The sequence below is a fragment of the Geotrypetes seraphini genome, chromosome 2, assembly GCF_902459505.1.
Source record: "Geotrypetes seraphini chromosome 2, aGeoSer1.1, whole genome shotgun sequence".
NCBI classification, from domain to species: Eukaryota; Metazoa; Chordata; class Amphibia; order Gymnophiona; family Dermophiidae; genus Geotrypetes; species Geotrypetes seraphini.
The window spans coordinates 503,714,446-503,858,624 of NC_047085.1; the positions used below are offsets into that span (position 1 = coordinate 503,714,446).

At 44.9% G+C, this 144,179-nt stretch overlaps 2 protein-coding genes and 1 long non-coding RNA gene across 10 annotated transcripts; 2 read left to right on the plus strand and 1 right to left on the minus strand.

Annotated features, from left to right (window-relative positions):
* Positions 1-8,318: 8,318 nt before the first annotated feature.
* Positions 8,319-26,522, minus strand: LOC117354530 (gastrula zinc finger protein XlCGF57.1-like). Of its 4 annotated transcripts, none has more exons than XM_033932229.1 (4): positions 26,297-26,522; positions 21,831-21,957; positions 19,267-19,377; positions 8,319-10,996 (listed from the first exon to the last, which is right to left on the minus strand). In XM_033932229.1, exons 1-4 carry the CDS (start codon positions 26,318-26,320, stop codon positions 9,399-9,401), a joined length of 1,860 nt encoding a protein of 619 aa, XP_033788120.1. In that variant the 5' UTR covers positions 26,321-26,522; the 3' UTR covers positions 8,319-9,398. The 4 variants fall into 4 exon arrangements, with proteins under 4 accessions (XP_033788120.1, XP_033788119.1, XP_033788122.1 ...); XM_033932228.1 differs by having other exon boundaries at positions 8,319-10,999; XM_033932231.1 differs by lacking the exon at positions 21,831-21,957.
* Positions 26,477-61,093, plus strand: LOC117354529 (gastrula zinc finger protein XlCGF26.1-like). Of its 3 annotated transcripts, none has more exons than XM_033932226.1 (4): positions 26,477-26,504; positions 44,892-45,018; positions 53,497-53,598; positions 58,617-61,093. In XM_033932226.1, the coding sequence occupies exons 2-4, from the start codon at positions 44,892-44,894 to the stop codon at positions 60,371-60,373; spliced, it is 1,986 nt and encodes a 661-aa protein (XP_033788117.1). In that variant the 5' UTR covers positions 26,477-26,504; the 3' UTR covers positions 60,374-61,093. The 3 variants fall into 3 exon arrangements, with proteins under 3 accessions (XP_033788117.1, XP_033788116.1, XP_033788118.1); XM_033932225.1 differs by lacking the exon at positions 26,477-26,504 and adding an exon at positions 26,699-26,811 and having other exon boundaries at positions 58,617-61,092; XM_033932227.1 differs by lacking the exon at positions 26,477-26,504 and adding an exon at positions 27,833-27,941.
* Positions 61,094-78,826: 17,733 nt separating this feature from the next.
* Positions 78,827-116,049, plus strand: LOC117354542. Of its 3 annotated transcripts, none has more exons than XR_004538215.1 (5): positions 78,827-79,168; positions 101,318-101,498; positions 101,919-102,040; positions 106,321-106,438; positions 115,740-116,049. It is a non-coding gene; the product is annotated as an uncharacterized LOC117354542 (long non-coding RNA). The 3 variants fall into 3 exon arrangements; XR_004538214.1 differs by lacking the exon at positions 78,827-79,168 and adding an exon at positions 89,781-91,310; XR_004538216.1 differs by lacking the exon at positions 78,827-79,168 and adding an exon at positions 89,781-91,310 and having other exon boundaries at positions 115,743-116,049.
* Positions 116,050-144,179: the final 28,130 nt, after the last annotated feature.

Below are 144,179 nucleotides of genomic sequence, written 5' to 3' on the forward strand. Positions count from 1 at the left end.
CGGCACCCGGACGTGACATCAGCGGGAGAGAGGACACAGTCGCGAGGAGCGCATTGAAGCTATTGCTCGCGGCGGGGAACAGCTAGAGGTAGAGGGAAGGGGGCCGTGTGCACGGTGGGGGGAAGAGTGGGTGCCCAATGCCCACACCATGATGGAGCCTGGGGCAGCCCGCCCCTCCCCCCTCCACTGACCTGTTCTTCCTTTTGCAGGATTGGAATATCCTGATGGGGCTAAGCAGAGACTGCTAGCTTTTTGGCCAGCTCTGAGCTACTTACCTTTTTGGTTCAAATTACTTGAGGGAGCAGGTTCTGGGTTTGTTTGGTTTTTTAATTCCTTCTCTGCATATTTGGTTTCTGATCCTTTTTCTTTTTTTGTGATCTGCCTTAATGTCTTTTTCTGTCTCTGGCCCTTTAAGAATTGAACTCAACCACTATATTAGGCAAACAAGTCCTCATGTGGAAACAAAATCCAACCAACGCAAAGGAGGACTAAAACAGAGGTCAATCCTTGCTGGTTATGATACCTCTCTCAGAAACCTGTGCTGTCCTCACACTACAGTGTTCGGAACCATATTCACAGATAAAGGATATCTTTCATTGAGTCAGTATTTTTTATGCAAAAACCATAATCATGCAAGCTCGTATAAAGTACTAGGTGCAATAAATAAATGACTTTAAAAATAGACATCAAAAAACTTTTTGCACTTATCTTATAAAGAGCTGGCTTGTAATTCTTAGTTGTTCATTATATGGCTGAACGCCCTACGGGACCCGTTTCACCGCAAATAAAGGGCTTCTTCAGGGGTCTTATATTATAATTAGAAATGTGCTACAGTATTAGTATTAACACAAAATGGCGCCCTTTAAGAATTGACACAGCCAGCAGTTATTATTAAGGTGACCATATGTCCCGTTTTCAGACCGACCGTCCCGTTGTCCCGACCCACTGCTTTGGGACACTGAAATGTCCCGTTTTCAGGGACAGCGTCCCGAAGCTGTGCGTGGGGACACCAGGATGGGTGATCGCTTTCCCTCCCTTCTGCGCCGATTCAAACCCCGGTCTGCCGCCGCTGCTTCTTGCCGATGTCAATTCTGATGTTGGAGAGGAAGTTCCAGGCCAGCCAGGCAGCGATTGGCTAGCCTGGAACTTCCTCTCCGATGTCAGAATTGACGTTGGGAAGAAGCAGAGGTGGTGGACCGGGGTTTGAAATCAGCGCAGCAAGGAGGGAAGAAGGGAGGCTGGCTTCGGGGGAGGGGGGTGGGACAAAGGGTGGAAGGCAAGACATAGGAAGGGCATATAATGTAGTGTTTTTCAACCTTTTTTGGGCAAAGGCACACTTGTTTCATGAAAAAAATCACGAGGCACACCACCATTAGAAAATGTTAAAAAATTTAACTCTGTGCCTATATTGACTATATATAAAGTAATTCTCTTGAATAGGAATCAAATAAACACAAAGAAAGTATTTTATAATTACTTTATTATGAAATATTAAGTAAACAGAATAGTGAAAAATTATAAAATACTTTATTCAGTGCGAAACCTGGGCCTGTTTGGCTGAACACAAAGCTGATATTCTGGCTGGAATCGAAGAAAGACACACACGTAGTAGCTCTTCGTCAACAGCTCTCAGTCTCTCTCTGTATTTGGTTTTTATAGCATACAAAAATAGACAAATATACCCTCCATCCTTTTTATTAAACCACAATAGCAGTTTTTAGCGCAGGGAGCTGCGTTGAATGCCCAGCGCTGCTCTTGACGCTCATAGGCTCCCTGCGCTAAAAACCACTATTGCGGTTTAGTAAAAGGTGACCATATTGTAAAATATAGACAGCAGATATAAATTCAGAACTGTGCATAGTAAGGGAAGGGAAGTTTTTATCTCTGGGAATTTACCCAGTTAACTATTAAGTTATTTGGGCAAATTCCTTTGAAAATTGTGGTAATACTGCCTCCACTTTGCTAAATTTAAAATAAAATCATTTTTCCTACCTTGTCTGGTGATTTCTGGTTGCACTTTCTTCTTCTGACTGTGCATCCAATCTTTCTTCCCTTCTATCAGCCTGTATGCTTTCTCTCCTCCACACCTCATTCCCTCCCCCAACTTTTTCTTCCTCTCTCCCTGACCTTTCTTTCTTTTTTTCTGTTTCTCTTCTTTCCTTCTGTTTCCCTGCCTGCCCCCTTTCTTCCTTTCTCCCTGCCGTTCCCCAAGCCACTGCCACTGCCGCTGCCATCGGGGAACAGGACCCACCAATGGATAACAGGCCCCAAAGCCAACGCATGCTCTCCCTGACGTCAATTCTGCAATCGGAGGAAGTTCCGCCCAGCCAGGCAGCGATTGGCTGGCCCGAACTTCCTCTCCGACTGCAGAATTGACGTCGGGGAGAAGAAGACTTATCGGCTCGATAGATTAGATCGCCAAGACAAAGTGAGTCCTGGGTGATCGACTCACTTTGCCTTGGCGAGCTACTGGCGCCCCTGCCTCGGGCCCCCTGTCAGCTCCGGGCCCCTGAATGCAGGACTGGTAGTACTGCCCTGATGGCGGCCCTGCGGCACACCAGGCAACATCTCGCGGCACACTAGTGTGCCGCGGAACAGCGGTTGAAAAACACTGATGTAGAGCACTCAAAACTATGTATAATGCATAATTTATCTGAAAACAGGAAAAAGACCTCAAAATACCCCAGGAATCCAATCAATAGATTGAAACCAATTTGGGGTTAAGGTATCATCACTGGTCAAAACCTCCATTAAATTTTAAGTGATTTATTTCATTTAAATATTACTAAATTTAAACACGTGTATAATTCTGTGATTAAATATCTATTTCTCTCATACTTGAATGAGCAATTAAGAGCTGGCAACCATGGATTTAAAACCACATCAATATTCCATCTGGCTTCATAAAAACTATCATCTAGCACTTATCTTTTGTGACCTGACCGAGGCCCAATTCGTTTCGCACCAACGGGCTTCTTTAAGAGAAGTGATAATATTTGGATTTTATCATATAGCCTCGCCCAAACCCAGGGGAATGTCAGCATTTATCTCCAGAGCCCTTTTGATGGGGAAAAAAGCCATCCTCAACAACTGGCTCTCCCGTGATCCCCCGTCATATGCACAATGGAGATCCCTAATGATAGTGCACGCAACACTGGAGAGACGCATGGTGAGAGACTTGACTCTTGGCCCGGGTCGCAAATTTTGTCAGGTGTGGGAGCACTTCTGGCAGGACCTCAAACCGTGTGCTCGCAGTAGACTTTTGAATCTTTAAGATTTTATTCCCACTCTCAGCTGTTGGACTGGCCATGGATTCTTGGGGAGGGGGAGGTTGGGAGGGGAACTGATTATATTGTTGAAAATGTTATTTCCTGAATGGTACTACTGTTTGTATTTGCTTCTTACTGCTGGAATAATAAAAATAATTTAAACATAAGGGAAGTGATAAAGCTTGTTAGTTTGCCAGTATGAATTAAGTGTTGCCCAAAAATCTGTTTTAAAGCTGTTTTAAAGTGAGAGCGTGGGAAGGGGTACTAACGACATGGGAAGGAAGGAGGGAGGGAATAGAAAGGGACAATTGTTGGGCCTGAGTGCAGAAAGAAAGGATGCACAGTCAGAAGGAAACGCAACCAGAGACTCATGAAATCACCAGACAGCAAAGGTAGGATAAATGATTTTATTTTCAATTTAGTGATCAAAATGTGTCAGTTTTGAGAATTTATATCTGCTGTCTATATTTTGCACTATTTTTGGCTATTTTTCTAGTTACGGAGGTGACATTGCATATTTTAAAGTCATCTGCTTTGACATCTTTGAAACCCCTCCAAATATAAATAATTAACATTTTCTCTGCATATAGTGTGCTTACATAGTAACATACATAGTAGATGACGGCAGATAAAGACCTGAATGGTCCATGCAGTCTGCCCCACCTGGTTCAATTTAAAATTTTTTTATTTTATTTTTTTTTTATTTTTCTTCTTTGCTATTTCTGGGCAAGAATCCAAAGCTTTACCCGGTTCTGTGCTTGGGTTCCAACCGCCAAAATCTCCATCAAGACCTACTCCAGCCCATCTACACCCTCCCAGCCACCGAAGCCCTCCCCTGCCCATCCTTCACCAAACGGCCATACACGACACAGACCGTGCAAGTCTGCCCAGTAACTGGCCTAGTTCAATATTTAATATTATTTTCTGATTCTAAATCCTCTGTGTCCATCCCACGCTTCTTTGAACTCAGTCACAGTTTTATTCTCCACCACCTCTCTCGGGAGCCCAGGATCGATGGAACTTGGACCATGTAAAACATGGTCTAAGTCACAAAAACCCACCTAAACTCACCAGATAAGCACTGAAAACATATAATACAGACCCCCCACACACTACCCCAGTGATCACCGACCACCCCACCGCATAAAAATTTTAATCACAACTTTAAAATTTAGCCTCCAGACCATCATCACCTGGCCGCCTGGCATAGGAAAGCCTAGTTGTCCAGCACAGAGGCAGCTTAAGTCGTCTTGGGGTGGTGTTAGGGACCCATAGAGAGGAGGACCCATGCCCATAAGCCCCTGTAATCACTGCATTGATACTTAAAAACCCTTTTTTACTGGCATATAAGCGGCTCCTGCAGCCCTAAGGGCTATTGGGGTGGTAGATAAGTGGGTCTAGGGCAGGGATCTCATAGTCCCTCCTTGAGGGCCACAATCCAGTCGGGTTTTCAGGATTTCCCCAATGAATATGCATTGAAAGCAGTGCATGCACATAGATCTCATGCATATTCATTGGGGAAATCCTGAAAACCCAACTGGATTGCGGCCCTCAAGGAGGGACTTTGAGACCCTTGGTCTAGGGGATTCTGGAGGTGGTTTGGGGGGCTCATCATGACCTATAAGGGAGCTGTAGGGTGGAGAAGACATGGCACTCTTTTTGTGAAGTTCACAGCAGCGTCCTGTAAGGTACCCCACTATTTAGGTGGCTTGTCTGGGTGTGCTTTGCAGACCCTTCCCATGTCCAACAGGGCTTGTTCTAGGCGTTTTCAACTTGGACGGAAAGTTGGACGAAAATGTGGTATAAAGATGGACGATTTAGTGGCTTGGACGATCAGATCGGCAGGACATACAATTAGACAATTTTCGAAACTAAAAAAAAGTTGGACGTATCTTTCGAAAATGTGTCTTAAGCTGTTTTTTATTTTGGACGACTTGTGAGATGGACGTAAACGGACTTAGACATCCCTTTTGATTATGCCCCTCCACGGCTCTTAACACTTGCATTGTGAGGTCATAGAGCATTATGGCTATAGAAACATGATAGCAGATAAAGTCCAAATGGCCCATCCAGTCTGCCCATCCGCAGTATCCACTATCTCTTCGTCTCCCTATTGGCTTAGGCTCTTTACACCTGCATTGTGAGGTCATAGACCTTTATGGTTATAGAAATATAGTGTACAACCTAAAACTAGTCACCCCAGCAGTATATAACGTTATCATAAAAATAATATAGGATACTGCTAATACTGGACAATACACATCAGTATTGTTAGCCCAACAAACTTGAAAGGCTATGGCCTCAGAATCGGAGCCTACGCACAGCAGTGAATCACAAACTGAGATGATCCGCGTAGTTATACAGCTCCTGCTCCAATCATTGGCCGGTATTTAATTTTTTAAAACTTTTTCTAAAGCAATTCAATAAAGCTAAAACCCTTACAACTTTTAAGTGATATTGTGTATATGTGATAGCCAGGATTTGAATAAAAGTAGACCAAAAAGACTTATCTTATTGCTGACTTGTCTTTAAAACATATTTGGTCACTAGTGTCTGTTTGCCGACGTGGCCAGCGTTTCGCGGGAATTTTAAACATCCGCTGCGTCAGGGCCACCAGGACATTCAAAATCACAGGCTCAATCAGTTCACTCGGTCACAAATTTTCAAACTTCAAATTTTGAAAATTTGTGACCGAGTGAACTGATTGAGCCTGTGATTTTGAATGTCCTGGTGGCCCTGACGCAGCGGATGTTTAAAATTCCCGTGAAACGCTGGCCGCGTCGGCAAGCAGACACTAGTGACCGAATATGTTTTAAAGACAAGTCAGCAATAAGATAAGTCTTTTTGGTCTACTTTTTTTCAAATCCACAATTGTAATCCACATTCGACAAGTTTGTCCAGTTAAGTAGTATATTCTGAATGGCTAGTGTAGCCATAATGTGGAACAACTTAGGGCTCCTTTTACTAAGCTGCGTTAGGGCTTTAACTAAACTAAACTAAACCTTAAGTTTATATACCGCATCCTCTCCACGGAAGTGGAGCTCGGCACGGTTTACAAGAACTTAAAATATAAGAAGAGAAAGGAAAAGGTTTACATGAGCTTATATATAGAATGGAAGAGTAAGGGGGAAAATAGAATTACATGTTAGAGAAGAGCCAAGTTTTCAGTTGCTTGCGGAATAGTTGGAGAGAGCCCAGGTTCCGCAACGGGATAGTAAGGTCGTTCCAGAGACCTGTGATTTTGAAGAGAAGAGATTTTCCCAGTTTACCTGCATAGAGAATACCGCGTAGAGAGGGGAAGGATAGTTTATATCTTTGGGCCGGGACTGGTGGAGTCAGGACTCGAGGAGTTAAAGGATAGTGGGCTTAACGCGTGGAATAGCGCATGCTACATTGAGCTGGCGTTAGTTTTTCCACATAGTGCGCTAAAAACGCTAGCCTCATGGTAGTTCAGTAACTGTATACCCTCGTGATTTCCAAATACTACGAGAGAGAAGTCAATTTTTGTGTTAACGGAGAAAACAGCCGATATGGGGTTCCAAACTTTACCCCAGTAATTCTGGAGAAGAGGGCAGTGCACTAGCATATGTTCCAAGGTGCCAGGGTGGCTCTTACAGGACCAACAGAGGGAAGGAAGAGAGGCATTAATCCTATGCAGAACAAAGGACATCGACTGGAGCATGGAGGCTGATTTAAGAGATTTGAAGAGATGTGCCGAAACCTTCGACCAGGACTCAGCATCAGGGGTGGTTTGAAAGGCTACCCAGACACAAACGGGAAGAATAATAATTACCACGTGGCGTAATACAAAATCCAAAAACACCCACTCTCTCTGTATATATAAATCAATAGTTTAACGAAGTTCAAAGTGCTCAGAACCAATCAAATGGTAATAGAAAGATCACGCCGGGATATTACCCCTAGAGAAAATCTTCACTTGTTCAATCATCGCACTTTAAAAGTTATATTGATTGTGATTTCAACTGCTCAAAATATATAAACAATTATTATGGACTCATCTTAGGTGTCTATTTCTTCCAGGTTCTGACATGTTTCGCCAGACCAGGCTTCCTCAGAGAACCCACACATAAGATGTCTCAAAGTGATTGTGACTGAGATTTTTTAGCTGTAGTTTGCTTGTTCAGTTGACAGCAGGAGGATCCTAAGTGTTTGAGTCTTTGGTTTTTTTTTCTTCTTGGCAAGCATGGGAGGGTTTCCTAGACCAGTGATTCCCAACCCTGTCCTGGAGGAACACCAGGCCAATCGGGTTTTCAGGCTAGCCCTAATGAATATGCATGAGAGAGATTTGCATATGATGGAAGTGATAGGCATGCAAATTTGCTTCATGCATATTCATTAGGGCTAGCCTGAAAACCCAATTGGCCTGGTGTTCCTCCAGGACAGGGTTGGGAACCACTGTCCTAGACGGTTGGGTTGCTTCCCCTGAGCTAACATAAACACCATCCTTTTTTCTCTCTCTCTTTCTCTTCTCTCTTTTTCTCTTTTCTTCGTTTTTTTTTCTCTCTCTCTCTCTCCTCTTCTCTGTTCTTTTCTTCTTCTCTCTCTCTCCTCTTCTTCTTTCTCCTCTTCTCTCTTTTCTTTCTTCTCTGTTCTTTCTTCTTCTTTCTCTCTCCTTTCTTCTGTTCTTTCTCTCTCCTCTTTCTTCTTTTTTCTCTCTCTTTCTTCTCTGTTCTTTTCTTCTTTTTTCTCTCTCTCTTCTCTGTTCTTTTCTTTCATCTCTCTCTCTTCTCTTCTTTCTTCTGTTCTATTCTTCTTTTTCTCTTTTCTCTTTTCTTTTGTTCTTTTTTCTCTTCTCTGTTATTTTCTTCTTCTTTTTCTCTCTTTCTCTCTTCTCTTCTTCTTTTTCTCTCTCTATTCTTCTGTTCTTTTCTCTCTTCTCTTCTTTCTCTCTTCTCTTTCCTTCTTTTTTTCTCTCTCTTCTCTGTTCTTTTCTTCTTTATCTCTCTCTTTCTCTTTTCTTCTGTTCTTTTCTCTGTCTTCTCTTCTTTCTTTCTTCTCTGTTCTTTTCTTTCTCTCTTCTCTCTTGTTCTTCTTTTTTCTCTCTTCTCCTTTTTTTCTCTCTCTTCTCTCTTCTCTTTTCTCTTTTTTTTCTTCTTTTTTTCTCTCTCTTCTCTCTTTTTCTCTGTTCTTTCTTCTTCTTCCCAGTCTTCTAGGGTTTGGAGCTGGGTGGCCAGATGGGTTTATTTTATTTTTTTAGCTGCAGTTTGCTTGTTCGGTTGCCAGCAGGAGGATCCTAAGTGGTTGAGCCTTTGTTTCTTTTTCTTTCCAGGCCTATCAGACACAGAGGCCTTGGGATACTGGTTGGTTCCTTACCACTGATACTATTTGGGGTACTGGGGGAAAGGGGGGGGTTCATATACTTTTGACGATGATACCGATTTTTAGTGTTCACAGTCTTGTGCAATTTCTTTGTTCACTTGTTGCTTGTTATTTCTGGTTGTATTCATTTTCATCAATAAAAAAAAGATTTACACTACATACCATACCATCTCTTGGATCCCGCAAATGTCAGCAAGGAATCAGTGCAGCTTATGCAACATTAGAATTACTACAGAGACATAGATATTACAAAGAAACTGCATGGAGGATATCATGCAGGGGACTGCATGGGGAAGGGTCAATGCACTGAGGAAGAAAAAGGTGAGTTTTCAGTGCCTTCCTGAATTGGAAGTATGTAGGTGTTTGTAAGAGGCTGCCCGGGAGGTTGTTCTGGATTCTGGGCCCCTGAAACTCGAAGGTGGTCTAAAAGAGAGCCTTTCTTCGAACACGGTGTGCAGAAGGGGGTGGTAGTTTCCAACATTGGATTGTCCTCGACTTTGTAGAAGGATTGTGTGATTTGAATGGCAGATGGATTAGGTCCATAAATAGTCATCATAGCCTGTCCTATAGCTGTAGCAGTATAATTATCTTTACTTGAAGTAGCTGCGGAATCTGCCATCATCTTTAGCCCTAGTACTTAAGCTAAGCTAAGAGTGGGTACCATGAATTTTTACTTTTCCTTCCTGCCACACTAAAATTGTAGCAGTCATGTTACTCAGATTCACATAGGTGTTACTTAGCAAGACTTGGGATGAGAACTTGATCTCCCTTTAGGGAATGCACAGGTATTCACCAGCTCCGCTGATAAAAACTCAACCCATCATCGCCGACCCCTCTTTCTCCCATGTGGTTACTTTGATGCCTCCTTAGAGATGATAAAGAAGTGAAGCTTTTACCACACTCGGAGCAGGTAAATGGTCTGTCACCAGTGTGGATCCTTTGATGAATTTTCAAATGTGAAAGGCGAATGAACCCTTTGTTACACTCAGAACACGTAAAAGGTTTCTGTACCATGTGGCCCCTTTGATGCATTTTCAGATTTGATAGGTGATTGAAGCATTTATTATACTCGGAACACGCAAACGGTTTCTGACCCGTGTGGATCCTTTGATGAATTTTCAGATTTGATAAATTAATGAAGCCTTTGTTACACTCAGAACATGTAAAAGGTTTCTCTCCTGTGTGGATCCTTTGATGAATTTTCAGATTTGAAAGACGTATGAAGCCTTTATTGCACTCAACGCAAGTGAAAGGTTTCATTCCCGTGTGTATCATTTGATGTCTTCTTAGAGACGATAAAGAAATGAAAGTTTTATCACACTGAGTACACGTAAATAGATTCCCTCCGGCGTGGAACCTTTGGTGAATTGTCAGTTCTGACAGATTATTGAAGCTTTTATCACACTGGGTACATTTAATAGCTTTCTTTTTCAAGTGACTCATTTGGTGTCTCTTCAGATACGACAGATAAATAAAACCTTTATTACACTCGGCGCACGTAAATGGTTTCTCACCCGTTTTGATCATTTGATGTCTTCTTAGAGATGATAAATAAATGAAGCTTTTGTCGCATTCACTACATGTGAAAGGTTTCTGTCCAGTGTGAATCATTTCATGCCTTCTCAGAGATGAAAAAAAAACAAAGCTTTTATCACACTCAGCACATGTATACAGAGTTTCTTCTGCACGTGTTAATCGATGTATTATTGTATTTTTCTTCTGAATACTTTTCTCAAATTGACAACTTGACAATTTCTTCTCATCTTTGACTATTTTTTGGTTCTTTGCTACGAAATTCTTGTATTTATGAAACTTTCCACATTTGATACTTCCAAGAGATCTTTTCCCCGTGTGTGTTCTTTGTTGTGTAATTAATGTTTCGTTTAGACAGAAATTTTTGCTGTAACGAGTCCTTGGAAATGTTTTCACTCCAGCGTGAATTTTCTGGTGCAATTTCAAATTTGATTTGTAAGGTTTTCCGCACCGAGTACATCCCTCGTTGTGGGATCTCTGGTGCAATAATAAATCATCTTTCTTAAAGCCTTTTGCACAGGGCTCATACAGAAAGGATTTATTTCTTTTCTCCTCTCTCTGGTGGGGAATAAAAGAAATGCGATTACTGTTATTTTGGAAGGGTTTCTCCGATGTCCTGTTTCCCTGGGTCTCGGGGATGTTTGAGAGTTCTCCGTCACTTTTCCCACACTCAGTGACTCTATCCGGCGAGCTTCCTGCAAGGTCTCTCCGCTTCTTTCCATTCCTTCCGATTCTCTTCTCATTCTTCTGGAAAATATTTTCACACATATTTAATTGCCTTGGGATTTGTTCCATTTCTACAGAAGGTTCTTCTTGATTTTCTTCCCTCTTCTGTTCCTCTATGGCTTCATTATCTGCTGGGTATAAACAGAAAACATTAATCATGTTTTCGGAAAAGCATTTTCCCCCTAATTCTATATATGGTGCTTTGACCTACAAATGCAAATTTGGACACACGTTCACTTTGCACGCACAAATTAATTGAAGAAGCCAATTAAGACCGATAACTGGCTTCTTAACAAGCAATTAGCATTAATTGGATTTAATTTAAATTTATACACCTAAAATTGATGCGCTGTGCCATAAAGGGGATATAAATATGAGAAGACCGTGGGCAGATTGGAGGCATTCCCCAAATTTACGCACAGAATTAGTCATGTCTAACTTTAGGCATGGTTTATAGAATACCACTGATTTGATTTTTTTTTTTTTTCATTTTTAGACATCATATACAGAATTTACCCTTTGGGGGTCACAGTGACAACATAGGATCTGTGATGTTTACAAAACTCTAGCTGTCAGCAGAAATCTCAAGAGAAAAAGCAGAACTCAGAGGCTCTACATTAGAGAATGGCACGATGACAAAATTCATCACCGTCCTTGCGGATATCCGTGGGAAACCATCTCCGTGTCATTCTTTAGGGAGAGAGGGAAGAATCAGAGTTTAAATGGGCCCAGTCACTGACCCTCAAGCCTTGCATTGAAGAATTCTGGTGTGGAAGGACAAGTTGAGAGAGACAGAAAAGAATGACAGTCTCTGGTATCCAGAGCTGAGATTGTGATGTCATAAAGCCTCATTCCACCAATGCCTAAGAGCCAGCCTCATCAGTGATGTCACAATGGCTTCATTATCCTATACTTGGCTCACATAAGAATCAGCGTATGACTGGGCTCAGCCACTGACCCTCAAGCCTTGCAATGAAGAATGCTGGTGTAGAAGGACTGAGGTTGACAGAGACACGAAAGAAGGGCACCAGATGAGACCATAAACATTGCCATATTGGGTCAGTCTGAAGGTCCATCAAGCCCAGTATCCTGTTTCCAGTAGTGGCCAATCCAGGTCCCAAGTACCTGTCAGAAACCCAAAGAGTAGCAAACATTCCAAAGCTGAGATTGTGATGTCATAAAGCCTCATTCCACTAATGCCTAAGAGCCAGCCTCATCAGTGATGTCACAATGGTTTCATTATCCTATACAGTACTTGGCTCACATAAGAACATACGAGTTGCCATACTGGGACAGACTGAAGGTCCATCAAGCCCAGGATCCTGTTTCCAACAGTGGCCAACCCAGGTCCCAAGCACCTGTCAGAAACCCAAAGAGTAGCAACATTCCAGAGCTCAGATTATGATGTCATAAAGCCTCATTCCACCAATGCCTAAGAACCAACCTCATCAGTGATGTCACAATGGCTTGATTATCCTTTACTTGGCTCACATAAGAATCAGAACATGAATAGGCCCAGCCACTGACCCTCAAGCCTTGCATTGACGAATGCTGGTGTAGAAGGACTGAGGTTGAGAGAGACACTAACAAATGACATGAGATGGTTTCCCGTGATTATCTGCGGGGGCGGGAGCGATGATGAATTTTGTCACTGTGTCATTCTCTACTCTACATATCTCAGTGAACTCTGTGCATTTCCTTTAAATGGATTTTTGATAACCCAGTGCAAAGTCTCATTAAACCGTAGCGCGGTTTTTAATGCTGGCTGCAACGGTAACAGCTCCGACGCTCGTAGAATTACTATGAGCGTCGGAGCTGTTCCTGCCGCGGCTGGCACTAAAAAAATCGCGCTACGATTTAATACAAGGGGGAGGGGTTGGTGTGCACTGCAGAGTCAATTTATGGATGCTTTCGGCATTGAGAAGGGCTTCCTAAGATGCAATCAGCACGCTGCTTCATACAGAGCTAAAAGTAAAATCACACTGGATGAGGTCTGACAATCTAAGTTTGCGAACTCGTCCTAGAAAAAGTGCTCCATACCTCATTGCTGAATATCATTTCGGTCAGTTGGCTAGTTTCAAAGGTGTAAATTCCGCTCCTCTCCAGACTAGTCCAAATCTATATCGTCTCTGTTCTCCTTTCTAATTTCTTGTAAACTGTGCCGAGCTCTACTACTATAGAGAAGATGCGGTATATAAGCCTAAGGTTTAACCCTTTCAGGACCAAGGGACATATTTGTCCCATAACTTTAAAATCCTATAAATTTTGATTGGGATAGTCTACAGTTCTAAATTTGATATGTACGGATTCCATATGATACTGCCTTTATGTAAACAAACTGGTTCCGACATTCATTCATTAGCGTCGTTGCCAGATTGACGAGAAGATTCACTTGCCACACTGTCCATAAGCCAGAAGTTTGATTTTTTTTTAAAAAAAATAATGATATTTCACAAAAAAAATCAATTTTTTGGCATCTGCAAGCCCTTTTTACCATAAAAATGTCGTCAAAACCACAAAAATTGGCCTACGATCCTTATGGTCCTGAAAGGGTTAAGTTTAGTTCAGAGGGTCTTGGCCTCCCTCCTCACCTTCATGATGAATTCTAGCTGGAAAGAAACCCAGCGAGATGGGGTGACCCCCTAAACTTTGTTTGTTTTAAGTAAAATTTTGTGTGTCTCTCATTAGGACCTTTTTTTTCACTCGGAGAATAGTTAAGCTCTGGAACGTGTTGCCAGAGGACGTGGTAAGAGCGGAGAGCGTAGCTGGTTTTAAGAAAGGTTTGGACAGGTTCCTGGAGGAAAAGTCCATGGTCTGTTATTGAGAAGGACATGGGGGAGGCCACTGCTTGCATGGAATGTTGCTACTCCTTGGGTTTTGGCCAAGTACTAGTGACCTGGATTGGCCACCGTGAGAACGGGCTACTGGGCTTAATGGACCATTGGTCTGACCCAGTAAGGCTAGTCTTACGTTCTTAAGAATAAAATTAGCCTTGTGGACAAACGAAATGTGTTCATTTTGTTTTGGACCACCCTAATGTACAGTTTTATTAAAACTTTTTGTCCCCTGTCTGTCTTTATTTTTGTCTCTCTCCTTGTTCTCCTTTATCTGTCTGTATTTCTTTCTGTCTCTCCTCCCCCCCCCCACTTTCCTTTGCAGAAGCAGCAGCGGTATTTCCCTTCCCCTCCAGGTCCCTGTGAAGTAGTAGCAGCATTTCCCCTCCCACTCCCTTCTCCCCCCCCCACTTTCCTTTGCAGTAGCAGCAGCAGTATTTCCCTTCCCCTCCAGGTCCCTGTGAAGCAATTCCCTTCTCTTACCGTGAGCTGTCCTGCTCCGTTCGGCCCCTCCCTTCTCTTAATGCGATCTGGCCTGCTCCGTTCGGCCCCTCCCCCTTCCCTTCCCACAGGCTGGCCTGCTGCGGTCGAAGGTTTTTGTTTCAAGTTTTAAAAGTGCCGGCGGCAGCTCCTCTCACGCTGCTGATCCTCCTGTAAAGAGCAGCCTGCGATGGTGGCCGGCTTTAGCGAACCTCGCAGGCCGCTCTCCAGCCTCGATAGCACGTTCCCTCTGATGCACGGGATCGCGTCAGAGGGAACGTGCTACCGAGTTGGAGAGCGGCCTGTGAGGTTCGCTAAAGCCGGACACCATCGCAGGCTGCTCTTTACAGGAGGATCAGCAGCAGCAGCAGCGGTGGCAGCAGCGGCGAGCGAGGGCCGAGGTGTGTTCCCTGCCGAGGACGCAGGCAGGGAGAGAGCTTGTCTGGCTTCCAGGATGAGTGAGGGCGGGAGGAGGGGAATGGCCAGAATGTTCCCTGCCGCTGGGTTGGCTGCCAAGGATCACACACCACAGCGGCAGGGAACACGAAATCCTAAGTGCGCATGTGCGCTTAGGGTTTTATTATATAGGATATATATATATATTTTTTTTTTTACAAAAATGACAGAAGTTTAGGTTAAAACTACAAAAATAGACTTCATGGGGAGTTAGTAAGACAAATAATACACAAACTTTAGACAAACAGGAACAAGAGAGAAAAATGGGACAACTACAATAATCAGAGGAAAGTGAAGATGAAAGGAAAGATAGGTTAGGAGGGGATCTGAATAAATATTATCAGATAAAGTTTAGCCCTAATAAGGGCAGTTAGGTATCAAAAAGCATCTTGAAATAAGAATGTTTTTAACTTGGTTTTAAACTGAGAAAGGGATACTTCGAAACGAAGAGGGTTAGGGATGGCGTTCCAAAGAGAAGGGGCGGTTGCAGCAATATTGTTAGATCCGAGGGCTCCTTTTACTATGCGGCTAGAACTAACGCCAGCTCTTAATGCTGGCGTTAGCTTCTAGCGTGCGGGGCAATTTAACGCACGCTATTCCGTGCGTTAATGCCCTAACGCGACTTAGTAAAAGCAGCCCTAATAGTATTGATGTGCTTTAAAGAGGGAATACAATCTTTATTTGTAAACTACCAGTACCTCACAGAAGTTCACAGCGGTTCACATAATACAATCAAAAAATGAAAATGAAAAAAAAAACAAAAACAAAACTTTACATTAAAATTAAAACTTTTTAAGGACATAGATCTTTCCTATAACTCTTGTAATTACTGAATTTTTCGCTCCATAAGACGCACTCGTTTTCCCCCCCAAAAAAGTGGGTGGAAATAAGCGTGCGTCTTATGAAGCAAATATACCACCCCCCCCCCCGGGCGGTACCTTTAAACTGTGGAGGTTGGTGCACGGCTACCTGCTGATTGTCGGGGCCCGCGGCGCACATGCGCGCTAATGCCTGGGCCCACAACACTTCCTAATTGTGCCGGTTGCTGGTGCTTCGCTGGACAGCTGCCTGCTGATTACCAGCATGTCGGAGCCACTGCTGCGTGGGCGCGTGCCACTTCTGAATGGCTGCCTCAGTTCTCACTAGCTCCTCACGAGAACTGAGACAGCCATTCAGAAGTGGCGCGTGCCCACACAGCAGTGCGCTTTTGTGCTGCGGGCCCCAACAATCAGCAGGCAACCGTCCACCAACCTCCACAATATAAAAGGTACCTCCAGGGGGATGGGACGGAATTTAAAGGTGCTGGGGGTATGTAAAAGTGATGATTGATTGATTTGGGAGGGCTGGGACGGAATTTAAAGGTGCTGGGGGGCTGGGACGGAATTGGTTCGGAATAGTTTTTTTTCTTGTTTTCCTTCTCTAAATCTGGGGTGAGTCTTATGGTGAGGTGCATCTTATGGAGCGAAAAATACGGTACCTTGATGACTTATTTGACCTGGTAGAAATTTCCATCATTTAGCCCATGTTGAATTAAACATTCTAGTGTATCTTATCACCTTTACAGAAGTTCATATAAACCGCGTGAGCGAACTGCTGGGCACGATGGACCACTAGTCTGACCCAGCAGAGGCATTGCTTATGTTCTTATCCAGTTTGCCCAACAGTCACATAAGAACATAAGAATTGCCACTGCTAGGTCAGACCAGTGGTCCATCACGCCTAGCAGTCCATTCACACGGCGGCCTCCAGGTCAAAGACCTGTGCCCTAACCGAGACCAGCCCTACCTGCATTTGTTCTGGCTCAGCAGAAACTTGTCCAACCTTGTCTTGAACCCCTGGAGGGTGTTTTCCCTTATAACAGACTCCCGGAAGAGCATTCCAGTTCTATACCACTCTCTGTTTATTGAGAGCATCTATACCACTACTAATAACTGGGGCATCAATTCACAGCGGTTTATATGAACTTCTGTAAAGGTGTTACAATACAGAGTTACACCTACATTACAAAGAGCTTCTGTGAGGTGTTACAATACATGGGCTCTGTAGACTTACAAGGGGCTTAACCCATTCCTCTCCTAGCTCCGGCATAACAAACTTTCACTGAACGTCTCTAAAACTACCGGTGTCCTTTTCTCAATCTCTACCGCTGAACATCTATGTTTACCCATTTGTATCAATTCCTCCCCAATTCAAATTGACAGCAAAGTTAAACTCCTCGGGTTATCCTTGATAAGGACCTTACCTTCCATCAACAAATTAGTGCCATTACACATAAATGTTTTCATAAGCTAAGGCTCATCCACTCCATCTCTTCTTGATCTCCCTTTCATTAAAGTCATTCTCTCGTAATCTCGAATATAGATTACTGTAATGCCCTATATCAGGGCATAACCCAGAAATCTGTCGTTTACATCTACTGCAAAATACTGCTGATAAATTAATTTACCATGCAAAAAATATGACCATGTTACTCCCCTCCTTGGTAAAGCACATTGGTTACCCATCACTCACCGTCTCACCTATAAAATACTCCTTCTTACCTTCAAAACAAAAAACTCCAACCAAGCAGCATTCATTGACAAACTTCCGATCCCATATTCAGCTTCCAGGACTCTCCGATCTAACAACCAAAACCTACTTTCCATTCCTTCAATCCCTGAACTTTTCTATGACACCACTCGCAAATCTAATTTTTTCAGTCACTGCTCCTCTCTATGGAATGGCCCTTCCATTGGATCTCTGATTAGAAAATTCTCTAGAAAATTTTAAAACTAAACTTAAAACTTTTCTTTTCAAAGACACCTATACTCTTTAATCTCCACTTTTGCATATAATTCACTTTTACTTCTTTAAGTCCCATGAAAAATCAAAATGCTTCTCTTGAAGCGAGCCCTATCCTAATGTAATTCCATTCTCCATTTACCTCCCTTTATTTTTAATTTATCACGGTGTACTTACAAAAACTTACCTTCCCCCACTTTCCACTTGTTTCATAGACTTAGTAGAGAAAGACAGACTGTTCACCCTCTCCAAGGTAGGGAAGAACGAGAGGGCACTCTCTAAAGTTGAAAGGGCCTAGATTCCGTACAAACGTAGGGAAGTTCTTCACCCAAAGAGTGGTAGAAAACTGGAACGCTCTTCCGAAGTCTGTTATAGGGGAAAACACCCTCCAGGGATTCAAGACAAAGCTAAATAGATTCCGTACAAACGTAGGGAAGTTCTTCCCCCAAAGAGTGGTAGAAAACTGGAACGCTCTTCCGAAGTCTGTTATAGGGGAAAACACCCTCCAGGGATTCAAGACAAAGCTAAATAGATTCCATTCAAACGTAGGGAAGTTCTTCACCCAAAGAGTGGTAGAAAACTGGAACGCTCTTCCGAAGTCTGTTATAGGGGAAAACACCCTCCAGGGATTCAAGACAAAGCTAAATAGATACCGTACAAAAGTAGGGAAGTTCTTCACTCAAAGAGTGGTAGAAAACTGGAACGCTCTTCCGAAGTCTGTTATAGGGGAAAACACCCTCCAGGGATTCAAGACAAAGCTAAATAGATTCCGTACAAACGTAGGGAAGTTCTTCACCCAAAGAGTGGTAGAAATCTGGAACGCTCTTCCGAAGTCTGTTATAGGGGAAAACACCCTCCAGGGATTCAAGACAAAGCTAAATAGATTCCATTCAAACGTAGGGAAGTTCTTCACCCAAAGAGTGGTAGAAAACTGGAACGCTCTTCCGAAGTCTGTTATAGGGGAAAACACCCTCCAGGGATTCAAGACAAAGCTAAATAGATACCGTACAAAAGTAGGGAAGTTCTTCACTCAAAGAGTGGTAGAAAACTGGAACGCTCTTCCGAAGTCTGTTATAGGGGAAAACACCCTCCAGGGATTCAAGACAAAGCTAAATAGATTCCGTACAAACGTAGGGAAGTTCTTCACCCAAAGAGTGGTAGAAATCTGGAACGCTCTTCCGAAGTCTGTTATAGGGGAAAACACCCTCCAGGGATTCAAGACAAAGCTAAATAGATTCCATTCAAACGTAGGGAAGTTCTTCACCCAAAGAGTGGTAGAAAACTGGAACGCTCTTCCGAAGTCTGTTATAGGGGAAAACACCCTCCAGGGATTCAAGACAAAGCTAAATAGATACCGTACAAACGTAGGGAAGTTCTTCACCCAAAGAGTGGTAGAAATCTGGAACACTCTTCCGAAGTCTGTTATAGGGGAAAACACCCTCCAGGGATTCAAGACAAAGCTAAATAGATTCCATACAAACGTAGGGAAGTTCTTCACCCAAAGAGTGGTAGAAATCTGGAACGCTCTTCCGAAGTCTGTTATAGGGGAAAACACCCTCCAGGGATTCAAGACAAAGTTGGGCAAGTTCCTGCTAAACTGGCGAGACTGGACTCATTGGTCTGACTCAGCAGCGGCAATTCTTATGTACGTCAGTGTGAATATGTCACCGCACTTTTAGCCTTTGTTACAAAATTTCATTTAAATTTGACATTTTTATTTTGAATCTTATTTTATTGTACATGGCATATCAAAAATGAAGAAACTTGAAACTTGTTCCGTTCTCCTACCCAAAGGTACCGTCTAATAACATTTCATATCACTCTGTACAGTACGTGTTATTATTTACCTGGGTATAAGTGAGTAACTTCTTTCTCCCCCGACTCCTGGGGATCCTGGACATACGACTTCTCCTCTGATTTGATACCCGATAGCATTTCAGGATTGATCTTTTCATAACCTGTTCCCAGGAAAAAAAAAATGCAAAAGCACATACAGTAACAGAAGAAGGAAAGAGACAGAGATCTTCCTATGACACTGTTTTATTTGGAATGGTTATGAGAAAAAAAGAGTCAAATATCATCACACAACAAGAAACTTTTATTAATTATGACCAGGGCTGTGGAGTCGGAGTCGAGGAGTCGGAGTCAGAAGTACAAAAAACTGAGGAGTCGGAGTCGGAACATTTATCTACCGACTCCATTTTTGAACTTGGCAAACCAATCACGAGCGATTCTTTCAGCTATAGCACCCACTATATACACAGCACAAATGTTGCGAGCAGCTTCTGCGGCCTTAGAACCTTGATTAAAAGCAAAAAGAAGGTGGGGTCGAAAATGCTCATTTCTCTCAACTTGACATTCCATTTTAACGATCTGAAAATTAACCAGTGCTGTGGAGTCGGAGTCAGAGTCGGAGGAAATTTCGGGTACCTGGAGTCGGAGTCGGAGTCTGAAGTACAAAAAACTGAGGAGTCGGAGTCAGAGTCGGAATATTTATCTACCAACTCCACAGCCCTAATTATGACAGGGGTTGCCATTCAAATATTACCAATAACTGGAAAAATTACAATAATCTTAATTACACATTCTGGTGGAATTCGTTATGTCATATTTTTAAGATGGAAAGAGCAATAGCGTTGCAAAAAGGGAAGTATAATAACTTCGTAAAGATTTGGGGGCCATTGGAAAAGTATTGTAATGAATAGGCCTCATTTTTCTTCCTTTTTTAGATTTATTATATGCACACTCAGGGGGGAGGGAGGATTTAGGGAGGAAATTTTTATAACTATGTTTATAATAATAGTATAATATATTTTATATAGAATAACTGATGAAGGGTGGGTGGGTAGGGTTTCATCATTAATGGTCTATTAGATTTTATGTGTTAGATTTTAAAGTGCTATATTGGAATCAGTTTATGATATATTTATGTGCACTTGTTTGATTTAAAAATGAATAAAGAATTTATTTAAAAAAAAAAAAAAAAAGTAATAAGGGGCCCTTCTAATGGTCAATACAAAAAAAAAAATAACGCAGCTCACCACTAACCAGCAGGTGTGATGCATAATTTATTAATCTAAATATCGTTTGCAAAATCTCCCCAAAAGAGAATTGAACGTCCAGCAGTAAACACTGAACTCCGAGACCATATGAAAGCCAACAAAAGAAAAAGCCCCAGTTATACAGGAAGGGGGGAATAAAAACCACCCAGTCATCCATCCATCATAGGCAGAAAAAAACTTTTGTGGCTTCTACGCATATTAAGAGTTGCCCGGGGACAGAAATGACGCCCGTCCCCACCAGTATTCCACCTGTTCCCGCCAGAATCCCCTCCATCCCCACGATGAATCCCCTCCTTCCCCACCCGACCCTGCAAGGAATCTCCTCTGTCCCCGCCCGTCCCCCCCATAAACGTTACCTGTCCCCCTAAAAAGCAGCAATTAGTTCTGACAGTTTTGATTTTTTTAAGTCTTAGCTTATTTAAACCAACAATAAAATACAATATAAACAAATAACAGTGAACAGGAATAAGAGATGCATACATCACCGGAAAGAATTAGAATAGACAATAGGTCATGTGACTGTAGGGTTGACCATTTCTTGTTAAAAGAAATAAAAGAGTTGGATTTTTTGGCAATATAAAGCTCATATCTGTAGAGCAAACAAATCTGGTTCCACCATCTGGCACAGGTAACTTGTGAGAGGTCCTTCCAAGATCCACAAATGGTTTTTAATGTAGCAATGAGTAAAGAATCAAACAATACAGCGTCAAAATCATTTAAAGCAGAATTGAGAGAGGCACTTTCAGGACAATAGTTGCATAAGAAAAATGGTGGCATAACCATGAGAGGGTGCTGGGCCTCCCTCTTTGAGCTTAGCTCCCCTAAAAATGAACATCTCCCTTGCTGTAGCTGGAGGGACATTTTAGTTTTCCATCATCTTGGTCCCAGTTTCTGCTTTTGTCTATATTCTACTAATTCTCTTTCCAGGCCTCGGGAACCCCAGTTCCATCCCCGCAGGAGTCCCATAGACCTGGGAGGGATCCCCACGGGAGTCCCGTAGACAAACTCCAGACCTCACAGCATACCCTGAAGAAAGCCTTAGCATGATGGCTGAAATGTCAGTTTCTACCTGGCAAGATGCAACGAGACCCGGGAACGTGCAACAACCATGAAGCCAGCTATGGAAACCCTGAGAGAACATAGGAATCTGTCTCCAATTTAAAGGGGAGGAAACACATAGGACAACAGAATGGTCTTATGGTTTTTCAGTCCTGACCCTCAGTGTGTCATCTTAAGACAGAGAAATGGAAGTTTCTGGATGGTGATGGTGGTACAGAAAAAAATCTCAGATTACTTTTAATAAATCAGATGCTTTGGTCTGTTAAAAATGCAGATAAAGCAATCCGTACCTAGGGAGATCAGGGTCTGATAATTCTCCTTCATCACCTCCCTGTAAAGCTCCTTCTGTTCTTCATCTAAATATTCCCACTCCTCCTGGGAGAAAGAGACAGCGATGTCCTCAAATGTCACTTGCCCCTGAAACACAAAACAGAAACACACTCAGGGACACATGGAAGTGCTCAGAATCCATTAAGACAATAAAGCCAGCTGAAATCTAACAGGGCAGAGGAGTACCCTAGAGCAGTGGGCTGGGAAGAGAAAGGCCTAAATTCAAATTTGATGGCTCCTTGTGTCTTTAGGCAGGCCACTTAACCCTCCACTGCCTCGAGATGGTCAAGGGTGACTTTGACAAACTCAACCCACATAGGGGCCTCTTCTGGAAACTTGTCACATTTGTGGCAATCCTCACAAGCCATCCACAGCTTGGGGGAATGTGCATAGGGGAAAAAGGGAGAGAATTTTCCTAACATTAAGGAAGAGGAGACACCAAGGCTCCTTCCTCTTAGATACTGCCAGACTCTTCTTTCCCACCATCAACCTCCTCCAACCTATATTTATAAAGTCGATATCCCTTAAGGACTCCTAGGTTTGCAAGGAATCTCTAATGCCAGAAAGACAGAATATTGCATGTTACTGTCCAAATAAAGGAGTTTATCATCAAACCAGGGCATGAATTTTCAAGTCCAAGTGAAGTAGCCAAAATCCATTTTCACTTGGCCCACTAGATCAATCTAAATGTAGTGAAGCAGGTGGGAATTCAGGTAGCATTTCCTGGTGCATCTCGTCGTGCAAAAATTCACCTCATGTCAAAAATTAACAGGGGAAGGGGAAAGAAGGTACCAGGCCTCGAGGCAAAGCATAATCAACAAAGAGAGGCGCTGAAGATGTCACATCCAACCTGTTGACACTAAGGGGCTCATAATCGAAAGAGAAAAATGTCCAAAAACCGGCCTAAGTTGGCACTTGGATGAACATTTCTCAAAAACGTCTTAGCGCCGATAATAAAACCGGGTTTTGGACATATTTCTAAACAACCTAGGCTTTCATAGTGCTGCTCAACGTCCAAAGCTAAACGGGTCGTTTCGGGAGGCATGTCGAGGGCGGAGTTGGATGGGACGTGGGCCGGCTTAGACTTAGTCGTACAGCATTTATAAAGTTTTACAACAGAGCCTAGACGGAACTTAGACGTTGTGACTTAGACCATGTAAAACATGGTCTAAGTCACAAAAATCCACCTAAACTCACCAGATAAGCACTGCAAACACATAACACAGACCCCCACAAACTACCCCAGTGATCACCAACCCACCCCACCCCCATAAAAATTTTATTCACAACTTTAAATTTCAGCCTCCAGACCATCATCACCTGGCCGCCTGGCATAGGAAAGCCTAGTCGTCCAGCCCAGAGGCAGCTTAAGTTGTCTTGGGGGTGGGTTAGGGACCGATAGAGAGGAGGACCCAAACGCATAAGCCTCTGTAATCGCTGCATTGATACTGAAACATGTGCACTGCCCTATACACCACCAAAACTCTTTTTTACTGGCATATAAGTGGCTTCTGCAGTCATAAGAGCTATTGGGGTGGTAGATAAGTGAGTCTAGGGGATTCTGGAGGTGGTTTGGGGGGGGGGCTCACCATGACCTATAAGGGAGCTATAGTGAGGAGAAGACATGGCACCCTTTTTGTGAAGTTCACAGCAGTGCCCTGTAAGGTACCCCACTATTTAGGTGGCATGTCTGGGTGTTCAGTCCATCACTTTGCAGACCCTTCCCACGTCCAACAGAGCTTGTTCTAGGCGTTTTGGACTTGGACAGAAGGTTAGATGGAAATGTGGTATAAAGATAGACGATCAGATCAGCAGGACGTATAATTAGACAATTTTCGAAAGTAAAAAAAAGTTAGACATATTTTTCAAAAATGTGTCTTAGGCTCTTTTTAACTTTGGATGACTTGCGAGATGGACGTAAACGGACTTAGACGTCCCTTTCGATTATGCCCCTCCACGCCTTTATTTCCAGTTTGTATCAAAGTTTCACAACAAGTAAAGTTCCAAAAACAAACAACAAGGTCCTGACTAGGATTCGAGTTTCGGCGATACCATCGCCTTCCTCAGGGGACAATTTTGTACGCGTCGGCGTCTCTCCATACAAAAAGAAGCACCAACCAATTCCTGATCCATCTGTGTACGTCTCCTTCCACTCCATGGTTCTTTAGTTTCCGAAGTAGGCGTTCATGGGCTACCTTGTCAAAGGCTTTTTAGAAGTCTAAGTATACAGTGTCTATGGGGTCCCCTTTTTACATCTGTTTGTTAATTCCTTCGAAGAAGTGCAATAAGTTCGTCAGGCATGATCTTCCCTTGCAGAAGCCATATTGACTTGTTATCATAAGTTTATGCCTCTCTAGATGCTCCTCGATGCTATCTTTTATCAGCGCTTCCGCCATTTTCCCCGGAACCGAGGTCAGACTTACTGGTCTGTAATTCCCCAGGTCACCTCTCGATCCCTTTTTAAAGATGGGCATAACATTGGCTATCTTCCAATCCTCCAAGATCACGCCTGTTTTCAGGGATAGATTACAAACCTGCTGTAGTAGTTCCGCTATTTCCTCCTTTAGTTCCTTCAATACTCTAGGGTGGATTCCGTCCGGGCCCGGCGATTTGTCAGTTTTAATTTTTCTATCTGCCTGTGTACGTCCTCAAGGCTTACTTCCATGGATGTTAATTTTTCTGCTTGGTCTCCTTTGAAGATTTTTTCAGGTTCCGGTATGTTGGATGTGTCTTCTTTTGTAAATACTGACGAAAAGAACATGTTTAGTCTTTCCGCCACTTCTTTCTCCTCCTTCACCACCCCTTTCCTATCTCTGTCTTCCAGTGATCCCACCTCCTCCCTATCTGGCTGCTTCCCTTTAACATATCTGGCATCCGAAAAGTATCATTGTTTCTTAGGTTCAAAGATGGATTATGAGAAACTTTAATGAGATATGGCATATAATCAGGAGTTTCTACAAATCGTATTTTAAATAGAATACAGTAGAATTTATAAAGTCTTCTCCCTTCTATAGGTAGCCAGTGTAATTCAAGTAAATAAGGTGATTTTATCACCTTTTTTCAATCTGAAGATTAATCTAACGGCTATATTCTGCAGCATACATGTGTCATCGAAGGAAGAAGTGGCACTGTTTATGCTGGCGATTGCTGCTACCTGCTCAGTATGTTGCAGTGATCCCAAGCTCTTTGGAGAGAAACGGCCTTACCCCAGCACAAAAGAGCAATTGCCAGTTTAAAAAAGATGCTGGGAGAATGCTTAGAATGTTTAGATTGTAAGCTCTTTCCAGCAGGGACTGTTTTCTTACTTTTTGAGACTCTGTCCAGCGCTGTGTGTGTCTGGTAGTGCTACAGAAATAATTAATAGTAGTAGTAGAATGCGAGAACACACCTGGATAGGGGAGAGTTATGAGACCCTACAAGGAGAGGTGAGGATACTGGGGCAGAGAACAAGGGACAGGGAAAACGTAAAGGAGCATGGGAGGGGAAAGAAAAGAAAGAATTCAATGAACTCCACCCCAATTCTCTAAACAACCTGGTACACTGTATCCCAGTGGTCTCAAACATGCGGCCCGCCAGGAACTATTTTGAAGCCCTCGGTATGTTTATCATAATCACAAAAGTAAAATAAAACAATTTCTTGATCATACGTCTCTTTAGCTATAAATGACAATATTATTATTAAGACTTAGCCAAAAGGAAAGATTTATAAACTATAAAGAGTTTTACCTCATGCAAAGTTGTCATTTCTTTAATAAGACATTAAATATTTTTTTCTGAGGCCCTCCAAGAACCTACGAATCCAAAATGTGGCCCTGCAAAGGATTTGGGTTTGAGACCACTGCTGTATCCCCATGACACGTCACACATATTTTCTCTTTCCCTTTAGGGGGATCCCAAAGTGCCATTTCTTTTTTTTTTTTAATTCTTTATTCATTTTCAAAACTTCAGTTGTGCACAAAAGATGATGCATTTATATAAAATATTATCATTACAGCACAATATACTTAATAGAATAAAGGCAAGACTTATTTTCCCCCACCCACTTTCCAATTAACCCAACACCTCATAAAAATATCTGTAAACAACCCATCTATACCTCTTAACCAATGCCAAAACATACCCCGGATGTGCATGTTTTCCTTAGTTATATAAATAAACCAATCTTTACAATATTTAGTTAATGGTTCCCAAACTTCCATAAATTTTTTTTATAATATCCCTTCTGAATGGCCATAAACTTTCCCATTTTGAAGACATAACATAGGGATTCCCAGCAGAATGAATCATTTAATCTATCCCAATTTTTCCAATTCTTAGGTCTGCTGGGAATCCCAATCCTAATTCTTCTACAATATCCCATGTTAGAAAGCTGCTGCAGCATTTGCAGAGAGAGAGAACAAGAAGTTGGGGACCAACTATGTCCTACCTGAGCAGAAGCTCCTTCAGGCATTTCCCTCTGTGTTTTTGCCCTTTGCAGGATCAGAAACGAATTAGGGACTCTTACTCTGGCTGGGGGTAGTGAAAGAAGAGCAGAAGCTGAGATTTGTGGTTAATCTACAAATAAGAGGATGGGAAGGGGGGGGAAATTCCACCTCCTCCTGGGCACCGGCTGATGACGTCATAGAGGAGCGCCCGTAGGTGTAAGCCACGTCAACCGAGCTTGCTGAGAGACACAGGAGCTTCTAGCTGGGTTAGAAGGGTCCTTGAGGCGGGAAGAGGAACCACCCCTTTAGTACCGATTGGTTAGCATTTTCCCTGGGGAGGAGGAGTTTTGGCATCCGTGCCACTGATTGGACAGAATGCTCCTAGGGGTGGGGAAAGGAGGCATTTGGACTCCATCTTCTTCCTCTCTAGGGGCCCACAGGGAAGGAGGAAGCTGGGGCTAGAGCTGGTTCCGTGGACAAGGGCAGGAGCATGGCCGCAGGGCTTTCTGCTGAGCAGGTAGGAGAGTGGCAGGAGGTGATGCAGTGCCAGGCAAAGCCAAGGGGCGAGCAGAAGAGGAAAGGAGCCTGGCACTGCTCAATCCCTCCCTTCTGCTCTTTCTTCCCTGCAGCCCCTCAGGCTCTTCTTCCTGGATCTCCTTTGCCTTTATGATTACAGTAGCTCAGTTTCTGCTTCCTGATCTCTTTAGATTATATTTCTATGTTCCTCCCTCTTTCTCGCTTCTCTTCTCTTCCCTCTGAAGCCTTTAGGAGAGCAGCTGAGTTAGGGCTGGAGAAGGGCAGGAGGATGGCTGCAGGTAGGAGAGTGGCAGGAGGTGGGCAGCAAGGGAGGCAGTGCCTGGAAGAAGAAGAAAGGAGCCTGGCACTGCTCAATCCCTTCCTGGGGCTCCAGAAAAGACACTTCTGCTCTTTCTTCCTTGCAGCCCTTCGGGCTCTTCTTCTTAGTTCTCCTTTGGCTTCATGATTAGCTCAGTTTCTGCTTCCTGATCTCTCTAGATTATATTTCCATGTTCCTCCCTCTCTCCTGCTTCCCTTTTCTCTTCTTTCTTTGAACTAAGCCATTAAGAGAGAAGCTGAGTCCTGCACTGAGCCAGGGCTGGAGAAAGGCAGGAGAACGGATGCAGGGCTTTCTGCTGAGCAGGTAGGAGAGTGGCAGGAGGCGATGCAGGGCCAGGCAATGCCATGGGGCAAGAAGAAAGGAGCCTGGCACTACTCAATCCCTCCCTGGGGCTCCAGAAAAGACACTTCTGCTCTTTCTTCCTTGCAGCCCTTTGGGCTCTTCTTTCTGATTCTCCTCTGCCTTTATGAGGTTGTCTACTTCCTGTGATCACTTTCCTTTCTCCTCCCTCTCTGCTGCTTCTCTCTCCCCCTTTCCTCTCTCTTTCTGAAGCCCTGCACTGAGTCAGGGGTGGAGAAGGGCAGGAGGATGGCTGCAGGGCTTTGTGCTCAGCAGGTAGGAGACTGGCAAGAGGTGGGCAGCAGGGGAGACAGTGCCAGGCAAAAGAAGAAAGGAGCCTTGCACTGCTCAATCCATTCCTGAGGCTCTGGGAAAGATACGTTCTTCTTCCTGGTTCCCTTCCTTTGTGTCAGATGCTGTGAGACAAATTTAGCAGTGAGACTAGAATCCAGGTCTGTTCCGCTGCAGAACTGAAGTTGCTCCCTGTTCTCTCTTTTCTGTCTGCTGTTGTGCAAGAATGCAGTGGAAAATCTGTCCTGGCCTGCAGTGGAAAATCTGTCCTGGCCTCCAGTGGAGTCGGACTCTATAATTAAGTCCACCTCCAGCCTCAGAATAGACATTTACTGCATTATAATATAGGGCAGGGGTTTCAAACCCTGACCTGGAGGACCCCCAGGCCAGTTGGGTTTTCAGGATAGCCCTAATGAATATGCATGAGAGATATCTGCGTATAATGGAGGTGCCAGGCATGCAAATTTGCTCCATGCATATTCATTAGGGCTATCCTGAAAACCCGACTGGCTTGGGGGTCCTCCAGAACAGGGTTGAGAACCACTAATATAGGGTAAAGTTATCAATTTATATATAACTTATATTGCTAGTACTTTAGATCCAGAACAAAAAAAACTTTAAAGCTTAATATCAGTAGGAGTTGGAATCAGACGATGGAAAAATATGGGAGTCAACGATATGGTGTATTGACTCCACAGCCCCTTCTCTCCTCTGTAATCTTCCATCCTTATTGGTTGTTGTCATTAAGCAGAGTGCAGGAGTTCCCAAGAAGAGGCTGACTAATGGGGGCATTTCAGAGGAATATCAGCAGTTTGGGAGTAGATTGGTGAGAGTAAGGATTTTTTTGTATAACCTTTTATTTAAAGTGACAGATAATGTATGATACAGAGATATGGAAATATTTTCCATTCTAGTGCAACAGGCACATCATTCCTGATTCTTTGGGTAGCCAATCTATTCCCAAGAGAATTCATGTAGAGAGGGTTATTATTTTCTGGGCTGTCCTCCAACTCCCCAGGTAGATGGTAGGAGCCAGTCTTTTCTGCTTGTGTTTATTTATTTTTTTTCTTTCTTTTCAGATTTTTTTTTTCTTCTAGCTGAGAAGCTTTCTGTGCATCAAAGTCTCCCAGTTCTGGGATATCTCTGGCTGTGGGAGAGTTCAGACTCTGAGACCAGAAGCCTGTAGCTAAGGGGCAGACTGCTTTGTAGTGCATCCACTTGTCCGGCCTGCACTAACTGTTAAGGAGCTCAGGGACTGTTCCCTTGAGAGCAGGGCTTGCCCCAGGTTCTCTCAGCAGCGGGCTTGAATTCAGGCTGAGTGGCTTCCTGGCGGTTTTATCCAGGCTGACTGCATTTCCTCTCTTCAGCTCTGCTTGCAAGGTCCAGTAATGGCTGAAGTCTGAGAGGCAGTCCGGTTTCCAGGCTTGTTTGAGGCAGACATTCTCGCAGTAAGCTAACTGCAGCTTTATTTCAGGCAGCTCCCAGGACCCTCATAGCTGACGGCCTTAAAACTAAAATTGTGTGTGTGTGCATGAGTGTGTGTGTATGTGGGGGGGAGTTCTGGGGGCAAAAGCCAGGGTCTGCTATCCCTGAAATTGCTAAAATTTGAACCTTGGCGTAGCTCCCATGAGCCCTTTTTGGCGTTAAAATGCTGCCGCTAGGGCCGTCTTGAATTTCCTGATTTGGAGATAAAAGCTTCTATCTGCCTCAAAACAGCTCACTTTAGCTCAAAATCAGGTGGAATGGGCAGGATACTTTGGATTCATGCCAGATTTGCGCTGGATGGCAGCCCAAGGATTGTCCATGTTCCACGTGCCAGAGGGGGAGCCATTGGCTTAGCATCCTCTAGTTCCCTCGGGTGTATACGTTCACAGATGGCTTGAGTTCCAGGGCAAAAGGCCAGGCTGGAGCAATGAAAAGATGTTAAATGCGTCCTCAGTGAAGTGCAGCCGCACACCTGCCATAAGACTTTAAAAAGGGACACGGGAACAACCACAGGGGTTCTCTGGGCGTCCTGGACAAGGTTTTCTCCAAGAATTTATTAATATGATATATGAAGCCTATTTAATCAACAGCAATGGCATGGAACCCTCGAGAGTCATGGTGATACTGGCACCGGGGGTCACTTCCCTCAAGAACACAAGACCACCCCAACAGAGCCATGTGCATGAGATGGGGATCCAGTCGGATGAGGAAGATTCAGTAACTATGTCTTTACTCTCCCAGTCTGGGTTCTCTGTTGCAGGAGATTTTGAATCATGGCTAGGAGGACCAAATCCAGAGCAGATGGAGGCTCTAGATCTTGGAGAGGAACCAACAGGGCACAGGCTATTTAAGCCCTTGGCGCTTTTGGAGATAATTATGGAGTCTCTCCAAGAATTAAAGACAGACTCCAAACCTCAGCTATCCAGTGCTTGCTCATGAGCAGCACTGAGGCTTGGACCGCATGCTTTCCCTCTTGCCAGGATATTATGAAAATGTTAACGGACCACTGGGAAGTCCTGGAAGGGCCCCTTTGGGTGTCCAAGACCATGACTAAATTTTATCCAACGGATACAGCCTTTAACCAGCTATTTACTCCAACAACGGTGGATTCCCTGGTGCTGCAGGTGACCAAGTATATCTCTCTCCCCAGTGAAGGCAGAGTAGTATTGTATACACAGGACCGCAGGCCAGATTTTATTCTCAAGAGACAATTCAAAGCCATGGCCTTGGGTTTAAAGGCAGCGGCAGTGGTATCTTATGTCGTATGTGCTTGCCTCTCCAAGTTGCACCACGATCCGGAGGCAGCTGCTGGATGGGATCACCAATTTCTAATGTATGGTGTGGACTATGTAGTGGATGCTCTTTATGATCTGTTCAGGGTATTGAGCAAGGTTTCCACATACTCTTATTTCTGCCTGCAGAATGCTGTAGATCAGGCAGTTGGTCGGAGACTCAATCTCTAAGGTGATGCTGAAGAAGCTGCCATTTAAAGGGCAATTGCTTTTTGGGAAAGGTCTGGATGATCTAATGGCCATTGTGCAAGATCGTAAACCAAAGTCTTTGCTTGACAGCAGGCCGAGAAACCCCAGAGGGTTGAGTTGAGGTAATTTTCATAGCTTCAGGCATTTTAGGCAGTGCTTGGGGGAAAACCATCAGTCTAGAGATCATTTCAAGGCTCTAGACAGATTTGAGGGAGGGGGGGGGGCTAGGCTTTCCCTCAATCTTCAAGTTCCCACTCTGCAACTGCCTCCATGAAGCAGTTAAACACAAGGACAGAAGCTGGACCTTAAAGAATTGGAGGGAATTAATGGCTTATTGGGACATATTGCTATTTAACTTTCAAGCAGTCAACCACACTTCAAGCATCTTTAATGCCTTATCATTCCCTCAGGTATGTCATCTGTATTGCAGATCTTTGCATACTCTATAGCAGTGTTTTTCAACCTTTTTACACCTATGGACCGGCAGAAATAAAATAATTATTCTGTGGACCGGCATTGGTCCGTGGACCGGCAGTTGAAGAACACTGGGCTAAGTCGTGGGCCAGACCCCGCCCATCTCTACCCAATCTCCACCCCAGACCCCGCCCCCATAATAGTACTAATTGCACCTTGCACGTCCTGTGCCTCATCTGGAAGCCTTCCCTCTGACGTTGCAATGTCAACGAAGGCTTACGGTTCAGGCGCAGGATGCCCGTAGGAGCCACTGCCCTTGGCTTTGTGCACTGAATCAGTTAGGAAGAGTGAGCTGGCTCGAAGATAATGCTGCATTGATCGCACCGGCGGACCGGCGGTTGAAGAACACTGTTTTGGGCCTGATGCACGTGCTGGCCCTGTGGACCGGCACTGGTCCGTGGACCGGCACTGGTCCATGGACCGGTGGTTGAAGAACACTGCTCTATAGGACAAATTTATCTTCCTAACTCATTCAAAATATTGAAGTCACTTCATCTGATGTATTTGAGTGAAAGCCATTTACCACCAGGCTTGGTTTTCTCTTCCTCAACCAGTTTCTAATCCAGTGCCCCATTTTGGGCCTCGTCCCTAGACTACTTTTGATCTTGCTTTTTTTTTTTTATAACTCAGCTTCTTTATAATGTAGATTAAAGATAGCTTCCTTTTCATTCTGCTAGATCAGTCCAGACTGACAGGTTATGTTGCCATGGAGGCAGATAATCTAAATTCTTTCAGTGACGTCGCTCCTATAAGGAGTGGTGGTGCTGTCTGGAACTTGTCATTATTTTTTTCTCTTAATCAGATGATGCAGGTTGGACCGGTTCAGCAGGCTTTTGTCCTTATTACATTACATTACATTACATTAGGGATTTCTATTCCGCCTGTGCCTTGCGGTTCTAGGCGGATTACAATATAGAAGATATCTCGGCAATTCCACTAGAATTACATTTCAGGATAAGAGTAAGTTACAGGAACAGTAAAGAATTATGATACTTCAATTTCACAGAAGATAATACATATCACAGAAGATAATACATATAACAGAAGATAATACATATCACAGAAGGTAATACATGTCAACTGAATCAAGTTAAATCGGGTGTAGTATAAAAGAGTTACAGTACATTCTGGATCACAGACAAAGAGATACTATAGGTGGGTGTCTTAGGCTTATCTCTCCAGGGCGCTGTTCATGGCCTGTAGCCTGTGAAGTTGAGCCTTGGCATAAGCTCAGAGAGGTCTGACCATCTGTGGAAGCTCCAGTCCAAGGGCTCAGCTTGTGAGGCTAACTGGACGGGATTCTACAGGACCTCAACTGGTGGGGGTGAGCCATCCCTGCCTTTGTGTGCCCCCCTCTCTCTGGGGTCCTCTCCTACAGACAAAATGTAAAAAAAAAAACCTGAGTCTTGTTTTTAGCTAGCTGCCTGTTATAAAGGTTTTACTGGAAAAAAAAGAGAGGGGAACCCTATTAGCTAATTTAGCCTTAGTTAGCCGTTGTAAGCAAGCAGCAACAGAGGCGGACCTGGGCTGAAGCTGGATGAGAGGTCCACATTCCTGTTGGCAGATGGGAGTTTGTAGGCATGCCAGGCAGTAGGCCCTGGGGTATGCGGAAGCCAGTGCATTGGTAGCACGATCGGTTTCCTCCACCCCCTATTAGAATGGGAAAGCTAGAATAGTGGTGTAGTGGTTAGAGCTACAGCCTCAGCACCCTGAGGTTGTGGGTTCAAATCCCGCACTGCTCCTTGTGACCCTGGGCAAGTCACTCAAACCTCCATTGCCCCAGGTACGTTAGATTGTGAGCCCGCCGGGCCAGATAGGGAAAAATGCTTGAGTACCTGTTTGTAAACCACTTGGATAACTTTGATAGTTGGTATATAAATACCTAAGTTAAATGAATAAATAAAAATCATCAGTAGGGCCAGACCAAAGGTATCTAGCATCATAAGCAAACGCGCCATGTGACCCCCCCCCACCAAGAGACAGGATCTCTCCCCCATATTAAGCATCTTCCCACCCCTTCTCTAACGCTCTATAGTCCAACATGTCTCCTTTCCCACCTCCCCCCTAAAAAGGTATCTAGAATCTCCCTTTCCTTACCTCCCTACCCCCAAGGTGTCCAGCATCTCTCTGCTTTCCTACATCCCTCCCACAAACGTTTCCAGCATCTCCTCTTATCTACCTCCCCTCTATTCACTGGTTTCCTTTTCCTACCTTCGGTGGGGTGGCACCAATGTCACATTCAACTTGTTTCGAGAAGCCTCATCACAGTTGGCACGAGGCCTTGAGCATCCATGCATGCTTAAGGCCTGCCAGATTCTGTTCCCTCCAAAACAAGAAGTTGGGAGGAGGCTGGACTTTGGTAGATCTTGATTATGTGTGTCTGGTGGTCAGACTGACCCTTGTCAGGTACTCTGGTGGTGCTGCCAGAGCAGGGAGGCAGCAATTCAGGCTCCTGCTCCTTGGCTGAGGTAAACCCAATTTTGGTGGGACAAGCAAGCATTTTGCCATCAAACTGTCAAAATCTCACGTGGCCAGGGAGCCTCGGAGATCGGATGGTTTGAGGACTTTGGTGGCCCCCCCTTCTCTGTTAGAGAGAAGAAGCCTGAGGGAAACTGAGTAAGGTCCCTCAGAGCACTTAGGGCTGCAGGTCTGTCTGAGTTAGATTGTAAGCTCTTCTGAGCAGAGACTGTCAAATTGTACAGCACTTTGTATGCCTTTCAGTGCTCTAGTAATAGTTGTAGGAGAGCTTTGGATTTAAGGCAAGCCCCTAGTGGGTAGGAATGCTGAAAGATCTGGAGACTCGGGGCCCAGCCCCTTGGTGGGTGGGTTGGGTGCACGAGTGCCACAGTGAGGGCTTGGAATACACGCAGGCCCTAATTCAACATCTGTCTTCAACAGAAGATGTCTGAGGAGAGGAAGAGGAGATTAAAGTGGGTTCTCTCTCCCCCTCCTCCCCCAGGGAAATGTGACAAAGATGAGAAGTCACCAGCTCTCTGTGTACTCTCAATGAGGCAGCAAGAGAAGCCTGAAGTCAGGATCCTGCCTGTCGGACAGCCTGGAGTGATGGGATACTCCATCCCACCTTCTCAAGGGGGGTTCTTTTGGATCCCCAGGACTGAATAGTCTTTACCACTGATGCAAGCCTAGGAGGCCCGAGAGCCCACTGTTTGCCTTGGTCCCCCTAGGAAGCATCCTAGAGTATTGTTCGTCTTGAGGTGAGACCATTCCGTTACCTCTCCAGCATTTCTGCCTGCTCCCACGAGGGAATGCAATGCGAGTGGTCTTCAACAGTGCATATATGAGCAAGCAGGCCAGGACCAGAAGTGCAGGTGTGGTGCTGGAAGTCGACAATCCTCAACAGCCCATGTTGCAGGAGTAGACAAAGCGCACAGAAAGCAAATAGGCAAACGGTCCAGAAGGGGAGCAGACCAGAAAGAAGACTCGATTGTCCCTAGAAAACCATTTCATTGAACAGCAGCAGTGGAGAGGTGAAAACTGTGCCTGACTTAGCTAAGTTTTTTTGTCCTGGACTACGTCGGGGCCTAAAATATTGTATAACAGAATATAAACAAATATCACACACAAGGGGTCAAAGCATAAACGGAAAAGACCAAACTTTTCTTGGCTAGTCCCAACAACAAAATAACAAACTCATTGCTTCATCTTAACGGTCATGATGACTACCCGATTATTAAATCTATCAAAATTCTGGGAGTCACACTAGACCGACATTTAACACTAGTAGAACACACGAACTTACTGGTACAAAAGTGCTTTTTTTACATTGTGGAAATTAAGAACCATAAAAAAATATTTTGATCCTTTATCGTTTAGAGTAGACTATTGGTGCAGGCATTATTTTAGACTATTGTAACATCATCTATTTAGGAGCACCCAAAAAAATTCTAAGGCAATTAAGGATAATTCAGAATACAGCTGTTCGATTGATTTTTGGTTTAAAAAAGAACGACCATATTAGTCCATATTATCATTTACTTCATTGGATGCCTTTGGAGGCAAGTGTATTATTCAAATTTTCCTGCATCTGTCTTAAGCTGATATCGGGATTGTCTCCAGCTGACCTTAGGTTAGGTTAGTTTTTAACTGCATTTTTTCTTAAACTCTTAACTAGTTTAGATTCAGCTGACATTATATTTGCATTATATGCATCATTTTCTGGCCTGTTAGTGGGTATTTTATCTGCACTCTTTTTATTCTTAATGTATTATATTGTATATGCATTCTGATTATTGTTAAATTCTATTATTTCAATTATTGTTAAGTTCTATTATTCCAATTTGTCTTATTTCATCTGTATTTTATGTACTTGCCCAGTTTATTAACATTACCCAAAAGGAAAAAAGAAGGCTGCAATTGATACAAAATACCGCCGTGAAATTGATCTACAATGCAAAAAAATATGATCATGTTACCCCCCTGTTGATCAAATCCCATTGGCTTCCGGTAAGCTATCGCATCACTTTTAAATTACTACTTTTAATTTTTAAAGCCGTAAGTTTTAACGAACCACAATTTATTAACAGGTGGCTAATCCCCTATAACACTTCACGGTCGCTCCGCTCAACTTCTTATAGTCTTCTTTCCATTCCCTCAATGAAAGTTATAGGAATCAGACGTCATGACATGTTTTCAGTCATGGCCCCCCATTCATGGAATCAATTACCTCAATACATTAGAGAAATAAAAGATCTAACTTTATTTAAAAAAACTCTAAAAACATTTCTATTTAAAGATGCTTATGATTCCTAGTATATTAATTACCGACTCTTTTTTTAAGTAACTACAATTACCCTCCTTTTTGTTCTTCCCTTTTATGTTTTTCTTTCTCTCCTATCCAAAGATTGTAACTTTTCCCCTACCTATCCTCACAACTCTGGTATGTTTTAACCTATAACAAAAATTATTTTATATGTATGTATTTTGTATGTTAAGTTTTAACCCATTGCAAAAATTAGTTCATATGTTAACACTAATTTTTTATTTGTATATTTTATGATGTTGTACATCGCCTAGTAATTTAAATAGGCGATTCATTAAGAACAAATAAACTTGAACTTGAACTTGTGAACCACCTACAACTTTTTCGGTATGGCGGTATATAAGAATGAATTATTATTATTTTTCCTCATTTTGTGTTACATAGACGATCAAGAGAAACTAGAAACGTCTACTTATTTGCTTATCCAAAAATTAACGGGTGTAGATATAAGACCTTCTTCGATAGGACCCTGGCATTTCAAGCTGGTAGGCAACAATCTTGGTTAGGGAAATATATTCAGCAAGCTATGTTATCCTATTGCAGTTTTCGGAAATTAATTAAGACCACTTTGTTTGATAAGTTTATTACTTAGTGAGTTTTATTATTGAAATTCTATTTTACAAATATTTGTATTTTTTACTGTATTATTGTATTTCGCCGATTGTCCAGCTCTTTTTAGTGTAAACCACCTAGAACTTTTGGTTATGGCGGTATAAAAGAAGTTATTATTATTAAAACACAATCAAATCATAATAATTATAAATATCAACCTAAAAGGTATCCAGGTTAAATGAAAACCTTAAAAAAATAAATGTCAGGATAAGATGTAACTAACGTGCATGTCCAAGAGCTAGCAACATGATGCCATGTTTGAAATTTAAATATAGATTTCAGCTACAGTAAACGCCATCTACAGAGCCATGTTAAGAAATGAAGCTGCATCACGTAACGCAAATCAGGGCATCGGTTGATACAAACCAGGGCACCAAACTTAGGTCACCTACCCAGGTGGTGAACCATGAAAGCTTGCACCAGAGCTGGTGAAAACCGAGGAAAGAAACGAAGGATCTTTTATTGGGTTAAAGGAATATTGAAAACCAAATTTGCCGAGTTGGAGCTGAAGTATGCGGGCAAGGAAATGCCTCCGGCGCAATCGCTCACCCAGCCCCTCCATCCCATCATCGCCATCACCCCTGTCGCCGAGAAGCCGGCAGCCAACCTGGCGCTCGCCCGCCGCTAGAGGCACCCGGCCCTGACGCCAGCCTGGGCCTGCTAAGCAGCGTCGACTCAGAGAAGGCGCTGCAGCCGCTAGCTTCGGCCATGATGAGGAGCGACCCCCACGACCACCACCGCCACCACAAGGGGGAGGCCATGGTTGGCGCCGCAAACGGTCAGAGAGACGCGAGCGGTGCCTGTCCTGAAAGGAGACAGATTCAGCGAATTTGACATGCAGGAGGAGAGAGTGAACATCTTAGACGAGTTGATGACCGGAGACACTGGATTTGGGGCTTCCGGTTTGCTGACAAGGATCGGATGACATCTGGAGAAGTTTCGCAGCCAAAGCAGTGAAGTCATTTCAAGCTGGACTTCAGCCTTGACTGTTTGTTTTTTATTTTTTCACTTTCTTTTTTAGTTTATGATATTTTATTTTTAAATCTCATTCATTGTTTTGCCACTTGGTTTTTGTTTCCTACTTTATTATTTAAATTTCATTTAAATTTCCCAAGAATTCTATAGTTTCAACGGTTCTCCCTCCTACTTCTATTTCCTATCTCCCCTCTTTTTTCAACCTTTCAAAGTCCTTTAGACCATTGTAGTCTTATTAGAATGTTTATTTTCTTATTTTTTCTCATCTATCTCTATTTTATTTTTTCATTACTCTACTACCGTATTTTCGCGGATATAACGTGCGCGTTATACGCGTTTTTACGTACCGCGCATACCCTTCGCGCGTTATATGCCTGAGCGCGGTATACAAAATTTTTTTTACATATTTCACACCCCGCCCGACGCCCGATTCATCATCCGGAAGGACGCTCGCACCCCCACCGCTCGCACCCCCACCCCGAAGGACCGCCGACTCCCCGACAATATCGGGCCAGGAGGGAGCCCAAACCCTCCTGGCCACGGCGACCCCCTACCCCCACCTCACACTACATTACAAGCAGGAGGGATCCTAGGCCCTCCTGCCCTCGACGCAAACCCCCCTCCCCCCAACGACCGCCCCCCCCCAAGAACCTCCGACCGCCCCCCCAGCCGACCCGCGATCCCCCTAGCGACCCCCACGACCCCCCCACCCCCCTTCCCCGTACCTTTGGTAGTTGGCCGGACAGACGGGAGCCAAACCCGCCTGTCCGGCAGGCAGCCAACGAAGGAATGAGGCCGGATTGGCCCATCCATCCTAAAGCTCCGCCTACTGGTGGGGCCTAAGGCGCGTGGGCCAATCAGAATAGGCCCTGGAGCCTTAGGTCCCACCTGGGGGCGCGGCCTGAGGCACATTGTCATTTTTCTAGGTACTTTAGTTAGATTGTGAGCCTTTGGGACAGTAAGGGAATATCTAAGTACCTATTTTACTTATAATTTTAATGCACCCTATTGTCTATTTTTTCTGTAAACCGCTTAGAATCCTAACGGAGTTTAGCGGTATATAAGAAATAAATTACATTACATTACAAATAAAGACCATATGGCCTAGCCATGTCATCTACTATCCCTTCCTCTCCCGCAGTTCACATAAGTAATCGAGTCTATATCGGCAGAGGAGGAGGAAGTGACCCAATATGCAGCAGTTTTCTACTTCCTCCTCCTGCTGCTGCATGTTCTTTTTTTAAAAAAAATTCTTTATTCATTTTTACATATTACAACAAGTGTATCAGATGAAATCATACGAATTTGTATATATACACTTGATTAACTCTCATGTAACACTTTAAATATAACATTTCAGTCAATACCTATGTTCTATAATATCTTGAATATTATATACTACATCTAATATCTAAATAATTAATATTAGGATAAAAAAAACCCTCCCATCCCCTCCCTTCCTCTACAGAAATTCCATCTACAATATATCAAAATTATTAACACATTCATATACATTATAGTATTAATAAATATTACCCACCCACAACCCCTCATGTCGAATATCTTACTTTGGGAAAATGCTATTACTCATTGCAAAAGTCTGTTAATGGTTCCCATATTTTCTGAAACTTATCAAAATATCCTCTCTGCATTGCTATTGTATGCTCCATTATATGTTTAAATCTGTTTATTAATTTTTTTCAAAAAGAGCAAGTAAACAAACACTCATGAACAGTGAACAATAACTATCACCTCCCATGCCCACCCCCCATACCCCCCTCCCACCCACCCATGGGAACAGTCAATGCCACATCGAACAATCAGATAGTTAATTGAGCAACCTGCTACGTACAGAGGGTTGTAACGTAGAACAAAAAGGCAACCAGCATGTGAGGTAAAAGGAGCCTGATTTAGAGTCCATATTAGAAATAGCCAAGCGTTCAAATCCCGCCAGCTGAATCATTTGAGTCCTCCAATGAGACACAGTTGGAGTGTTAGATGACAGCCAACATTGTAGAATAGTCTTGATGCCCATAACTACAGCTTTCCGAGCAAACGCTGCCATACCCGGACGGACCGGGTGCAAGGACAGCTTCAATGTAAAGAGGAAAGTGTCCGTAGGTGTCCAAGTGCAATTCCAAAAAGATGCAAGGTGGTGACATACACGTGCCCGAAAAGCCCGTATACCCGGACAGAGCGCCAGAACATATGACCCAGGGATGCTCTAGGCGTTCTACACTTAGGACAATGATCAGTGGTGCAAAGACGAGCATGAAAGGCTCTAACCGGAGCAAAATATGTCCGGACCAGGAATTTGTAGTAACGTTCTTTCTCCGCTACAGACACCAAGTATTTCGTTCCCAAGGAAACACTCCGCTTTAGCATATCAGCAGAGATAGGGATATGTAAGTCCTGAGTCCATTTAACAGCTAACGCAGCATAGTCCAAGTCACCAGCCAAGACCTGCAAATAACGATGATGAAATCGTAAGGGGATAGGCAATTGTGCAGTAAGACACAGAGCTTCTGACAGTTGCTCCTGTACAGTCTCAGTCAACGCAGAACCAGGAAGGGAATGGACATAGTGTTGTAGTTGAATGTAAGGGAACCAGTCACCAGCACCAAAGGCGGAAGAGTCACATAACAGCTGAATGGGCTGAATAGAACCATCAGTTTGAAGTACATGATACAGATAAAATAGACCCTTTCCAGACCATCGAGGATGTGACTCCAGTCCCATACCAGGAAGAAAATCCCCATTACCAGCAATAGGGAGACAAGGAGTCACATCGGGTCTGATAGCTAACTGAGTACAAAGATATTTCCATGCTTTTCGGATGGGAAAGAGTAGAAAATCCCCATAATGAAATTCCCTAGAAGGTAAACATTTTACATGAATCAGATAGCTAAAATGATATGGAACAAAAGCTAAACATTCTATCTGGGTAGCAGAAAAGTAATTAGTCTCACAAAACCAATCATGCACATGGCGAAGTTGACAGGCTACATTAAGGCGACCAATGTGTAATAACCCTAAGCCTCCCTGTGTAATAGGAAGAGATAAATCATGAAAAGAAATGCGAGATCGTTTGCCACCCCATAAATATAAAAACAAGGAACGTCGGTGTAGCCGAAAATGGTTGTGCTGAAGAAAAAGAGGCAACGTTTGAAAAAGATAGAGCCATGGAGGAATGATCATCATGTTATATAGGGCTATCTTACCCATCAATGTCAAAGGATAATGGCGCCAAGCCTTCAAATACTGATCAGTCCTCGACAGCATAGGGAGAATGTTAATAGTGTATAGAGTGGACAGATCCCTAGGTATAAAAATACCGAGATATCGAATAGAGGAGGAGGCCCAAACCCCCGGCCACGAGTCTCGAACGGAAAGTTGCAGAGGAAGCACCAGGGATTTTTGAGTATTTAGGGTGAGGCCAGAAAATAGATGAAACTCGTCCAAAAGCTCTAGTGCACGCAGCAACGATCTGTAAGGTTGAGCTAAAGTGAGCAACAAATCATCAGCAAAAGCTAACACACGGAGTTGAGAAGAACCTTCTGGTAACCCTACTAGTACATCGTCTTGCTGAATAGTGCGAAGGAAGGGCTCTAAATAGAGCAGAAAGAGTAATGGGGATAGAGGGCAACCCTGACGCGTCCCTCGCCCAACCGAAAAAGGACGAGTGAGGCAGCCATTTACTAGTATCGAAGCAGTCTGTTCACAATACAACGCTCGCAGAGAAGACCAAAACTAGCCCCCTATCCCTACATAGTCCAGAACCCGAAAAAGGTAATGCCAATTAACCTGATCGAACGCTTTGGCGGCATCCAAACTCGCCAAAATGCCTAAAGTAGATGTAGATTGAGCTTTGGACGCCGCCAACAATACCCTCCGAACATTTACCACCGAATGCCTTCCCTGAACAAACCCAACCTGTGCAGTAGAAATAACAGTAGGTAACAACGGGGTCAGACAGTTGGCCAACAAACGGGCTAGTATTTTTAAGTCCACATTGATGAGAGAGATGGGGCGATAAGACTCTACATCAGGGGTGCCCACACTTTTTGGGCTTGCGAGCTACTTTTTAAGTGACCAAGTCAAAATGATCTACCAACAATAAAATAAAAAAAAAACCCACAAAGCACACTGTATGCATAGAAAATGTTAATCATCATTCCTATTCCAGGGTTTTTCAAAGAGGTCAAAGCAGATGACTCTATGCACTATCACCTCAGTAACAACCATACAAAAATAGACAAATATACCCCCCTCCCTTTTTACTAAACCACGATAGCAGTTTTTAGCGCAGAGAGCTGCGCTGAATGCCCAGCGCTGCTCTCGACACTCATAGGCTCCCTGCGCTAAAAACCTCTATTGCGGTTTAGTAAAAGGGGACCTTAGTGTAAAATATAGACAGCAGATATAAATTCAGACACATTTTGATCACTAAATTTAAAATAAAATCATTTTCCCTACCTTATCTGGTGATTTCATGAGTCTCTGGTTGCACTTTCTTCTTCTGACTGTGCATACAATCTTTCTTCCCTTCTTTTAGCCTGTATGCTTCTTCTTCAGACCTCATTCCTTCCCCCCAACTTTTCCTTCCTCTTCCCTGCCCTTTCTTTCTCTCTGCCTCCCTTTCATTTTTTTCTGTTTCTCTTCTTTCCTTCTGTATCCCTGCCTGCCCTTTTTCTTTCTTTCTCCCTGCCCTCCCCCAAGCCACTGCCACTGCCATTACCATCGGGGACCAGAACCCAAACACCACCAATAACGGGCCCCAAGCTCTCCCTGCTTCAGCCAACCAGCATTCCTCTCCCCGACGTCAATTCTGCCGTCGGGAAGAGGAAGGCTGATCAGCCCAAGATCGTGAACAACCTATTGGGGGAAATGTTGCCGGGTCCTGCCTTCGCGGAAACAGAAAGTAGGCAGGAACAAGAACAAATGCTTCACTAACCTGTCTCCCGCATTAGCCCGTAGCGAACGCTTGCTTCAGGGCTCTCAACATGTGCGTGCCGGCTTCCCTTCTCTCCCCCCCCCCCCCGGACATAACTTCCGGTTTTGGAGGGAAGAGAAGAGAAGCCGGCACGCACACGTTAGAGCCCGGAGCATAAGTTCGCTAGGGGCTGAAATCTCCAAGCCGGTTTTTGGGTTTTTTTTTTTTAAATGTTCAGCAGCAGCAGATGACAGCTGGGCGGACCGCCCAGCTAAAAGGCCCTAGGGAGAACACTGGAGAGGAAGGCTGATTGGCCCGTAGATCAGGACGGCAACACGAGTGCGATCGACTCGAGTTGCCTTCCTGAGCTACTGGTCGATCGCGATCGACGCGTTGGGCACCCCTGCTCTACATCATCTCTAGATTTACCCGGTTTGGGAATCAGAGTAATAGTGGCCTGGTTGGCATGGATGGGAAAGGAACCCTTCTCCAATGCTACCATAAAGTAGCCCAGAAGAGGTTCACATACCTGTAGAGATAACATTTTATAGAACTCAGTTGTAAACCCATCAGGGCCCGGAGCCGTGCAAGGTCGCAAATTCTTAATCGCCTTCTGGATCTCCGTGCCCTGAATAGGCCTATTTAAAGCTGACTTCTGCAAGGCAGTGAATTTAGGCATGCCAGCATCCTCTAAGTAATCGACAATATCTGGACCAGTATAGGGGCCAGGGGAAGCATAAAAGTTAGAAAAATGTTGGAAAAACGCATCAGCAATATCCGCAGGCTTAGTGTGATAAGAAGCATTAGGCGATGCTCCATTTTATATATATGACATACAGAATTCCACCACAAGTTGTAATTTAATCTGTCATAATTTTTCCAATTATATGTAATCTGTTGAATGGCTACTCCAGTCAATATAAATAAAAGTTTGTTATTATTTGATGAAATTTGACTCTTTGCTCTCATTGCCATGCCAAATAAAATAGTATCGTATGTAAAGGCCACCGGATTATCTAACATCCTATTTATTTGAGGCCAAATTGATTTCCAAAATAATAATATAAATGGACAATAGAATAAAAGGTGATCTGCTGCAAGTTCTTTTTCGGGGGTAGGGAAGAGCGAGCTTCAGGAGTATAGCGAAGGGGAGGAAGGGGGCAGAAAAACATGAATGCGCCATTGGGGAGGGTGGGAGGGGGTTTAGACAATAGTGAGTGTGCCATGGAGGAGGCTGGAACTTGAAGAGGGATATAGCAGGAAATTTTGGGCCTTTGGGTGGGGAAATTCTTTGCAAAAAATGCTATAAATAAACAGTGCAGAATTCTGCAGAATTTTCAAAATTTTTTGCACACAATATGATCACCTTCCTCCTTAGGTGTCAAATTTTGTTTTTTTCTCGTGTTGTTTATTGTGGTCTCTGTTTTTATTACCCTTTATTTTATATTTTTAAACTCAATTTTAAACCTTTTGGACTTCGAGATAGGTGGTATATCAAATGGAAAATAAACTTGAAACAGATTACTCATAGAAACATGATGGCAGATAAAGGCCAAATGGCCCATCTAGTCTGCCCATCTGCAGTAACCATTATCTCTTTCTCTCTCCGAGAAATCTCACCTGCCTATCCCAGGCCCTTTTGAATTCAGACACAGTCTCTGTCTCCACCACTTCTTCCAGGAGACTGTTCCACGCATCTACCACCCTTTCTGTAAAAAAGTATTTCCTCAGATTACTCCAGAGCCTCTCACCTCTTAACTTCATCCTAAACCCTCTGATTGCAGAACTTCCTTTCAAATGAAAGAGACTCGACTCATGCGCATTTACATTACGTAGGTATTTGAAAGTTTCTATCATATCTCCCCTCTCCCGCCTTTCCTCCAAAGTATACAGATTGAGATCTTTAAGTCTGTCCCCATGTGCCTTATGATGAAGACCATGTACCATTTCAGTAGCCTTCCTCTGGACCGACTCCATCCTTTTTATATCTTTTTGAAGGTTGGTCCTCCAGAATTGTACACAATATTCTAAATGAGGTCTCAGCAGAGTTTTATACAGGGGCATCAATACCTCCTTTTTCCTACCGGCCATACCTCTCCCTATGTACCCTAACATCCTTCTAGCTTTCATCGTCACCTTTTCAAGCTGTTTGGCCACCTTAAGATCATCACATACAATCACACCCAAGTCCCGCTCTTCTGTCGTGCACATAAGCTCTTCACTCCCTAATCTGTACCGTTCCCTCAGGTTTTTGCAGCCCAAATGCATGACCTGAGGGAATTCTTACTGGTAGCCTAAATTTCTAACTACGCTCCTTATATATTCTGAGCACTTGTCTGTGTCCCTGATTATTTCTGATTTTGTGTTTCAGATGCGGGTGACATTTGAAGACATCACTGTGTCTTTCTCCCAGGAGGAGTGGGGGTATTTAGATGAAGGGCAGAAGGAGCTTTACAGGGAGGTGATGAAGGAGAATTATGAGACCCTGATCTCACTAGGTAAGGATTGCATGAACTCTTATTTTTAGGAGACAAAGTATGTAATGAATTTGAAGTAATATGAAATTTCCAAGCAAGATCAAGTTCCCTTTTCAGTCCTGCTCACTGTCTCAGGATGATTATGTCAGAGCTTGTACTGAGGCATCATAGAGCAGAGTTTCTCAACTTCTTCAAGCTAAGTCTAACAAATATCAACCAACTACCTCAGCCCAGGCTCTGCCCCCTGACCCCACCCCCATAATAATAATAATACTAATTGTAACGCAATTTCTTCCATCTATTTTTTATATACATACTATATAATCTTAATATACAATGGTAACCACAAAATTTAAAAAACACAAAGCACACTGTATGCACAGAAAATGTTAATTATCATTTATATTCCTTTTTTTTTTTTTCAAAGAGGTCAAGGCAGATGACTTTAAAATATGGAATGTCACCTCAGTAACAACTGTAGAAAAATAGACAACTATAGTGCAAAATATAGCCAGCAAATATAAATTCTCAAAACTGACACATTTCAATCACTAAATTGAAAATAAAATCATTTTTCCTACCTTTGCTGTCTCTGGTTGCACTTCCTTCTGACTGTGCAGCCAATATTTCTTTCTTTCTGCCTCCTGCATGCTTCCTCTCCTCCAGACCTCATTTCCTTCACCCAACCAACATCTCTCTGTCCATCCATGAGTCCAACTTTTCTTCCTCTCTCCTCCACCCCCCATTGGCAACATGTCTCCCTCTCTATCTCTCTCACGGTCCTCTCATTCCCTCCCTTGCTGCAAAGGGAGTGGGGAAAGAGAGAGAGAGATCCAGGGTGCATTTCTCCCATTCCCTTTATTTCCACATCCAGTATTTCTCCCTCTCTCATCCCCTGGATCATGTGCAGCATTTTTCGCCACTGCCCACCAGCCCCATGCTCATTTCTCCTTCTATCACCCCTCTCCAGTAAAATGCCACATCTTTCCGTTCACCACTATATCCAACATTTCTCACTCTCATCCTCCTCTTCCCCATGCATTTCTACCTCACACTTCTCTCTCTATGCCCAGTTTTCCTTTCTTCCTTTTTCATATGAACTATCTCTTTCCCTCTCATTCACACACTCCTGTCCAACAATTCTCCCTTTCCTTAGCAACAGCAGCAGATGAATCCAGAGACAAATGGGGATAGCACACATCTACCAGCAAGCGGAGATAGAGAAACTGATTAACAGGTGGTCCTATTGGCTGGCACTCCTCCTGTATCTCCAGTATGCTCTGTCTCCCAGCAGGTGATGGTCGCTATTTGAATAGCTCCTGGATTCTGGCTGTGACTGGAATTTTATTTTCTTCTGTTGAGGTTTCTCTTCAGTGAGACTGCCATTCTGTTTCTCCTGTTGAGATTTTCTCTTCAGTGAGACAGGGGTGTCTGGCTGAACGGTGCCGACTTTAGGGGTTACACCTGTGTCCCCCCAGGTCCCTGTCTCACCCTCCCTCCATTGCTAGAGGGTCTGACTGGGTCTCAATTTTTTCTTCTTTCCCTTCTCTGTTGAAAAAAAGAAGACCACAGTTGCTACATTCTGCCCCGTTATTGCTGCACAACCAGCTCTTACTGGCTTCAACCGGCCCTAACAACAAGCTTGTGAGTGTGTATGTGTTTCTTACTGTTGTTTGAACTTCAGGTTCTGTTTGGGAGTCTTAGTACTGTGGGTTTGGTCAAAGTATGTTTAAGGAATGGATATTTTATTGAGGCTAAGTTTTTTATGACTAGAAATCCGTTGAGGGAGCCGGGACTTTCCCGCCCTTTGCATGCATTCGCTTGGTTTCCTTGTTGGTTACAGTGCAGCAGTAGCGGTGCGATTTCATGCTTGCACTTGTTCTCCTTGTTGGGTTTCAGTGCAGCAGTAGTAGTTCTGTTTATTCTGAGGCTCTCTTTCGTCGGTGTTTGTTGCAGCCATGTGCAGCTGATTGTGCAGGTGCCAGTTTATAGCAGCGCGCATGAGATGGGACATGTTTTTTTCCGGCGCTGTGGGAAGCACCGCACCGTTCTTCTGGTTATTCCCTGAGTCTGATTTTCTTTCTATGCAGGCCGCGGCAGGGTAAATTTTGCGGGGCTTGAATCCGACTGTTTCTAGGAGCGTTGATGCAGCGGCCACGTATCAGCGAGAATCAGGCGTGCGCTTGGGTCTTCGGCGATGGCGGGAGAGCTGCAGCGTTCCGGTAGTTTATTTACAGCTGACTTTGGTCAGGGTATGCCGCGGCTTCTCTTCTTTCCGGTTCAGACAAGTTGTACGTGTTTCACCAGCTTTGGGACAAGCTTGGGCAGATTTATATGTCTATGTCTGTGTTCCTGCTGTATTCACTTGAAGGAAGCTGCTAGTTTAATCGGACTCTGGGGTTAGCACTCAAGGGGATTACCAGAGAGACTCTGACCTGTGCTAGGTCACCCAGTCTCGGTTTGTCTCCGGACTGGGTCGACATACGGCAACTCACGGCACAGTGAGATCAGCAGTAAGATAGTGCCCTGTATCTCATTGTTTCTCTTGGGGTCCCTGCAGATTGAGCCTTTGTCTGTTGGTAACTGTCCTTCTTATTTGGGCCACTGTGCTGCGCTGCATGTGTCTAGAAGTGGCATAGGATATATATGCCTAAAGGTAGTACTAACAGTTTCCAAGTTCAGGCTGTCTCTTTGGGCATGACACTTCGCATCTTCCTGCGGCCAGGACTCTCTTTCTCTATTTCTGAGAGGGCCTGGACTTCAGATTTCCATGCTTATCACGCTGGTTTCTCCTGTCGCCATTTTCTCATGGCACATGCTAGACAGACCCCCCGACCTGACAGGAAGGGCTGTACAGCTCCTTTTAACCAGGAGCCAGTTACCTATTCTATCAAACCTGCGGAGGAGCGCATGCTATGTGGCGGTTAGCCTCATCCCTGAAGCTCTCATTAGCGATGTGAGCTTTGTCTGATACCTGTTAGGATGCTGTTGTTTTCCACGGGGCGGTAGATGCAGCATCTTGATTGCATCTAGTACGTATTCACTTTAAAGGACATACATATTTCGCTCACATTGCATGGACTTAGTACTGTTTTCATGGTTCCAGTATACTCCTCTTTACATTGCGAAACTCGATTTTTCCTAGGAGAATATCTTTCTTCTTACAGATCCTACAGTTCTCATCCTGCCGTTCCCTGACCTTCTGCGCTTCATTCTGAGGGGATCTTGACTTCTTCCAATGACTCTTCAGGCTTTCTCATGAGGGAGAAGGCACTATAATGTCAGGTCAGGGGGCTGTGCACATTTTTCAGGATACTTGCAACTTTGCATCCTCCTCAGGTTTCTGGTTCGTTCTTAGAATCTCTATGTTTTGTGTTTCCCTTTTAAGTGTTACTGGTCCTCAGGGCAGCTCTTGTAGTTCTTCAGGAACTAAGGAACGTTGTTCCACTTACTGTATGGTGCCCAAGACGGGGGCATTGGGCAGGCTGGATCCATTCTGCTGAATTAGTTTCTCAGGGTTACACATTTCTACAGAAAAACTGGGAGAATATTTACATTTTCACTATGGACTCCGAATCGGCACTAGGTTTGCTTGCCTCTCTTGGAGCAGCGCTTTTGGTTCGTCTACCCAAGGCTTCACGAACATTTTAGAAAATGTGGGCAGTGGTACTGTTTTGGCACTACCAGGCGATTCACCTAATTTCTTCTTGACTGACTGCTTGATTCGGAAGTCTTCCAGTCGGGCCATTTGACTGACACGAAAAGGGTGGTTTCTTTTCCTCAGTTCTTTGAACGTGAATCTTCGAATTTGCACAGCGCTCTTTTCTCCTCTACTATTTATAGGTATATCGGGGAGATGTTTTTATTCATATAGGAGAGAAATGTGTTTCTTCCCAGAGACTAGGGCGATGGGTCACAGTCTCAGGTTTGCATTCTTCTTCGGTTACCATGACCAAGAGTATGGGATTCTGTACAGGTTCTAGGATCCATGTTGCTGACTCCACTGGGAACTTCGGCTTGCTTTCCCATTATAACGCTACAGCAGTCACTTTTGTTCCAGTGGTTCCCGGTATTTCAGGGCTCCAATTATTTGGTAGGCTCCTCAAGCATCGCTCTGTATGATTTGGTGGCTCAGCGAGATTTCTCTTTTCAAAGGCCTGCCTCGGTCTTTGCTGGACTAGCTCATGGCCACCAATAATCCCGGGCTGTCGGGTTGGGGGGCTCGGTGCCTTCCACCCTCAGCTCCAGGAGTCTGGTCTTAAGAGACAACTTAGTACTTCATTCTTCTACTCTGGAGCATGGTCAGGCTACTGTTTCTGGAGCTTCAGATTATTCTGAAGGTCTTTTCAGTCAGTATTATGATGGGGGTATTTCTCTACAGCCTGGGCAGTAGGTGATGTACTCAGTTGACGGGTAAAGTTGTGGTTCTGTTTCAATGGGTGGACCCTCATCTTCCTCTTCTGTTGGCAGATCATTTTTATGGGTCAGGAAAAGAGTTTGGATAGACTTTCTCTCCGTGAAATCTGTGCATGGCCCATTTATTGTATGTTACAGTGTACAGCGCTGTGTACGCTCTAGAAAGTGTAAATGTTAGTACTAGTGAAATCTTCTACATCCTGGATATTGAGAATTTTGGCTCAGGCGTTCCAGCTCTTTTTATGGAAGTGAGATCTCCTGGAACTAGACCTCATTGCCTCATCTCAAAATTCTAAGCTTCCTAGCTTCTTCAGCGGGCACAGGGAGTGGGAGTCAGAGGGGGTAGCAGCTTGCCTTCTTTCTCACCTCTGGTTTCTCTTTTTTCAGTGTTTTCCCCTGGCTGATGATGGCTTGAATTTGCCATCTCAAGCTCGCTTTCAGGGCACAGTATTTGTAGAATCTCTGGATTGGCTGCGCCATCCTTGCTATGCGGATCTGATGAGTCTTTCAACAGCCAGACTGTTGAGTTTCCTGGTATCTCTGGATTTGCTCACCTAGGGTCCAATCAACATGGATATTCGTACTACTTTGGTATTGCAACCTAGTTTTTGAAAAGTCATGGCTGACGTGTAAGGGTTATGTGAAGCAGGTTGTTTCTTCTCTTATCCAGGCGATACAGACGTCTTCACCTGTGGCTTCTGCTTCCTTTTGGAGGTTTTTCCTTTCTTGGGTACTTCTCAACATTTGTACCCTTCCAGAGTTCTTTTTTTGCACAAGTGTATTGCCAAGGGCTTAGCGTTCAATTCCCTTTAGCTTCAAGTGCCATTCTTAGCTTGTTACAAGGGCTAGGTATATTGCTCTTCGATTACTTCTCAGCTTCAAGTAGTTCAGTTCCTAAATGTACACCTCTTAGAAAGCCCTGTCCGGAGTACAGTCTTAAGGTACTTCTTTGCAGTTTACCGAAGGCTTCATTTCATCTTTGTCTTTTGAGACTCTAAAGGGCTGTGCTGTTGAACACGGGGTTTCTTGTGGCCATGGCTTCAGCTCGGCGGTTTTCTGAGTTGCAGGCCTTGTTTGGCGGGCATTCCTATTTCTGATTTACAATATCTGGGGTGTCAGTTCAGACGGTACCACAATTTCTTTCTAAGGAGGTGTCATCCTTTCTTTTCTGACACTCTCACTTTTCCTTCCTTCTTCCTGGGAGGAGAAATGCTTTTATTCATTGCATTTTTTTGAAAGTGCATAGCGTTCTCCGCGAGCTAGGTTTCTAACGACTTTTAGTTGTTTAGATCACCTTTTTGTATTCTTCAAGGGACGCCTCAAACGTATGGTGGTGTCCAAAGCCTGCTCGATTGGTCCAGGAGGACATTCTTTACGCTTGCTTGATGGCAGGGAAGCGGTTGGTGAAAGAACTTCATGACCATTCCGCCAGAATGATGGCTACTTCTTGGACTCGGTCCAGAGGTTTTTTCCTTGGAGGAGTTTTGTCTCGTGGCTACTTGGTCTTCCGAGAGTGCTTTCTCTCAGCATTACTGGTTGAATGTGCGGTGGATGCGTTTAGTGTTTCGGTTGTTGCGGAGGCGGCGTTTGCTTCCCACCCAGATTGAGGATCGCTTTGCTACATCCTTGGTCTCTGGATTCATCTGCTGCTGTTGCTAAGGAAGGAAAAATTATGTTCTTACCTGTTAATTTTCTTTCCTTTAGACGCAGCAGATGAATCCAGAGCCCCACCCTTTCTGGATATTGTCTGTCGGTTTTTTCTTTTCCAACTTTCGAAGTTTGTTATTATTGATGGTTGTATTCTGTATTATTGCCTTTTGAGATTTGTTATGGGAAAGAAGTTTTTTACATGCTATGCCTATTGATGGTTACAGATGCTTGGGCAAGGAGCTATACTAGAGATACAGGAGGAGTGCCAGCCAATAGGACCACCTGTTAATCAGTTTCTCTATCTCCACCTGCTGGTAGATGTGTGCTATCCCATTGGTCTCTGGATTCATCTGCTGCGTCTAAAAGGAAAGAAAATTAACAGGTAAGAACATAATTTTTCCTTCTATTCCCTCCCTCCTATGTCAAAAAGTTAGTGCCCCCTCTCTTTCTTCTGCGTCCCATGTTCATGCCCCTTTCCATGTTCCAACGTGATGCTTTCTCCCTTTGTCCCAGATCATGTCCCCTCTCTCCCTTACTTGCTCGAGCCACACTCGCTTCCTTCAGGGTCATCTAGCTGGGCTGCTCTTTCTGCCTTCAGCAGCAGTTATTGCAGGGACGCACAAGCAGCGGTTCACAGGGTTTAGTGTGCCATGGCTTTCGGAAGTTTGCCAGAAGCCATTCCTGACTGGCTAAATAGCGTTGAATATTGACCAGTAAGTCTCCATTCAAACAGTTTCATGTGTGTTTCCCATAATAAAGTACAGAGAAGCTTGGCTTTTAGAATAGAGTCCAAGCCTTCACATTGAAGACACCTTTTAACACGCATTAAGGGAATTAGCACACTAAATTCTAAAGCTCATTTTATACTAATACGATTTTAATGTTTAACGCATGTTAATTTCCTTAACGCACGTTAAACCCTAATGCTGTGTGATAAATTCAATCCTTTGACTTTAAATCTTCTCGCTAAGATTTCTCACCTTTGTTTACAGCCTTAAATCTAAAGTTCAGTTATCCAAAAAAATGATCCCATTCTACACAAATGTTTTTTAAACCTTTAGGCCAGGGGTAGGCAATTCTGGTCCTCAAGAGCCGGAGCCAGGTCAGGTTCTCAGGATATCCACAATAAATATGCATGAGATAGATTTACATCTCAAGGAGGCAGTGCGTGCAAATCCATCTCATACATATTAATTGTGGATATCCTGAAAACCTGGCCTGGCTCCAGCTCTCGAGGACCAGAATTACCTACCCCTGCTTTAGGCTATGCCGTGTTCAGAGAAAAAAATTCTCCTTAATGTAGGAATGCCCCACAAAGGAAACACACACACACGCAATCTTAGAATCGGGAGGAGGCGCTAGTAAGGGCTAGCTCCGAGTCCCTATTTATTATGCTTCTAAGCTAATGGCATCATAGTAACCCCCTCATTTACACATCTCGTGATTGGTGGGTACAAAGGTACATGGTTTTACATTGGTGGATACAAAGATAGGTACATGCTTTTTACCTCGTGATTACCTCGTGCTTTTACCTCGTGATCGTCCTCCAACTCAGCACTTAGACAAGGGCCTTATTAACATGTGGACAGGGCCTGAGTCTATGCACATATGCAATGCCTGTCAGCTGATGTCCTTACCAAATAAGGACAGCTCAAATAAGATAAGCATGTGACAGTCCAAAGATTATAATGCATGCTGTAGGCAAAGTCTGATTGTTGCCCATATAAGGGATGCTTATACAAGATAAGGAAAAAGGGTAAATGTGTGTCAGGTTAATATGTGACAAAAGTCTTGTGACAAGATGCTAGTATTATTCCTTTACTTAGAATGGCTGCATGGCAAGAAGAGAAACAGGGCCTCAGATCCACACACAGGACTAGATCCGCACACAGGGCCTAGGTCGGTGTGTTGACCTGGCCTGCGTTCAGAACCGCCTGTGTGCTGATCCTGCCTTTGTTCTGATGCCCTGGATCAGAACTTATCAGATCTCCATCCCTACACCTTAATGTATACATAAAAAGATCAACTCAAACACTGACCCCATGGCGGGAGCCATTCAGGAAGCGGCTCAGGGCTGGGCAGGAGCGCAAAAAGCTCGCTCCTGCCTGGTACACCGCTGGGCTGCAAGAACTCAGGCAGCCATTCAGGGAGGGCGGGGCAGGAGTGTGGAAATCCTCCCCCCGGTCTTATATTCCAGTAAATTTTTTTTTCCTCTTTTTTGGGGGCAAAAGGGTACCTCGTCTTATACTCGGATCGACTTATATTTGAGTATATACGGTGCTTGAGTTTAAGTTTAATAACCCACAGATCTCTCTATATTATAATGGATGGCATAGTAGATCTTCTGTCCCTGCCACTTTCCCAGATAACTACTGCTGTAAATTTCTCTATTACAGAAAAATAACCAATTTTCATTTTAATTCCTGGTCACAGGCTATGAAAAAGTCAATCCTGATATACTGTTGAGGATTAAACAAGAGGAAGATCACTATGTCTTGGATTCACAGGAGTCAGGGGCTACTCGGTCATACTCTGGTGAGTAATAATACTGTACAGAGTAAGAGGAGCTCTATTATTAAGTGTAGAGTCAAGTGAGAGGAGAAATTACAGAATAAAGATGAACAATAATACATTTACAGAGTAGGGGGAAGCATTAGAGCAGGGGTGTCAAAGTCCCTCCTGAAGGGCCGCAATCCAGTCGGTTTTCAGGATTTCCCCAATGAATATGCATGAGATCTATTTGCATGCACTGCTTTCAATGCATATTCATTGGGGAAATCCTGAAAACCCAACTAGAATATGGCTCTCGAGGACTGGAGTTCCCTACCCCTGCCTTAGTAAAAGAGGGGGTTAGTTTGGTTACATAAACATAGGAGTCCGTACTCTAGGTCAGTGGTTCCCAATCGGAGGCCAATCGGATTTTCAGGATAGCAGATTTGCATGCCTGTCACTTCTACTATATGCAAATTTATATCATGCATATTCATTAGGGCTAGCCTGAAAACCCGATTGGCCTGGTGGTCCTCCAGGACAGGGTTGGGAACCACTGCTCTAGGTGAATATCCTCTGGTCAGGAACTGTTGCAGAAGCATGTCTATTACGTCTTTTTGCCCCTCCTCCTTCACAAGTGGAGTATAGTGCCCTCTCTAGTTTGTACCAAAGCAATCGATATCCACTATAACAGAAGAAAGCAGAAGGAGGGGCATGAGGAACTTCCCTGAAACAATAGTACATTTCTGTTCTGCTCTGTAACTCATGAAAAAGAACAGCAGTTAGTATGATAATTCACTGGGCTATTAAAAACAGAGACTGTTATTAAAACCCATTGAAAGGAAGTATACAGTACACAGTGTTCCTGAGATACACAGGGTTTCTGAACTGTGAATTTTTCTCATGAGATTTCTGCTGACATTCCTCTCTGTGATTAAAATGTGGCCCTTCGTGTGAAAAATATGGTTGTGGTGGTGGGAACTCTTGTGCTAAACCATGGATTTTCCTAAACATTAGAGATCCCATGCTGCTGTTGCAATAACTTCAGTTCCATATTGTCCTTGACACTGTTTCAGAACTTCTGGGGAATAGTCATGTCCGTCAAACAGCAAGTGAAGACAGAGAACACAGAAATGACCCGTACACATATCCCTACTGAGGTAGCACAGTCCTTCAGTATTTTCTAACTCCAGCAGGTGGATGGACATAGTATTCAGCCCTGAACTACGGATAAGCTGCTCCTGGTCAAATTGGCTCCCAGCTGAGCTTACCAGGCATTTGGAGGCCATCCCAGGAGGTTTCAGAGCCCTGACTTCTGTGGCATGCAGCCTTCACCCTGCTTTCCGTTTGGAGACAAGACTCAGCAGCTAAATTCTAAACCAGCATTTTGAAAAAAAAAAAAACCCCAAAATAGAAAAAAGAAACCTGAGTCTGGTGCCACGGCAACTTTTTTTTTTGTTTTGAGAGCAGCTGACTTAACACCTCGCTTGCTTGTTTCAGCGCAGTGTGGGGAGCAGTGGCGTAGTGAGAGTGAGAGGCGCCCGTCCCCGCTCTCTTCTCCACACCCCACCTCCCCGCGCACCTTCCCTGCTCCCTCCTGCCGCACGCGTGCAGCTTCACTTCCCCTGTACCTCTGGTGATGTTCCTGGGCATGAAAAGCAACCCCCAACCTGCTGTCATGCCAGCTTCGGCTCTTCCTCTGGGTCCAGGAAGTGACCTCGGAGGAAGAGCCAACGCTGGTGTGACAGCAGGTTGGGGGGTTGCTGTTTGCGCCAGGAACATTACAGAGCTACGGGGGAATGGAAGCAGCACGCACATGCAGTAGGGGGGGACAGGGAAGGAGTAAGGAGGATGGGTACCAGCGCCCTCACCAAGATGGTGCCCGGGGTGGGCTGCCCCCTCCTCTTACTACACCACTGGTGGGGAGTAGCATAAAACTGGGATAAAGCACTCTTTTCCAAACATGGAGGCATCCTCACCCGCGCAGAAGTAACGACTCAGCTTCACTTTTTGTTAATCCACGAGTATTTATATCAGGATCTTTAGGGACCCTGAGGAAGATAGTATTGTCGAAACACGGACCGTGTTGGGTCCATAGCGCCTGACGTTTTGGGTCCTAGATATAGTCTATGTGGATTATTAAATTGTAGTTTTAAATAAAGCCTGCATCTTGAACATCGCCATCGCCACAGAGTTTTTTTGCTGGACCTGTGGGATTAAGGGTCAATTTTTTTGCTTGTGTGGCAGTTCTGCAAAGGAGTGGGGGGGGGGGACTCTTGTCGAGCCAGTGTGCAAGCTCACGTCGGCGATGTGCCCGTTTCAGAGTGCTATAGTGACTCCTGCTGTGGAGCTTAGCTTGGGTCCGGCCACTGTTTGACTTGCAGGTCGGGGAAGGCAAGAGACGACTCAAGCACTGCAGGGGGGAGGGCAGTTCTTGGGAAACATTTACCCATGCCAGTTTTACCACAGTCTTTGGGTTCCCCCAACGCAGCTACCAGCGTTGCTCCTCGGCCTAATGCAGGAATGGTGGCCACCTCAAGAGGCCACTACAAGAGGACAGTGCAGGAATTACTTCTGGTTTTCTTTCCCCTGGGCTACTAGACTCTGCAAAAGTTACCCTAATCCAGCTGGTTGATCACGTTCAGTAAATGCCGGCCTTTTCGGCTGGGGAGCACGCTTCGAGCCATCTGGCTCGTGGCACATAGTCTTGGAAAAAGGAGAAGGATGCTAGGGTATATCGAGAGAGGTATGTCCAGTAGGAAAAAAGAGGTATCCTCTTTGTGGATGATCCCAAAATCTGCAATAGATGGTATGAATAACGTGAGGAAGGACCTACTGAAGCTTGAAGAATGGTCTGAAATTTGGCAGCTAAGGTTAAATGCTAAGAAATGTAACGTTATGTATTTGAGCTGCAAAAACCCGAGGGAATGTTACAGTTTAGGAGGTGAAGAACTTTTGTGCAAGAAAGAGGAGCGGGACTTGGCGGTGATTGTATGTGATGATCTTAAGGTGGCCAAACAGGTCGAAAAGGTAATAGCGAAAGCTAGAAGGATGCTAGGTTGCATAAGGAGAGGTATGGCCAGTAGGAAAAAGGAAGTATTGATGCCCCTGTATAAGACTCTGGTAAGAAATCATTTAGAATATTGTGTACAATTCTGGAGGACACACCTTCAAAAAAGATATAAAAAGGATGGAGTCGTTCCAGAGGAAGGCTACTAAAATGGTACGTGTCTTTATCATAAGGCTTATGGGAACAGACTTAAAAGATCTCAATCTGTATACTTTGGAGGAAAAGCGGAAGAGGGGAGATATGATAGAGATGTTTAAATACCTACGTAATGTAAATGCGCATGAGTCGAGTCTCTTTCAATTGAAAGGGCATAGGATGAAGTTAAGAGGTGATAGGCTCAGGAGTAATCTAAGGAAATACTTTTTTACAGAAAGGGTGGTTGATGCACGGAATAGTCTCCCGGCTGTGTCAGAATTCAAAAGAAAGTGTGGGACAGTCACAGAGGATCTCTTGGGGAGAGAAGGAGATAGTGGATGCTGCAGATGGGCAGACTGTTTCTTTTCCTCTTTTCCTTACTTTCCTTTCAAAATGGTTTGTTGCCCTTACTATATTTGGGAGTCTTGGCTTGCTGAAGAATTGGCATCAATGTATGCTTTTGTTTACTTAGACAGGCTAGGGCTCTTCAGCTTGGAGAAGAGACGGCTCAGGGGTGATAATGATAGAGGTCTATAAAATACTGAGTGGAGTGGAAAGGGTAGATGCAAGTCATTTGTTCACTCTTTCCAAAAATACTAGGACTAGGGGGCATGCGATGAAGCTACTAGGTAGGAGATTTTGAAACAAGCCGGAGAAAATATTTCTTCACACAACGTGTAATTAAACTCTGGAATGTGGTGACATCAGTTAGCTTAGCGGGGTTTAAAAAATGCTTGGATAATTGACTAAAAGAGTAGTCCATAGGCCATTATTGAGATGGATTAGGGAAATCCACTAGAATAAGCAACATAAAATCAGTTTTACTATTTGGGATTTTGTTAGGTGCTTGGGACCTGGGTTGGCCACGGTTGGAAATGGGATACTGAGCTTAATGGACCTTCGGTCTGTCCCAGTATGGTAATTCTTATGTTTGTCCCAGTATGGTAATTCTTATGTTTGTTATTCACTATCTGTCTTTAAAACGTTGCATGGGCTTTCTTTGGCTTGTGTAACAAGATGAGAAATCTTCTCTGCAAACCGTATACGCTGCCCTGGACCGTCGTGGTACATTTCTCGTGTTGGCACGCGTCAACAGTGGACCACATAACTTTCTGCATAGCACAGAATACCTACAGTAATCAGCATACATTTTTAATATAACTTTCAGCTGTGTTTTCGGTACAAATTAACACCTGGGCACAAGCCCTCTCTGCTTTGCTCAGCATGTAGAACCAGCGTTCACCCATCAGTAATCCTGCGGCTAAGCTCATGGTTGCTCTCTGCATCAGCCCCTAGGGCAGACATGGGCAACTCCGGTCCTTGAGGGTTTCCTCAATGAATCTGCATGAGATCTATTTGCAGGCACTGCTTTCAATGCATATTCATTGGGGGAAATCCTGAAAACCCAATTGGATTCCGGCCCTTAAGGACCTGAGAAGCCCATGTCTGCCCTAGGGGTATATGTTCAACTCACATTTGTGTTCTCCAGCTCCACCTGCTGGTCAATAGACATGAGTGAATACTCTCCACAAATTCTGGAATAGTGTAAAGCAGTGTTTCTCAACTGGAGTTACCAGTCAGGTTGTTAGGATATCGACAATGAATATGCATAAACTTGATTTGCATACACTATCTCCCATTATCTGCAAATTTCTTTCATGCATATTCATTGTGGATATCGTAAAAACCTGACCGGCAAGGGGTACTCAAAACTGAGTTCAGAAACACTGGTGTAAAGGACTAATTGAAAGAAAATGATCGGGCAAGGCCTATCTTCTCCAACATCCTTTTCTTGATGATTGATAAGGTCTATTGTAACTAATACATTGTTAATGTGTCTCTTTGTATTTTCAAGCAGATAAGGAGGTCGTACAGAAAGAGGAAAGAGAGGAGAATACAAAATTATATGTTATAGAAATGGAACAAATCTCAAGAACATCTGGAAATGTCTGTGAGAATATTTCCCAGAGTACTGAGAAGAGAAACACAAAGAATCATAAGCAGGAATCGGAGAAGGATCAGAGAGAACCAGCAGATGATTCACTGGATGGAGTCATTAAGTGTGAGAGAAGTGAAGGAGAGCTCATAAACATCCCTAAGCACCAGAATCTCCTGAAAACAGAGACACCCTTCCAAAATAACGACCACGATCAAATGACTTCTGAACTCCATCAGGAAGAAAAGAAACCTTGTCTCTTGGATACGTTGGACCAGAGAGCCGGCACTGGAGAGAAGCCCTTTTCACGCTCTCGGAGTAGGAAATGTTTCAAACTGAAATTAAATCTGAAATCACAGCAGGGAATGCATGCTAAAGTAAAACCAGTTCCATGGACTGAATGTAGCAACCATATCTGTCCTAAAGAAGCATCAATTACAGGCCAAAGAACAGACACAAAAAAAACCCCTGTAGAGAGTACTGAACATGCAAAATCTCATACTTACAAGCATTTTTTTAAAAACAACCAAAGAACAAACTTAAGAGAGAGAAAATTGGCATGTCATGAACTTGAGAAAAGAGCCTTTGAGAAGAAAAAGCAAATAAAATATCGGTTAAAAAAAGGATCAGGAAAAAAATTATTTATGTGCACTGAGTGTGATAAATGCTTAACTTCTTTGCAGTCTCTAAGAAGGCATCGAATGGGTCACATGGAAGAGAAACCATTTTCTTGCACTATATGCAATAGAGGTTTCAATTGTGTCTCGACACTGAAAATTCATCAAATGAGCCACACAGGAGTGAAACCTTTTCCATGTTCTGAGTGTGATAAGAGTTTTCCTTATTTGTCACATTTAAGAAGACATCAAATGATTCATACGGGGAAAAAGCCTTTTATATGCATTGAGTGTAATAAAGGGTTCAATCGTTTATCAAATTTGAAAATACACGAAAAGATCCATTCAGGAGAGAAACCTTACATGTGCACTCTGTGTAATAAATGTTTCACTCAAGTGTCATACCTGAAAATTCATCAAAGAAGCCACTTCACACAAAAATCTTTTACATGTGCTGAGTGTAATAAAAGCTACATTTCTTTATCCTCTCTACAAAGACACCAAATAATGCACACAGGGAATAAGCCTTTCACATGTACTAACTGTGATAAAGGTTTCCTATCTTTAGGATCTCTAAAAAAGCATCAAATAAGCCACACAGGAATCAAATCCTTTAGCTGCATTGAGTGCAGTAAATGTTTTGCACATCTAGAAAATCTGAAAATTCATCAACGTATCCATACGGGAGAGAAACCTTTCACGTGCACCGAGTGTGCTAAAAGTTTCATTTCTTTATCATCTTTAAGAAAGCACCAATGGATCCACACAGGAAAGAAACCTTTCACGTGCATCGAATGTAAAAAATGTTTTGCTTATCTGTCATATCTGAAAAGCCATCAAAGGATACACACAGGAGAGAAGCCATATATGTGCCCCGAGTGTGGTAAACGTTTCCTTTATTCATCATATTTAACAAGGCATCAAATGATCCACACAGAAAAGAATAATTTCACAGGCGTTGAGGATGATAAAGAGTTCACAGATCTATCGCATTTAAGAATTCATCAAAACATCCACATTGACGAGAAATTTTTTCCTACGTTATGGATGCCACACCCTTGATGATAAAAGAATTTTCAAGTATACCTGGGTAGATTGCTGTATGTGTTACATCTTGATGAACTCTGTGAGGAAGTTTTCTTTGGCAAAATGCAAGTATTACAAGTGTTAGCAGTAAATCTTGAGCCTGAAATCGTACTCCACATATCTTGGCTTAGAATCAAGGTTCATTACTGTTAGGTGTGCACAAAACTAACCCATTTTCTCCTGAGAGGCATCTTTCACATGCATTTATTGTACCTAAGAAGGCATCAAGTGATCCACACAGAATAGAAAACTTTTTTTTACATGCAATGAGTGTAAAAAAGGGTTTTGATCGTTGAAGATACTTTAAAGGATCCAAAACAAAGTTTAAAAAAATTTTAGATCGGCAAATGAGAAACACCAAGTGACAAATGTATAAGTACAGTTGGAAATACAAAACAGTTACTTCAGGCATCATTCATTGATCAAGACAGTAGATAAGATTTGAGAAGGTTTACAGTAAGCATAGGAAAACTGGTAACATAACATAGGAAGTGATGGTCCATCCAGTCTGCCCAATAGTTACCGTATTTCCCCATATATAGGCCGCGGCCTATACATGGGTTTTACAAACCCGTGTATGGGGCATGGCCTAGTTAAATGGGGTAGCCATGTAACAATTTTAAATCTTCCCCCTGGTACCTTTTTTGGAGTCCCCTCGCTGGACGGCGCAGTGGTGCAGGGCAGCCGTGATCTCTTCGACATCCGTCCTGACCCCGCACCACTTGACTGAGTGGCTGACGTCAGTTCTTGCAAGAGCTGACGACCATTCAGCGGGTGGTGCGGGGGCAGACCGGATGCCGAAGAGATCACGGCTTCCCTGCACTGCTGGAGCTTCGAGCTGTGCGCCAGCCAGCGAGGGGGTTTGGAAGGAGATACCGTGGGGGGTGATTGAAAAAGGCAGGGGAGGTATCGGAACATAAGCCGCGGCTAATAACATGGGACGGCTTATCTTCCCGGTTTTTTTTTTTTTGTTTTAATCAATTTTTATTAGAATTTTATAATGAAGATAAACAATACAGACACCATTTGTAAACCAATCCGTAATATTACAATCTTTCAACAGAGCATATAAAAAAAAAAAAACCCTAACATAAATATATCTCAATCCCGCCACCCTACATAAAGTAAACCAATATAGTCAATAATATCCCCCATCAAATTAAACACCATGAGGAAGTCCTTTCGTTGTTCCTTCAAAAAGACTCCCAATTAACCACACCTCTCCTCACCCTCTATCCTACCCTCCCACCCCACATGAGGAAATAATTAAATGTACTGAAATATTTTGTCCCAAGTCCGCCTTTGTAAGTCATAATAACCATAATGCTTAGCAGCTATACATTCCATCTGTGCAAGTTTTCGCAATTTCTCTAACCATTCCTCTTCTGGTGGAGCGGCTAACTTCTTCCAATATAATGCTATTAAACATTTGGCCACCGCCAACCCCATTCTGACCAGTTTTGTCTGCCAAGGAACATCTCTAACATTATGTAACCCTAACAGACAATCTTGAGGGGAAAGTTGCAATGGATCCTGGATCCACAATGTCAAAGATCGTGTAACAATAACCCAAAATTTCTGAATCACCCCACAGTCCCACCAAATATGCATAAAAGATCCAGGGCCCTTACCACATCTCCAGCAAGAGTCTGAAACTTGAGGGTACATAATATGTAACCGTGCAGGTGTGAAGTACCAGCGTGTTAAGATTTTATAAGCATTTTCTTGGACCAATATACAATGAGATGCTTTCTGTACCTCCAGACAAATACGTGACCAATCATCTGCAGAAAGATGCAGCTGGAGGTCCCGTTCCCACTGTTGTTTAAAAGGAAAGGAAATCACCACTCTACCGCGCAAGAACTTATAAAGAATGGAAATCGGTCTCGGTACTTTACTCAACAAAAGCCATAAGTTTTCCAAAGATTCAGTCCCCTGGGGATTCCCTTTATCCCAACTTTCCGAGATCATAAAATGTCTCAATTGCATGTATGCAAAAAATTCGCCTCTTAACCCAGGTTTCTTAGTCACCAATGCATCAAAAGTAGGTAAGCATCCCCCAACAAGTACATCTCGAAATGTAAGAATCCCCATAGATTCCCATTTCCGAAACGCCCCCCTTTCCAATCCTGCCATAAACCGCGGTTCCCCCTTAATAGGAGCAAGCGTGGAAACTCCCCTACCACTCTTTTCCCTTTGACATAAAGAACCCCACATCCATACTAAATGACAAAAGAACGGGTTCCCTTGCCCCTGCAATCACTCTGACAGCGAGAAAGAGATCCACAGCCAATTATTCAGTGTACAATGCGGAACATAGCTTTGTTCTATTTGAACCCCAGGTTTAAACACTGCAATCTTCCAATCCAAAATAAAACAGAGTTGTGCAGCCTCGTAATACCAGTGCAGATTGGGCACTGCCCGTCCCCCATCTTCCCTAGCAGACCAAAGTACTTGTTGACTCAACCTGGGATGTTTCCCTTGCCAAATAAAATATCGAAATTCCTTATGCAATAGCTTCAAAAGTCCCCTCGGCACCGCTATGGGCAGCGTTTGGAATAAAAATAATAGACGGGGTAAGATATTCATTTTGACAACAGCTATACGCCCCCACCAGGACAACCACAAACCCTTCCAAGCTTGCAAATCTCTCCGCACTAAACGCACTATCCTAGAATAATTGAGATCATAAAGACACGATAAATCAGATGGAATCAAAATACCAAGATACTTAAGATGCCCCAGTACCCGCCTCACCGGAAAGGTGTCTGCCAACATCTGCGCCTCCCCCTCCTCTAAAGAAATATTCAAAAATTCGGACTTGTCCATGTTGATCGTAAAACCAGATAGACCTCTAAATGTCCCAAATACCTCCAACAACTCAGTAACAGTAGTCTCCGGGTCCGTCACATAAAAAAGAATATCATCTGCAAATAGCGCCAATTTATGTTCCCGACCTCCTATATGAATTCCCCTAACTGCCCCCAAATCCCGAATATAACAAGCCAAAGTTCTAAATACAAAGCAAACAGTAAAGGGGAGAGTGGACAACCCTGTCGGGTCCCTCTTGTAATAGAGAAGAAATCTGTATAAAGCCCATTAATTTTAATACAAGCCCTCGGTGTCAAATAAAAATTCCTTATCCATTTTTCATACATTCCCCCAATTCCCATCCGTTCCATTACTGCCCATAAAAAGTTCCAATTGACCTGATCAAAGGCCTTTTCAGCGTCTATGGATAATAGGACCATTTTACTATGTTGTTGCTGTGCCTCCCAGATCAAATGTAAAGTTCTACGTATATTATCTCCCACTTGACGCTTCTGGATAAATCCAGCCTGATCAACATGGACAAGTCCCGGTAACACTCGTCCCAATCTCAATACTAACACCTTCGCCAAAATTTTAGCATCAACATTTAATAATGAGATGGGACGATATGCTCCACACTGCTCCGGGTCCCGTCCCGGTTTCAACAATACTGTGATCCCTGCTTCTCCCATAGTAGATGGCAAAGAGCCCCCGTCTCGCACTCCATTACCAACCCTCACCAACAGGGAAACAATCTGCTCCCTAAAGGTCTTATAGAACACATTCAGTAACCCATCTAATCCCGGAGATTTCCCTCCTTTTAAACCCCGTATGACCCCAGGCACCTCCCCCTCCGTTATGGGAAGATCCAACCCCTCTTGTTCCAAATCCGAGAGCTTTGGCAAAGGGACCATATCTAAGAAATCTGAAATCTTAGATCCCTCACTCAAGTTGTCCCCACGATATAACTCTGCAAAAAATGTAGCAAACTGGTTATGTATATCCTTATCAGTCCTATACCTAACTCCATCAGTTCCACGAATACTCTGAATAGTAGCAGACATCCTTCGAGCTCGCAAATAGCGGGCAAGCATAGCACTAGACCGATTTCCATTCTCGAACATAGCCTGTTTCAATTGTGTCTTTCTAAAAGCTAAATCCTCCAGTTGCATTTGGTGTAATTCCAATCGTACTTTACTCAAGGCCTCATATACCCTAGGCCTAGGATCTAATTGATGTTGTTTTTCTAAATCCACCAATTGCTCCCGCAATCCCAAAGAGCGCTTAGCTTTGTCCCGTTTTTTACGGGCCCCCCATTTAACAAAAATACCCCGAATAACAGCTTTCAGCGCATCCCAAAGTGTCCCATCCCTTACTTCCCCATTGTCATTTATATATAGATAGTCTACAATAGAATCCTGCACTTCTTGCAATACAATAGGGTCCCCTAAAAGTGATTCATTTAAACGCCAAAATCTGTTACCTGATTGTATCCTAAGTCCCTTGCATACCACCCAGACAGGAGCGTGATCGGAGATCTGAATGTTACCAAGCTCCGCCTCTTGAATCCCGCCCCAAAGATTTCTATGTACCCAAATACCATCTATTCTCGTGTAAGTCTGAGTAGCATTAGAGAAATGAGAATAAGTCCTCTGAGTACCATGTAGCAATCTCCAACAATCCACCAATCCCAATAGATGCATAAACCTAATCAAGGCCTTACTGTGACGTCAGAGAACCACTCGTCCCCCTTTGGAGTGATCCAATGATAGATCTGGGCACACATTAAAATCCCCTCCACAAAAAATCGCTCCCTTTGCGAAAGCAGTCAAGTCATCTGTGAGACCAGAATAATAATGTGATTGATCAGTGTTAGGCCCATATATATTAATAATAGTAGTCACTTTATCCTGTATCTTACCCCGTATAGCTAAACAGCGTCCCTCCCTATCTTTGAAAACCTCATCCACCTCCAGCCCTATCCCCTTACGAACCAAAACAGCTAAACCCCCCACCCTCTGTGTGCCTCGAGCCCTATGAGTCCACACTTTATCATAATGTTGAGTGTGCAGCAACCGCTCGTCCCTCGATCTTAAGTGAGTTTCTTGCAGCAAACATATATCCCACTTCAGCCGATGCAGTTCACGAAAAACTATACTACGCTTTCCAGGGTTATTTAATCCATTAACATTCCACGAGCCTAGGACAAGAGAACTATCATTCCTCAAATGACCCCCCCTACCCCTACCCCCACTCCCCCCCTCCCTCCCCCCCTGCTGTCTATACGACCCCGACATACCCAAGATCTGGGCAGCCAAGGAGAAGAAGTAAGGTCTCCCCCCCACAGAAGGCAACTTAGCCCTTTTATACTAGCGTCACTCATCCATACCCCAAAAACCATAAATGCCCATTACAATGAACAACATCAGTAATAGTATAAGTAAAATAATAATCCCACAGACAATAATTCTTGCCATGGAAAACTCGTACTAAATTCTATACATAACCTCTTTCTGAATATGCAAAATCAAATTAGTCATTTCAAAAATCAATCTGTAGAACCCCTGGCAAATGCCAGACTCCCCTAAACTAGGACCGAACGTCCTAGAGAAAAACGGGGAGGAAGCAAAGAAAAAATGGGTAATAATCCCCTCAATCCATCAGGTCTGATCCTTTAAATGCCGCTTCCCCGCACGTCCAACAGTGGACCAAACTCCAGTAGAACGCTTCTCCGCCTTCTTAGATACAGGCACTGGAACCTCAGGAACATTCTTGCACCCCAGTTCCTTCAGGGCTGCCCACGCCTCATCCACATCACCAACATGTTTGGATTTGCCATCAATCGTGATCCATACTCCAAAGGGAAATAACCATCGGTAGCGATGGCCCTCAGCTCGCAGCAATTGCGTTATCTGTTGAAAGTTCCGACGTTTTTGCAGAGTGGTCCAAGCTAAGTCTTGAAAGATGCCCACCGAGATATTATTCCAGCGGTATTCCTGCTTGCGCCTCGCTATTTGTAGAATGTTTTCTTTGATCCCAAAATCCTGGAAGCAAGCAATAATGTCCTTAGGCCCTGTGCTTCGTGCAGGACCCAAACTGCGGTGTGCCCTCACTAGCACTATTGGATCAGTCAGGGAGCCATGTGCTTCAGTTAGTAAATCAGCACAGATCTTTTTCACCACTGCCGCCCCATCCTTATACTCCTCCAGCTCTGGAATGCCCTTAAAACGCAAGTTGCATCTGCGTGATCTATTTTCCAAATCCTCCACCTGAGATTGCAACATCTGGATGGAGGATGGCATTTGATTCAATTCAGCTCGCATATTCAGCAGATCTTGTGTCATCTCCGAAACGCGATCCTCCGTGTCTCCCACCCGACCTCCCAACTCAGCCACCTCAGACCGCAGTTCCGTCATTGCAGCTTTTAAGTCCTGGCGAACACCCACCATTTCCTTCTTAAGATCTCGAAACCACTCTTGTAATACTTGGGGGGTGATCGCTTCAACTGGTGCGCTCTCGATGGCAATCTCTTCCTCGTCCGATTCCACGTGCGCCGGCGCCATTTTTTTTTTACATCCCGGCAATCCGCTACTGCCCGCGGTTGCCGATTTCTCCCCTTCAGGCAAAGGGAATCAAAATTTGTCCAACTTCTTACGGGTCTCCATCTCAGCTGTTGTGCCACAGTATCATAAAGAATATAACTCCTTCGGTCAGAACGCTGCAATTTTAATATTTCTCCCGTGCCTCCACGGAGCTCTCTGTTCAAGCAGCCATCCTGTGAGCTGACGTCACTTCCTCCTATCTTCCCGTTTTTTAAACATAGATTGCCCTTTTCTGCGGTCTATATATGGGTGCGGCCTATATGCGGGGAAATACGGTACACAAATAACAAACTCATGATAAAATTTAATTGTCCTTTTTTTTTTTTTTTTCTTTGATATTTCTGGGCCATAGATGTCTGCCTCCTACTGTTCTTAGGTTCCAACTACTGGAGTTACCGTCGAAGCTAACTCCAGCCTATCCAAACCATCTTGTCATTTGCAGGATACAGGCCATAAAAATCTGCCCAGCACTGTTCTTGTGTTCCAGATTACTGGAGTTCCTGTCAAAGCCCTCCCCAGCCCATCCTAAACCGATTTTGCGATATATGGGACACAGACCGTGTAAGTCTGCCCAGTACCGGCCTTAGGGGTTGGGACTTGTATACCGGCTTTTTGTAGTCTTACAATCGCACTCAAAGCAGTTTACATAAAGGTACTCAAAGTATTTTCCCCATATGTCCCGGTGGGCTCACAATCTTATCTAATGTACCTGGGGGCAATGGGGGATTAAGTGATTTGCCCAGGGTCACAAGGGACAGTATGAGTTTGAACCCACACCTCAGGGTGCTGAGGCTGTAGCTTTAACCACTGCGCCACGGTAGAAATCAAAATGTAGCAAAAGTGAGCCAAGTCTGGGACGATCAGCCATTGTGACATCACTGATGAGGATGGCTCTTATTGGTGGAATGAGGCATTATGACATCAGGGAAAGGGATTTGGGACTTGTATACCGCCTTTTTGTAGTCTTACACCACCCTCAAAGCAGTTTACATATAGGTACTCTGTCAGATTGATAGGTCAGTTACAACAATTTCGTAAAATCCTAAAAACTTTATTATTTACACGATATTTGAACAGTTTACCTAAAGATTTAACAAATTGATTGCTCTACAACACTTATTTTTTCTTATGCTCTTGTTTGCTGGTCTTTAATTACTTGTAAACCAAGTCAAGCTCCGCTGGGAGATGACCAGTATATAAATCGAAGACTAGACTACTCGAGTATTTTCCCTATCTGTCCACCTGGGGCAGTGGAAGATTAAGTGACTTGCCCAGGGTCACAGGGAGCAATACGGGGTTTGAGGATGTAGCTCTAACCACTACACCACACTCTCCTCCTTAGTTCTTCAAGGACTTATACTATACTAGAAACACTATATTTTCCGCTGTCGCGCCTCCACTCTGGAATATAATGCCACTCTGAAATTTCTCTAAACAAGTTTAAAAACACACCTTAAAATATTTCTGTTCAAAGACGCCTATCTAAATTCCAATTGAGAACCCGTAAAAAGGGAAAATAAAAACTAATAAATAAACACTTTCAAGAAGCGGCGTTCCCCCTCCCCTCCCCTTTTTCCTTCCTTTTATTTTTTTTAATTTACATAATGTAATTAAAAACCTCCCTCTCTCCCCCTCCTTCCTCTCGTCACCTATTCGTCTCAATTATGTCCTTGTCTTGGCCTCAATTTCCCCATTTTTTTTATTATTTAATTTATTTCAATTTATCATTTTCTTTATGCCATTTAATTATTTTAACTATCTTTTTAATTTCTATTTTTGTAAACCGACCAGATTCTTGTGAACTTGAAACTTGATACCATTCATTTTCTCATGAGAGATTGTCTGTACTCATCCCATGCTTTTTTTAAATTTCATCGCTGCTTTCATCCCTACTGCCTCCCTCTGGAGGACATTCCAGATATCTACCACCTTCTCCGTGGAAAAATAATTTCCTAACATTATTCACACAACCTCAGTTGATGCCCTCTAATATTACCGTCTTCCCTTCTCTGGAAAAGATTTGTTTCTATATCAATACCTTTCAAGTATTTAAATGTCCGTATTATATACGAGCATACGAGTCTGTATCGTATACGAGTACATATTCAGGTCTTCTGGACTCTTCATATGTCTCTTGCCACAAACGCTTACTGTTTTTGTTGCCTTCCTCTGTTCTTATATTGTTAGCCAGATATGGCCTCCAAAATTGAACACAATACTCCAAGTAGGGCCTCCCCAATTACTTGTACAGGGTCATCAACATAAGAAACACCTTCACCGAATCAGACCACTGGTCCATCCAGTCCGGTGACCCACACATGCGGAGGCCAAGCCAGGTGTTCCCCCATGAAGACCTGTTTACCCGTATCCATCAATGTGATTTGCAAGAAGGTGTGCATCCAACTTGCCCTTGAAACCCAGAATGGTGGTCTCCGTCACAACCTCCTCCGGGAGAGCATTCCAAGCGTCCACCACCGTAGTACCTGGCCAAAACCCAAGGAGTAGCAACATTCCCTGCTACCGATCCAGGGCAAGCAGTGGCTTCCCCCGTGTCTTTCTCAATAACAAACTATGGACTTTTCCTTACCCCTGCCTCCCCCCCTCCCTTTACTATGCCAGTGAATGGCTCCTCATTTCATAGTTGGCCACAAAGTTCTAATGGCAGAACAGTTTTTACAGAGAGAGATAAGGTTTTAAGGAAGTCGGACATAATGGTAAAACTTTAAAATTAGGATGACATTGATTACAGAGGTGTCTGTTCCACCCTGTGAATCGTTTATTTATTTATATATATATATAAAAAAATATGGCAGAAAGATACTGTCAGGATCCTGGCACCGCCTACACGAAGGGCTAAGCCGAGTGTCCGTTTACCGCCTATCGGGGAATAGGCAGAGTGTCCGTTCACTGGAGCTCTTATGCTCAGAGAGGGTTTTGGGCTTACCGAGGCACTAAAGCCGCATTTCTCCCCTCAAGGGTCGCCCAGGAGCTCTAACTATGCTCCTTTCTGTTGGGAGTCCATTAATGACCCCCCCTCCACCCCCGTCAGTTCAGGGTGAGGTCCCTCTTGACCCCACAAAATGTCCCACCCAGGATTGAGGAGTCCACGCCAGAGCTCCTCTCCCTCTCAGGAGTCCAGTTTAACGTTCTAGGAGTCTCTTTTCTTTACAAATCACCACTTTTCTCTGCCACTTGATTCTTATGCAAATTAGTTATTCAAGTCCAATGGTCAGGTCATTCAGACTTTACTATTGGGCAACAGAATACTCCAGAGCAATAGGGGTAGCTGGTTCCTACCACCACCCACCTAGCCTTCCACTATGACTAGAACCACCCCAGTAGGAACTAGTTGAACCCAGCAATTCCCGGTTTAACTCTGGGTTACCTATTACCTATGGGCACTCTGGGGAGAGGTAGACTCTGATGTAGCCTTCCCTCAGGGGTGGTACTCTCCCACTTGATGAGACATAAACCCCATCACAGATACCCAAAACATTAGGAGAAATTTCCGTATCGCAGGTTTGATTGAAATAACTTTTCAAGCACACCTGCATTGGTTACCCCTATCTTATGAACTCCAGCAGGAAGCTCTTGGCATGATGCAAATGCTATGGTGAGCATTAGTAGTAAATTTGAGAGACTGATGTTATAACTCTATAGGCCCTGGCTTAAGGGAACGGTTCATTACTTCGTAGCACTAACTCAGTTGGTGACATTGCCCCTAAGAAAATCCTTTGACATGTTCTCAATGTAATAAAGGCTTCATTCATCTATCAAATCTAAAACTTCATCAGCTTAGCCACTTGGAAGATAAGATAACATTCCTGGTGGACCTGTTTGTGAGCTCAGGAGATAAACCACAGAAACAAATGAAAAAATTAAGAGAAATAAGCGTCCCTCTCATGCGTACACTGCCTCGCAATTATGCGCTGTCAAAGTTATGCTACATGATATAATCAATCTTGACAGTCCATTAAGTCGTGTCGTGGCAAATCTAAAATGCCAGGGACAGAAAAAGCCTCAGATTCACACTGAGCATAAACTGATCAATCGTTGGGGGCGTAAGAGCCATTAGCGGACATATATTCAACACAGTTTGGAAATAAGACAAAATCAAGCTTATCTTTAACAGTGGGGCTGTTCTGGGTCCTCTGACGATAGCGTTTTGCAGTGGAAAAAAAAAGGCCGCTGCTTCAGGGCACGGGACTCAATGGCTACTTCTCGCTGTGCACTGCGAGCGAGTCGATATGCATATATTTTTCAAGAATACAAAGTTGGCATGTGTTGTGCATTTATGCACATAGACCACAGGTGTCAAAGTCGGTCCTCGAGGGCCGGAATCCAGTCGGGTTTTCAGGATTTCCCCAATGAATATGCAGGAGATCTATGTGCATGCACTGCTTTCAATGCATATTCATTGGGGAAATCCTGAAAACCCGACTGGATTACGGCCCTCGAGGAGGGACTTTGACACCCCTGACATAGACAAAACAAGGAATAAAGAGGAACTGGAGGAAAAAATACAATAACAGAAAACTAATAACCTCCAGTTTAAAGGCTGAAACAAATGCTCAGAATTTAACCCCTTTACGTCTTGTGCACTCAGTTCAATTCATTGTTGCCTCAGAAGCTGCAGGGCAATCGCTGTGCTGGAGCTATGAAGGGGAGCTTAAATAGCTTAATTGCTTCCCTCCAACGTTCTTAAACATTGGCTTAAACCAGGGGTGTCCAACCAAGTTTTTTGTGTGGCCCCGGTCGAGGGCGAAGCAGTGTTCATTTCTGCTGCCCCTTGATTGTTTACCATCTTGCCAGCGCCCTTCTCTGTCATGCTGCAGCGTTTGTGTGGCCCCAGAAACATTTTTTTCGGCCATTGCGTCCCAGGGAATCCAAAAGGTTGGACAACCCTGGCTTAAACGGTAAGTGCAATTTAATAAATAATTCAGAAAAGTGCAAGCATCCCTTACCTTTGCTTACTAGCATACAGGTTTGACTGCGGTGATGCAGGCACCGTAAAGCTTCCTCTCAGAACTGCCAACGAAGGCCAACGTTTCGTGATTTAAAAATAATTTCTTCAGGGCTCTGCAGTGTACTGACACTGAGAGTCTTGCACATAGATACATGCACACATTCTAAATATTTGCACTTGTAAATGTTCTGTAACTATTAGTGCCTCCTGTATAGAATTACCCCTATAGAGCTACAGTTATAGACCTTCAGGCCTTCTTAACAACATCGACAGTAAATATCCGGAATCCAGGTCCCATTATTTAACTGGAACAAGCGTTCTAACAAGCAGAAGGCAAGAATATGAATTCACCAATACACCTGGGCAAGAAAGCAACAGACTTTGTAAAGTGCTCGTGAATGTAGCAATCGATCAAACACAACAAGCGAAAACATTAAAGAGATGTCCCACAAACTTTTCAGGCCAGCGGCACACTAAACCCAGTGCCCTGGCCTGAAGGCACCCGGAAGTGTGGAGGCCCATCTGCCTGCGACCCTGAATCTGTCACTTCAGCGGGGGGGGGGATCCTCGAGGAGGAGAGTCATTGGCTCAGATGATGGCCTACAGGAGAGGCCCGTCCTATAAGCAGTCAGCGGGCGCTTCTCCTCCTTGCCAGTGTCTCGTTGGGTCAGACCTGGAATCTGCTGCAGCCCACATTTTGCGATAGACCGCATGAAATCATTAAATAAGGAACACCACCTCCGTATAACTGAAATTACAAGTTTTACCCTGTTTCTTTTATTTGTTGGTGGTGGTTGATGATCTGTCGTTTTATTTATAGAGGTATGTTCTCCATTCTTTCTGGGACATTATGGCCCAAATTTTCAAAACAGTGCTGTTCGAAAGGTGCTAGTAACTGTTAATTGGCCAATAACAATGGAGTAACTGACCATGCTGTTAAAAACCAATTTTTTTTTTAAAAAAGTAGGTGCCACCTGAATCGCACCTATGCAGATGTTTACTGGTTCCAAACGTCAAAAGAGGCATGGTTATGGGTGGGGTTTAAATTCGACGTGATTCTGTGTCGAAGATAGGCGCAAGAAATGTAGGCCTGTAAAATCCTGGCCTACATTTCCGGCCTGTCTTTTTTGGCCTACCTTTTTCTGCACTGGCCTACATTTCCTGCCTGTCTTTTTTCTGGCCTACCTTTTTCTGCATTGGCCTACATTTCCTGCCTGTCTTTGCCGCAGACTGTGATTCTCAAAAGGGTGCTGTAGTTTGAGTGATGTGCAACTGGCACCGTTTGGGTTGGTGGTTTTTTTTCAGGCACTGGCCAATTGCGGTGCCATTTCGGGAATCCGGGCCTATATGCATAGAAGTATAATAATGAGAATTATAAGTTTTTAGCCTGATTCTTTTATTTGTTATTGCTGATTGACGATCTGTCATTTATTTATAAAGGTGTGTACTGTACTTTTTCTGGTATATTAGAACAAGTTATAAATAAATGAAAATGAAAAAAATATATATATATATATGCTTGTTCAATTAGCATCAGTTTTTTCTCCTGCAAAAAAAGAGTATAAATAAAACTATTCTCTGTTTCTCTAAACACAATCATGTACAAAGTCAAAAACAATAAAACTAATTTGGAATCGGTGTGTGAGAAATGGGAACTCCCTCATTTCTTTAACATATGTGGAACAACATATTACAGTAGAAAGGACAACCAAGACTTTTGTCATCTATGGATGTCCATTTCTCATGAATTTTATTTATTTAAAAATTTATATACTGCATAAAAACTATGTGGTTTAGCACATGATCTATCAATATACAACTGGCTACGACCAGCAGAACCTCCATTTTACAAACTGAAATGACCAGTGAATGAGCCAAAAGAAATAATAATAATAATAACTTTATTATTCTATATCGCCATATAGATGACTTCTAGGCGGTTCACATTGAAGAGGGCTGGACAATCAGTGAATTACAGAAAGCAAATGGTGAAGGTACAACATATTACATGAGGAATAGACAGAAGGGAAAAAGGCTCATGGATATGTTTGTAGCATTATAGGAACTTCTATATTGGGGTGTCTCAAACTTTTTTAGCTCTAGCACACTAAACGAAGCAAATGTTTTTTTTCAGCACATTACAATTGAAATTATAAAATTGCAAAACCAACATGTATGGGTAATTGTAACAAGTGAATAGAATTGCTAATAATCAATGTGATGAATGTGCTTGTTTTTTGAGTGCAAAGTAACTGAAAAGATGGCTCAATAGTTGACAAGCACACATGCATTTCATCATCTGCAGTCGTTCTTGGTTTTTTTCAATTTAATTTCTATCAGAGCTGAAAATCCAAGTTCGTGACAACAGACTATTGATTTGGGAGCAACGTTTCTTTTAGCATATCCCTGCAAATGCTTGGTTAGGTACTTAGGCGTTAAATACACTTTTTTCTCTCCTAATCATCTGAAGGAATTCCTAAATGTTAAGAAGATCATCGAGGATTGAGGGACAATGGACGTAAATAGGCGCTTGATACATTAAGCCGATTGTTTAACTAATGCCTCTTTAAATTTTCTCTCCTTTTTTTTTATTGCTTGCTCACCCCCTATTATGGCGGTCTAAGAAGGGGATACCTGTATGATTGTATAATGAAGCAGTTTAATTTTTGGTTTGTTTTTCCTCCCTGTGTTTAATGGAACAAGATGTATTCTTGTAAAATTTGAATGTATAATTAGAAATAAATAATAAAAAAAAAAAGAAAATCCAAGTTCGCAAAGATAAAAAGATCCAAACGGTAACAAAGTCTTGATTGCTTTGTTGCTCAAGTTAGGATAACTACAGCATAAAAAAATAAAATTACTTGCTGTTAGTTTTTAAGGATCAATAACATCAAAGAATGACGCTTGTCTGGGCGGTTGTATCCTTACGCACACAGACGCTCGTAACATTGGCAGACTCTTGTGTACACAACGTACAGTACATGTCATCTATTCTAGTGTATACTTAGGAAGGGAATTTTTAAAAATAAAGTAAAATTCTGGAATTTCTTATGGCTCAGCCGGAATCTCTTTGGAGCACGCCACTGTGCTGTGGCACACAGTTTGAGAGACACTGGTCTGTATTATAAAATGCAAAATCAAGAAAGACGAAAAAAAAAACCCCCACTGAAAAATAAAAAATGATAAACAACAAAAATGTGGGGTGAAATAACTCTTACCAAAGACCATAAATTCATTAATTAATATTGAAAAGAGTGGTAAGGCTGAGCTTTCATTCAAAATATAAAACTCATTTGTGGTGAGACCTCAGAAATTCATTCCCCAACTCACTATAGGGCAGCCTAAGCTGATCCATTCGGGGGATTGGTTTATCAATCACCACCTCCCAACTTTAATGCAAAATCTTATCGTGTTAAAATTGTAAATATTGTAAATATTATAAATACAGTATTCTGTAAACATAAGTGTGGAACTTAGCTTTGAACAGCAATGAAACTTCATAATCGTGATCTCTACGGGGCCTGTTTCGCCTGTGGCTTCGTTAGGAGATCAAGAAAAATGACTATATCTGAACATGTTCCAACCACATTTAACATCCAGTGACCATTTGGTAGAAAGCTTAATTTGACCCGTGTCACTATGCAATCTTCCACACTAGGACTTGTGCTTCATGAAGACCACAGGAACTTCTGCCCTGTAATGGCAACAGCATGAAAAAACGGCGTGGCAAAACTAAAGTGACATAGGGCTGCAAGGTAAAATAACATTATTCGCCGATGACGCCAAACTAAGCAATGTAATGGGCAAAAGCACAACAGACATAAATTCAATGTCCGACAAAATGATGCACGACCTACTCCTACTGGAGCGCTGGTCTAGGTCCTGGCAACTCAGCTTCAATGCCAAAAAATGCAAAGTCATGCACCTGGGCAGCCAAAATCCATGCAAGACTTACACCCTTAATGGCGAGATCCTAACAAGAACTGAAGCAGAATGAGACTTAGGGGTGATCGTCAGTGAGAACATGAAGACTGCCAATCAAATGGAGCAAGCTTCATCCAAGACAAGGCAAATCATAGGTTGCATACACAGGAGTTTCGTCATCTATAAGCCTGAAGTCATTATGCCATTGTATAGATCCATGGTGAGGCCCCACCTGGAATACTGTGTGCAATTCTGGAGGCCGCATTACTGTAAGGATGTACTGAGACGAGTCAGTCCAGAGAATGGCCACCCGGATGGTCTCGGGACTCAAGGATCTCCTGTACGAGGAACGGCTGGATAAGTTGCAGCTGTACTCATTCGAGGAACGTAGAGAGAGGGGTGATATGATCGAGACATTCAAGTATCTCACGGGCCTCATCGAGGTGGAAGAAGATATCTTCTTTTTCAAGGGTCCCGCAGCAACAAGGGGGCATCCGTTGAAAATCAGGGGCGGGAAACTGCACAGGGACACCAGGAAATTCTTTTTCACTGAAAGGGTGGTTGATCGCTGGAATAGTCTTCCAGTTCAGGTTATTGAGGCCAGCAGCGTGCCTGATTTTAAGGCCAAATGGGATAGACACTGTGGGATCTATTCACAGAGAAAGGTAGGGGAGGGTCATTGGGGTGGGCAGACTAGATGGGCCGTGGCCCTTATCTGCCGTCTATTTCTATGTTTCTATACAACATAAATCAATAATATTATGAGTGATCAGTTCAAAACACCAACTTGACACAGCAGCAATGTCAGATGTTATTCAGTTCTCCAATACATTACCCAACCTCCAAAATATCCAACATTCCTCCATAAAATTACAAATTGTTCAACATGCTCTCATATATTTCAAATGTAGCAAAATGTGGCCTCAGGTACACCTCCTCCACCCTTAGTAATGTTCAATATCGGTGGGCATACCGGTGTTTTTATTCCTCATTGGCCCACATTCTTTTTTTGCAATTATTTACATAAACTTTTTTTTAAACTTTTTTATCCACCGTACTCTTTTTAGAAGTTTCCTTGAGATTATTCTATTTAAAAATATTCAAATACTTAGCTTGCTACTGGGTTACATGATCCGACATGTTTCGCAACAATTTGCTTTATCAAGGATCCCCCCAGAGCCACTGTATCCACCATCTTACTCAAAGTCTTTTGCAAGTTCTTTTTTAAGTATATTTTTAGTTACTGTTAACCGAGTCGAGCTCCTTTCTGGTTTAAGACCTGGTATATAAAGCTAAGGGGTCTTTTTATCAAGCCGTGCTAGCACGTCGGACATTTAATCATGCGCTAACCCCCGCAGCCGTCTAAAAAACTAATGCCTGCTCAATGCAGGCGTTAGCGGCTAGCACGGCAGGCGTTTTAACGTGCCTTAAACCCCTACCACAGCTTGATAAAAGGCCCCCTAAGTTTTAGTTACTAGTGTGACTTATTAAAGACTCCCTTAGGGCTCCTTTTATCTAGGTGCGGTAGGGGTTTAACGCACGGAATACCGTGCTTAAACCACCTGCCGCGCTAGCCGCTAACGCCTCCATCGACGAGGTGTATTTTGGCTTGCCGCGTGATGAAATGTCCAACGCGCTAACCCCCGTAGTGCACCTTGATGAAAGGAGCCCTTAGTTTTTCAATAAATGCCATTATTTTTTTTGAGATCCTCTGCTTTTTCCTAGTTCTACCCTTGCTGTGTGACTAATGGATTATTACAGAAAATATGGGATTTTTTTTCTCATATAAAGGAGGAGAGTGTACAAAATGATCAGCCCCGGGTATTCAGACAAGAATATAGACAAAGCCTTTTGTATTGTGATTTTTCTGGAATTTTAATTGGAATTTCTAACTTGTGGGGATGTGCGTCTCTTCTCAAATTATACACAGTTGAGGAAATGACATTACATTACATTAGTGACTTCTATTCCGCCTGTACCTTGCAGTTATAGGCGGATTACAAAAGAAGAAAACTGGACATTTCCAGGAAAAATGACACACTAGGGGCTGGTTACATAGTTGAGATGTTACAAGATGGGTAGCAAGCAGAGGAGAAATTACAATATGAGTAGAAATCAGGAGACAACTGGCCGGTTATAGAATTATAACAATTTAGGGGCTGGTTTGTAGTTGAAACTTTGAGGAGAAAGTGCAAGATGAGTATCAATTTGAGGGGGGGAGTTATTTTCAGGGCGGGGGAAGGACATGGGGAGAGTTAGGATAGCTGGATGTGTTTTTTTGAATAGGGGTTTTGATTTCCTTTGGAAATGATTTGTAGTCGCTTGTTGCTGTCAACAAGTTAGTGATGGAGGGGTCTAGTGTCGCTGCATTTCTGTTTTCTATTTTTCCACTGTTCTATAGAAAGTTTTATCTTTCTTGAGGTTCAGGTTTTGTATGAATATTTGTATTTTCCGTTTTTCCAGCCTATTCCCCCCCCCCCCATTCTGGCCAGTATCAAGGGGGGGGGGGCAGTTTTCCAGCCCCATTTGGCCGCTTTGCATGCTGGAAGCGGAAAAGATTCGGACGTTGGTGGGTTGCAGGTTTTCTGAGGCTACTTTCTCGCGCCGCCACCGCGGGAACAGCTCCGACGCTCATAGAATTCATATGAGCTTCAGAGCTGTTACCGCTAACGCGGCTTCGTAAAAGAGGAGAATGTTCCACATCCTCTCTTCTAGTGTGCCAAGCCTTCATTCGAGCTCTGTATTCCAAGCCTCATTCTGGCGCTCCAATAACTCATCTCATTGTAAACCTCTCAGAGTCATCCAAGCCTCATTCTGGGACTCCAATAGCTTCTCTCGTTGTAAAAATCTTCATTGTACCTAAACATCATTCCGGCGGTCCAATAGCTGCTCTCATTGTTATCAAGCCTCATTCTGGGGCTCCAATAGCAACTCTCATTGTTGACCAAACTTATTCTCCTATCTTAGAGATCCAATAAGCGCTCTCATTGTTGCTAAGCCTCATTCTGGAGCTCCAATGGCAACTGTCATTGTTGTCAAGCCTCATTCTTGGTCTCCAATAGCAATTCTCATTGTTGACCAAGCCTCATTCTGGGGCTCGTTAAAGGCATTCTAGGCCTCATTCTGGCGTAGCCTCCATCTCCTTTTTCATCCCTGTGGAGCGAGGCCACGCTGTTGTTAGCTGCTCTGCTCTCAACTCTCTCTCTGGAGCGCCAAAGTCTTCCCTAGTCGCCAGTTTGCGTAGAAGGCATCAACTGCGTTTTGCTGCGAGCTGCCGGTGTCCTTTTTCCCGCCTTTTGGAGGGAGCCGCCCCGCCTCGGTTGCTCCTACCTGGCCAGCCTGCACTAACACTGAGATCGATCCCCTGGCCCCCGTGTCAGTCCCTGGGACTTTTATCCCCCAAAGAGGAGTGAAGAGCTGTGGGGTCCAGATACAGTCACTTCTCAGGCTTTAGGCTTGTCTGAGGCAGTAAGTCTTCACTTTCCAGCTTGGCTGAGGGAGGCATGGCACCAGCTGCACCTGAGTACTCCGCCTTCATTCTCTAGGGGGCACATCGGGGGGGGGGGGCGCTTTAATTCATAGTCTACCTCCAAAAACCCTTTCCCTCTTTGCCTTGTGTTTTTGGTGCCCTCGTGCAGCTGTAACGGACATCTTGTAATTTCAGTCTTGATTTAAAAAAATTTCTATTTGCCTTAATTACTGCTCAATTTTTTTCAAAATTCAGAAACATGGACTCGGGGAATTTGGTATCTGGATTGTGCCAGATTTGTGCTGGATGGGCGCCTGAGGAGCGTCCGTGCGCCACATGCAGAGTGCCACTTGATGGGGAAGCGGGCTCTGTGCAGTTAGCCCCATCTGACAATTCTAGGGCATCTGAGTCACAGGGATCCCCTTCTCTTGAGCCATCGGAGAGTGACTCACCTTCTTTGGCAAAGCGTCGACGTGTAGAAACCACAGGGGGTGAGCAGGAGGAGCCAGGGGTGGATAATATTTGTCCTTCCCTACTGGACTTACCCCCTGCTTTTCTTCAGCTAATGTTTGAAGCATTTAAGGGCTCTAAAGGTACATCTGGCTCTGCTTCAGCATCTCAAGGGAATTCTCTTCCCTCTAATACCGTTAATTCTCCAAGGGCTGCGCAGTCTCTTGACCCTGAGGTCCAGTCAGAGGGTGATCAGTTTGAAGAGGGGTCAGATTCAATGCCCCTACTTCCTCACAAGGATTCATCGCTCTTGGAGGATGCCATTTCCCAGCAGGGGTCTCTGGATCAGGAGTCTCTGCTCCTGGACCAGGAGGAGGATCCAGCTGTGTGCCGTCTGTTCAAGGCGACAGACTTGTTGGAGGTTATTACAGAATCCTTGCAAATTCTGCACCTGGATTCCCCTCAGACTGCTGCGGTTCAGAGAACAGTCATGAGCAGCGCTAAGCCACAGTCTCCTTGCTTCCCCTCTCATCCGGACATCACAATGATGCTGATGGAGCAGTGGGATTTTCCAGAGGGTACCATGCAGGTGGCAAAGACTATGAAAAAATTGTACCCGCTGGCTGAGGAATTTATGTTGCCTAAGGTGGATTCCTTGGTAGCGCAAGTCACTAACTGCAAATCCATAAACAGTGAGGGTGGTATGGTTATCAAGGGTGTGCAGGACCGCAAGTTGGACTTTGCTTTCCAAAGACAGTTTAAAGCGCTGGGATTGGGGCTGAAAGCAGCGGCTGCGGCCTCCTTAGTGGCTCGTGCCTGCCGTACTCTCTTGCAGCAGGGTCCCGCAGAGGAGAAGAATGTCTATCCCAATTTTTTGTTACTGGGAGTGGATTATATAGTGGACGCTCTTTATGATATGTTTCGGGTTATGAGTAAGGTCTTGGCCTTTTCTATCTCGGCCCGTAGAATGCTCTGGATTCGACAGTGGGATGGGGACTATGCCTCTAAAGCCACACTGAGTCGGCTACCCTTTAAGGGTCAGATGCTATTTGGGGAGGGCCTGGACGATATCTTAGCCTCTGTGGCGGAGCGTAAGCCTAAGACCCCACCAAAAAATAGGCCACAAGCCCCTGGTGGAGCTGGTCATGGCTCACAACGTTTCCGCCAGAGAACTAGAGGTTCTCGGGGCATCAAGAAGTCCAAACAAAACCACGAGGGAGGCCGATCTACCCCAGATAGGGGGGCGGCTGTTGACCCACTGGGAGATATGGGCAATGATTTGCTCAGACCAGTGGATGACGAACATTATTCGAAAAAGCTACAAGCTGGATTTCTCATCCCATCTACCAAATCTCTTCATGGACTCTCCCAGCAGATGCCCAGAGAAAGCAGAGTAAGTTCATTTGATGGTAATGCTGAACATTATTCGAGAAGACCAGAAGCTGGAATTGTCCCATCTACCAGGACTCTTCATGACCTCGCCCAGCAGATGCCCAAAGAAAGCAGAGTAAGTTCGATTGATGGTAATGCTGAACATTATTCGAGAAGACCAGAAGCTGGAATTGTCATCCCATCTACTGGGTCTCTTCATGAACTCTCCCAGCAGATGCCCAGAGAAAGCAGAGTAAGTTCATTTGATGGTAATGCTGAACATTATTCGAGAAGACCAGATGCTGGAATTCTCATCCCATCTACCAGGTCTCTTCATGAACTCTCCCAGCAGATGCCCAGAGAAAGCAGAGTAAGTTCATTTGATGGTAATGCTGAACATTATTCGAGAAGACCAGATGCTGGAATTGTCGTTCCGTCTACCAGATCTCTTCATGGACTGTCCCAGCAGATGCCCAAAGAAAGAGTAAGTTCATTTGATGGTAATGCTGAACATTATTCGAGAAGACCAGATGCTGGAATTGTCGTTCCGTCTACCAGATCTCTTCATGGACTCTCCCAGCAAACACCCAGAAAAAGCAGAGAAAGTTCAGGTGATGGTAAAGCAGCTATTAGCACTGGAGGACGTACATCAGGTTCCATCCATGGAGTAGGGCTTGGGCAGACACTTCATATGCTTCAGCATGTCCAAGAAAGCCCCAGAGGAGTCGAGGCCCATCCTGGATCTCAAAGCGGTCAATGCAGCTCTCGGGGTGCCTCACTTCCACATGGTCATAGCTTTGATAGCACCAAGGGAGTTTCTGGCTTTTCTGGATCTCACAAAGAACTATCTGCAAATACCCAGCAGATGCCCAGAAAAAGCAGAGTAAGTTCATTTGACGGTAAGGTTGAACATTATTCTAGAAGGCTACAAGCTGGAATTTCCGTCCCATCTACCAGATCTCATCGTGGATTCTCCCAACAGACACCCAGAAAAAGCAGAGAAAGTTCAGGTGATGGTAAAGCGGCTATTAGCGCTGGAGGACGTACAACAGGTTCCATCCATGGAGTAGGGCTTGGGCAGACACTCCATATGCTTCAGCATGTCCAAGAAAGCCCCAGAGGAGTTGAAGCCCATCCTGGATCTCAAAGCGGTCAGTGCAGCTCTCAGGGTGCCTCACTTCCACATGGTCATAGCTTCGATAGCACCAGGGGAGTTTCTGGCTTTCCTGGATCTCACAGAGACCTATCTGCAAATACCCAGCAGATGCCCAGAGAAAGCAGAGTAAGTTCATTTGACGGTAAGGTTGAACATTATTCTAGAAGGCTACAAGCTGGAATTCCCGTCCCATCTACCAGATCTCATCGTGGATTCTCCCAGCAGACACCCAGAAAAAGCAGAGAAAGTTCAGGTGATGGTAAAGCGGCTATTAGCGCTGGAGGACGTACAACAGGTTCCATCCATGGAGTAGGGCTTGGGCAGACACTCCATATGCTTCAGCAAGTCCAAGAAAGCCCTAGAGGAGTCGAGGCCCATCCTGGATCTCAAAGCAGTCAATGCAGCTCTCAGGGTGCCTCGCTTTCACATGGAAACAGTGCTCTCGGTCATAGCTTTGATAGCTCCAGGGGAGTTTTTGACTTCTCTGGAACTCCCAGAGATCTATCTGCAAATCCCCATCTTTCCTGCACACAGAAAATATCTGCAGTTTCACGTGATGGGGAGGCAGTTCCAGTTGACGGCACTTCCCTTTGGACTGGCCCCTGCTTTACATACCTTCAACAAGGCGATGGTTGTAGTAGCAGCACATCTCTGCAAGGAGGGGATACAGGTGTATCCATACCTAGACAAATGGTTAATCAGGGTTCTGTCCAGGGTCAAAAGCGAGTTAGCAACAGTGTGAGTTATCCAGTTCATGCACAATCTTGGTTGGGTGCTCAAATTCCAAAAGAGTCATCCAACGTGAACACAGTCCCTAGAGTATCTGGGAGTCAGTTTCAACATGGCGGAAGGCCGTATTTTTTTTCCAGAGCCCCACAAACCGAAACTGTGTCGGCAAATTCAGGATATCCTTGCTCTCAGGGCTCTGACAGCTTGGCAGTAGAGAGTTGCACAGGGACAGAAATCAAACCTGTCAGGACCCGTTCCCGCTGGAATCAAATCCATCCCAATCCATCCCCGCTAGTATCGTATCCATCCCAATCCGTCTCCACAAGTAATTTCTTCCATCCCAGTCCGTCCCCGCTAGTATCGTATCCATCCCAATCCGTCTCCGCAAGTAATTTCTTCCATCCCAGTCCGTCCCCGCTAGTATCGTATCCATCCCAATCCGTCTCCACAAGTAATTTCTTCCTTCCCCACCCGTCCTCATAAACTTCAGAAGTAGTTATTTCGTTTAATTATGCTATTGAATTAGAGACTCTGGTAGAAACCCATTTACAAATAAGCAAAGACACTATTAATTTTGAAATAGTAATTGGAAAGGATACATGCTTCTATAGTAAGGACATAGGAGTCTGTATCCTAGGTGAATTATCTCTATTCACGAGCTGCTTGCAGAAGGATATCACATCTTTCAGCTCCTCTGCCTTCACCAGTGGTGTATAATGCTCTCTTAAATTTTTCCTTCTGCAAGCGAGCTGAGATGTGTTTTCATCTGTTCTGTTCAGATTTTATTATTTTTGGGTATTCATTTTGTGAGGCTTCAGCGCCTAGAGGTCCCCAATGTTGAGTCGCTCTTCCTAGGCAAGGACGCAGATTCCATATGGGAGGTCTGTAGCTCGCAGGGCAACCCCCAGGTGTACCTGTTGAGCCAGCCTGCTTTCTGCATTTTGGAAGCTCGAGGACCATTTCCTTGGGAGCTAGCTCTTTTAAATTTATCAGAGGGTTGAACGCAGGCTGTGGGGGCCCCTGTGTTAGTTTCTTTGGGCTTCAGGGAGCCGGCTGCATTTTTTCTTTCTCTCCTGCTCCCCTCCCCCCAGTCACAGTGCAAGGATCCGTAGGGGTTGAGGTCACAGTCAATATTGGTTTGACTGGCAGCCTGAAAAACTCCAGTTTTGAAATCCTGCTGGAAGGATTTGAGGCCGAAAATATCCCTTCAGTCAGGCTGCAGGAAAGCTGACACAGACAGCCACCATCACAGTGAGTACAGCCCTTTATTCCCTATGGGGAAAATTGGTTGGGGGGGTGTAAGTATGTCTAAAAATCTGATTTTAAGGGTTTCTGTGGCCAGAGATAAGATCTTCTACCTCCAAAACCCCCTTTCCCTGAATTTTTTATGCCTGGATTATTTATTGCGTTAATTTGCTGACAGTGGCCATCTTGGATTTTAAATGATCCTTTTTTCTAAAGCCTCTATCTGCCTCAAAACCCCTTGATTTAGCTCAACATCAACTGGGATGAAGTCCTCAGGCTGTTCTGCTCCCATATTATACCAGTTTTGTGCTGGATGGTTGGCCGAGGAACATCCATGTATTGCGTGGCATGAGCCTTGGGCTTAGCCTCCTCTGTGTCCTCTAGGGCTGGGGAACCGCAGGGGGCCCGGGTAGCAGGGAAGAAATCCCTCCTGGAGATCCCAAACTGTGAATACATAAAACACATGGAAGTGGTGGAGTCCAAGAGAAGCCAGTCTGAGGTCCTGCAGGGACACCTTATTCTTCATTGTGGAAATTTACAGAGACGCTGGGTTATTTTATATTGTTTGGATTGTACAAAAAAGAGTTTGGCTTTTCACCAATCCTCCATCATTGACTCCTGATGCAGGCCTTAAGGCCAAAACACAAATTACCTAATAAATTAATCTGTTTACTCCATTGGCTGTCATCTCTTTTGCTGTGGTTTTGTTTGTGGATGCTCTCTGACCTGATCATAGTCATGAGCAATGTGTCGGCATAAGCCTTTTCTGCCAGCAAGATGCTCTAGATCAATGTTTCTCAACTTCTTCAAGCCAAGTACCCCCCTAAGCCTAATAAATACCAACTGAGTGCTGGCGCCCAAGCTCCGCCCCAGACCTCACCCCCATAATAATAGTACTAATTGCAACGCAATTTCTTCCATCCATTTTTCATATACACACAATATAATCTTATAAATAGATAATAGATAATGGTAACAACAAAATGAAAAAAAAGCACACTGTATGGACAGTATATTCTTTTTTTCTTAGCAATGCCTCAGCTGGGTCAGACCTGAGGTCCATCGTGCCCAGCAGTCCGCTCATGTGGCGGCCCAACAGGTCCAGGACCTGTGCAGTAATCCTCTATCTATACCCCTCTATCTCCTTTTCCAGCAGAAAATTGTCCAATCCTTTCTTGAACCCCAGTACCATACTTGCCCTATTATGCTTTCTGGAAGCGCATTCCAGGTGTCCACCACACGTTGGGTAAAAAAGAACTTCCTAGCATTCGTTTTGAATCTGTCCCCTTTCAACTTTTCCGAATGCCCTCTTGTTCTTTTATTATTCGAAAGTTTGACGAATCTGTCCCTCTACTCTCTCTATGCCCTTCATGATCTTGTAAGTCTCTATAATATCCCCTCTAAGTCTCCTCTTCTCCAGGGAAAAGAGACCCAGTTTCTCCAATCTCTCAGCATATGAAAGGTTTTCCATCCCTTTTATCAGACGTGTCGCTCTCCTCTGAACCCTCTTGAGTAACGCTATGTCCTTCTTAAGGTACGGCGACCAATATTGGACGCAGTACTCCAGATGCGGATGCACCATCGCCCGATACAAGAGGTCAAGGCAGATGACTAAAATATGCAATCAGTAAGTAACAACTATAGAAAAATAGAGAAATATAGAGCAAAATATAAAGCAGATGTAAATTCTCAAAACTGACACATTTTGATCACTAAATTGAAAAATAAAATCATTTTTCCTACCCTTGTTGTCTAGTGAGTTCATGAGTCTCTGGTTGCACTTTTCTGACTGCATCCAATATTTCTTTCTACCTCCTGTATGCTTCCTCTCCTCCAGACCTCATTCCATTCCCCAACCAACATCTCCATGGGCCCAACTTTTCTTCCTCTCTCTTCCATCCCTATTGGCAACAAGTCTCTCTCTCTATTACTGTCCATCTGTCTTGAGAGATAGAGGCATCTCTCCACCCCCCTCTACTGTCACATCACAACATTTCTCCTCCTCTCATCCCCCATATCATGTACAGCATTTATCACCACTGCGCACCAGCCCCATGCCCATTTCTCCTATCACCCCTCCAAAATCATGCCACATCTCTCCCTCCATCACTATGTCCAACATTTCTCCTCCTTGCATCCCCTTCAATCAGTCCCTCTCCACCACCATATTCAATATTTCTCCCTCTCATCCTTCTATTCCCCATGTATCTCTACCTCACTGCTCTCTCTCTATGCCCAATTTTCCTTTCTTCCTTTCCCCATATGCACCATCTCTCACTCACTCATGCCCAACAATTCTCCCTTTCTATTCCCTATCCACCTATGTCACAGGTTAGTGTCCAATGTTCATGCCCCCCTTTCTTTCTCTGTCAAGTTCATGCCCCCTTCCCCTCCACTGCCAGCCTTTGTCCCAAAATTAAGTTGCAGCACCCACCCGCTTCCTCCCTCCCCTGAAGTCGACCTGTGCTGAAGCCTGCCTCTCCCCTCCACCCCCGCTGAAGCTGCCACCACCAATTCCTCCCTACCTCTCACCCGCTGCACCCCCAAAGCCGACCCTGCCACCTAACTTGCTCTTCCCCCCCTCCCCGCTGCAGCAACTCTGGGCAGGAAAGGGCCAGCCGTGTGCAGCTGTCTTAAGGCTCTGCCAGACAGCAGAACTAGCTGACACGCTGGGGGAGTCAGGGGGGGGGAATTTTTGATCCTCATGGCATTCCTATCAGTATTATACAGGTGGCTCCACTTAAAGATCTTATTAGGGATCCAGTGAGATATTTGGCTGCTCCACACACCAACAACCCTCGAAGTCTAGCGTCAGCCCTACCTCCGAGAAGACACAATGACGCCAAGGCGATAGCCACTCTCCAGGTGAAAGGATATTGGCATTCTGGAGGGCATGGGAGCAAATTTCTTTGGACCACTGGGTTCTAGATCTTATTCATGAGGGTTACAAAATCGAGTTCTATCGCCCTCCCCAGATCTGTTTATGGATTCTCCAGCAGGATGGCTGGAAAAGGAGGCCAGGGTCTGAGGAACGGTGCAAAGGCTGATATTCATTCGAGCCATAGAACCAGTCTCTGGCAAAGAATTGAGCTCTGAGAGATACAGTATATGGACTTCATAGTGCCCAAAAAAGGCACCTAAGACTGGAGTCCAAATCTGAACCTGAAATCTGTAAATGCGGCCCTGAAAGTATTACATTTCCACATGGAGATGGTCCAGTCAGTAATTGCGGTGGTGGAACCAGGGAAATCCTAGCATCCTACATTTGATGGATGCATACCTTTATATTCCCATTTTCGTGGCCCACATGAGAAAATCTGAAATTCCATGTCCTGCAAAGGCATTTCCAGTTTGCAACTCTGCCCATTGGGTTGGCAGCGTTTCTTCACACCTTCACTAAGGCGATGGTGGTGGTTGCAGTTCATCTCCGCAGGATGGAAATATAGGTATACCCATACTTAGACGACTGGCTAGTCAGAGCCCCATCAAATTTGGAGGGAGAGCAAGGAGTGTGGCAAGTTGTGAATCTCCTACAGTATCTGGGCTGGATAGTCAATTTCAAGAGAAATCATCTAGAACTGACCCAATGCTTGGAGTAATTGGGACTATGCTTTGAAAGGGCAAAGGGTCACACATTTCTTCCCGAACCATGCAAACAAACTCAGGAAGCAGATTGCAGATCTAGTAATGCAAATCCCCACTGCATGGCATTATCTTCAGGTCCTGGGCTCAGTGGCAGCCACCCTGGATGTGGTTCCCTGAGTGAAAGTGCATATGTGCTCACTACAGGATTCCGTCCTCTCAGTGGTCCCCATAGCAACATTCCTTCCAAATGCAGCTTCCCTGAATAGTGGAAACAAGGAGCAGCTTATGCTGGTGGCTTTCAGTAGACTCCTTATCGAGGCGCGTTCCTCTCAGAATCCCCTCATGGATGATTCTCAAAACCAATGCCAGCCTGTTAGGCTGGGGACCCATTGTGGCAGGCATCTGATGCAGGGCTGATGGTCTCTCCATCAGAGAAAATGGTTCATAAATCATCTGGAATTGCGAGCTATTCAGCTAGCTTAAATGATTGGAAAAAGATCTAGAAGGCAAGGCAGTTGGAGTATTCTTAGACTGTGCCACTGCGGTAGCATATATAAACAGACAAGGAGGCACCAAGAGTGTTCCCTTAATATCTGGAAGCTCAGATGATGTTCCATCCAAAGTACCACACAAAGAGATCTGTACAGCAGCTACTTGGTCTACTCTCCATACCTTTGTAAGATTCTACAGAGCGGACGTAGTGGCTCAAAAGGATGACACTTGAGTCCTCGGTTTTGCCAGCAGGCTCATTTGTCCCAGCCTAGGTGTCTGCCACTGCTTTTGGTACATCACCTAGAATACAGACTACTATGTCCTTCCTACAAAATGGAAGATTAGGTTCTTACCTGGATAATCTTTCTATTAAAGGATATAGGAGTCTGTATGGCCCACCCTATCAGATTTCAATGCGTCTGCTTCCTGCCTTAAATCAATCTGTAGTCAAGAATTGGGGGGTTTTCTCCTGTCATTTGGAAGAAAATGTAGTCGTATATGGCTAACCAAGCAATAAGTTGTAGCGTTCCTGAGCTTCATGTGTTTGTGTTAGTTGCACACAGCAAGGTGGCTTGTTGGTAAACCTATGTTATTAGTTCATTTTAATTATTATTTTTCATGTGTTACAGAGCAAAACAAAAGGTACTGAGTTGGGTTTTTTTTTTTGGGGGGGTTCCTTTTCCCCTCCTTCTGCTTTCTTCTGTTATAGTAGATATCAATTGCTTTGGTACTATACTCCACTGGTGAAGGAAGAGCTGAAAAATGTGATTGACATCCTTCTGCATACAATTTGTGACCAGAGGATATTCACCTATGTCCTTTAACAGAAAGATTATTATCCAGGTAAGAACCTAATCTTCCATTTGTAAATGGGTCTCTGCCATAGAATCTAATGTAAATATAAGATATAAATATTCCCAGCTGATGAGGACCCTCAAGCTATGTCAGTTTAAGATTTCGTCTGAAGGTGGCCAGAAATCCATTTTACCAAGTTTAGCAGGCAGCTGGCACCTCAGTGGCTCAAGAATGCTGCAAGTGACTGCTATGCTTGGTAGAAGAGAGTTCCGGCCACTTTTTGGAGGAGGTCCTCAGTTGTGCTTGGTATTCCCACTACTTACAGCAAGGGTCAGCAAATATTCAACACTGGAGAAATAAAATCAAAAATTAATTCCCAAAACTAACATATTTCAGTCAATAAATTCCTTGTCTGGAGATATATTTTTCCTTCAATTTAGTTCCAGTTTCTCTTTTTTCTGCTTTTCTCCTGTCTTCTGCAAATTCTTCAAGCTGCTGCTGTCCATTGATTCCTCCTACCATGGTCCAGCATTTCTCTCTCTCCCCTCACTCCCATTATACAGCATCCCCAATCTCTTCTGTCCTGGATCCATCTCCCTTCCCCATCCCTACACAGCATTTCTTCCTCTCCTCCATCCCCATGTGCAACATGTCTCCCTCTCTCTTGTCCACCATCTCTCTCTCTCCCAAGGGTGCATCTCTCCCACCCCCTCTACTGCCACATCCAACATTTCTCCCTCTCTCGTTCCTGGACCCTGTGCAGCATCTTTTGCCCCTTTCTTCTCTCCACCACCCTTTCCAACAGTCCTTCCTCTTCCTTCCTTTCCCCATGTGTACATCTCTTTCCTTCCTGCTCCATGATTAACCATTTTTTCCTTTCTCTTTCTTCCATCACCAGCAGCATCTTTCTTCCTTCCCAACTTCCCTCCCAGCCTGTGTAGCATCTGGGTTTCCCTTGCATTCCCCCAGCCAGTACAGCATCTTTTAACCTCTCGCTTCCCTAGCCTATTGCAGCATCAGTTTCCCTACTTCCCATCCACCCAGCCCCATTGCAGCATCTGTTTCCTCCCTCCTACCCTCTCCAGCCCATTGCAGCATCTCTGCCTCCCAACAGCAGAGGTTCTTCCTACATGCTGCTGGGCTGACCCTGAAGACTCAGTTTTATTTGCAAACACAGTCCTAGTGGATTGGCTTCTTCGTTGACTGGGAGCTAGGCGGTACCTACCGCCTGACAAATTTTGTAGGGTGGCCACATTCTCTTTCCATACATAACTAAATTTTACAGGATTGACGTGGTTCATACAATCACAACTTTTGGATCATCTGTTTTGTCAGCAGGCTCCTTTGTTCCACCCTAGACTCGAGGGACTACTTTGGTACATTCTGCTGCTCAAGACTCTTATGCCTTTTGCACTAGAAGGGAAAATTAGGTTCTGAACCTCAATAATCATCTTTCTAGTAGAAAGGCATACAAGTCTTGATATCCTTCCTTCCTTGTTAAATTTTCATGTATCCTGCTTACTGTCTCAGACACAGGTGTACTGGACCTACACTTGATCGGCTGCTGCTCCAGGGTCTGCAGAATATTGAATATCATGGACAGCTCTGCAATTTTTAGATGGGTGTCTCTGTGAGGGTTTAGTGCCACACAGATAAAATTCTTCCTGTTTGAAAGAAAAAAAGTGTATATGAAATAAGAGAGTACATATTAGAGAATGACATGGGGCCAAATTTTTCCCTGTCCCTGTCGGAACTCATTTTCCCGTCCCCGCAAGTTTTTTTCCTGTTGTTGCCCCATTCCTGCAAGCTCTGTCCTCATCTGCACAAGCCTCAAACACTTCAAAATCATAAGTGTTTGAGGCTTGTATGGTTAAGGCAGAGCTTACAGGAATGGGATAGGGACAGTGACAAAACTCGCGGGAATGGGGAAAAATTTGTCGCCTTATTGTCTAGTACATATCCAGCTGACATGGGTGTATGGTTGTTACTTCAGTGTTAGTGCCTGTTGTGCTGTGGTGTGTTTTTGTTATATGTCCATTTTCTAATCAATTTTTTTTATGGTCGGAGCAGATTTGGGCTGAGCAGGGATTTCCCCATATCCCTCCTCTTTCTTTGTAACAGATTTCTCGACTACTTTGGTACAAACTGAGGAGCACAGAGCAGCGTCAGATGAGGAGGAGCCAAAATATGTAGATGATGCCTTCTATACAAATTCATGAGTAGGGGAGCACAAAGGTATTGGCGGAATAAAAGATACTAATGTAATGTAATCCACTGGTCGACTCGTATGCCTTTCTACTAGAAAGAAGATTATCGAGGTAAGTACCTAATCTTCCCATCCTTCAGCTTCTTTTCCCTTGTCCCTTTCCTTATGCATGGTTGGGAAGCAGGCTGAACTGTAAAGGTTTCCTCTCACCTCAGTCAGAGGTGCGAATGTTAATAACATAGGGAGTTGCTTTTAAAGATGCTTATAAACATCTAGGCTTCAGTGTAGGTATGGATGAGAAATGGCATCAGGTTTTTATTTGGTCTTAAGTAATAAAGGGGTTTATGTTTCTGATTGCTTATTTTATGTTGGCCATGAAATTTCTTTGTGTATCTGTCCTAGAGTGAATTTGAATGCATTTTGGGGGTTTTTTTTGTGTGAATTTACAATTTTTATTGAAATTTAGTCAACAACATAGCATATTTGACAGTTACAGAATTGATAAGAGCACAGGGTTTCTTCAGCGCTCCCATCATATGCCTACTACTTATGGGGAATTTAGGAAACGCCTAAAAACCTATCTGTTCCTGAAATATTTAGGCAACTGACCTGTAAAATCTTAGTCCACAATAACTGATCTCAAAAGCTAGTGATTAACAGCTCTAAACTTTGTTAATTCTACTCAATTTGTAGCATCTTTGAATCATTATAAACCGCATAGAACTTCACGGTCCTGCGGTATATAACCTGTTATTATAAATCAAATGCTTTTTGTTTTAATGCGGCAAGGTGATGAGTTTCTAGTGGTGGTGGTGGGGGGGGGGGGGAAGTGCTGGTGGATTTCGCTTTTAAAATTAAGCGGTAGCAGAAAGATTGCTTAACTTGATCTCGGGGTGCCACTGACGCATTCAGGCAGTTGAGTTAACTCGCATCTTTCTGCCTTTTAAGGTCCATTTACTAAGACACACTAATGAATTATTCTTGTACAATCCCACTTTATTCCGGGACCAGTGGGTTTTATGCATCTCTGACCGCCTGGCACTGTAGAAAGCTTCAAATGATTGAAGCCATAACCCCTCCCTTCTGCTAGCATATCCTGGAGCATGCTCATTTGAATTAGAGAATGACACGGGGAAAAAATCTGTCCCCGTCACTGCACCGTCCCCGGCCCACCATCCTCTGCACCGCCCCGTCACCGCCGTTCCCTTCACCGCCCCACCCCGCACCGTCACCGCCATCCCTTTCACGTCACCGTCACCGCCATCCCTTTCACCGCCCCGTCACCGCCACTGCCATCCCATTCACCGCCCCGTCACCGCCACTGCCATCCCATTCACCGCCCCGTCACCGCCACTGCCATCCCATTCACCGCCCCGTCACCGCCACTGCCATCCCATTCACCGCCCTGTCACCACAGCATCCATATAAGCCTTAGTACTGCAATTTTTAGCTTATTCATTTCTTATAAATCAAAGTTCTGGCTGCTGAACTAGAGAAAGAGATGTTCAGCTGGCAGGGCTTTGTTTATAAATTTTTATCAACATAACTAATATACAGTGGAACCTCGGTTTGCGAGTAACCCGGTTTGCGAGTGTTTTGCAAGACGAGCAAAACACTCAGCAAACCTTTGCCTCGCAAACTGAGCATGTTCTGGTGTACGAGCACCTCCTCCCCGCTTTAACCGGCATCGCACCCCTCCTGAACCGGCATCACAACCCTCCCCCCCCCGCGAGAACCGCAAAGCACCCCCAAGCACAAATAGAAAGCGGCATCCGCCCGCCCTAACTCCCAAGCACAGGTCCTTACCCCTTCCGCTCGTTGTAAAGATTAATGCGAGCTCCCGCCTCTTGCCTGGGCTGGGCCTTGAGCATCTGTGCATGCTCAAGGCCTTCTGGCTCTCGTTCTCTCGGTTCCCCTGGTTCGGGGGAGGTGCGATGCCTGTTAGAGCGGGGTAAGGGGGTGATTGAGCAGCACCAGTAGCCTGGGGGGGGGGGGAGAGGTTGGTGGAACGAATTGTCCGAGTCTCCATTATATCCTATGGAGAACTCTGCTTTGATATATGAGTGTTTTGGTTTAAGAGCATGCTTCTGGAACAAATTATGCTCTTAAACCAAGGTACCACTGTACTACTTTATCCTAAAGCAAAAAAAAAAAAAAATAAATAAATAGAATTTTTTTTCTACCTTTGTTGTCTGGTTTCTGCTTCCACATCTTCTCATTCAATTCCTTCCATCCACTGTGTGTCTTCTCTCTGCGTCTTCCGTTTGCTGTTACTGTGCCTCTCCCTTCACCCCCTCCCACAATTGGTCTAGCACCCATCTTCTTCCCTCCGCTCCCCCATAGTCTGGCATCTGTCTTGTTCCCTTCCAGCGTCTTTTCCCCACTCTGCCTTCCACATTTCCCTTCAGGGTCTGTTCCTCTCTACACTCTTTTCAATTCCTTTCCACCACCACCCTTCCATCCCTCCTTTACCATCTGTTCCTTTCTACCACCCTTCTTTCATATCTTCTATCAGTCCCCCCACCATCACTAGCAGTCTCTCTTCTCCCTTACCATGAGCAAATAGAACTTCTGAAAATTGTATTGCTGAGGCATTATTTCTAGTATGCCTTTTTTTCCAGATGGATAATGACATCAATTTTATAATTCTTACTGTCTGCTCTGATTTCATTCACAATTTGGTTTGTGTTTTGTACCTGAGGATTCCATGAGGCATTTAACCTTTTCCTGTCTCTTGAACTGTGATTCAAGTTGATTCCTTCAATAATGGAGTCTCACGGCAGTAGCAGTTTCTCTTTTGGGCTCTTTTGACATTGTTTAAGGGATTTCTTGTACATTTGGTGCTGGTCTTCTTTGAGGTCACTTCAGAATCTATTTCCAAGGAAGAGAAACTTTTTCCCTTTCACTCTCTCCTTCCTTGTGTGAGCCGGGAACACGTGGTCCCCGCAGCCCCCACCCGCCCACCCGGACGCCGGCTCGATCGTTTAACCAGCTTCCTCTCTCCACCTCACCTTAGTTTGCTGGCTTTCTTTTTCGGCGACCAGCACGCTTTCAAAGAGCCGTGTATGCGCAGCTGCTCAGTATTCAATCTTCTGCTCTGACCCAACCGGAAACAGGAAGTTGCAGCAGAGCAGAAGATTGAACTTTGAGCAGCCGCGCATGCGCGGCTCTTTGAAAGCGTGCCGGTCGCCAAAAAAGAAAGCCGGTGGGCGGGTGGGGGCTGCGGGGACCACGTGTTTCCGGCTCACACAAGGAAGGAGGGAGTGAAAGGGAAAAAGTTTCTCTTCCTTGGAAATAGATTCTGAAGTGACCTCATCAAAGAAGACCAGCACCAAATGTACAAGAAATCCCTTAAACAATGTCAAAAGAGCCCAAAAGAGAAAACTGCTACTGCCGTGAGACTCCATTATTGAACCAAAAAGGTGCTCGACTCGATTTATAGTAATGTAACTATAGTACATAAATGTAGAAGAAGAATGGTTTCCAAAGTATATAGTAAACAAGAAAGTTTTCAGAGCTTTCCAAAATAAAACGAAGGGGCCTAGGCTTCTAAGTGAAAGTGGTCACTCCTTCCAGAGCTCAGCAAGTTTGAAAAAACAAGAGTGGCTGAATCTCTTGAAAGTTCTATTTTTACCCCTAAGGAAAGAAAATGTAAGTTCTTTAAAATTTATTTGAACTAGCGAGATGAGATCTGTGCACATTCCAATCTAAAGGAACCAAAGTAATAAAAATGTCAGAGAATTTTATGTGCAAAACTGTTTATTGGTCAAAAGCACAATCGTAAACCACAATAACAATAATACAGCATAGACCAAATTTTCAAAAAACATAAAAACTACCCCCTCCCCAAAAAACAAAACAAAAAAGAAAGAAAAGAGGCATGGAGCAGCAGGAGAGCAAAGTCAGACAGTACAAGAAAATAACAACTACACAGTCAAATATTCAAAGAGAATTTTAAATGCAATACAAACGCACTTAAATTGAATTCTAAGATACACTGGAAGCCAATGTAATTCCTTGAGCAATGGGGCTACATGATCAAATTTACTCTTACCACAAATGAGCTTGGCAGCGGTACTCTGTATCAATTGAAGTCTCTTCAGACTGACCTTTGAGAGACCCAGGTACATTGAGTTGCAATAATCCAACTTTGACAAGATAATTGACTGAACCAATACAGAGAAGTGTTGCTGATGAAAGAGCGCTCTCACTCTTCTCAGGATACGGAGGCTAAAGAAACACTTTTTAACAAGAGAATTTAGCTGATCCTTAAATGTAAAAGATGAACCAATAACAATACCCAATATTAGCGAGGAAAACTCAATTTTCAGGGATTCTCCTGAGTCCTAAGGTCACAGCTGAGGGAAGAGAATCTAACTTTGGACCAACATCGCCCAGGACCGAAGCTTAGCAATGCAATGGATAATATTTGGTGTTAGATTAACAAGATCTGGGTCATCCTCAAGTAATATGAAGTTGTCATCAGCGTATGTTAATAGAGTTTTCCAAATATTCAAGACATAGTATTTCAAAGATTGGAGACAATGGGGAGCCCTGGGGAACGCCACAAAGGGCTTTCCAAGATTTTGAATTAGATCCTTCCATATTAACTGAGTAAGAACGGGAGGATATAAATTTATCAAACCAGTCCAAGACAGTCTGATCAAGGCCAGTGTCTGAGAGCAGGTAATGCAGAATATTATGACTGACTACATCAAAGGCTGCAGACAAATTGAACTGAAGTAAGATAGCATGTTTCTTACAAGATTGTAGCTGCTGGATCTTAGACGATATTCCTTTTGAATGTCAGATTGGACATTTTTAGAGCTTTCAGCTCTTTCTTTTTGGGTTCCTTATTGCAGATACCGGGATACGCCTTTGTGCGGTTCCTCCGAAAGTGGTTTCTGTTTTATGTGAGAATCGGGCAGTGCGCCTTGCGATGTTCCTTCCGGTTCAAGCACAGGACCGAGCGCTTGGTCTCTGGATGAGCGCAAGCTCTTGCTGCGGTATTTGGAGGTAACCAACCAGTTTCGGGTCTCGGATACCTATTGTCTGGTGGGCCCTGCCCGCAAGGGCTGGCCGACCTGTGGGGCTACCATTTCGAGATGGATTTGAGCAACCGTTTCCGCAGCTTATGTAGCAGCAGGAGAGCAGCCCCCCTGGGGGGTTTCCTCCTCCCGGGCTGAGTAGTTGGCGGTGCATCCAGATTAAATTTGCAGGGCTACTACATAGTTCTCTTTGCCCACCTTCTCCAGGTTTTCCAGGGTTGGTGTGGTGGCCAAGCAAGATGCCACTTTTGGGGCTTCGGTGTTGGCAGCGAGCTCATCAGCCCCACCCTGAATTTTCAGGACTGCTCTGTTACGTCCTACTGGTCCCGGAATAAAGTGGGATTGTGCAAGAACGAAAGATTAGGGTCTTATCTCTGCTAATCTTCTTTCTTGTAGATCCACACTTTATTCCGGGAACCCTCCCTCATCAAGCAAAAAAAAATCACATTTGTGTAAAAAATGCTCTAACGAAGGAGTATCGTTCCTCTTCCGATAGGAAGCTATAAGAAGTTTACCTGTTACAAAGAAATATTTAGCCAATTTCTAATGAGACAGTGACACATGAGGGGGCCTCAAATATAGCAGGTAATAGTGGGCCTCAAGAAGGTAATGAACCTGTGTGACCTGAAAATATGCCTGGTCATTAGACTTCCCAAAAAGCCGAACTTTTGGACATCCCCACCAAATATGGTAAAAGGAGCCCAACTCACCACACTCCCGCCAGCAGGTAGAAGATCCAGAGGCATAAATCCTAAACAGGTGCTCCAGAATGTAGTACCACCTATATCTAATCTAATCTTTTATACCGATTCATCCCAACAGGAGGGCTTGACTCGATTAACAAAATATTAATAAGATTATACAAGAGATTAGAACAAAAACTATATCTTTTAGTATCTTATGCCTCATTTCAGCCATACTGCTTGCAATAGACACTTTAAACAAATTATGGAAAGCATATTGCCAGGTCGAAAAACTAAATGTTTGTCCCAAATCCCCCTCCCATTATTGTATACAGCCTTGAATAGGATTAGATGTACCCAGCAGAGCCCCATATAATCTTGTAATGGAACACCTATTGGGACCCACCCATAGCACCCATTCAAGATGAGTCTCGGAAAGATCAAGCTCCTCCCTTGCCTTATGATAAAGAAAATGCTGTAATTGAGTATAACAAAAAGAATCCCTTCCCGGAAGACCATACTCCCCCTGGAGGTCCTACCAGGATCGCATTCTCCCATCTTGCCCTAGCTGAGAAAGGGTACGCAGATAATTCTTGGCCCAACAAACAAAAACTGGCCAAAAATGTTCAATCGGAGCCCCCTGAGCATACAAAATAACAGTAGATAGAAAATATTGTCTCTCTGGAAGCATGTATCCCCGTACACAGGGGACATTGCATAAGAGGAGGAGCTCGAGATATCAGGAGGTGCAATTGTGGCTCCGGCAATCAAAGGATCGCCCACAAAGGGCTTGACAGAACCAACTGCTGCTCTATACGAATCCACTGCTTCAAGACACGACGTACCCAGGTAGACAAAACATGCAACTGCACCGCCCAATGATACAATAGAAAATTTGGAACTGCTATACCCTCTCTATTTGTACTTTGAAAAAGAATTTGTCGCTTAACCCTAAGAGGTTTTCTATGAAGGGTCTCAAAATTTTTTTTGTGGACTTGAATAGGAAGTGCCATAAAAAGATATAATAATTTTGGCAAACCATCATCTTTACAGCAGCCCCACCCACGACAAGGTGAGACCATACCATACTCCCTCCAATTTAGCAGGATAATTAAATTTATATAAATCCTCCAGACTAGGTGGTAAATTAATACCCAAATAACAAACAAACTCTCCCATTTAAAAGGATACAGCTTCTGCAACCGGAGGACCTCCCAAGAATCAACAGTAAGATTCAGAATAGAGAATGACACGGGGGTAAAATCTGTCCCCATCACCGGACCACCGTCCCCGGCGTCCCCTTCACTGCCCTGTCCCCGCCGTCCCCTTCACCGCCCCCGCAGCATTCACCCTTCTCTCTCGCTACCTCACTGACCTTCAGCGGCCCGATTAATCTCCCTCCTTCCCCCTTACCTTTGCGGCACGTTAGTAAAGAAACTTAAGGGAGGGAAAGTGCCGCGGTCACCGATCGCATGCAGCCCCCTCTCTACCTACGGCCAAATTATCTCCCTCCTTCCCCCATACCTTTGCGGCGCTTTAGAAAAGAAACTTACTGCAAGCCAGTGAACCCTGCCTGTAGTCACAAATGTGTGGGCGGAAGCTTCTCCGACGCAACCGGAAGATGGGGCACCTTAGAGTCAGGTCTGAAGCAACTTGTCCATATCCTCTCCAAACAATATAACCCCTGAAAGGGAAATTTAGTAAGCTTAGCCTTAGAAGCCGTGTCCGCCGACCAACCCTGGAGCCACAGGGTACAGCGAGTGGCCACACCAAGAGCCATGGATTTGGCCGAAGCCTGCAGCAAATCATACATGGCATCTGAGAGATAAGAAGCGATCAGCTGAATCTTAGCTACCTCCTGATCCATCAAGAACCAGTCATTAGACTCCCAGTCAAGAACACGCACGGACCACTGAAAACAAGCCCAAGCCACCAGACCACCACACATGGCCACCTGAACCACCAGGGCAGCCACATCAAAACTCTGCTTAAGGAGGGACTCCAACCTACGCTCCTCAGAGTCCCTCAAGGCTGAGCCGCCCTCAACTGGCACCGTATGCTGTTTCACAATGGCCGAAACTACTTTGTCCACCATCAGCAACTTTGACATATCTCTATCCCCCTCAGGGATGGGATATGGGCAAGCCATAGAGCGCGCAAAATGAAAGGACGCCTCCAGTGCTTTCCACTGCGCAAGCACAATATCCCAAATATCCTGATGCATAGGAAAAGAGTGGGAAGCTGAGCGGATCCCCTGGAGCAGAGGGTCCACCACATTTGGGGGCTCCTTCACGTCTTCCTCAAAACGCAAGACAGAGGAGATCTGAAGAATAAGCTCCTGGAGCTCTTCCTGCTGAAATATATGCCCCACGCACTCATCCTTGCCAGCTGACGGATCTGAAAATCCTCTGCCAGCTGTATCTGTCCCCTCAAGAGGATCCTGGAGGTCTCCCAAAGAGTCCAGGTCTTCATCCAAAGAAAACTGTTCCTCATACAATAAATCATCATACCAAGAGACCCGCGGCTGCTTGGACGAGAGAGGAGGAGACGGGGACAAAACCGGTGCTGAGGGAGGCCAAGCCAAAGTGGATGTGGAGGGACAACCCCCAACCCCAGGATGGAAGCAGGACCCCCAGCCGCCGGAAGATAAGCCTTACACAAGGTAAAAACAAAATCAGGGGCAAAACTCTCTGGTGGCCCAATGGGACTCACTGCCAAAGCAGAGGATCCATCAGACTGCCCGTCTCCCTAATACAAGGGGAAGGTCACATGAGGCTGCAGACAAAATGGAAGTGCTTCCCATCAAAATCAGAGCAAAGCCTGCTGAAAAAGATGCCCCTGAGGCCTTAGCGGCTGAGAAGCTTCCAAGCCGCTAAAGCAGGCAAGCCGGCAGCGGCAGTAAAGGAAACCTTAGTTCCGTAACTGGAAGTGGCTGAGGAAATCCCTGAGTGGGTAGCGGGGGAAGCCCGGGCTTCCCCGCTGTCAGCTGCAGGCGTGCGAGGTACTCACAAAGGGAATCCCTGGACACCAGCACTTGAAGCCAACGAGGAATCCCCTTCGCGGCGGCCTGCACACCGCGAGCCCAGGCAGGCTGAAGCTTCCTTTTGTATAGCGCATAATGAGCACTTTTTCCTTTTAAAAGTGCTCATTGCATAGTAACGTGACATAGCTAAAGAAAAAAGGTGCCGGTTAACAATAAAAATACAAGTACAGAGAATAGAGGGCTCTCTTCAGATCGGCACTGCCTCAGGATTTTTTTTTTTTTAACACAACAGACTCCACTGGCTCTCTAAGCCATATGCCTTTCTGTTATCGGTAACAAGGCTTACAGCTGGGACACCTCTAGAAAAATTTAGGGGAGGTGGCGGAAGGGTTGGGGGAGGGACTCAACTTGTGACCCGTCAAGTGTGACATCCCCGAGGTCAGACAGACCTCCTGAAAGGGTCCCCCCAAGCTAAGTCCGGCACCAGATGGGGACAAGAAGCTCTACACAAAATCCAACAGTCCAAATTAAGGGAAAACTGGCACAGCTCACCTACCACCTGCTAAGACTGAGAACAGACTGGTTATGTAGAGAGAAGCACAGCTATTAGTACTACAGTATAATCTCGTTATAACAGACTCGCTTATAACGGAACCTCGCCTATAGCGGACGAGGTCCGCTGGTCCCGGCCGAGCGCCTTTATAAACATGCAGAAAATCATCGCATATAGCGGACTTGCATATAACGGACTTTCGGATATAACAGGCAACCAATTTGGTCTCCAGAACCGCTTTTAGCTGTAGTTTTATTTGGCTATAATATACATACAGGCTCCACCTACAGGGCACGTGGCATGCCGGTGATGTAGTATCAAAATGCAGCCCAGACAAAAAAATGACAAAGAGTATTTTTCTTTGCAGTACAGTGTTCTGGTTTGCAATCATTTTGTGCCATACCAGTGTTTTGCTGAGTTTTGTTCTTGATGTTGCTGATATGCTTGTGCAGTGACTGTTGTTCATCGATTGTACGTTGTTTCAAGTTGCCCTAAATAAAGTTTTTAAAAAATGTAACTCTGGATATGACGGACCGTTTTTCCAGGTCCCTTGAAGTCCATTATAACGATATTATACTGTACAACCAAAAGTTTTGTCTCAGTATCCACCTGCTGGTCATGATGCGCTATTACCCATCAGTAAACTATACCGGTCTGGAGAGTCTAAAAGAAAGAAAATTAGCAGGTAAGAACCTAATTTTTCTATTTTTGGGCTGCTTTTGGCTTGAATTAGGCTAGATATTTTTTCACCATCTTGCAACCCTGCTTAGTATGCAGCTCTATCCTCCCCCTTGGGAAGTCATCAGTCTGTGCCCAAGGGGTGATGAAGTATTTTCTTCTTTTAAATTGTAGGTTTAACAGAAATCTCCAGCCTCAAATCTCAGCTTCTGCCCGTCCCTTCCTCTCTGCCCAGTGCTGCAAAAGATAAACCCTCAGCACTTCCCCAGGAGTTGCAGAAGGAGCCTCCAATTCATTTCTAATCCTGCAAAGGACAAAATCGGAGAGGAAAATATATGCAGGAGCTTCTCTTCAGGTAGGAAATTGTCCCCAACCGCTTGCCTTCTCTCTGCAAACACTGTTGCAGCTTTCTAACCTGAGACGCTGCACAGTCCAGAGGATCCCATGAAGTGCTGGAACTGAGGGAAGGCATTTTGAGAACTGAAGGGGGGAGTTAAGGGAGATTTTTTTTTATTCCAGTTTGAGTGTCTAATTCGTCTTTGGTTACTATAATCCTGCTCTGAGATTGTATTGCATGGGTGAATTAAATGTACAGAAATAACTGTCCCACAGAGCAGCAGAAATGTAACCCTGTTCAGGGACTGTTTTATGTGATTGTGAATTATATACCAGCATCACTTTTCCCTGCCTCACTAAGCACCAGCATTGGGAGGTCTCCTGATAAAAGAGCAACAGAAGATGCTGAGTGTATGCCTGGTTTTTATCTCATATGCAGGTGGCATTTGAGGACATCGTTGTCTCTTTCTTCCAGGAGTAGTGGAGATATTTAACTGAAGGGCAGAAGGAGCTTTACCAGGGAGGTGATGAAAGAGAATTATCAGACCCCGATTTCACTGGGTAAGGGATCATGTTATATTTTTAGTTTATGTGAAATCTGTTTTATTAAAGGCATCAAAGGCAACAACCAACAAATACAAAGCAGGCATGGCACAAACACAGTCAACAGGTACAATTGAAAACAAGTAACCCCATCATCCACCTCCCCCCCCCGCCCTAGAGTACGTGAATAAAAAACCTATGGACAGGGAACAGGGAAAGGAATAGAAGGCCAAACAATTGTGCGAGAATTATTCAGCAACAATCCCCAATACCACCTTCCCCCCCCCCTGGAATAACTCAAGAGGTAAAGGAAAGAAATCCAACATTGTAAGCTTACCTAACAGGAGAAGCCCCAAGAAGTGCAACCCAAAAGACAAGAAGTCAGGGCCCTGGACTCTGATGGGTCCTGAGAAAACAAAGCGAGACCCCCACCCACATCCGAGAGCTACTAAACAGCAAACAAATCATATGTGAATAACAGCAATAACAAAAAATAAACCAAAACATAAAAAAGAGGGGGAAGGGGGGGAAAAGGAGGAGATGAGGAATGGCCAGGACAGCTGCATCGGCAGAAAATAAGTTCAGGGTCGCAAACCCTTCACAGCTCCAGGCCAATCAAACTTTTAATTTATTAAGAATTAAACTAAAAATATGGTGAGATGAGGAATATATATAAGGTCCCCAAATCTGCAGAAAAAATTTTGATTGACGTAAGGAAGTACGCACCCGCTCCCTCTCAAGCAACATCAGAGCATGTAGCTGGTTACGCCAAGCCCAATAGGATGGAGAACGATCAGAGACCCATTCTCTCAAAGTAACCTTCTTAGCCACCGACCCGGCCTTAGGCAGAAACAACCTGCCCACCAAAGGCAGGAGCTGAAAAGCTTCATAAATTTTTAGTTTAATTCATTTTTTTATTGATGATAGATGAACTGACCAAAGAAAAAAATGTATATACACAATGGGTGCAAAACTGAGCAACAATATTCAATTCAGAACCAGTCATCAAAGGTTTTTCCAAAAATTTATTTCCCCCAAACCTCTCCCCTTCTCACTCTTTATCCTACTGCTTCTATATCCCCAGTAGTCCATTCAACGGTGGAACCAAGGTCATAAACCCTGGTCTCCTGAACTCCTCAGGGGAGCTGGGTTCTTGTGTCCCCCTTAAAGAAGACCCTAAACCCACTCATCCCTCCCCTTCTCGATTCCAGGGACATTAAAAAAAGGAAGAAGGGGAAAATGGTTTATCAAAGAGAATGGATTGCAAAATACTTAGATTGCAAAATACTTAAATTCCAACTTCTTCATTGTAAGGAATTCAAATAGGTTTCCCAAATGTTTCCTCCTTTTTGGGTTACCCTCCACTGCATGTGCTTCCCAGTTGACTAATTGTATGGACTTGGTTTCTCTTCTGCTAATACGTTGGGGCATCTGGTGAAGTCCAACACTGTAAAATACACTTGCGTGCAAGGAGATGCACCTTATGGTACATTAAGATCCCACCCTCGGGAAACTCCTTAAATGCTTCCAGCATGTCCAACACCATGTCGCTGTTTCTGGTATCGTTCCTCCCAAAAAACTATTGAGATAATGCACAGTATCAGACCAGAACTTTTATATGCGCCAACAAGTCCAAAAATAATATTTATTGGGCTCCCTACGACATTTAAGGCACAGTGGTGAATCAAACCCACTCATCTTATGGAGTTGAGCCCCTTAGTAAGGTAGGTCTATGTAACACCCCAAAATAGCACTCCCTCAGTCTCGCACCTCCAACCAACCAAGAGATTCCACTAATAAGTCTTCTCAATATTTCAAGAACTCAAGTTTAATGCAAGGTCTCCTTCCCAGTTCCATTTCAAAGACTGTAGGTCAGTGTCTCTCAAACTTTTTAGCTCCAGCACATTAAATGGAGCAAATGTTTTTCACGGTGCATTCTAACTGAAATTATAAAATTGCATAGTCAACAAAAAATTTACTTTGAGTTATTTAAGCTATGTATGGATAATTGTAATAACAGTGAAACTAAAGTAGATAGAATCAAATTGCTAATCAATGTGTTGGATGTGCTTGTTTTTGAACATAAGATTTGCCGCTGCTGGGTCAGACCAGTGGTCCATCGTACCCAGCAGTATGCTCACGCGGCAGCCTTTAGGTCGATAGTCAACATGCATTTCCTCATCCACCATCTGCAAACATTCTCTTTTTTTTCAATTTAATTTCTGTCTGAGCTAACAATCCAAGTTAGCAAAGTTAAGATCGAAATGGTAGTCTTGATTGCTTTGTTGCTCAAGTTAGGATAACTACTGCATAAAAATAAATTTAAAATTCTTAAGCGTCTCTCCAGACCAGCACAGCTTCACTGATGGGTAATAGCTCATCATGACCAGCAGGTGGAGACTGAGACATAAACTTTTGGTTGTAGTACAAGTGGGCTGTGCATTGCCATATACACTCGGTCTGCTCTCAGTCTGCAGCAGGTGGGGTTGGTAAGCCTGTGCAGTCTTCCCTGGTTTAGTGTAGGCCTGTTTTATTTTGACTATAAGCTTGATGGACACTTATGAGGTATTGTATTGATCACTGCCACTGTGTTCCCAATTGCGACATATGGCTGCAAGACATGGACATTCTCACAAAAGTAGATAGAAGAAAAGCCAATGCTTTCGAGCTTTGGGGCTGGAGAAGACTTCTACAAATCCTATGGATAACCATCCCATGCTTTCTTGAATTCAGACAGTCTCTGACTATGAGACTGTTCCATGCATCTACCATCGTTTCTGTAAAAAAAATATATCCTTAGATTACTTATGAACCTATCATTTCTTAACACCTCTTTTTTTTTTTTAATCATTAAATTTTTATTAAGTTTTCATGGAAAAGTAAACAGAGAACCACTCAACAAGCTTAACGAAGAACAGCAGAGAACAACCAGAATAAAAACTTACTCCTGTTCCTCCCCCCCCCTTTTTTTTTTTTTTGATCCACAGGTCCTCAAACCGCCATCTGAATAAAAATCAAGTCCCAGTCTCTGCTATGTCTCTCATAGGATCCTCACAATTTAGCTACCATCTGTTCCATATACAGTATAGGAGAAAACCTGTTCTTATCCACCAGTCTTCCAGGATAGGGACTTCCGAGCTCTTCCATCTGGAGGCATGAGACATCTGGCTGCAACTAGTCCAGAACGAATCAGACAACTCTGCCACCACTGAGTTTGGTTAGAATTCAAACCCAACAGGCAGTCCTGTGGTTCCCAGGCCACTGAGCAAGACAACTACTGCTCCAAACGAGATCTCACCCTTTGCCAAAAATATCGTATCTTGCAAAAAAGTGCCCACCTGAGACTCACATCTCCAGCACTTGTTAGATACAGAAGGAAAAATATTATGTACTCTTTCAGGAGTATAATACCATCAGGTCATCACTTTATATGCATTATTTTGTATGAAGAGACCCTTTGGCTCTTGACAAATATATATGACCACTGCAAATCTGTAAAGGGTCTCCCCAGATCTGTCTCCCATGCCGTTCTAAACGAGAAAACCACAGGAGCTCATCCCCGTAAGTATATATACAAAACAGAAAGAGGACAGGGAACCCTCCCCAATAGTTGCCATAAGTCTTCCAGATGTTCAGTTCATGCTCCTAGGATTGGGCAAAGTGCCGTACCTGCATATAGGGGAGAAAATTCCCAGCAGATAATTGAAATCTAAATTGCAAATCTTCAAAGGTAAGGAATGAATCCCCATGCAAAAAATCTCAGAACCCACACAAACCCCTCTCCCAGTGGGCAAACCCCCACCTCTCCCCCCCCCCCATACCAACAAAAATATTCTTGATCATATAAACCTAGAGTTATCCCTGGGATTACCAGACAAAATGACCTATTTTTGACATGTGATGAGGGCAAATTCACTAGAAAAGGAGGTGCTACTTGGAATGGTCAGTGGTAAAAGGAAGCAGAAGAAACCAAAGGTCCGTTGGCTGGATACCATCAAGAACAACATGGGAATGAAAATGAAGCAATTGAATGAAGCTGTGGAAAACGGAAGAATGGCAAGGACTGGCATACAGAGTATCTAAGGGTTGGACATGACTGAATGGATAATATTATTATTGGCCTACTAATTATTAGACATGTTATGGTGGAAGGGCTGGAGAAAAGGTTAGGAGGTGTCGTTAAAGCATGCCAATATTATGTTGGTGAAATTTTTTATGCTTGAAATTAGTCTGTCTTGAATTTGAGGGAATCGGGCTCAAAATGATTTTGGGAAACCTAATGCAGTTTTCTTACCCAGAAACAGACTCTGCAACCGTTATCCTCAAGATCAGATCCCACATTGAACAAGAGGAAGAGCCATACATTATGGATGAGCCGGGATTAGAGGAAAGAAACTGGGAAAAGCAGCTGCTCGGGTGAGTACAGAAATGAGAGGAATTGGGGTAAACTGCAGAGATGACGTGTGGAGTTGTTCATCCCTGTTCAGAATGTGCAAACAGCTTTATCATTTATCATCGGTGACTAGAGCTGGAATTGGCTGTGTTCACTTCAGGCTCTTGTAACTCAAATACCCCACTTTTTGTTTTACAACTTTGATCAGTCCTCAGTTTTATTCCAAACTGCTTCCATTCTTTAGGTCTGGAGAAAGGAAAAAATTTCTCTTCATATTACAAACATGTTCTGAGATCTGACCTGGATCTATATTTACATCTAATCCTCCTAGACAACAAAAGAAAAAGCCTATATCAGCCTGCCTCGGCTGGACCATCGAAGGATAACAGAACTAGAAACTACAAAGTGTATAATCGCTATCTCTGAGTTGAGATTTATTTTAACTACATAACTATGTTAAGATTCTATTGAGTTAAAATCTGTTATCAACCCCTTTCTATCTAAAGTCTCCAAAGAAATTAATACATAAGTCATGTGGAAAAATCAGGACACCTTGAAATATTCAGTTCTTTCTTAAGAAATGTTCACGTATCAATGTCAAAATCTTTTTTTTTTTTATCTCTGGAAGAGAGAGATCCAACATGCCTATCTCATGCTTTCTTGAATTCAGACAATCACCGACTCCATGAGACTGTTCCATGCATCTACCATCCTTTCTGTAAAAAAAAAAAAAAAGTATTTCCTTAGGCTCAGAAGTAATCTATCATCTCTTAACGCCATTCTTTTTTGGTGGGCTTTTCCTCTTTGGTGGGAAACTCCGCCATTTTAGGTGAGCTCCCACCTAGATTAGAAAGGCAGGAACAGGTCCAGCAAACTTCTTCATTGGTGGTTGAGTGGGATTTTGTCCCTTTTTCTGGGTTTTCCCTGGATTTTGTGCTGGCAATGTACAAGGCATATTGCCTGCACGCTGCTGGTGGACCCTTGAAAATCCCCCCTCCCTCCACCAGTAGTCTTGGCTTTGTCCAGGGAGTTATTTTCTTTGCCTTCAGTTGTCCCTCTCCACCCTAGCCCCAGCGTCTCTTCTTGCCAGTAGGAAAAAGGAGGAATTGATGCCCCTGTATAAGACTCTGGTGAGATCTCATTTAGAATATTGAAGCCGCACCTTCAAAAAGATATAAAAAGGATGGAGTTGGTCCAGAGGAAGGCTACTGAAATGGTACGTGGTCTTCGTCATAAGGCGTATGGGGACAGATTTAAAGATCTCAATATGTATACAATATGTATACTCCTTCCATAATGTGCTTGAATTCGAATAGAAAGATCGTTGAGAAAACTATTTTCAGATAAGTCTGCTTTAAATGAAATTGTTATTAAGATTATAACTATTTATATATTTATTTGAGGAATATAAAAGAATATATAAAATAATACATAACATAAAGCACAAAGCACTTTAAAAACAGAAAAAATAAAAGATAAATGGATTGAGAGATTGAAAGTCTGGTTGAGCCGGTGATAAGACCACGTAAAGCTCACCGCGATGAGATATATTGAGGCAGTGGAGTGGTGGGGCTGAGGCTCAATAATAATAATAATAACAATTAAAAAAAACAAAGTCTAAATAAAAGGGGGGTTTTTTGGAGGTGATTTAGAAGACGAGACGACTTTAGAGGAAATAATAACTTTATTTTTCTATACCGCCATAGTCAGATGACTTCTAGGCGGTTCACATTGAAAGAAGGCTGGACATTCAGCGAATTACAAATGAAAGGCAGGAGAGGGGAGATATGATAGAAACGTTTAAATAACTACGTGGCATAAATGCTCCCGAGTCGAGTCTTCATTTGAAAGGAAGCTCTGGAACGAGAAGTCATAGGATGAAGTTAAAGAGGTGATAGGCTCCAGAATAATCAAAGGAAATACTTTTTTACAGAAAGGGTGGTAGATGCGTGGAACAGTCTCCCAGAAGATTGGTGGAGACAAGAGACTGTGTCTGAATTCAAGAAGGCGTGGGATCTCTCAGAAAGAGTTACTGCAGGTGGGCAGACTAGATGGGCCATTTGGTCTTTATTTGCCATCATGTTTCTATGGATAACGATTTGTCACCAGATGATGATCTGGGATTTGGATGACTTCCTGTTCCTTCCCCATACATCAGGATCTCTGGGATATCGTGCACACTCAGTGGAAGACCCCAGATTCCCCTTTTGGCTCACATGGTCCATGTCCCACTTGTACCCTATTCCTGAGGCTTATAGAGATGCCATTCGGCCGCTGGTCGTGGATGCTAAGAGGCATGGTGTAGATAGGCTGGAATGAGCTTTGCTGGACTTCAGTAGTTGTAACTTAAGCACAGTACTGGGCAGAGCTTTGGATTCTTGCCCAGAAATAGCTAAGAAGAAAAAATTTTTAAAATTGAATCAGGTGAAGACCATTCAGGTCGTTATCTGCCGTCATCTACTATGTTACTATGCTACATACTGTTGTAGAAGGGGGTTCGGCTACTAGGGATCCCCAAGATAGGAGGATGGAATCTCTTCTTAAGATTATGTGGCAGTCCAGGCAGCAATATGTGGTGGTGGTCTGGTCACCAGAGCTTGTTTCCGGTGGGCTGAGGATGTGTTGGATAGGGAGTCTAATGACTGGTCTCTGGTGGATCAGAAGGTTGATAAAATTGAGCTTGGCTCTTCATTTCATTTTGATGCCATGTATGACTTCTTGTGTGCTTCGGCTAAGTCTATGGCCTTAGGGGTGGCTATTACTGCTACTTTGTGGCTCCGTGGTTGGTCGGCAGACACAGCCTCCAAATCCAAGCTTGGCAAATTTCCCTTCAAGAGTTCTTTCCTTTTTTTGCGAGGACTTGGTGACTTAGGTGATTCCAAGGTGTCTCAGTTGCCAGAATACAAGCTGGTGCAGAGTTTAGGTGATTCCAGGGTGCCTCAGTTGCCAGAGGACAGGCCTCAGCAGTCTGGTAGAGAAGACTTGGGGCGCGCTTGTCTTTATGAGTTTTGCTGGTATAGGTCTGGCAGGGTGTCTGCTGCTGTAGCTTCCTCACAGGGTTGGTTCTTCCAGTGCATCCAGTCCTTTCGGGGTGCTCACAGGGGTGGAAGGGATTCTTCCTTCATCTCCTCCTCTTGAACTGCTCAATAGCGGTGTTTGGATCCTCCCCCTGGTTCAAGTGGGAGCCTGTTTACAGCAGTTTTACCAGGGGTGGACTGAGATCATGACAGATCAGTGCGTTCATAGAAACATAGAAATAGACGGCAGATAAGGGCCATGGCCCGTCAAGTCTGCCCATCCCAAAGACCCTCCCCTACCTTTCTCTGTGATTAGATCCCACATGTCTATCCCATTTGGCCTTAAAATCAGGCACGCTGCTGACCTCAATAACCTGAAGTGGAAGACTATTCCAGCGATCAACCACCCTTTCAGTGAAAAAGAATTTCCTGGTGTCCCCGTGCAGTTTCCCGCCCCTGATTTTCCACGGATGCCCCTTTGTTGCCGCAGGACCCTTGAAAAAGAAGATATCTTCTTCCACCTCGATGCGGCCCGTGAGATACTTGAATGTCTCGATCATGTCGCCCCTCTCTCTGCGTTCCTCGAGTGAGTATAGCTGTAATTTATCCAGCCGTTCCTCGTACGGGAGATCCTTGAGTCCCGAGACCATCCGGGTGGCCATTCTCTGGACCGACTCAAGTCTCAGAACATCCTTACGGTAATGCGGCCTCCAGAATTGTACACGGTACTCCAGGTGGGGCCTCACCAAGGATCTATACAATGGCATAATGACTTCAGGCTTACGGCTGACGAAACTCCTGCGTATGCAACCTATGATTTGCCTTGCCTTGGATGAAGCTTGCTCCACTTGATTGGCAGTCTTCATGTTCTCACTGACGATCACCCCTAAGTCTCGTTCTGCTTCAGTTCTTGTTAGGATCTCACCATTAAGGGTGTAAGTCTTGCATGGATTTTGGCTGCCCAGGTGCATGACTTTGCATTTTTTGGCATTGAAGCTGAGTTGCCAGGACCTAGACCAGCGCTCCATTAGTAGTAGGTCGTGCATCATGTTGTCGGGCATTTAATTTGTGTCTGTTATGCTTTTGCCCACTACATTGCTTAGTTTGGTGTCATCCCGGCGAATAATGTTATTTTACCTTGCAGCCCTTCTGCCAAGTCTCTTATAAAGATGTTGAATAGAATCAGGCTCAGGACCGAGCCCTGCGGCACTCCACTGATCACCTCCGTCATTTCAGAGGGGGTGCCGTTCACCACTACCCTCTGAAGCCTCCCTCAAAGCCAGTTCCCTACCCATTTCGTCAATGTGTCGCCCAATCCTATAAAGCTCATCTTGCTCAGCAACCTGCACTGTGGTACACTGTCAAATGCTTTGCTGAAGTCCAGGTATATGATATCCAGGGACTCCCCAACATCCATCTTCCTCGTCACCCAGTCAAAGAAGCTGATCAGGTTGGATTGGCAGAATCTCCCCTTAGTAAATCCATGTTGACAGGGATCCCGTAGATTCTCCTTGTTCAGGATCGTATCCAATTGGCGTTTGATTAGAGTTTCCATTAGTTTGCTCACTATCGATGTGAGACTCACCGGTCTGTAGTTTGCTGTCTCCATCTTGGGACCTTTCTTGTGGAGTGGAATGATGTTAGCCGTCTTCCAGTCCAACGGGACGTTACCCGTACTAAGGGAGAGATTTGAAGAGCACGGATAGCGGTTCCGCCAAGACATCACACAACTCCCTGGGATGTAGGTTGTCAGGTCCCATTGCCTTGTTAACCTTAAGCTTTGACAGCTCGCAGTAGATACCGCTGGGTGTAAACTTGAAATTACTAAACGGGTCAACTGCGTCAACCCTTGTTTGTAGCTGAGGGCCGAGTCCTGGCGCCTTGCGGGTGAAGACTGAGCAGAAGTATTCATTTAACAGTTGGGCTTTTTCCGAGTCTGTTTCTACATAGTCTCCGTCTGGTTTCCTAAGACGTACTATCCCGCCTGAGTTCTTATTTCTGTCACTGATATACCTGAAGAATGATTTATCTCCTTTCTGGATGTTCTTCGCTAGAAGAACATGCGGAATTTGGCCTCCCTAACTGCTGTTTTGACGGCTTTTGACTTGGCCAGATAGACTAGTCCTGTTTCCCTGATTGTTTGTAAGAGATGAATGCTTTTTTCTTCTCCTTGATGAGGTCCGATATCTCCGCAGAGAACCACTGTGCTTATTGTTCCTTCGCCGTTTACTTACTGATTTAACATAGCAGGTTGTTGCTTCCACGTTATCGGTTCCTGCTTGGCTTTGTAGCGCCTGGTGAACGAAGTCTCCCATTTCTTTGAAGTTTGTGTCTTTGAATTTGAGGACCTTGGTCAGTGTGGTAGATTTAGTGAAACCTTTTCTGAGATTGAACCATACCATGATGTGGTCACTGGAGGCCAATGTGTCACCCACCGAGACCTCTGAGACACTTTCTCCATTGGTAAGTATCGGGTCCAGTATTGCCTGATCCCTTGTTGGTTCCAACACCAATTGCCTGAGTCTTGCTCCCTTCATAGAGTTTAATAGCCTCCTGCTGCTGCCGGAAGCAGAGGAAAGCATGTCCCAATCCACATCAGGCATGTTGAAGCCACTTAACAATACTGTGTCCCCACGCAAGGTGATATTCTCTATATCTCCGATTAATTCCATATCTAGGTCATCCTGTTATCTTGGGGGTCTGTATATTACGCCGAGATATAGGCATTTGTCTTTCCCTCTAGCCAAATTTACCCAAAGGGATTCCCCAGTGTACTGGACATCTGTGATTCTGGTGACCTTAATGTCATCTTTAGTATATAATGCTACACCTCCTCCCAATTTGCCCGCCCTGTTCCGGCAAAGCAAGTTGTAACCCGGTATGACCATGTCCCACCTGTGGGAGTCCGTGAGCCAGGTCTCAAATATCGCCACCACATCCAGGTTGGCATTCCTCATTTCTGTTTCTAATTCCAGGATCTTGTTTCCCAGACTGTAGACGTTTACGTACATAGCCCTCCATGTTGTATGTTTTGTTACGTCTCAGCGGGGATGTTCCCACTTGAGCTACTTGGACACCTTTAGCATCATTCACATGTTTTGTACTTTCCCTAGACCCGGAGTTACAACGTGCACCTATTCTGGACTCCCCAGACCTACAGTGTGTTCCTATCCCAGACTCGGAAATGTGTGTACCCTGTAGGGGTATTCCCGCTTGGGCTACTTGAACTCCTTTAGTACAATTTGCAATGTATGTTCTCTCGCTGGACCCAGAATCACAATGTGTACTCCCTCTAGACCAGGGATCTCAAAGTCCCTCCTTGAGGGCCGCAATCCAGTCGGGTTTTCAGGATTTATCCAATGAATATGCATGAGATCTATGTGCATGCACTGCTTTCAATGCATATTCATTGGGGAAATCCTGAAAACCTGACTGGAATGCAGCCCTCAAGGAGGGACTTTGAGACCCCTGCTCTAGAACCAGAATTACAATGTGTACTCCCCCCAGACTCAGAATTACAGTGTGTACTCCCTTTAGACTCAGAATTACAATGTGACCCAGAATTATAATGTGAGCCAACCCCAGACTCGAAAGTGTGTATACTCGCCCTTGACCCAGACCCAGAATTGCAGTGTTTACTTACCTTAGTCTCAAAAAAGTATTGGCAGCTTAGCTCGCCAGGTAGGTGATCTGAGACAGATATGTTCTTGAGTTTGACCGGCTCTTATAAGATCTCCTTTCTCTCTTCCTCTTGTCAGGCCATTTCAAGGAAGCGGGCATTTCATCAGATGCTCCAGAGGTTAGTGCTTCCAGTGCCCCCTTAAGAGATTCGCACTGGGAGGTGCTCCATTTTTTTGTGGTTCCCAAGAAAGAGGGAGCCTTTTGGTCTATTCTTGATCTTAAGGGTGTGTGTGAACCAGGCGTTCCAGGTCCCTTCCTTTCGTATGGAAACCCTGAAGTCGGTGATCTTGGACAGTTCAGCCCATAGAATTTCTGACTTCTCTTGACCGACGGAGGCCTGCCTTCATATCCTAATTCGGGACTTACATTGGCACTTCCTTCACTTTCATTTTTAAGAAAGCATTACCAATTCTGTGCACTTCCGTTTGGTCTGGCCACAGGTCCACATACCTTCACCAATGTTATGGTGGTGGCAGCCTTGTGTAAGGAGGGTACCCTGGTCCATCCTTATCTGGACGACTGGCTGATTTGTGCAAAGTCCTCTCAGGAGAGCTCCTGAATCATGGCCCATGTTGTGGAGCTGCTGCAGTCATTGGGCTGGATGGCTGACTCCGTTTCAACACTTTAAGTATCTTGGGGTTCTGTTCGACACCGCTCTGGGGAAGGTGTTCATTCCTGAAGCCTGGGTGCTGAAGTTCATGGTAGCTCACGATACTATAGGAAATGCCATGAGGAGGCAGGAGCGAGAAGGCCGCCCTCATGCCACAAAGACTACTAGGACAGATGGGAAAAATACTTGAGTACTTAAATGTAAAAACCATTGATAGGTAGTATATAAATAATTAAAAATAGACTCTGGAAAAAACTACCCGATAAGTGCCCTAAGGCCCTGATTCTGTATAGGACGCCCAGGAGGGGCGTCCTATACAGAATCGGGCCTACACTAACCCCGATTCTGTAACCACCATCCATGTTACAGACGCCAGTTAGAGAATCGGGTTAGAGTAGATGCAGCCGCTACACTTATCGTGGCAAGGGATCTCCCTGCCGCGATAAGTATAGCGGCCGCCTGTCCGATTGCCAGCAGGAGGGTGCCGAACACCTCCTGCTGGAATGCTGCCCCCCCCCCCCGAAACTCCCGATCGCCAGCAGGAGGGTGCCCAACCCCTCCTTCCGGAAGGCCATACCACCCCCCTGATGACCCTCCCCCCCCCAACTAACCTCTAAATTGTTGGCCAGATGGACAGGTCTTGCTGCCGTCCAGCTGGCAGGCCAGCCTCGTCGAAATGAGGTGGGCCCACCCCTTCCTGGCCCATCCCCACTAAGCCTAAGGCTTGATTGGCCCAGGCTCTAGGCACCCTCCTGCCGGCGATCGGGAGTTTCGGGGGGGGGGGGGGGGTGGCGTTCTGTCAGGAGGGGTTGGGCACCCTACTGCTGGCAAACGGGAGTTTCAAGGGGGCGGCGTTCCAGCAGGAGGGGTTGGGCACCCTCCTGCTGGCGATCAGGAGTTTTTTTTGGGGGGGGACATTCCAGAAGGAGGGGTTGGGCACCCTTCTGCCGGCGATCAGGAGTTTCAGGGGGGTGGCGTTTTGGCAGGAAGTGTTAGGCACCCTCCTGCCGGCAATTGGGAGTTTTTTGGGGGGGCATTCCGGCAGGAGGGGTTGGGCACCCTCCTGCCGGCGATCGGGAGTTTCAAAGGGGGGCGGCGTTCTGGCAGGAGAGGTTGGGCACCCTTCTGCCAGCGATCGGACAGGCGGCCACTATACTTATCGCAGCAGGGAGAGATCCCTTGCCGTGATAATTATAGCAGCCGCGTCTACTTACAATGTAGGCCAGCATTTTGCTGGCCTACATTGTAAGCGTCTCTTCCTCTACAAGGGAGATGTGTAGGGCCGTCTAGGTTCGCCTAAGGCCCTTAGGCGGTCTTGCAGGCCTACCTAGGCTCCCAGAGGTGCCTTCAATATAGGTGGCCTGCCTGGGGAGCATTTTTTTTTTTTTTTAAACATGCATCCCGATTGACTAATTAGACAGCTGTAGGTCGTCTACAGCTGCTTAAAATCGGAACGCACTTTGCAGAATCAGGGCCTAAGTATATTAGATTGTGAGCCCACCTGGACAGATGGAAAAATACCTGAATAAATTCATGTAAACCGTTCTGAGCACCCTTGGAGAACAGTATAGAAACTTGAATGAATAAAATAAGAACAGAGTTTAACTGATTCTCAGTCAGACCATTCTTTGACACACTTTGTCTACATGCTGCCACTTCAAGGCAAATCTCATCTCACAAACTTGCAGTGTGTGAAGACAAATGTTTTCAAGAAATAGTTTGTAAATAAGAAACTGACCAATTTTTAAGTTACACACACAGAAAATCCCATTGCAATGTAAGCTATCCTTCTTAAGATCTTAGAAAACCATTACTGTCTTCTGACACATGATTAATACCTTTTGTACCAGTACATTGAAATGTCAATGGGTTTGCTGTCTTGTGTCTTATTTTATGTTGTGTAGAGGCTCCCCCGTTGGTTGTCTGTTTTTTTATTTTTAATTATGTACAACCGCTTTAAATTTTGATAAGGCGGTATATTAAATTTTAATAAACTTGAACTTGTTTACTATCCAGCAGATCACAAAAGAAAGGAAGAGGAAAAAAGAATCAAGGAGAAGATCCTGTAGAAATGGAACAAATCCAGACGATCGGAAAATGTCTTTTTCTTTCTTTGTCTTTACCTCAACTTATCAACTTGTTCTTTGCTTCAACAAGAATTCCACCTTCTTGACTCCCAATCCTATAATTGTTTTTGACTGGTTAAGAAACTAACGCTAGATATAAAGCTTCTCTCTAAAGATTGATATACCTTGGACTACTGCAATATAGTTTACTTGGGGTTACCAAAAAAAAAATTTTATTAAAAACTTCATTTAGTTCAGAATGCTGCAGTTTGTTTGATCTTTGGGCTTAAGAAATACAATCATGTAAGTTATTTTTATGTAAGATTGCACTGGTTGCCTTTTGAGGCTAGAGTGTTTTTTAAGTTTGGGTGTAACTGTTATAAGGCTCTTTTTAGTTTACTACCCTTATATATGGTATCTTATTTAAAATTGACATTCAACAAAATGTACTAGAAATTCAGGTATATTCATCGTCCCTACTCACTATAAAGACATTTCTGGACAGGATATTTGACTATCAATCAGGGAAGATGAATTCCTGGTTGAGACCGCTGATTACTCAAGCCTGCTCTTACCTTACCTTTAGGAAATCTTTGCAACTCATTTATTTAATAATCATGAATGTTGATCCAAATTCAAATTTATACATTTGAGATGGTGCTTTTTTATTTTTAATAAGTTATATTTTAATGCTCCTCTTTTTTAAACCAATGCTGTAATTAATTAATGCTAAATTTATAATAGTTGTGATTGTGTTTTTTTCTAATATTATATTTTTAACTGAAATTGTCTCAGTTTTTTCCCTATTGTGAACCGCCTAGAACTGCTGGTGAGACGGTATATAAGAAAATTAATTATTATTATTAATATTTTCTTTACTTAAATTCTCTGCATCTTCATTTTATAATTTTTTTCAAAAGAATTCCAATATTTTTTGTATAAAAACTTAGGAGAATGGGATTGGTGAATCTCTGACCAAAAACCAATGGTCTTTCTTTTGGCTTTTTGGACTTGGACCATTGTTATTAGCCGCTATGACTCAGTCCTTATTTCTGCTTTAGCAAAGACACCCATCAAATCCTTTAAATGTGGTAATAGTCTAAATCAGTGTTCAACTTTTTTATATCTATGTACTGGCAGAAATAAAAGAATTATTTTGTGGACTGGCAAACTACTAAGACTGAAATAAAAAAACACCATTTCCGCCCCGTCTCAGCAAGCTCGGTCCCTGCAACCCATCTGATCCCATCCGCACAAGCCTCAGTTATGATTTTATATTGAACATATTTTATTAAAGTATAAAAAAAACACAATATTCTGTACAATTGTCATTTTATAAATACAAATAATACAGAGCAAGGATCAACAAAACCTCTGTCTCCCCTCCCCTTAACGGTATTGCGGTATATAAACTGTTATTATTATTATTCATATATGGGGAAACTCGCTTTGATATACGAGTAATTTGGTTTATGAGCATGCTTCTGGAATGAATTATGCTCGTAAACCAAGGTTCCACTGTATTTCAAATCTGATATATTCTAATCACAAAATAGAAATAAAATTATTTTTCTACCTTTTGTTGTCTCTAGTTTCTGCTTTCATCTTCTTTTCACTCTTCCTTCCAGCGTCTGCCTTCTTTCTATGCCCCTCTCTCCTTGCCATCCAGCCTGTGCCCCCCTCTCCTTTTTACATGATTCATTCTGCTCTCTTAATTTTTATCTCTCCTACACCAGATCTAGCATCGTTGTCCCTCTCTCCTTATTTCTCTGCTGACCCCATTTCTAGTATCAATCTCTCTCTACTTTCTCATTCCTCTCTCTTCTCTTTCCCTCATCTGATCTCTCCATTCCACCCTGACCCCTTCCCCTCCTCTAATCTCCCTGCCAGCAGTTTCTTCCTTTATCCCAGGACAAGCAGGCAGGTATTCTCACATATTGGGTGACTTCATCGATGGAGCCCAGATGCGGACGCCTCACAAGCAGACTTGTTTGAATAAACTCGAAGTTTCAAGTCGCCCGCACCACGTATGCGCGAGTGCCTTCCCGCCCAGTTCAGGGCGCATCTCCTCAGTTCTCAGTTTTCCGCGGAGCCGAGAAGTCTGATTTGACTCTCTGCGTTTAACTTCGTTCCTTTGTGCCTTCTCTGAACCGTGGTTTGTTTTTTTTCCTCACGAATTGCTGTTCTTATTTTATTATATTTTTAGTAAAAAAAACAAAACACAATTTTTTTCTTCTTCCGTTCGTTTTTCGGGACAGGCTGCTTGGCCGCAGCCCGAAGGTTTCGATCTTGTGGCGGCTATTATTCCTTCTATGTCCCAACCTGCCAAGGGCTTCAAGAGGTGTAGCAAGTGTCAGCGCGCGATCTCTCTTACGGACCCTCACGGACGCTGCCTCAAGTGCCTTGGGCCGAAACATCATCCTAGGTTGTGCCTGCCTTGCCAAACACTTCAGCCTCGTGCTTTCAAGCGTCGTTGTATTTTGGTGGACAAGCTCTTCGAGATGGAGTCTTCTACTGATCCCTCGACTTCGTAGGCGTCTTCGGCCTCGACTCCTATCGAGGCCCCTTCTGTGCCTACTGCTTCCACCTCGACCTCAGACCTTCGTCGTTTGCAGAGGCTCTTGCTTCGACGTCATCTGCTGTATCTTCCCCTGTTTCCTCAGGTCAGATAGCTCAGCAGTCAGTTCCGCCGGTGGTGATTAAAGTGTCTGACTCGCAGGTCAAAGCACTCTCACACTACCTCGAAGGAACCTCCAGCCAAAGCAGATGGTCTGGTTTCAGACGCGGATCCATCCTTGCCGGCTTCTTTCCAGACCATGTTAGAGAAGCAGTTTATTCAGTTCCTTACTAACATGGGACCCAAACTGCTTCCTCTTATCCAGCCTAGGAATTCAGCAGACTCCCCCGAGGTCGAGCCGCTTCCTTTGCCCCAGTCTGCCCTTACACACTCTTTGCAGGGAGCAGTCTCTGTGAGTGTCTGGTCTGGCGTCCAAGCACATGAAGCAAGGAGCAGATTCTTTGCGAGTGCCTCGAAGGGAGTCCTCACACTCTATACAAGGAGCAGAGTCTTTGGGAGTGCATCGAGGTTCCTCCACCAAGCCTCTGGAGTTTCGATCTACAGCCTCTAGTCCTATTCATCCGATGGCATCGGCTGCTCTCGTCTCCAAGGCGAAGTCTCCTCGATCCTCGAGATCTGGTTCCAGACTCAGTTCTCACCAACGTTCGAGGCCTTCCAGGCATAGGTCTTCTTCTCAAGACAGACCATCTTCCTCTAAGCCTCGATCTATTCCAACCTCGACCAGACCACCGACACCTAGTTCGAGGTCTCCGATGCCGGACCTCGTGGATATTCTGGTTTCGATTTCCTCATCCAAGTCATCAGGTTCCTTTGATGCCGAAGCTTCATCTTCGACTCAGGCTGCCTCTACGTCCTCGAGTCCTTCTCAAGGCAAAGCATTGGCAGATCAGTTATCTTTCTCGTCTTTCCTTTGTCAGATGGCTGTGGTCTTGAATCTTCAATTAGATACTGGCTCAAAATACTCTAAGGAGTATCTAGAAGTCATGCATCTTCCTCAACCTCCGGCAGAGTCTCTTAAGCTTCCACTTCATAAGCTTTTGAATCAGACTTTTGGTCGATGCATGGAAACACCTTTTTCCATACCAGCTGTTCCAGGCAAATTGGACTCTAGGTATAAAACTGTGCATCACAAAGGATTTGACAACTCAGTTATCTCATCAATCCCTCCTTGTCGAATCCTCCTTAAAGAGGTCCCATCCTTCCAAGGTTTATGCCACCGTTCCTCCTGGAAGGGAAGGGAAAACTATGGACAAATTTGGACGTCGCATCTATCAAAATGCTATGATGTCCTCTAAAGTCCTCAATTTTAATTTTCAATTCATCACTTATTTTATTTTATTTCTTTATTGCCGAAGTTCTTGCATTATCTGGATACTCAAATGCACTTTGAATTTCAAGAGGTTATTGCTTCTTTGTCTCAACTCCGGTTGCATCTCCTCCAGTCATCTTATGATGCATTCAAGTTGTCTGCTCAAGCTATGCATCGTCTTGCCTGGCTTCGTACCATTGATCCTAATCTTCAAGACCACTTAGCTAACATTCCTTGTGAGGGCAATGACCTCTGATGAATCTGTCGAGGCAGCCACCAAGAAATTGTCTGACCATGAAAAATCTTTTGTTTCGATTGTCAGACCTAAGCCAAAGCCAGCTCCTGCCAAGCCTGCATGCCCTGCTCTTATCTATCAACAGCGTTATGCTCCAAAGCCGGCTCCATACACTCGCCCTCCTCTTAAGAAACAGCAACCTCAGAAGCAACAAAAACCTCAACCTTCTGCTGCACCTAAGGCTACTCAGCCTTTTTGACTGTTTACAACAGAGCATAACCTCTACTGTTCTGACTCTGTCTCATTTTCCCCCTATAGGAGGTTGCTCCATCATTTTTACGACCGATGGACGTTAATTACCTCCGACCTCTGGGTGCTTACCAGAGAAGGATACTCTTCATTTCACTCAGGTTCCACCAGAGCTTCCTCCAAGAGAGTATCCTTCCAATCCATCCCAGACTGCCCTTCATCTTCATGAAGCTCAGCTCTGCTTTGTCTCCATGCCATCGAACCAGTTTCCTTGGAGCAGCACAACAGGGGGTTTTACTTGTTCGGAAGAAGACGGGTGAACTGCGACCCATTTTGGATCTCAGGGTTCTCAACAAATTTCTAGTCAAAGAAAAGTTTTGAATGTTGTCCCTGGCATCCCTTTATCCCCTTCTCGAGCAGAACGACTGGTTATGCTCTCTGGATCTCAAGGAGGCCTACACTCATATTCCCATTCATCCGACCTCCCATCAGTACCTCAGGTTTCGGGTGGAGAATCTGCATTATCAATACAGAATACTACCATTCGGCCTGGCCTCGTCTCCCAGAGTGTTCACCAAGTGACTGGTAGTGGTAGCAGCTCTAAGGAATCATGGTCTTCAGGTGTTTCCCTACCTTGACGACTGGCTCATCAAAGATTCCATATCTCAAGAGGTTATTGTAGTGACCCAACAGACTACCTGGTTCCTACAAAGTTTGGGATTCGAGATCAATTTTCCCAAATCTCAGCTTCAACCCTCACAGACTCTACAATTCACTGGAGCTGTTCTGGACACTGTCCAACTCGGAGCATTCCTTCCACAGCAACGTCTGAAAGCTCTACTTCATCTCTGTAATACAGTGTCTTCCCGATCTTCCATCTCAGCGAGACACATGATGGTACTCCTAGGTCACAAGGCCTCCACAGTACATGTGACTCCTATTGCCAGACTTCACCTCAGAATTTCTCAGTGGACCCTGGCATCCCAATGAATGCAGGTTTACGATCCTCTTTCACTCCTTCTTTGAAGCAGTCTCTCCGTTGATGGATGCTCTCTTTCAATTTTTCCAGAGGCTTGCTTTTTCAAACGCCCCCTCATCAGAAGGTCCTCACGACAGACTCCTCGACCTACGCTTGGGGTGCTTATTTCGATGGTCTCCGTACTCAAGGCCTCTGGACCAGAACGGATTGTCAGTGTCATATCAATCAGTTGGAACTCAGAGCAATCCTCAAAGCCCTCCATGCTTTTCAACATCTGCTTCACGACACAGTAGTCCTCATTTGGACGGACAACCAAGTCGCCATGTATTATGTCAACAAACAGGAAGGGACAGGGTCTGCCTCCCTTTGTCAAGAAGCTCTGGAGGTTTGGGACTGTGCAATCCGCCACAACACCTTTCTCAAAGCTGTCTACATTCAAGGGGCAAAGAATTGCTTGGCGGACAACTTGAGTCGTCTACTGCAACCTCACGAATGGACACTCCATTCCTCGCCTCTTCATCACATTTTTTCACAGTGGGGAACGCCTCAGATAGACCTCTTTGTGGCTCCCCACAACTACAAACTGCTTCAGTTCTGCTCCAGGATATACTCTCCTCATCGCCTCGAGGCAGATGCTTTTCTTCTGGAATGGACAAATCTCTTCCTCTATGCATTCCCTCTCATTCTCAAGACTCTGGTCAAGTTGAAGAACGAACATGCCACCATGATTCTGATTGCTCCTCGGTGGCCGAGACAACCTTGGTACTCCTTTCTACTTCAACTCAGCAGGGAGCCATACCTTCTACCAGTTTTTCCTTCTCTGCTTACACAGAGTCAAGGGTCTCTGCTTCATCCCAAACTGCAGTCTCTACACCTTTTAACATAACCCCTCTTCAGTTTTCTCAATATGTAAGAGACGTTTTAGAAGCTTCTAGAAAGCTCACCACTAGACAATGCTATCACCAAAAATGGACTAGATTTTCTACATGGTGTTTTTCTCATCATAAGAAGCCTCAACATTCCTCCTTATCTTCTGTTTTGGATTACCTTTTGCACTTATTCAATTCTGGCCTCAAGTCTACATCTATACGAGTCCATCTCAGTGCAATTGCGGCTTTCCATCAGCCTATTGAAGGGAAACCACTCTGCTCATCCAGTGGTTTCCAGATTCTTGAAAGGACTTTCCAATGTCAAACCTCTTCTCAAACCACCTCCTGTGGTTTGGGACCTCAATGTTGTCCTTACTCAACTCATGAAGCCTCCATTTGAACCAATTGATAAGGCTCATCTGAAGTATCTCACTTGGAAAGTGGTATTTCTCATTGCCCTCACTTCTGCTTGACGAGTCAGTGAGCTGCAAGCTTTAGTTGCTGACCCACCATTCACGGTGTTCCATCATGACAAAGTGGTTCTACGTATTCATCCGAAATTCCTACCTAAAGTGGTCTCGGAATTTCATCTCAACCAATCCATCGTACTTTCAGTGTTTTTTCCAAAGCCTCATTCTCATCCTGGAAAATCAGCTCTTCATACTCTGGACTGTAAACGTGCTTTGGCCTTCTACTTGGAACGCACCAAACCACACAGAACTGCTCCTCAGTTTTTTGTTTCCTTCGAGTTGGTATATCCTATTTCTAAGTGTACCATCTCCAATTGGATGGCGGCTTGTATCTCTTTCTGCTATGCCCAGGCTGGATTACCCCTTCTCAGTAAAGTCACAGCCCATAAAGTCAGAGCTATGGCAGCTTCAGTAGCTTTCCTTAGATCTACACCTATTGAGGACATTTGTAAGGCTGCTACTTGGTCCTCGGTTCATACCTTCACTTCTCACTATTGTCTAGATCAGTGTTCTTCAACCTTTTTACACCTATGGACCGGCGGAAATAAAATAATTATTTTGTGGACCGGCAAACTAATAAGACTGAAATTTAAAAAAAAAACATTGCCGCCCTGTCCTCGCAAGCTCGGTCCCGTTAACCATCTGATCCCATCCGCACAAGCCTCAAATAGTTATGATTTTATTAAAGTATAAAAAGAAACAATATTCTGTACAATTGTCATTTTATAAATATAAATAATACAGGGCAAGGATCAACAAAACCCCTATCTCCCTTCCCCTTCACATATATCCCCTCTACTATCAAGAAAACTGAATAAGCCAAATTATTACAGAATGCTACACAAATATCATGCTAACAGAATACCGCAGTCACACATGGCAGGAATGGTGTTAGGGGGAGTGCAACTAGGGCAACTGCCTCCTGGTCAGAGAAAGCCCTAAGCCAGCTGGAAGCTAAAGATGCACTGCCTGGGCTTTGCACTCCCCAGTTATGTCTAACATCAGCTCTAGCAGGATACATATTTTAAATCTGATATATTCTAATCACAAGATAGAAATAAAATTATTTTTTTCTACCTTTTGTCGTCTCTGGTTTCTGCTTTCATCGTCTTTTCACTCTCTTCCATCCAGCGTCTGCCCTCTGTCTTCAATCCAGCATCTGCCTCTTTCATCCACTGTCTGTCCTCTACCCCTACCCCTCCCATATGGTATCTGCGTTCTTTCTATGCCCCTCTCTCCTACACCAGATCTAGCATCTTTGTCCCTCTTATCTTATTTTTCATCTGACCCCCCTTCCCAGCATTAATCTCTCTCTACCTTGTCATTCCTCTGTCTCTCCCCTTTCCCTCATCTGATCTCTCCATTCCATCCTGACTCCTTCCCCTCCTCTAATCTCCCTGCCAGCTGTTTCCTTCCAATGTTCCAGCAGTACCTTCTCCCTTTCTTCCTCCCCTTATCCAACAGTAACTCTCTTCCCTTTCCCTTCCCCTCCCTTGTCCAGGAGTACCCCTTCCCCTTTCCTCCTCCCCTTATCCAACAGTAATTCTCATCCCTTCCCTTTCTCCCCTGCCAGCAGTAGCCCCTTCCCCTCCCTTGTCTAGGAGCACCTTTACTCCCTTCCCTCTCCAGCAAATGTTTCCTCGATGTAGGCTAGCGGCAGCTCTGTGTGCTTTTAACTTCGGCACACAGCTGCCCCTAAGCAGTATTTTAGCACGGTTTCATGAGGCAGCCTTATGAAACCGCGCTAAAATACTGCCTAGGGGTAGCTGTGTGCTGAAGTTAAAAGCACGCAGACCTGCCGCTGCTTTTCTGAGGGTGCGGAGAAGTCGGTGATGGCAGGCAGAAGTGCCGGCATAGCGACGGCAACAGGAAATTGCACGTCAGCTGACGCCGGCACCTTTTGCTATGGTGGGGTCCTAAATCCATCCCGAACCGGCACCGGTCCGTGGACCGGCGGTTGAAGAACTGTGGTCTAGATACTTTCTCCAGACGGGATGGACAGTTTGGCTAAACAGTATTACAAAATTTAATCTCCTAAATTGCCAACACTCCCACCATCCCATTCTGGTTAGCTTGGAGATCACCCTTATGTGAGAATACCTGCCTGCTTGTCCTGGGATAAAGCACAGTTACTTACCGTAACAGGTGTTATAAAGAGACAGCAGGCAGCTATTCTCACAACTCACCCACCTCCCCTGGTTGGCTTCTCTGCTAGCTATCTGAACTGAGGAGACGCACCCTGTGCTGGGCGGGAAGGTACTCGCGCATGTGCGGTGCGGGCGACTCGAAACTTTTGAGTTTCTTCAAGCAAGTCTGCTTGTGGGGTGTCCACATCCGGGTTCCATCGATGACATCACCCATATGTGAGAATAGCTGCCTGCTGGCCCTGGATAACACCTGTTACGGTAAGTAACTGTGCTTTTTTCCTCCTCCCCTGTCCAGCAATACAGTCCCTTCCTTCCTCCCCCCTATCCAACAGTAACTCTTTTCCCTTCCCTCCTCCCCTCCCAGCAGCATCTCTCCTCCCTCTAGGTCCAGTAGCAGCTCTCCCTTTATCCAGCAGCTTCCCAGCCTCCAACAGTAGCTTTCTCCCCTTCCCTCCACTCCCAGCAGCTCTCAGTACTTGCCTGCAGCAGCAATTCACTTAGGCAACCTTGGGCCCTTTGATGGGTTGCGCCGCCTCTGAAGAAAGATGAAGTTGCATCAGAGGCGGGCCGCAACTCAGCAAAAGCCCCAAGGCTGCCTAAGTTTCAAGTTTGTTAGGTTGTTTTTTTTTTTTTTTTAAATTTATTTATAAGTTTTCACATTATTTAACAAGCATATCATCTTTTACAGAAAGTGTAATTAAGATAACATAATATTAAAATTACTTTCCATTCAGAAAATAAATCAAATTATAATAGGAAATTATTTCTCTACTTAATCACACACTAGTCCTCAAAATTAGGATCCATGATTAAAGAATAGGAGTGATTTAACTATCTAATAATAAACAAGAAAGCTCATTATCTGATGCTGAAATAGAGCTAAATTATTACTTGGACATAGATATTATTCCATTTCAAGGCGCTTAGTGGAGAGGAAAGCCGTCAAATGAGCTGGTTCAAAGAACACATATTTTAAAGTACGATACCTCACTACACATTTGCAAGGATATCTAAGGAAAAATAAATCTCCAATTTGAGTCACACCTGGTTTCAATAATAGAAATTCCTTTCTTCTCTTTTGAGTCTCCCTAGAGACATCAGGAAAAATTTGGATATGGAAACCCAGGAAGTCTCTGGATCTATTTTTAAAGAAAAGTTTAAGGATCCAATCTTTGTCTGGAGCCAAAGCCACAGAGAGTAAGAGAGTGGCTGAGATAGCCACTTCTCTATCTGATTGTTCCAATAAAACAGAAACGTCCAGGGAGCTTTCCTGAGGTTTTCCAACACCTTCTTTCTTCTGAGAATCCTGAGTCTTTGTAGGTAAATAATACACTCTTGATAAAGGTGGTAAAGAGTTCTCAGGAATTTTAAGTATTTCCAGAAAGTAATGCTTTATCATTTCACTTGGGGAAATTGACGGAACCCTTGGAAAGTTAATTAAGCGTAAATTATTAATACGACTTGTTTTCAAGTACTTCCAATTTTCTCCTTATAATCAAATTATCCTTTACAAGTAAATCATGATGGCTTCCAATAATTTTTATGTCCTTTTCTTCTTGCATATCTGATTTCAATAATATAATATCCTCTTTCAAAGTATTTATTTATTTTTTCTGGTCTTTCAATTCTTTATCTAGATTTTTAATTTGAGGATTCAAGGATTTCCCCAATGCCAATACTAATTCCCAAAGTGAGTCTAGTGTAACTTCTGGGGGCTTAACTGGAGCAAAAGGAACTATTAGTGTAGAATAAACAGGCTCAGATGGTTGGTTTACCTCCCCAGTGCCTTGTTCCTCCATAGCTAAAGGTGATCCGGTCGCTGATTTCTCCAAAAGAAGCAAGTCCTTTTGAGCTATTTCCTGCGGCGAGCCCTCCGATTCACTGGCCTCTCGAGGGGAGAATACTGCCTTTTCGGACACAGTCTCCTCTCGCTGTGAGCTGGCTCCCAGCGGCAGCGGCTGGAGGGGAGGCATCCTGACGTCGGGGCTCAGAGTGACGTCTAGCCCGTGGGTTTCTGCCGAAGCGCTCCTCTCTGCCGGCACTCTCAGCGAGCGATTCCCCAAAGCAGTTTGCTCCATTTGCAGGCATCTGAAAATGTCCTTGACAGTAGGAACTGTGGGCACCAATCGCTGGGAGGCACCACCAACGCTTCTGCCCCTTCTTTTCGGCATCATAGAAAGGTATGAGAAAAATGCTCTCAGGCATCCTGGCAGCATTCAGATAGCGGCAGCTATCTTGGATCTGAGTTTGTTAGGTTTTTATATACCGCCTATCAAGATTATCTAAGTGGTTTATAATCAGGTACTTAAGTGAATCGCTGCTGCAGGCAACTACTGAGCGCTGCTGAGAGGGGAATGGAGGGGAGGAAGCTACTGTCGGAGGCTCTCGCCAGCCCTGCACAGACTGGCAGGAATTTTGCGCACCAATCTTGCCAGCCCTGCGCAGACTGGCAGGAATTTTCTGCGGACTGGCGGTTGAAGAATACTGGTCTAAATAATCTCTGTTGGTCTTGTAAAACTAAACCTGGTATTTTAAAGCCCATTCTGTTTTAATGTAATGTTTCTTTATTTTGGTCAGATATTTGGTCTAAAATACATTGCTTTGTCCACCTTCAGTTTTTCAAGTTGTTCATAAACACTTTCCTCCATGAACGGCGCAGAATCTACTCCATTTTCTTGTGTAACTTAGCCAGACAATCTCTGTCCTTCTCTGAGATTTTATTCCGTGAACACAGAACAGAAGTATTTGTTTAGCACGTTTGCTTTTTCCTCATCATTCTTCACATATCGGTTCCTACCATATTTTAGTTTAGCAATTCCATTTTTCATCTTCCTCCTTTCACTAATATATCTGAAAAATTTTTTCTCCGTTTTTACATTTGCTCTTCTGCCTGCACTTTCGCCAGACGTATCTCACTCTGGGTTTTTTTCAGTTTCGCCTGGTAGTCCTTTCTATACTAAGAACATAAGAAGTTGCCTCCACTGGGTCAGACCAGAGGTCCATCGCGCCCAGCGGTCCGCTCCCGCGGCGGCCCATCAGGTCTATGACCTGTGAAGTGGTTCCTGACCATTTATATAACCTACCTCTGCTTCTATCTGTTCCCCTCAATCCCCTTATCCTTCAGGAACCTATCCAAACCTTCCTTGAACCCCCGTATTGTGCTCTGGCCTATCACAACCTCCGGAAGCGCGTTCCATGTGTCCACCACTCTCTGGGTAAAAAAGAACTTCCTAGCATTTGTCCTAAACCTGTCCCCTTTCAATTTCTCCAAGTGACCCCTAGTACTTGTGGTTCCCCACAGTCTGAAGAATCTGTCCCTGTCTACCTTCTTTATGCCCTTCAGGATTTTGAAGGTTTCTATCATGTCTCCTCTAAGTCTCCTCTTCTCTAGGGAGAACAGCCCCAGCATTTTCAACCTGTCGGCGTATGAAAAGTTTTCCATACCTTTTATCAATTTAGTCGCTCTTCTCTGGACCTCCTCAAGTACTGCCATGTCCTTCTTGAGGTATGGCGACCAGTACTGGACACAGTACTCCAGGTGCGGGCACACCATTGCACGATACAGCGGCATGATGACTTCCTTCGTCCTGGTTGTGATACCCTTTTTAATGATACCCAACATTCTGTTCACTTTCTTTGCGGCTATCGCACATTGTGACGATGCTTTCAATGTTGTATCCACCATCACCCCCAGGTCTCTTTCAAGGTTGCTCACCCCTAACAATGATCCCCCCATTTTGTAGCTGAACATTGGGTTCTTTTCCCTACATGCATGACCTTGCATTTCTCTATGTTAAAACTCATTTGCCACTTTTTTGCCCACTCTTCCAGTCTCGTTAGGTCCCTTTGTAGGTCTTCGCAGTCTTCCGTGGTTCTAACCCTGCCACAGAGTTTGGTGTCATCAGCAAATTTAATAACCTCACATTTCGTCCCCGTCTCCAGGTCGTTAATAAATATATTGAACAGGAGCGGTCCCAGCACCGATCCTTGTGGAACTCCGCTCGTGACCCATTGCCAGTCTGAGTAATGGCCCTTTATTCCAACCCTCTGTTTCCTGCCTGCCAGCCAGTGTTTGATCCATCAGTGGACATCCCCTTGCACCCCGTGGTTCCACAGCTTCTTGAGTAGTCGTTCGTGAGGTACCTTGTCAAAGGCTTTTTGGAAGTCAAGGTAAATGATGTCTATGGATTCCCCTTTATCCATCTGGCTGTTTATTCCCTCAAAGAAGTACAGTAGGTTCGTGAGGCACGACCTTCCCTTGCAGAAGCCGTGCTGGCTCGCCTTCAGTTGTCCATTGTTTTCTATGTGTTCGCAGATTGTGTCCTTAACCAGTGCTTCCATCATCTTTCTAGGGACTGAGGTCAAGCTCACCGGCCTGTTGTTTCCCAGGTCACCTCTTGATCCCTTCTTAAAGATGGGCGTGACGTTTGCTATTTTCCAGTCCTCTGGGATCACCCCAGTTTTTAAGGATAGGTTATATAGGAGATCACGTGACGCCATGCTGCGGGACAGACGCTAGTCTGTGTCTCTCCCGCGGCCCTCCGCAGATTCCCCTCCCCCTTCGGGCACTCTTCGGATGTTGAGGCGCCGGCCCGGACCCTCCGATACCTCCCCTCCTCCGGACGCGGTGGGCGAGTTTCGGGCCGATTTCGTCGGGGCGTGTAGCCGAAATCGGCCCGCAAAGCAACGGACCGCGGTAAGCAGGGGGAGGTCAAGATGGCGGCGCTGCCGTGCCCTGGAACAGCTAGGGAATCCTGTCTGCGACTGGCTGTAAGGCAGCATGTCCGTCCCTGAACCGAGGGGAACGACTGAATGAAACCAAATGACTTACGTTAAGTGCTGCAGCACAATGCAAGGCTGATGCTGAAAGCATTAAAAAATTAAAATAAGTCACTGCACACCAGCATGAGCCCAATAATCCAGTCCAGCTTATGCAGCTGTTAGAACTCTGGCAATAACAAGCTCCACGAACACATCCAGCTTTACTGAAACGAAAATACCAGGAGCCACGTGGAGAGGGGTGCTGCACTGGGGTTGGACTCGCTGGTAAGGATTTCTCTGCACTGCTGAGAGAGATCGTGCTTGGTCACTGAGAGCTAGGATCACAGACTTTAATCACCTATCCATTGAGCAGTCTTGGATCCGTGAAGTTGTGCAGCGAGGCGGACGTTAGTTTGTGTCTCTCTCTCCCGCGGCCCTACGCAGCTTCCCCTCCCTTTTTGGGCATTCTACGGCTCTTGAGCCTTTGGACCGGACCCTCCGATATCTCCCCCCCTCCGGACTCTGTGAGTGAGTCTCGGGCCGCTTCTGCGGTGGTATGTCGCTGAAGTCGGCCCGCAGAGAAAAGGACCGCGGCAAGCAAGGGGAACTCAAGATGGCGGCGCCGCCGAGTCCTGGCGCAGTTACGGGGGGTCCGGCTTGGATAGCTGAAATCACGGCCGGAGTTACGGCGGCGATGGAGCTCGTGTTGGAACAAAAGCTCCTGCCGTTGGATCACAAGCTGGCGGTGGTCCAGGCGTCGCTGGATGCTATGGGCCACGAGACGGCGGCGTTCCGACAGCGGGTGAGCGATGTGGAGGATAGCCTGCAGCACGTGGAGGATGTCCAGACAACCCAGCAGCGCCTTATTTCTGCTCTCGAGGATCGTATTGAGGACCTGGAAAATAGATCACGCCGGTCCAATTTGCGTTTTATCGGATTTCCAGAGGCTGTGGCGGAGCGGGACTTGAGAGGCACGCTGGAAGCTTGGTTAGCTGCCTCTGTTACCTTTCCTGCGGATCTCGGCCCGCTTCGTATCGAGAGGGCGCATCGCCTGGGTCTCAGTTCAGCTCATCAGGCCCGGCCACGGGTGGTAATAGCAAAGATCTTGAACTATGCTCACAAACAGTCTATTCTTCAGGCGGCTCGGGGCGAGCGCGTTCTCACCTATCAAAACGGCAGGGTGCTCTGTTTTCAGGACTATTCTACGAAAGTGGCTCAGCAACGGCGGGCATTTGCTCCGGTGTGCTCTACGCTGGCGGCTCGCCATGTTCGCTTCGCCCTCCTCTACCCGGCGAGGTTGAGGGACTACTCAGTTTTGTTCTACCGTAGCGGAGGCGCAGAGCATGTTGGATGCGTGGAATGTGGACCTGCCTTCTACTAGTGCCGCTGGTGTGATCTCCTCTACTGCTGGTCCGGCTTGATGGCTGCCGGTCTTCAGAGACGCTCTTTCTTCTGGAATTGGTGCAACTCTAGTCTTCTTCTTGGATCTTTGTCAGGTCCTTGGATGGCCCTGTGCGGCTATGCCTTTGATGGTGGCGTCGCTCGGATTTTGTGCTTCCAGATGCCACGGTGTCCCTGGACTATTGCTGGATTTCTCTCTTCGGAGCTCCTCATTCACCTGGCTCGACTATAACTTGGGACTCCTTCTTGGATTTGGCTGGGACCTTGGTTGGACTTCGGTCTTTGACTGGGGCGCTGCTCAGCTTCTGTGCTTTTGACTTTCAGCGGTCTTCAGGCCCTTGGATGTGTGGGGCTTTCTTGTTTATTACGGGTGGCCGGGGCCTCTCTCTACCCCTGCGCGGCCCAGGCTGTGTTGGGAGGACGGTGGCCTGGATTCCTGTTTTGGAGCGGGTGTTGTTGAGCTTGTTGATTGGGGTGAGGGGCGTGCATGGGGACGAGTGGTTGGCGGCGTGTCTGATGCGATGGGTGCGGAGGGGGGGAGGAGAGTTTGAGTGGGGGTTTTGGGGTTCCTGTTGAGTTTGAGTTTTGGGGTTCTTGGTTTTCATTCTCAAGGGATATTAGGGGGTGGATAGGGCTGGGATTGGGTTCCTTTGGGTCGGGGGCCCTTCCTGGGACACTGAGGCATTATATGAGGCTGTCTTGAGATTGGGAGATGGGTTCTAATTCTGCAAGGTTGCTCTTGGGGGTTTGTCCAGTTCTCTTCGCTATTTTGGGGGGGGTTTCTGTGGAGGGGGCATCTGTAGTGATTGGGTTCCTGTGGGGACCAGAAGGGTTGGGGTGGATGGGATGGGAGGAGTTTAGTGGGGTAGGATTGGTCTGGTTGGGTTTGGGGGTTGGGTTGGGGTGGGTGGTGGGTGGGGGTGGGTTGGTGTTGGGGGGGAGGGGAGGGTGGGGTGGGGAGGGTTGTTGTTCTTGTTACATGGTGACCGCAGGCACTGGCTTCCGCAGGACTGTGGCCTTAGGAGGGGGGCTTGCTGGGACGCCTCTTCCTAGGCTTTTGAATTTTTTGATTCCTTGTTGGGTATTTTTGTTTCATTTTTATGTCCCTTAAGTTATTATCTTGGAATGTGGGGGGCATTCATTCCCCAATAAAGCGACAGAAGGTGCTTCGACAGCTGCGGAGGAGCCGGGCGGACGTGGCCTTTTTGCAGGAGACGCATTTGACAGCTGCGGAGCATGCCAAATTGCGAACCTGGTGGGTGGGGGATGTCCTGGATTCCCCGGCGTTGGGTAAGAGGGCTGGAGTGGCTATTTTGGTGGGTAAACATCTTCATTTGGAGGTACTGACTGTCCTTAGGGACCCGGAGGGTAGGTATGTGATAGCCTCGGTTAGTTTGAACTCTAAACCTTACATTCTCTGCAACCTTTATGCTCCCAATAGCCCGGGCGTGGGTTTTTTTCATCATTTAGCAGATCTTTTGTCGGTCTATGGAGATGTTCCTCTGTTGGTGGGGGGGGATTTCAATGAGGTGGCGGATCCTCTTTGGGATAGATCGTCGGGGGTGGGGAGGGAATCTCGGAAATCTGCTACTGGAATTGAGATTCTTTGTGCTTCCCTTGACTTGGTGGACGCCTGGAGGGTCTTGCATCCCTTGGAGAAGGATTTCACTCACGTTTCTCGGGCCCATGCTTCCTTATCTCGTATAGACTATATTCTCTGTTCCCGCTCTGTGTTTGCAGAGATCGTAGAGTCTACGCTGGGGCCCATTGAGGTATCGGACCATGCTTGGGTGGCGTTGGTATGGCAGCTATCTCGGACGCCGGGGACCCCTCGGGGTTGGCGCTTTCCTTGCCACCTTTATCGTGATAGTAAATTTCACGAACATCTGGTAGCCCGGTGGCGCTCTTTTCAGGATACCAATGCAGCTCATTTTGGTACTCCTTCGTTGGCTTGGGAGACGGCAAAGGCGGTCCTTCGGGGTGAGATTATTTCCTATGCTAGTTTTCAGCGGAAAGCGCGCACGCGAGAGCTGCTTCGGCTGGAGAGACTGGTTTCTTCTCTCCGTCGACGCTACGGCACCACTCGGGCACTCCCGGATAGGGCTAGATTGCTGGAGGCTCAGTGTTCGCTTAACTCTCTGTTACACCAACACGCTCGTCGGTCTATGGAGCATTATAGGTATCATCTTTATCGCTTTGCGAATAAGAGTAGTACGTTTCTTGCAAAGCTAGTTCGGCAGCAGCGGGGTAGTTCGCGTATTGCTTCTCTGCAGACGCGGACCTCGGAGATAGTGCATACTGATGGAGACATCAACAGGGAGTTGCGGGATTTCTTTGAGAACTTGTATGCTGCTCCCTCTGACCCTCTGCTAGATGGGGAGGTATATTTGGCTGGTCGGGATCTCCCGACTCTTTCAGCTTCCTCTCGGGAGCAGTTGGAGGCGGAGGTTACTGCAGGGGAGATTGAGCGGGAGATCCAGGCTAGCGCTTTGGGTAAGTCTCCTGGCCCGGATGGGCTGCGTAGCGAGTTTTATAAGATATTGCGAGCTGAGGTGGCGCCTTTGTTGGCTTCGGTGTTTAACGAGGCGGTCGGCCTGGGGGAGCTCCCTCGCCACTTGAATGTGGCACAGATTATTGTTCTGTTGAAACCTGGGAAGGATTCGACAAGACCCGAGTCGTACAGACCGATCTCCTTATTGAATTTTGAGGCTAAGCTTTTTGCTAAAGTTTTGGCCACCCGTCTTGCCTTGGTACTCCCGAGTCTTATTTCTGATCAGCAAGTGGGTTTTGTGAAGGGCCGTGCGATTGCTAAAAATGTCCGCCGTATATTGGCGGCTTTGGAGCGGACTGCACAGGATCAGGTGCCTTCTTTGATGATCAGTTTTGACGCCGAGAAGGCCTTTGACCAGGTAGATTGGGGCTTTATGTTTGAGGTCCTGCGAGTGTACGGTCTCGGCCCCTGGTTCATTCAGGCGGTGCGGACTCTTTATGAAAACCCGGTGGCCCGTGTGTGGGCCAATGATACCCTTTCGGATCCTTTTCCAATTTGTAGGGGTACTCGCCAGGGATGCCCCCTTTCCCCTTTGTTGTTTGTCCTGACTCTGGATCCTCTCATTCGGGATGTGCAGGGTAACCCGGACATTATGGGAATGGTCGTGGGGGCTCATCATTTTAAACTGGCGGCTTTTGCCGATGACCTCTTGGTTTATTTGACGGATCCTCGGGCCTCCCTCCCTGCTCTTTTGGAATGTTTTCGTGAATATGGGGATTTTTCTGGTTTCCGTTTAAATAAGCAGAAGTCGGAGGCTATGGCGTCTCCGGAATCTTTGCGGGTGGAATGGGGGCCGGACTTTCCGTTACGCTGGGCGGGATCCTCTTTTCGATACCTTGGTATTTTGTTGTCTATGGATGTCTCCGCGCTTTACCGTTTGAATGTTGATCATTTGTTGCAGGGAACTAAGGGGCTTTTACGGCGCTGGTTGAATCTCCCTCTTTCCTTGATGGGCCGTGTTCATCTTTTTCGCATGATTATCTTCCCGAAATGGTTATTTGTCCTGCAAACGCTTCCATTCTTTCTTTTGGAAAAAGATATCTTGGGTCTTCAGAGACTGGTGATTTCATTTTGCTGGGGGGGTAAGAAGGGTAAAATGCATCGTTCTTTCCTTCAGGGGTCCTGGGCACAGGGAGGATTGGGTCTTCCCTCGATTCGTTTATATAATTTGGCATGCTTGCTTCGGCATGTCCGGGATTGGCTTTTTCTTGGCTCTCAGCATACTGATCGGGAGTTGGAGGTTGATTATTTTTTTCCGTGGGCTCTGCCTTATCTGTTACAGTGGGACGGGAAGGTGCGATTGGGGCCGGGGGCCCGTAGCTGCTTGGTGGAGCCGCTTCGTCGGGCTTGGAGATGTGTTTCGCGGATGTGGGGTCACTCGCCTTTTAGTTCTGTTCTGCTGCCCATAGTGGGCAATGCGGCCTTCAGTCCGGGTCAGGACAATGTTGTTTTCAAACGGTGGGCGAGGAAGGGACTCCGAACTTTGGAGCAGTTTCTACAGATGGATGGTAGCGTTGTTCCCTTTTTGACTCTCCAGGCGTCCTGGTCTTTGGGGGCGGCGGATCGGTTTGCTTATATGCAGCTCTCCCATTATGCAGCCTCCTTGCCCAGGGACTCATTGACCCAGTCTTTTGCTATCACTGTACGCGACTTTTTCTTTGATGCTCAGTGGGATTGGCTCTCTATCTCTCAATATCATCGCAGATTGGTGGCTCTGCAGCCTCGGCGGGATTATAAGCGGCTTTTGGCATCTTGGGCCCGGGACCTGGGATGTCGCCCGCGGGTGGCGTCCTTGGCTCCTCTGGTGCGCCGGATACCTCGGGTGGTGCAGAGCGCCGAGCTCCGGGAATGTCACTTTCGGGTTTTACATCGGGGATATGTCTCTCAGCAGCGGGCCTTTTATTTCGGATGTGCCCCTACGGCTCTTTGTCTGAAATGTCACCGGGTTGATAATTCTTTGGCACATGGGGTGTGGCTGTGTACTTCAATTTCTGCCTTTTGGATGGAGGTCCGCTGTTATTTGGAATCTTTGGTAGGTTATCGGCTCCCCTCATCGGTGGAAGGGACTATTTTTTTGGCGGAGGGCTATTTAGGCGGCCTTTCTGCAGGGGATAGCCAGCTCATTCGTAAGGGATATATTGTGGGAATGAAATGTATTCTTACTCATTGGCTTCAGGACTCCCCGCCCACCATCTGGTATTGGCGCAATAAATTGCATCTTTTAATGGTCTGGGAGTCCCTGTCCGCTCGGTTCTCTGGATCTCGGAGCAAGCTTTTTCTGTCTGTCTGGGCTTCTTATTTGGATACTCTGCCCCCTGTGATAAAGAGCCAGGTGGTCAATCGCTTGCGGAAGCCAGTTGCTCCTGTTTTGCCAGTGGGTTGAGGGTGGGGTTTTGGGGGTGGGGGGGGTTGGGATGGAGCGGTTGGGGGGTTGTGACTAGTAGGGATTTGGAGGGCTCCAGGCTATAAGAGTACAGGCCTGGACTCTCGCTGATATCTGAGATTTCTAGTTGGGTGTTACCATGTTACTCTGTATTGTGGCATTGTACTGAGAAAATAATTGTGTTCTCTCTACTCTGTGTATATCTTTCATGTTGGTGAATAAAAAAGTTTATACTAAAAAAAAAAAGGATAGGTTATATATTTGGCGAAGTGTTTCCGCTATTTCATTTCTCAGTTCTTTTAGTAACCTTGGGTGGATGCCGTCTGGACCAGGTGATTTGTCGCTCTTCAGTCTGTCCACTTGTCGGAGGACATCCTCTCGGCTTACCTCTAGTTGGACCAGCTTTTCATCATGGTCTCCGCTTATGATCTCCTCGGGTTCTGGGATATTTGATGTGTCCTCTCTCGTGAAGACTGATGAGAAGAACTTGTTTAACCTGTCAGCTATCTCTTTTTCCTCCTTTACCACTCCCTTCCTGTTTCCGTCGTCCAATGGTCCCACTTCCTCCCTGGCTGGTTGCTTCCCCTTCACATACCTGAAGAATGGTTTAAAGTTTCTTGCTTCCCCCGCCAGTCTCTCCTCATATTCTCTTTTTGCTCTCCTAACCACTCGGTGACAGTCTTTTTGTTGCCTTTTGTGCTCCTTCTGGTTGTTCTTTGTTGGGTCCTTTTTCTGAAAGATGTTTTCTTGTCCCTTATTGCCTTTTTCACTGCATTTGTTATCCACGCCGGGTTTTTTGTTCGATTTTTTTTTTTTCACCCTTTCCTAAACCTGGGGACGTACAGGTTTTGTGCTTCGTGCACCGTGCCCTTGAGTAGGGCCCAGGCTTCCTTTACGGTCACCATCTTCCCTGAGCTGTTGCTAAGCTTCTTTCCCACCATTTTCCTCATAGCCTTGTAGTTTTCTTTTCTGAAATTGAGTGCTGTTGTGGTTCTTTTCACCTTGGATGTTCCTGTTTTTAGCTTGCACTGGATCATGTTGTGATCACTGTTTCCTAGTGGCGCTAGTACTACCACCTCCTTTGCAGGTCCCTCTAGCCCCTTGAGGATTAGGTCAAGAGTGGCATCTCCTCGTGTTGGTTCTGTGACCAGATGTTCCATTAAACAGTCCCTCATCGCCTCCAGGAATTTTGTTTCTCTTGTGCAATTTGAGTGTCCAATACTCCAGTCTATTCCAGGGTAGTTGAAATCCCCCATTACCACCATACTTCCGCTTTTGCATACTTGCCTCAGTTCAGCCTCCAGGTCCTGGTCGTTTGCTTCCGCTTGTCCTGGTGGGAGATAGTATAGTCCCAATTTTGTGTCTGCTCCATTTCCTCCTGTCAGCTTAACCCATAGTGATTCCAAGCCGTCCGCCCTTACTGTTGTTTCCATCCTGGTTGAAGGGATGGAGTCCTTTATATAGCGCTATTCCTCCACCCTTCTTATGTGTCCTGTCCCTCCTATAGAGTTTGTACCCTGGTAGGACCACATCCCATTTGTTGTCTTCGGACCACCATGTTTCTGTGACTCCAATTATGTCTAGGTCCTCCTTACTGGCTATAAATTCTAGCTCTCCCATTTTGGTTCTTAGGCTCCTAGCATTGTGTATAGGCAAATTAAGTCCCAGCTGTTTATCTTCTCTGTTGGTTTTCCTCGTGGTTTGGTGCTCCTGCCTACCCCCTCATGGGCTGCCAGTCCCCGAGCCTCGTTCGGTTCCTCCTCCTCCTGTGGTGTGTCCGTTTCGTCCTCATCCCCCTCCTGTGGTGTGCCTATATCATCCTCTACCTGCTTCCCCATTTTTGGATGTCCCTCTGGCTCCGGCTGTTTCCTCCTTTTCCCGCTCTTTAGTTTCATTTGTTCCTTGGACCCCCGCATTGCGTCTATGGGGTTTTTTTCAAAAAGTGCCCGCTCAGTTTCGAACCCTCTATCGCCTTTTCCCGGTTCAGCATCCTTGTTTGATACTGTAGTCTGATGTGTCGATGTCAGATCGACTGTCGGCTTTCCCTCTGTCCTCAGTTTAAAGCCATGTCTATGCCGGTCTGGATGTTGTGTGCCAGCATCCTCGTTCCAGCCGCGCTCAGGTGCAGTCCATCCCTCCTGTAAAGCTTGTTTTTCCCCAGGAAGGTTGTCCAGTTCTGTACAAAGTGGAAACCCTCCTCGTCGCACCATCTCCTCAGCCAACCGTTGATTGCTTGCAGCTTGGTCTGCCTCCTTGCATCCGCCCTTGGTACTGGCAGGATCTCTGAGAAGGCTATCCTCCTTGTCCTCATCTTCAGCCTCCTCCCCAGGATCTTAAACTGCTCAGTCAGTGTAGTCCTGTTGTAGTTCCTTCTGCTGACGTCGTTGGTTCCAACGTGGATTATCTCCGTCTCAGCTCCTTTCAGGATTCTCTCGATTCTGTCGGAGATGTCCTTTGTCCTCGCCCCTGGGAGACATGTCACTAGTCGGTCGTCTCTGCCTCCTGCTATGTGACTGTCCACCTCTCTCAGGATTGAGTCTCCCATCACGACTGCAGATTTCCCTTTTCTCAGCTTCCTCTTGGGTCTCATGTCCGTATCAGTGGCTCGATCCTCTAGTCCATCCTCCTGGTTCTGATGGGTCTCTGCCTGCTCAGTTCCTCCGCAAGGTCCGTCCCCCTTGGCGTCTGGTGGGTTCTGTCCTCCATCTGTTGGTTCCCTTCTGAATTGCTGGTGATCCTGTGCCTCTACCATCTTGCAGGCCTCCTCGATGAATCTCTCGAGCTCTCTAACTTGCTCATTGATGTGGCTCTCTCTGGTGGCATCCTCTGTTACCTCAGTTGCCCACGGTTCCTCTACGGTGCGGAGTCCCTCCAGCTCCTGGACCTTGACCTGCAGTCTCCCGACCTCCTTCTTTAAGCTGTCCAGTTCCTGACATCGTCTGCATATGTACGCCCGTCTCCCAGAGGGGAGGTAGTCATACATATTACACTCGATGCAGTATACCGGGAAGCTTTGCTGGGCTTCTGCTGCCTCCATTTCTCTTTTCTCGTACCTACAGTTCCTCAGTGTGTTGGAGTGTGCCCGGCGTGTAGCTAGATGAAATATTAGAGAAAGAAGAAAAGAATGAGAAGTGAAGAAAAGTTTTGGTTTTTTTTTTTGTTTGTAGTTTTTAGTAGTTTGAATTAGCTGCTAGGCAGCCTGGGCTCTTGGCTCCTTCTCAAGGCTCCTTCGCAAAGGCGCTCTCACTAAGGCAAGCGCCTTTGCTGCGCGCTGTTGGCTCCCCCCCCCTTTTAAGGGGGAGTCTGGGCTTGCTGACGCTGCTGTGATGCTGGGGGGTGGGCGGAGCTTCCTCTCGCCGCTACCCCACGCTGTCCACCTGCCTTCTGATTTCCCCTGCCTTCCAATTTCCGCCTGCCTTCAGGATTTCCCCAATGACTATGCATGAGATCTATTTGTATGCACTGCTTTCATTGTATACTAATAGATCTCATGCATATTCATTGAGGAAAACCTGACTGGATTGCGGCCCTTGAGGAGGGACTTTGACACCCCTGGCCTAGGGTCTTGTATCTGAATTAGCAAGTTGCTTGCAGAAAACTGTCAATCATGTTTTTCAACTCCACCTTCTTCCCACAGAGATGCTCCTGCCCCCTGTTTGTTTTCTGAAAGCAAGTTGCTCAGATGTGGTTTTGATTTGATCTCTGTGGTTTTATTTTTGGATATTTTTTTTCTCAGTGTTCTTTCAATTACATTTACTCCGGATTCCGTACATGTGGTGATTTATCCCTTCCTGCAAACTGGACTTGCAGAGAGAATAAATATATTTGCTCTCTCTTTCAACTAGCAAAGCCTTTGACAGTTTCCCACACAGACCTCTAATAAATAAACTGAGTGCCCTCAGGATAGGTCCCAAAGTGACGGGCTGGCTCAAGAACTGGTTGAGAGGAAGGCGACAGGGTAGTGATCAATGGAGATCGCTCTGAGGAAAGGGAAGTTACCAGTGGTGTACCTCAGGGTTCTGTTCTTGGGCCTGTTCTTTTTAACATTTTTTATAAACTATATTGCTGACGGGTTGTTGGGTAAGATTTGCTTCTTTGCGGATGATACCAAAATCTGCAAGAGTAGATATGCCGGATGGTGTGAAGAACATGAGGAAAGACCTGGCAAAACTTGAAGAATGGTCTGAAATTTGGCAGCTACAATTTAATGCTAAGAAATGCAAGGTCATGCATTTGGGCTGCAAAAACCTGAAGGTACGGTACAGAAAAGGGGGTGAAGAACTTGTATGCATGACAGAAGAGCGGGACTTGGGTGTGATTATATGTGATGCAAGGTGGCCAAACAGGTTGAAAAGGTGATGGCGAAAGCTAGAAGGATGCTAGGTTGCATATGGAGAGGTATGGCCAGTAGGAAAAGGAGGTATTGATGCCTCTGTATAAGACTCTAGTGAGACCTCATTTAGAATATTGTGTACAATTCTGGAAGTCACATCATCAAAAAGATATAAAAAGGATGGAGACGGTCCAGAGGAAGGCTACTAAAATGGTATGTGGCCTTCATGATAAGGCATACGGGAATAGACTTAAAGATCTCAATCTGTATACTTTGGAGGAAAGGCGGGAGAGAGGAGATATAATAGAGATGTTTAAATACCTACATAATATAAATGTGCATGAGTTGAGTCTTTCATTTGAAAGGAAACTCTGCAATGAAAGGGCATGAGATGAAGTTAAGAGGTGATAGGCTCTGGAGTAATCTGAGGAAATACTTATTTTCAGAAACGGTGGTAAATGCATGGAACAGTCTCCCGGAAGAGGTGGGGAAACAGATTGTGTCTGAATTCTAGAGAGCCTGGGATAGGCACGTGGGATTTCTCAGAAAGAGAAAGAGATAATGGTTCCTGTGGATGGGCAGACTAGATGGGCCATTTGGTCTTTATTTGCCATCATGTTTCTTTGCTCTTTTGTGGGATTCGTAATCTCTCTCCTTTATTTCAGAAGGGTCCCAGGTTTGCCCAGGATCCTGACTGCAACATCTCAGGTTAGACAACTGCAGCACTGTTTGTGAAGAGAAGGCAAGAAGTCAACGTTTATCCCACCTGAGCAGAAGTTCCTGCAGGGACTTTCCTCTATTCTTTAGCTAATCAGAAATGAATCTCTAGCTGATCGTTTTTTTCTTGACATACTGGAGGAAGGGAAAACAGCAGAAAAAGATTTGTGGCTGAAGCTTCCTATCCCCAGGAACATTCTGCTCAATAAGTTACAGATACCCCAAAACTTATTCTTTTTCTCCATCAGTGGTAGGGAAGGGGGGGGGTCTCTTCTATTCCTCTTCCAGCCCCACCATTCTGACCAGTCAGCACTAAAAAGGGTAGAACCACGTGTGTCCTTCAGCAGGTTGTTGGGTTGCAGATTATTTTCTTAGTGTGTGCAGTTTTTTCGGGCGATATTCACACTTCCAAACTCTATCGGTATCTTTCTTCTTGTGTGCCGAGCATTTATTCGAGCATTCGTACTCCAAGCCTCGTTCAGGTGCTCCAATACCTCCTCTCATTGTTTTTCAAAGCTTCATTCTCGGGCTCCAATAGCAACTGTCATTGTTGCTAAGCCTCATTCTGGGTCTCCAATGGCAACTGTCATTGTTGTCAAGCCTCATTCTGGGTCTCCAATAGCAATTCTCATTATTGACCAAGCCTCATTCTTGGTCTCCAATAGCAATTCTCATTGTTGACCAAGCCTCATTCTGGGGCTCGTTAAAGGCATTCCAGGCCTCATTCTGGCGTAGCCTCCATCTCCTTTTTCATCCCTGTGGAGCGAGGCCACGCTGTTGTTAGCTGCTCTGCTCTCAACTCTCTCTCTGGAGCGCCAAAGTCTTCCCTAGTCGCCAGTTTGCGTAGAAGGCATCATCTGCGTTTTGCTGCGAGCTGCCTGTGTCCTTTTTCCCGCCTTTTGGAGGGAGCCGCCCCGCCTCGGTTGCTCCTACCTGGCCAGCCTGCACTAACACTGAGATCGATCCCCTGGCCCCCGTGTCAGTCCCTGGGACTTTTATCCCCCAAAGAGGAGTGAAGAGCTGTGGGGTCCAGATACAGTCACTTCTCAGGCTTTAGGCTTGTCTGAGGCAGTAAGTCTTCACTTTCCAGCTTGGCTGAGGGAGGCATGGCACCAGCTGCACCTGAGTACTCCGCCTTCATTCTCTAGGGGGCACATCGGGGGGGGGGGCTTTACTTCCTAGTTTGGGGGGGTCCCTACCTCCAAAAACCCTTTCCTCGTGACTTTGACGCTTTTCCCTCGTTGCCTCGTGCTGTTTTTTTGCTGCCCTCGTGCAGCTGTAAGGGCCATCTTGTAATTTCGGTCTCAATTTTAACCACATCTATTTGTCTTAAATACTGCTCATTTTATTCAAAATTGAGAAATATGGACTCCTCAGTGCCTTTGGCATCTGGATTGTGTCAGATTTGCACTGAATTGGCGCCTGAGGAACGCCCATGCTCTACATGCAGGGTGGCACTTGATGGGGAGGTGGGCTCCATGCAGTTAGCCCCATCTGACAATTTTAGAGCCGCTGAGTCACCAGGATCCCCTTCCCTTGAGCCATCAGAGAGTGATTCACCTTTGGCAAAGCGCCGACGTGCAGAAACCACAGGGGGCACACAGGAGCAGGAGGAGCCAGGTGTGGATAATGCATGTCCTTCCCTACTGGGCTTGCCTCCTGCTTTCCTTCAGCTAATGTTTGAAGCATTTAAGGGTTTTAAAGGTACATCTGGATCTGCTTCAGTATCTAAAGAGGTTTGCCTTCCCTCTCATACCGTTAATGCTCCTGGGGCTGCGCAGTCTCTCAACCCTGAGGTCCAGCCGGAGGGTGACAAGGATGAGGAGGGGTTGGAATCAATACCCCAAGATCCCCACAAGGATTCCTCGCTCTTGGAGGATGCCAGTTCCCAGCAGGGGTCTTCAGATCAGGAGTCTCTAATGCTCCTGGACCAGGGGGAGGATTCAGCGGTGTGCCGTCTTTTCAAGCTGACAGACTTGCTGGAGGTTATTGCAGAATCCTTGCGAATTCTGCACCTGGATTCTCCTCAGACTACTGCGGTACAGAGAACAGTTATGAGCAGCGCTAAGCCACAGTCTCCCTGCTTCCCCTCTCATCCGGACATCACCATGATGCTGACAGACCAGTGGAATAATCCAGAGGGTACCAGGCAGGTGGGGAGGACTATGAAAAAAAATACAATTTTGTATCCAATGGATGAGGAATTTCAGGCATTTTTAATGTTACCTAAGGTGGATTCCTTGGTAGCGCAACTCACTAACTGCAAATCCAAAAGCAGTGAGGGTGATTTGGTTATCAAGGATGTGCAGGACCGAAGGATGGACTTTGTTTTCCAAAGACAGTTTAAAATGCTGGAATTAGGGCTGAAAGCAGCGGCTGCGGCCTCCTTAGTGGCTCGTGCCTGCCGTACTCTCCTGCAGCAGGATCCCGCAAAGGAGAAGGATGTCTACCCCCATTTTCTGTTATTGGGAGTGGATTATTTAGTGGATGCTCTTCATGATATGTTACGGGTTATGAGTAAGGTCTTAGCCTTTTCTATTTCGGCCCGTAGAATGCTCTGGATTCGACAGTGGGATGAGGACTATGCCTCTAAAGCCACACTGAGTCGGCTACCCTTTAAGGGTCAGATGCTGTTTGGGGAGGACCTGGACGATGTTGTGGCCTCTATGATAAAGCGTAAGCCTAAGTATCCCCCCAAAAATAGACCACAGGCCCCTGGTGGACCAGGTTGTGGCTCACAACATTTCCGCCAGAGAACCAGAGGTTCTCGGGGCATCAAGAAGTCCAAACAATGCCATGAAGGAGGCCGATCTACCCCAGATAGGGGGACAGCTGTTGACCCACTGGGAGATATGGGCTATGATTTGCTCAGACCAGTGGATGTTGACCATTATTCAAGAAGGCTACAAGCTGGATTTCTCATCCCATCTACTAGATCTCTTCATGGACTTCCCCAGCAGATGCCCAGAGAAAGCAGAGTAAATTCATTTGACAGTAATGCTGAACATTATTTGAGAAGACCAGAAGCTGGAATTGTCGTCCCGTCTACCAGATCTCTTCATGGACTCTCCCAGCAGATGCCCAGAGAAAGCAGAGTAAGTTCATTTGACAGTAATGCTGAACATTATTTGAGAAGACAAGAAGCTGGAATTGTCATCCCGTCTACCAGATCTCTTCATGGACTGTCCCAGCAGATGCCCAGAGAAAGCAGAGTAAGTTCATTTGACAGTAATGCTGAACATTATTTGAGAAGACAAGAAGCTGGAATTGTCCCATCTACCAGATCTCTTCATGGACTCTCCCAGCAGATGCCCAGAGAATGCAGAGTAAATTCATTTGACAGTAATGCTGAACATTATTCGAGAAGACCAGAAGCTGGAATTGTCGTCCCGTCTACCAGATCTCTTC

Coding starts and splice junctions, on each gene's coding strand:
- LOC117354530 (XM_033932228.1), bottom strand. CDS start 26,320: ATGCCTGAAGGAGCTTCTGCTCAG. Junction 21,958..26,296: donor CTGAAGGAGCTTCTGCTCAG/GTAGGACATAGT, acceptor TTTGTGTTTCAG/GGGCAAGTGACATTTGAGGA. Junction 11,000..19,266: donor AGTTACTCACTTATACCCAG/GTAAATAATAAC, acceptor GTTTATACCCAG/CAGATAATGAAGCCATAGAG.
- LOC117354529 (XM_033932225.1), top strand. CDS start 26,785: ATGGCCGCAGGGCTTTCTGCTGAGCAG. Junction 45,019..53,496: donor TGAGACCCTGATCTCACTAG/GTAAGGATTGCA, acceptor TCCTGGTCACAG/GCTATGAAAAAGTCAATCCT. Junction 53,599..58,616: donor GGCTACTCGGTCATACTCTG/GTGAGTAATAAT, acceptor ATTTTCAAGCAG/ATAAGGAGGTCGTACAGAAA.